Source organism: Micromys minutus (genome assembly GCF_963924665.1).
Source record: "Micromys minutus genome assembly, chromosome: 22".
Classification (NCBI taxonomy): Eukaryota; Metazoa; Chordata; class Mammalia; order Rodentia; family Muridae; genus Micromys; species Micromys minutus.
In genome coordinates this window covers 44,994,406-45,138,584 of record NC_137957.1, presented here as the reverse complement: position 1 = coordinate 45,138,584, position 144,179 = coordinate 44,994,406, and the positions used below count along the sequence as shown (strand labels likewise).

Here is a 144,179-nt window from a genome sequence, read left to right as displayed (position 1 = left end):
TCCTAGCCTCTGATTATGTTCTCCCTTTTATCTACAATAAACCTTCTCCTCCACCATGCCTAGGAGTTAGTCTCTCCTTTTCTGTTTTTGTTTTTTCATTCAAATACCCACGTATTCTAAAGTCCCTGGATTAGTCATCACTGTGATGGGGCAGAAAGCAGTGTGTCTGGTCATTTGTTGCATGGGCCATGTGACATTTGAATGATAGTGTTCCCTATGGTTTTGCTTTGTGGGTATTTTATGTGGTTTGTGGGATCACTCTCAAATAGTTCACACGGTTTCTTCCTGTGTCTGCACAAGTGTGGACAGGGAGGTCAGAGTATGGCTTTGTCTTAGGTTATCCTGCTGTGAACAGACACTGTGACCAAGGCAAGTCTTATAAAGGACAACATTTAATTGGGGCTGACTTACAGGTTCAGAGGTCCAGGCCATCATCATCAAGGTGGGAACATGGCAGCATCCAGGCAGGCATGGTGCAGGAGGAATTGAGAGTTCTACACCTTCATCTGAAGGCTGCCAGCAAAATACGGGCTGGCTTCCAGGCAGCTGGGACTAGTGTATTAAAGCCCACCCTCCACAGTGACACACCTATTCCATCAAGGCCACACCCACTCCAACAAGGCCACACCCCTAATAGTGCCACTCCCTGGACCAAGCATAAGACAGTATCACAGGCTGCAAGTGACATTTCTCAGGAACCTTCCACTGTTTTTATGAGTCAGAGTCTTACATTGGCTTGGAACTTGGCCCAAGTAGGTTAAACCACCTACCCGCTGAGCCTCCAGTGACGCATCTGTGTCTGCCATCTATCTCAGCATCGCTGGAATTAGCAGTGTATGTTACAGGCATCCAGCTGTCTTCCAAATAAAATTACTTAATTTGATGGTATGTGTCTGAATGTTTTGCCAGCACATGTGTATATGGACCATTGTGTATACGATGCCTAAGTGGGCTGGGATGGGGCACTGGATCCCCTGGAACTGAAGTTACAGCAAGTGGATGCTGGGAATGAAACCAGGACCCTTGCAAGAGGACCAAGTGTTCTTAGCCACCGAGCCATCTTTCCAGTCACACCGCCAGCATTTTACTTCGATTCTGGGTATCCGAGGCCCTGACTCTTGTGAGCGAATCACCTGACCAAGTAAACCATTTTCCCAAGCTGCAAACTATAGCTCTTGTCCTCAGACCTCTGAGGGGGAAGCTTAGGGAGTCTATCTTGGAACAAGGTGTAATGTAAATTATTATTTCTATCCGCGTCTGTCTTGCAAATGAAAGATTCAAACTGTGATTTATCAGGCTCTGCACAATTACTGGGGGACTGACCATAGTCTAATCCTCTAAGGCTAGACTGGCCATTTCCCCAGCTGGGCTCCCCGAATACTTGCTGTCTGAATTTTCCGGGGTTATTTCTGCTCCAGGCTCTGGTGTCCAGGGAAGACATTTCACTCCAGCATGTGCTGCTGGTCTATCATGACTAATAGAAACCTCCTCTCCTCTCTCCTCTTCTCTCCCCTACCTGAGACACCACCCCCCAAGCCAGGTAACTGAAAAACCCACCTACCTCTATTCCCTCCAGTAACTGGCTGAAGCCATTTGTATTCAACTAATAGCTTTAGATTGGGGAGCAAGGTTCGCACAACAAAGGCTGGTGAGAATTCACTCATCTTGGGGCAACCAGGTCTTGGGGCACAGAATTTAGCATTGGATTATGTGGCAGCATCAGACCAGCCCCCAACAGTTTAATCATCAGCTCCCTCCTTAATTATAATGCCATCTTCATAAGGTGCGCGACATGATCTCCTCCATGATCTTGTACACCGAGGCTCAGAGCTCCCTTCCTTCCTTCTCTAAGGTTTATAAGTAAAGATGTCACAGGCATGCCTCATTACATGCTGCCCTCTTAAAGTTTGCTCTGGACTCCATCTTAGTCTGCATCTCTACTCTGGGAGTCGAACTCAGCAGAAGATCACTCATGTGAATCACGGAGACTTTCAGTCCCAGGCTCATTATCCCAATGCATATTCAACATTTTGACTTCAGTGACATCATCAGACTCAGCGTATCCGACGGAGCTCACATTGTCCCCTTCTGATGTCCAGTGAACAAAGGCTGTCTGAAGAAGTTATTTCGGAGAGGCCTTGGCCTTGGCTAGCCGGAACCTTGGGATTCTGAAGAGAAACAACATTGTCAGTCAAAAGTGAGACTTATCTTGAAACTTCTTAGTCCTTCCACTAGCCAGTGGTTTTCCTCTTTCTCTCACCCAACACTCTCCTGATTACTAAACTCTTCAGAAGCCAGCGATGGAGGCACTCGTCTGTGATTCCAGTATTTGGGAGGCTGAGGCAGGAGAATTGCCACAAGTTTAAAGCCAGCCTTGTATATTGATAGAGTCCCTATATCAAACAGACAAACTGAGGGGCTTAGAAGATGGCTCAGTAGGTAAGTGTGTTGCTGTAAAGCAAAAGGACCCAAGTTCAGATCCTTAGCACCCACATAAAAGCCAGCAAGACATACCTGCATACCCCAACGCTTGGGTAGCAGGGTAGGAGACATATCTTTAGACCTCCCTGATCTGCGAGGCTTACTAGTTTACTTTCTATTGCTGTGGGAAAAAATGGACATAAGCAGCTTAGGGAGTGGGGTTTGTTAGGCTTACACATCCTAGGGCAGACACTCAAGCAGGGCTGGGACCTAGAGGTTGGTATTACAGCAGAGGCCATGGGAGAAATGGGCTTACTCACTTCTTCCCTTGGCTTGCTCAGCCTGCTTTTTTATACAGCACAGGACCACCTGCTTAGGGGAGGCACCGCTCACAGTGGGCAGAGTCCTAGAGGTAAATCTAATGGAGACATTTTCTCAATTGAGGTTCCCTCTTCTCAGATGACCCTAGCTTATGTTGAGCTTACAAAGGCAAAGCAAAAAACCTTATCAGAGTAGCTGAAACAGCAAGCTTCAGGCTTAATCAGGGACCCTGCCTGAGACATGTCACACACACACACACACACACACACACATACAACTACGAAGACATAAATCATGACATTTGCAGGAAAACAAATATAACTGGAAATCATTATGTTAACAATCAATAAGACACACACACACACACACACACACACACACAACCCAGGGTAAACACTGCATACTCTATCTCAAATGAGAGACCTACATGTACACCTATGTAGGTATACATAGGTGTGCCTGTGCATGTATATACATCTCTCAGAATCTACCACAAAATATAGGTAGCCTCAGACAACACGCTAGCTGAGCATGCTTTGAGGTATGAAAGACATGTGCCTGCCACGCTGTCCTGGAACCCATCTCTCTGATGCCCCCCCTTCACTGGTAAATGTATTGCTTTGTGAATCTCTGTCTTTGGTGACTACAGAAATGTATGTAATCTCCTTCAGGCTGGAGCGTGTCATTTAAGGTAATGAATCTGCGTTCCCTAGGACACAGTAACTCATACTCGCCTCTTTGTTGTCTGTCCAACTTTTCCTTCATCGGGCTCAGATCAAATGTCATTTCCTCAAGGAGAGCTCTTTTACTGCAGGGAAGACAGGCCCTTTGTCCGGCGTCTATCACCCCCAGCCATCAGCCCAGCCATCAGCCCAGCAGTGATCAACTGCCCGTCTTGCTCCAGCTCTAAGCTTCACATCGGAAGATGCCAGCACTTATGCAAGAGACGAGATGGGACTGTGATTCCAGATGCTTGTGTGTCCCAGGACCTGTTCAGAAGGGCTGCCTCTACACTGGAACTCAGTGAGTTATTTTCAGGATGGAAACTTGAGTTCCTAGTGGAAGCTCAACACATTTTAAAAACTCCACACCCCACTGTGGCATAGAGAATGAAGGATATATAGAAGCAGGGGTGTGCCTTCCTCAACTGTCTGAGGCAAAGGGTTCTTGAAGCCTCCTGCTTTCTCGGGAAAAACGGCGAGGGTAGCTTCTGATGGGTAGTTTGTTGTTGCTGTTTGAGACAGCGTTTCTGTCTTAGAACTTACTCAGTAGACCAGGCTGGCCTCAACCTCAGAGATCTACTGCCTCTGTTTCCTGAGAGCTGGGATCAAAGGCATGCCCCAAGTATATCCAGCTTTGGATAGGAGTCTTTGAGAGGGAATTTTAAGACACTCCCTGAGCCAAGGAACTGGGGAGATGCACCTACCAGTTAAACTTTCTAACACTTTTTGGAGCAGCTAATTACCTTCTATTAAGATGTAGGTGTGGTTTGACTAAGATGGCCCTATAGGCTCATAGGGCCACACTATTAGGGAGTGTGGCCATGTTGGAGGATGTGTGTTACTGGGGGGAAGCTTTGAGGTCTCAGTTGTTCAAGCTACACCAGTGCCATCTGGATGTAGAAGTCTCAGGTTCTTGTCCAGCACCGAGTCTGCCTTTATGCCACCATGCTTTTCACCATGAGTGGACTAAACCTCTGAAACAGCCGCAGTTAAAGGTTTTCCTTTATAAGAGTTGCTGTGGTCATGATGTCACTTCACAGCAATAAAACTCTAAGACACCTGGAAATGAATGTAATCGCAGCTCTCCCATATCAAAGGACAAAATCACAAACCTTTAGTTTAAGGGTTTTAACTGACTATCTTCTGGTTGTAAAACTGGGTCATAGTTCATTTCACAAAACAGAATGAGCACCCCAATGAGATAGGCAGAGGTTTCTTTCACAGACACAAAGGGGTCGAAGAAAGTGGAAACAAGAAACCCAGCAGTACACTGGGCATTTGAAAGTTCCTTCCCTTTTAAGACAGAGATAAGGGAACAAGAGAAGACTCAGCATCAGGTTGCCTGTGTAAAGATAAAGGGCAGAGGCAAGCTTCAAACATCATGCAGTTCAAACAGGTTTCTGGGAAGGTAGAGAGAGCCGTTGGTTAGTGGTAAGTGACTCTACTTTGGGGGTTTAGCACAGAACCCTAAGCCAAAACAAAAACTCCCTGTGATTTTTATCCAGCACCCATGTTCTTCATAACAATGCTTTCATTTCTAAAGATACTTTAAAATCCTTTGAAGATTTAAATTACTGTATATATGTGTGGGGGGATTGGGTATGTGTTCTTGAATGTTAATTAATGCCTGTGGAAGCCAGAAAAGAACACTGGCTCCAGCTGAGCTGGCGTTTCCAGGTGTGTGCCTGCGTGCGTGTGCGTGTGTGTGCGCGCACGTGTGGGTGCTGGGAACTAAATTTGTGTCTTACTGCAAAAGCAGTGCTTGTTTTTAACGGCTAAGCATCTCTCCAGTCTTTAAAACTCCCACCCCAAATGTGTTCGAGGGCTGGCACAACAGTACATACCTGTAATTCCAGAGCAGGGATGGGTAAGAGTTTGAGGGCAGATTGGAGAATGATGCTGCGATCCCAGCATCGAGGCTGAGGCAGACAGATCTCTGTGAGTTCAAGGGCGGCTTGATCTACATATCCAGGCCAGCCAGAGATGCATAGTGAGACAGTCTCAAAAAAACAGAACGGAGTTTAAGACCAGTCTGGAGTGCACAGAGGGGCTGTCTTTTAGGTTTTTGGTTTTTTTTTTCCCCACGAAAGAATGAGGCTTTTTGTTGTTTTGTTTCGAGACAAAGTCTCACTATGTAATAATCCTGGCTTTCCTGGAACTTGCTAAGTAGAGATGCCACCATGCCCAGTCAGATGGAAGTGTGTGTGCCTGTCCCCATCTGAAAAGGTGCTAAATCACCGCTGTCTCCATACGAGAAAACTTGGTCTGACGCAATAGAATAGCCTCAGGATCAAACTGAGCAGCTTTCTCCAAGAGTCAGTGCCCCGGGAGCTCACACCTTTGCGGAGTGGGATAGTAGTTGAACCTCATGTAATACGTGCTTGACAGTTACCTAAGCAGCCCCCGGTTTTCCTGGGCAAATTCTGGCTCAAATCTACCTTGGCTCCCAGACTCGAGCGTGGGCAAACTGCAAAGCTCGGCTGGGCAGCGCCGTGCACTCGGCTCTGACCCTGCCAGTCGCTAGGAGGGCGTGACGCGCTGCCCGCACGTCTCCTCCCCGTCCTTTGGCCTCCCAGAAGCGCTCAACGAACGACTCCCACGTCCTCGGTTTCATTCCGGTCCGCAAGGAACGCGAGCTGGACCCCCGCCGAGGCCGGGGGCTGGCGGGGCGGTGAGCGGAGGATGCGCGGGCTGGGATGCGGCTGGGAGGATGCGCGGGGCAGCCTGAGCTAAGGAGCCTGCGGGAGTCGGGGCTGGCGGGAGGGCGAGCGAGCGAGCCGGCGAACGGGCGGGCGGCTGCCGGGGCGCGGCCGCGGATCCGGGTAGCCTCGGGACGGCCACATCAGCGGCGCTCGCCGGGCCGGGCCGGCTGCCCGCGCGCGTGCGCGAGGCGGGGCGCACGAGTGGCCGCGGGCGACGGGCGACAGTCGGCGGCGGCGGGCCCGCGGGGCTGGGCCGGGCTCAGGGACTCCGGGGGCGTCGCCGCGCTCGGGCTCCGCGGAGGCGGCGGCGGAGGGAGCGGAGGCTGCGGCGCCGCTGGGTGCGGGAGGGCGGCGGTGCGGCCGGACGCGGGAGCCTCTGCCCGCCGGACCCGAGGCCGCCCCGCTCTGCCCTAGCAGATCCCGGGGCGCGCGCCGAGGGATGGAGGAAGGTGAGCTCGGATGCAGATGCTGCGAGGCGGGTTGAGCTCACCCCTGGAGCCTGCTTTGGGGCTCAGCAACGTTGCCACCCAGTTCTTGGCTTTATGGATGCACAAGATGCCTCAAATTTAAGAAGCCTCGGTGTCCATTTCTGTCAAGAGCTGGCATGTTTGGGTGTTACTTATCTATTGCGTTCTTAGGTATAGTGCCCCCATGCTTTTTTTTTTTTTTTTTTTTTTCTTGTAAATGTACATTTGATTGACCGATGAGTCATGGAGCATACGTGTTACCTATCCCTTTAAAAGATGGTTTTTCATGTATTTATCTAGTTTTGTAACTGTCACCACTATCCAGGTAATTTATTTTGTGATCTCCAAAGGAACCTTATACCTTTTAGTTGCTTGTTATCCATTCCCCACTGCCCCACCCCACTGGAAACCACTAATTTCTGTTCCTGTGCATTTGCTCTTTGGAGACACTAATGAAATCATACAATGTTTGCGGTTCTCCACCTCCTCCGTTTAAAGATAAGATTTTGGCTCTTCCTTTCTAGTTCAGGCTAATCTGAATTCGAGGTCCTCTTGCCTCAACTTCCCAAATGGTGATATCCAGGCTTGTGCCACACCCAACCAATGTGTCTGTGGCTTTTCTGGCTTCCTTCACGTAGCCTAATGCTTTCAAGCTCACTCATGTTGTAATTAGTGTGTGTCTGTTCTGTACTTTCTTAGAACTGAGTGACTGATACGCGGCGTGTCACTACCACACCGTTGGCTGTGATGCTGTTATTACGTCTGTGGACGTGTGTTTTAAATGCCCCTGAACCTAGGGGTGGAATTGCTTGGTGCTTAACATTTTTGAGAAACTTTTGGACTTTAATCAAAGTTGTTGCTACATTTATATCTCACCCATTTATGTGGGCTGCATTTTCCTTAAACCACCAACCCATGCCATGTTTTACTGTTTTTTGTTTTGATTTGTTTTTTAGCTATCCTAGTGGGTGTGACTTGATATCTTTTCCTGGTTTTATTTTGCATTTCAGACCAGAGAGTAAAAGGACTTTCCTGTGCTTATTGACCACGAGCGTGTCTGTTTTGGAGAAATATCTGTTTAGATCCTCTGGCCCTATTTTTACTGTTTTATTTGATTGTTTTTGTTATTGTTGTTGAGTTGTTGTATTCATTTTAGGAAAAATTCTGCTTTTTGACTGGTCCTGGCAAACTTGCATAAAAATATAATTAAGTGACATTTGAACCTGTAATAATGCTTTACCTTTTACCTAGTTGTTCTTGGGCATTTTATTGTGATTATTTTCATTATTTATTTATTTATTGGGCTTTCTTGAGAAAGCCCACAGGAGGTGTTGTCCTGGGGTTCCTGCTGGGACTTTAGTTTCTGTTTTTGCGTGTTTTATGCTTGAAAGGCTTCACTTATCATTAGCTACAAGTAATTTATGTTGGATGTTAAACAAAATCTCATGTGCTTCCCAGTAAAAAGGTCTTTTTTCCCTTTTCAGTATGTGTAGTTTCTATTGCAGTTATGAAATATGTGGTAGCTAATGTATTTGCTTTTTGAGGTAGAGTCTGAGTGTGTGTGTGTGTGTGTGTGTGTGTGTGTGTGTGTGTGTGTGTGTGTGTAGCCCTGGCTGGCCAGGAATTCATTGTGTAGATCAGGCTGGCCTTGAGCTTGCAGCAATCCTCCTGCCTCTGCTTCCCAAGTACTGGGATCGTGGGCATACATGGGCATCCCAAGTGAAAGACATTTTACTGGAGCTGAGATTAAGAGTCACCTGAAACTGAATGTCACCATGCTTTCTGCAGGTGGGATTTCTGTGTATGTACAAATCCAGCCTAAGGTCTTTCTTTCCAAAGTTACTAGAAGAGATGACATTTCTTTGAACCCCAGTTCTTTTTTCCCATGGATCCGATTGTCACTAAAGAAAAGAAGTATTTAATGAAACTTGTATGGTGAAAACTTGATTTAAGGCCACCGTAGCAGTATAAGGTCTATGACAGTGGGTTCGGCACTAGGGAGGGAGATGGGACTTAACCCTGACTACGGTGTGGAGGAGCAGGAATGTACAGGTGAAGAGCAGGGCTGGGGCAGTGGATAGGAAAGTGCTAAAAGGAGGCATCTTTAGAGAGGAGGATTCTGGGAAAATCATCTTACATGATTCCCGCTGAAGACAGGCCTGGCTGTGGGACACGGTGATGAAGGGTACAGGCCCACTTTATCACGTACCTGGCTTGGCAAGGTTCTTAGGTGTGGGTGGTCCTAAAGGAAGACCCATAGTTTGGTCATGCAAGGAAATCTGTTCCTGTTTAAACAGATGCTATCAAAGTTCAGGAACTTTATAGGAAAGAAGAAGGTTAACTGTTTCCAAGGAGAAACAAATGGAGAGCAACTGATGTAAAGCCAGTGAGGGACATAATCTCCTTGTCCTTGTGCATTACTGCCGCCTCCCTTAGCATTCAGCTGACAATGCCAATATGGAACCTCAGTGTGTTCTTGCTTTGATTTACCTAAGGAGCTTGACAAACAGTGAATGTATAAACCTCCATCTGTTACTGTCTTTCCTCACATACCCCTCTGCTCCCTGACACTTTGGTACCACTCATTGAGGAAGGCTGTTTGTAAGCTGGGCATAATGGTACGTGTCTGTAATTCTAGACTGGATCTCTGGGGATTTAAGGCCAGCAAGGACTATCTAGTGAAACTGTTACAAATAAAGAAAATCACCCTGAACCCCAGGTTTTCTAGAAGTAGGTGGCAATGAAAACTGACAGGTTTGGGGGAATTGATTTCTGGTTGTTTTGGGGGTTTGTTTTCTGAGACAGTGTCTCTCTTATGAAGCCCTGGCTGTCCTGTGATTGACCATGTAGACCAGGCCAGCCTCGAACACCCAGAGACTCACCTGCTTTTGCCTCGATAGTGCTGGGATTAAAGGCATGCACTGCTGTTCACACCTTAGTCCCTGGGAATTTATGGTCTGAGTGGACTTGTCTGATTTATGTAGTGGATTTTTCTAGGGACCCCTTATCTCTGTGGAATCACTTCAGTTAAGTTTATTTACCTTTAAAACACATAGAAATGAATATAGAGAGTCGTGTGAGCTGCCATGTGCGTCCTCAGGAAGAACGCTTGGCCTCTGAGGCATCTCTCCAGCCCCGTCTAGTTTAACTTGTAAGTTGGTGGATTTAGTTATTTTCCTTTCTTCCCGATCAGCTACTTAGGAAATAGGAATGTTGAGCTAAGCAGGGACAGGACAGGTAAGTATAGTACTGAAGAATGGTTTATAGGCTTGGTGGAAACAGGCAAGATAAACTCTGAATTTGAGGCCAGCCTGGTCTACAGCCAGGGTTATGTAGAGAGACCCTGTCTCAAACAAAAAAACAAAAACCACCACCACCAACCACAAAACCCCCCAAACCAAAAAAAAAAATAATGAAGTTAAAATTAAAAGAAGAATTCGTAGAGATTTGAGTAAAACTTGCTATATTTAAGAAAGTGTGGGTCAGAAGATGGAGAGAGAAAGCACGAATAAATAATTGGAAGGTAATATTCTAAAAAACTCAGAGATTTTTTTTTTTTTCTCCAAAGGAAATCTGAGTAGGACAAGTGGGAAAAGTTTTTCTTCATCTAGTTCCTTGTTCTTTTCTAAAAGGCTGGGTCAGTATTTGCTATTCTTTTTAATATGCATATAGATATGTGTATATATACATGTAGGTATTCTTGGAAACTTGTTGAGGACAGCTCACATCTCTTGTGCCTCTTCCTTGTCTGTCTTAGTGTGTTGTTTCTTCAGAGCAGTTTGTGTTGCAAGCGTGTGTGGAGTGACAAGGCTGACGTTTGCGTGTCTGAAGGCTTCTTTCCGTCTTTGTGTAAAGGGCGTCATGGCAGCAAACTGGAAAACTTCTGGATCCTGTTTGCTCTTCTGAGCCCCAAGCACCAAGTTGCAGATCAGGAGAACTGTTCTCTTCTTGCAGTAAGAATTCTTTTTGCAGTACCCAGCTCAGATCTGCATGTGTCCTGCATCCTCAGACACATTAGTGCTTCCTCTCTCTCCACTTCCTGGTCTGTTATGGGAATGCCCTGACTTAATGGCAGGCGCCTGGTCATGGTGGGAAAGTCTCATTTGTCATTCCCACTGTTGATTGGACCATACGACCCTTCCGCCCCCTCACCCAGAGCACGAGCTGCTACTGCGACCTTCTCTCAAAATGTAAATTAGCATCTCATGGTCCATGTTTCACAGCTCCTTTTGTATATGGCTGACTACCTAGCAGGTAACACAGAGGAGCAGAGTGTTGACAGACAGACAGAGGGACACAGACAGAAACAGAAAGACTTCTTTTTGAGGCAGGGTCTTACTGTACCCCTGGCTGGCCTGGGACCATGTTGACCGCACACTGCTGGGACTCCACTGGCCTCTGCCTTCCTAGTGCCAGGACTGAAGGGAGGTGCTGGGGTGGTTGGCCCATTCCATCTTTCCATTGTCTCTCCTTGCTTCTCCACAATGGCCTCTCTTGAGACTCAGAAGTAAGTCTAGTTGATCCTGTTGGTGTTTTTTTATATGTTAATTACCCCTTTCTCTCTCCAGAGCCTAGTAAAAGTGAGATCAGGCCAGAGGGTGTAGCTTGGTCCCAGCTTGGAGGAGGGAGTGCCAGGCCCTAGGTTTGACACCAGGTCTTCCGATGCAACAACAGTTGCGATCAAGCAGGCTGTGGTGGGATGCCTGTAGCTCCAGTTGCTATGGAAGCTGAGGTGTAAGGGTCCTGAGTTCAACATTACATAAAGAGGAAAAAAAAACTGAAATTGGACTCAAGAAATCAGGGAGACTTGAAATATTGATAAAATACTCTAGAAGTAGAAGTCATTTCTGGGAGAAAGCAGCTGGAGAACCAAGATTAAATCCACACTTGGTTTCTTCTTCCCCTTTTATCTTATTTTTGATGTCTGTGTGCATGTGGTGTGACCAGATGCCTGGGTGGTTACACACAGGTCACCCTTGCTGTGTCACCCTTTGCCTTATAGTTGGCCACATCTGGCTTTTTGACACAGGTCTTGTTTGGGATTCAAACTCAGGTCCTCATGCTTGTCCAAGAAGTGAGTCCTCTTATTCATTGAGCTGATTTCTTGGCTATACAGTGTTGGAAAGCCTGGGCTACACGAGACCCATTCTCATTGAAACAGAATGAAAACAACCCCCAGGCTAAGAAGGAGGAGGTCCACTAGGTCATCTTTCCAACTCTAAGTACCTAATAATAGGTTGTCAAACAATGTGGAGTTGTGTGATCAACATGTCTTGAAGAATTTGAAGTAAGCCAGGCATGGTGACACACGGTAGGTTGAAACAGGCAGATCTCTGTGAGTTTGAGGCCAGTTCTCTGTAGGAAGTTCCAGGCTAGCCAGGGCTCCATTGAGACTGTCTCAATGGTAAATAAAGTAGAAGACAAGAAGGTGTTGAACAGGTATTGCCGGACCATAGGGTTAAAGGCTAGTTGTTGGGATTTAGTTAGCCTTCTGAAGGAACCTGGATTTATTGTAGAGGAAGTAAGATGCCCTTGGATCTAGTCAGGACCTGGCTGGTGAGATTGCTATCTCCTGAAGATCTCTTTAGGTCCTCTGTCTTTCTCAACTCAGTCAGAAACCTTAGATTTCTTGGTCTAGTGATACAGGCCTTCCAAAATGTGCTTCCAATCTGATCTGAAGACTATTCCCATTGATTTTGTCCCATTTCATTAAAGGGCCCCTGGTTGCCTTCCCTTTTTCTCTCCAAGATAGGAAGGTCTTTCTTCTGCCTTTTCACATTGTACCTGGTAACTGATATAATACCTGGTGCATAGTAGGGACTAAACCAGTTGGTGCCTGGTGCAGAATAGGGGCTAAGCCTGTGTTTGTTGAATCTCATGACATAGGACACAGTGAGCAGTGGCTTATTTCTGTATTTCCAGCACTTGGAGAGTTTGAGTCAGGAGGACAGTCATGGGTGAGGGCAGCCTGGGCTAAGGAGAGAGACCCCATCTCAAAAGAATCAAACAAAAGCAAAACAGGGCAGGAGGTGGCTCAGCAGGTGAAGGCTCTGGCCACCAAGTCCGACAACCTGAGTTTGATCCCTAGAACTCCTAAAAGGGATAGAGAGAACCAACTCCTTGAAAACAGTTGTCTGACCTCTAATACATCCAACCTCCATGTTCATGATATGATACATGTACATTGACACACACACACACATGCACGCATGCAGGCATACACTCAAGAACACACCAAGTGTGATGGAAATGTGGTGTCCCACACCTGTAATTCTGGCACAGAAGGCAGAGGAAGGAGAATCGCTCCAAGCTTGATGTCAGCCTTGTCTTTACAGGAAGTGCCAAGACAGCCAGAACTACATACTGAAACCCCGTCTCAGACAAACAGATGTAAAACAGCAACAACAAAAGACAAAATGGGGGCAGGGGAGTGGCTGGAGAGATGGCTCAGTGTTTAAGAACACTGACTGCTCTTCCAGAGGTTCTGAGTTCAATTCCCAGCAACCACATGGTGGCTCACAACAATCTGTAATGAGATCTGGTGTGTCTGAAGACAGCAACAGTGTACTCATATAACTAAAAGAACCCTTAAAAAATGGGGGATAATTCCTGATAGCAAGACTGTTTTGTTTTTAACTATACTTTCTTGGACAAAAAGGTTTTATTGGAGTTTTTTTCCCACTTGAAATGCTTGGTAGAGTAACAGATACAAAAGAACACACATGGTATACACTTACTGATAGGTGGATACTAGCCCAAAAAGCTCAGAATACCCAAGAAACAATTCACAGATCTTATGAAGCTCAAAAGGAAGGAAGGCCAGAATGTGAATGTTTCAATCCTTCTTAGAAGGGAGAACAAAACACTCACGGGAGGAAATGCAGGGACAAATAGAGGAGCAGGGATTGAAGAAAAGATCATCCAGAGACGGCCTCACCTGGGGATCCATCCCATATGCAGCCACCAAACCCACACACTATTGCTGATGCCAAGGAGTGCTTACTGGCAGGAGCCAGATATGGATGCCTCCTCAGAGGCTCTGCCAGAGCCATACTGATACAGTTGAGGATGCTTGCAGTTAATTATCGGATTGAGCATGGGGCCCCAATGGAGGAGCTAGAGAAAGAACTGAAGGAGCTGAAAGGGTCTGCAACCCCATGGGAAGAACAACATTACCAACCAACCAAATCCTCCAGAGCTCCCAGGGTCTAAAACACCAACCAACGTGTACACATGGAGACCTATGGCTCTAGGTGCGGATGCAGCAGAGGAAAGCATTGTCTGGCATCAATGGGAGGAGAGGGCTTTGGTCCATTGAAGGCACATTTTCCCAGTGTAGGAGAATGCCCACCAAGGTGCTAAGGTGGGAGTGGGAACATCTTTATGGAAGCAAGGGGGAGGGGGATATGGGGGAAGGAGATAATATTTGAAATGTAAATACAGAGAACATCCCCCCCCCCCAAAAAAAAAAGAAAAAGAAAAAAGAAAAAGACATCTGGCTGAAGATTAAAAAAAAAAAAAAGAAAAGAAAAGGAAAAGAGAAATGCTAGGGTTAGAACTACACTCGCTGATTTAGAAAGTAAGTACCCAAAATGCTCTCCTTCAGTCATGCAGTGGTAGAGATGTTGGAGGAAGGTCCTGGACATGCTGAGCTCTCCTGCAGTCCCAACTTCTGGAAGATCAGGAGTTCCGGGCCAGCCTGGCGTACCTGAAGCCCTGCCTCAGATCAGCAGCAGTGACAACAAACACTCAGAGAGAAATAGGTTTTGATTTTTACTTGGGGGTATAGAAGAGTGGAACAGGTTGCCCATAGGGACAGAAACCATGTACTTGAGTGTGCGGGCGTTCGGAGCTTTTGACAGAGGCAGCTTTTTACATGCTGGGGGCAGAGCAGGTAAGATTAAAGTCCCCAGAGTCAACAGGAGAGAGAGAGGTTTTGCTCTTTGAAGTGGTAAAAATTGGAGCGTCCATATGCCCAGGAGAACTTCCGGAGATGAACTTAATGACGTCAGTTTGTTTCCAGAGAGTGTCTCTGCTGTCACAGTACTGTGATGTAACAAAACTAAGAAACAAAGGAAGAATTCTGTTGGCTTCTGGTTCTGATAACTGGGAAACAGCTTTGAACATTTCACAAGAAGTAGAGAGATTTCAGTTCAGACTTGTCTGTCTGTAGATTTGAGGTGTTGAAACTTGGCTAGTTTTGTAAGTAAGTTTATAGAGATATTTTTTAGACTAGATTGTCAGAATCAAACTTTGTTGATATAGAAATGGCTTTGAAATATCCAGTGAACTAAATTGAAACTGTTAGCATGTATAGATCTTTAAAATGTACTTCCCTGTGTGTGTGTGCGTGTGTTTGTGTGTGTGCATAGGTATGCACACTTGTGTCGTGGGCACCAGTGGAGTGTTGAGGACAACTTGCTGGAGTCAGTTTTCACCTTAACACCATGTGGGTCTTGGGACTCAAACTCTGTTCTTTTGGCCTGGGAAGTGCCTTTATTCACTGAGCCATCTCACTGGCCTCTGTTATTACCCCAAAGTAATTGCAGATGTTGGAAAGTATTATGCACAAACTTGCTCATTTTCATTGCAGCGTAATTTAGTTAAGAGAGGCAGCTCTAGGGAAATGATTCATTAAGATGTGTCGGCCCTTTGAAGAAATCTAACGTACTCCCTTACTCTCCCCCATGGGTAAATGCTGTTGAGCACTTAGGTGTCTCCTCTGAGCTTTCCTCTTGGCTAGGAATTCCCGGTCTTTTCTTGATGGCTACTGGATGTTTGGTCTTGTGAACTGTGACTTAGACCTCTCCATTCTGCCTGTGGTTTCCTGTCTGGCTGCCCTTTACTTCTTGTTTGTCCCGCCTCCTGCTCCAGCTCCTGTCTGTCCTCTCGCCACACCCCGATTTCTTTGGATCTTACCCTTTGACGCTCACTATTTTGGTCTTTCTCATGGACACATTTTGTCAGGTCCTGGGCAACACGTGGACTTTTGTATCAAAATCTCATAGTCTGGTAAAGAGCTTTGTGTAAATGAGTGGAGAGAGCCGGCGCAAGGCTCCACATGACACACACACACAAGCCAACTATGACATGCGTGTCTGGGCTGTCGGAAGGTATTTGTCTACTTATTACTTTATAGAAGATAATGCAAAGTGAGATCACCCGTGAATCAGAGCGGCCTCTTTGTATCCTTAGTCACACATGTTCATACATGCTGGCTGTGGGATAGTCTGGAACACCTGCAGTGGCTTCTGTGTCACCAGGTGGCCACCCAGAAAGCCTTGAGTTCAAGTCCGAGGTTATCATTTATAAATATGGGACTATTACTTCAACCCCTTATGACTCAGTTTTCCAAGTGTGGATTATGATCATAGCCAGAGGATTCTGAGGCTGGCCTGGGCAAATTCCCGGATAGCCTGGACTACATAGCCTGAACATTTTACAGTAATTAAAAAATATTCAAAACATCCATTAGCGATCTCTGTGCTGTAAGCTTCCTGGATTAGCGGTATTTTCTTTTAGAGCACCGGGCTTCCACACGGTGTAACTTAGCAGTAGATCATGAACTTAGCAGGCTTATGCTTCTGGGTTCAACCCCATGTCCCTGCAAACAGGCCAACCATGGAAAAGACCACTATGGTTTCTTAATGGCTAACATTGTTCAGTAGAAGTTATGTACCTTTTTTTTCCTCTTGATTTTCTTTTTTGAGACAAGATTTGAAGCCAGGACATGCTAGGCAAATACTATACCCCCCCTCTTGTTTTTTTTTTTTTGTTTTTTTTTTTTTTTTTTTTTTTTTTTTGAGACACTTCTGATCTCGGATCACAAAGTGACCAGAACTCCTACAAAGCTTGGGCTGCCCCTCAAATTCATGATCCTTCTGGCTCAAGGCTCTGGGTCACACCCATGCTAGCTCGGCTCAGCTGGACTTGCTCTCAGTCAGAGCTGCACTTCCCCTGTAGCTCACAAGGATGTTCTGATAAAGCCTGGCCTATTCCTCCTTAGCTCCTGGACTCATTCCTGCCATCTCTGGACCCGAGAACAGGGTGCAAAGGACGCCTGTCTCTGGAGCGTTCACTCCCACAATAAATAGTTTTTCTTTTTCTGTAAATGTTCATTTACGTTGCAGATAATCTGGGTAACAAAGAAGAAAAGTGAAGACGGCTGAGCTGGGGACCTAGGGAGTGGGTTTCTTTTTAATGGCACATGTACGTACCGCATGGTGACTGCTCTCAGCCCCTCTCTCGTCCTTTCCAGGGGCACAGGGTTTAACCAGGTACTGTGTGGTTGTGGGATGGGAATTAGCCATTGGAGCCTGGGAATGCTTTCCGGTTGTGGATACCAAACTGGAGATAGCAGTTCCTCCCTCAGAGCCTGTCAGTCAGCAATAGTTCACCCACCAGTAAGGGGTAGGATCCACAAGCCCGCCTCCGTCCTTGATTGACTGTTGAGAGCCCTGTGCGGGACCAGAGGAAGGGAAAAGTTTCATCTTAAACTTTAAGTCGCGCTGGTTACCCATTCATCCAGGGTTCCTGCCTTTAATTTGGTTTGGTTTGGTTTGGTTTCAACTGATAGCCAACTAAGAAATACCCAGCCTTGACCAAAGGTAGAAGAGGGAATTTTTTTGCCAGAGTAAAGATTGGAAAACCTGGGTCATTCAATTTGATGCCAACATAATAGAGTAACCTGATGCCAAGTTCCTGAGATTGGCCTAATCAGCATGCAGGCTTTTCTAGTGAGTTCGAGCACCTGAGCGACTGCAGGACCGCGGAGCTCCTCAGGTGTGAGCTCTGGCTTCATCGGAAGGAACTCGCTGCTGGGAAGGTGAGGTTGGCCAGCGGTTGTCCCAGTTAGCCCTGTCTGAGCGTACGATCCATCTCGGCCCTCATTTCACCACCTAAGGAGAATGTGACTTTCCACGGGACAGCTCTGAACTTAAAACAGAGAAGAAAAATGAAAACTTTGCACGGAGCGAGGAATTTTCCTTTGTGAAGGGACAGCTTTGCTTCTCTTTTAAACTGTTGTGTTACCTTTGTCCTTTCTCTTCTCTCCAGGTTGAACTTTGACCTGCTGGCATCTTCTCTGTACCTGGCCATTCTGGAAGCTTTTCTTTGGCCTCTCATTTTAAATATTCAGTGAGTCAAGTACAGGTGTTAAGGTGGTTTTAGAAGTGGGTTTGCTTTGAAAAACAAGAAACCCTAAGAGTTGGGGGTATGTGAAAAGGGAAAAATATAAAAGCATATGTTAGCATGGGTTCTGTGTGACAGTGGCTGTGTACTGAACTCTGCTGAATGAATGGCTGTCTCCCAGTTTCTACGTGTGGCCGTTCGGGGCTCTCAGCGCTGCAGAAATGGTGAGAAGTGATTCTTGTTAATCTTACCATGGCGTCTTGTCGGCTTATCGAAACACCTTATAAGAGCTATTGATCTTACTTTAAGTTTCTTTTTGGGAAATTTCACGTGCGTATGCAATACAGACCATCTTGTTTGTTTGTTTGTTGAGGCACTATCTGAACTACAGTCCAGGTTGGCCTCAAACTTAGGGCAGTCCGGCTGGAGTATGGGGTTCATCAGTGTGAGCCGTCATACCTGACTGTTTAAAGTCTAGCTCGCTATGGGAAACAGAGGCAGAGGGAGGCAGGGGGATCTCTCTTGAGTTCCAGGCCAGCCAGTGAGACTGTGGCTCAAGAAACCACAAACAACAACAAAAATAGAAGTATAAATGAGGAAGAAGATAGAAGTGTAGAATCAGAGGTAAGAAAAAAAGAAAGAAAGAAAAGGAAAAAAGAAAGGAAGGAATGTATTGGATGAGTCAGTTGACTGTGATGGTTGAGCCTCAGGAGTTTCCTTTTGACTGAAGTGAAATCAAATGTTTTGACTTTCATAAAAGCAAAGCAAAACAGCCCAGTTCTTAGCAGTGTGTGACTTTAACACTTAGGAAGTAGAGACAGGAGCTTGAGAGGCTCAAGAGCATCCTTGGCGATTTGAAGGCCAGCCTGGGCTACGTGAGATCTTACCTCAAAAGATGGGCCCACAAGGTTTAATGTTGCATATTCTTAATCCTAGCAGTCACAAGGCAGATCTCTGAGTTCAAGGCCAGCCAGGGCTAGATAGTGAGACCCTACCTCAAAAACAAAACATCAGCTTGGTGAGACACTTCAGAAGTTAAGAGTGAATGTTTCCTCCCAGAGGACCAGAGTTTTGTTTCTAGAATCCACATTGTAAGCTCACAGCCACCTGTAACTCCAGCTCCAGGGGTCCTGATGCCCTCTCCTGGCCTCTGTGGCAACACACACCCAAAACACACACTCACACAGAAACACTTACACATTTGAAAACAGAAAGAAATCTTAAGAACAAATCAAAATGCAAATCAGTACCTGACCATCCCAAGTCTTTAGTAGCAATATCTTGTGTATAGTTCCTTTAAAAATTTTATTTATTTATTTATTTATTTATTTATTATATATAAGTGCACTGTAGCTGACTTCAGACACACCAAAAGAGGGCATCAGATCTCATTACAGATGGTTGTGAGCCACCATGTAGTTGCTGGGATTTGAACTCAGGACCTCTTGAAGAGCAGTCAGTGCTCTTAACCACTGAGCCATCTCTCCAGCCCTTGAGATAGGTTCTTACTAGGTAGCTCAGTTTAGTCTTGACGTTGTAACTTTCCCTCCACATAGTACTGGGACTTTGGGAGCACCCATCATTGGCCCCTTCCACCCTTTAAGAAGGAGATTTTGCTGTTTTGCCCATGGTAGCCTTGAGCTCTCCTCTACCAGTCTTCCTACTCCAGTCACCAGAGTAGCAGACAGCAGGTGAGCATCCTTGGCTTGTTTCTGGTGTCATGTATCTGTGTCCCAAGTTCCAAATATATTTCTTCTTCTTCTTCTCCTTCCTCCTCCTCCTCCTCCTGCTCCTCCTCTTCTTCTTCCTTCTCCCCCCTCTTCCTCCCCTCTCCCCCTCCCCCTCTTCCTCCTCTTCCTCCTCTTCTCCTCCTCCTTCCTCCTCTCTTCTCACTCTTTTTGGGAGAATGCTGGAGGTTATAATCCTGAGAGTGCAGTCAGCATCTTTCTCTGAATCTCCTGTCCATTGAGGATCTCTGAGATGTAGTAAGGACTTAGCACAGGAAGGACATGTCCTCACATTCTCTTTGGGGAGGGCAGAGAGGTTCAGCACAGTTTTACAGATATTTAGCCTTCCTTCTAGCTGTGCAGTGTTTTAGAGCTGCTGAATTTGGTGGCATTTTATGGCATGGCAGCCTCAGGACTATTATCTGTTGCCATTGGCTGGCTGTTGAGAGGCTGCTGGCTCATGGCTGGAACTTGTCAAGTTTGTGTAGTGTCCAGAGCGCCAGAACTTTGTAAGGTGTCTGATTGCCCTTTACCGCTTCTTGAATTTTCCCTAAGTTGTGAAGCAAGTTGACATCACTCTCAGTTACCTAAGACAGGTTAGGCGGGTCTCCAGCTGAAGCTGACATCACATCAACACTTTTCTTAGATGCTGGCTCTGTGTATTTTAGCCCTATCTCCAAAGGAGATGCTGTTCTTCTATTAAAACATTATTTATATTTTGTTTTTTTAAAGTGTGTGCGTGCAGACATGAGGCCACACTGTATATGTGTATGTGAGTGCAGCTGCTGGGGGTGGGAGGCTGGACGTGAGAGGTGTTGTATTCCCCTGGAACGGGTATTACAGGCAGTTTGAGCTGCTTGGTGTGGGTATTGAGAACCCTGCTTGGGTTTTCTGGTGGAACAGGATATGTTTTTATTGTCTGTTAGAGGTAAACTTATAACCAGCCAGGAGAAGTGTTTGGAGGAACAGTAACTCTGACATTTCTGAGTGCTTTTAAATCAGCTGCCTAAGGCGAGGCTAAGGCAAAGTGTGTACATAGCTGTATTGTTTCACGCATAGCCACAGAACGGTTGTTCTCTCAGCCCCTCATTCTTTTTTTATTTTAAAGATTTATTTATTTTATGTATATGAATACACTGTCACTGTCTTCAGACACACCAGAAGAGGGCATCAGATCCCATTACAGATGGTTGTGAGCCACCATGTCATTGCTGGGAATTGAACTCAGGACCTCCGGAAGGGCAGTCAGTGCTCTAACCACTGAGCCATGTCTCCAGCCCTCGGCCCCTCATTCTTACACCTTTCCTGGGAATAGGGTTTTTTTTTTCCTTGAGATGTAACAGCAAAAGAAAGTCATATATCTGCTCTCACCTCTGCCCATTTCTAACTGGGTGCCCTTCCCCTTCCCCCCAACAGAGATGGTTCCTCCACATGGCTGTGTTACTCGCTTGCTTACAGTTCTGGGGATCAAACCAGAGACCCAGTACATGGTAGACAAACACTCTTAACATTGAGCTGTACCCCTCAGCCCACATTTTTAGAGGTCTTGCCAAGTATCGCAGCCTGGCCTTGAACCGTCCCCAGTGCCTTCCTTCACGTAGGAATTGGCGGTAGGAGACTAAATGGGTGCTTTTGCCTCTTACAAGTTATTTAAAACATTGTAAGGCGAGCTGCCTGTGGAGGTGTAATCCCAGACCTGTAATCCCAGACTTGGGAGGCAGGCAAGGTTTTTGTAGGTTTGAGGCCAGCCTGGTCTTCCTGAAGAGTTCTAGGTCTGCATAGCGAGATGCTGTCTGAAAGAAAACTGAAATAAAAGTTATACACAGCAAATGTAGCACACTTTTTCACTGTCAGCTCGGTTGGATTTATAATCACCATGGAAACAGGGGGTGTGCCAGATATTTCCAGAAATGTTTAACCGAAGAGGGAAGATAAACCCGACCTATAAGGGCAAAGTTTCATGGATCAGGTCAAATTGATTCAGGAGATGAAGTTGAGCACCAGCACTGCTCTCTGTCTCCTGACTGTGGGCCCAGCAGGGCCATTACCTCACACTCCTGTCACAGAATGGAGAAAGGCTGATCCAGAGGGGCCACCAACTGTGACTTGGTCATTTGGATGGTTACTGTTCTCTCTGCATCCTAATTCTGTATTCATCTGGGATTTGTTTTCTTTTTGGACTTGGTATATTTTTGTCAGGTTTTAGAAAGAGGCTGAAGTTCTGGGTGTTAGGGACAGTGGTGGAAAGCACAGAAGGGAGATTTTAAAGGACATTGGATTGGGTTGCAGGAGTCTGAGAATTCAGCTTAGCTGATAGATTGTTCACCTATCATGGACAAGGACCTATGTTCAACTCAGGAGAACACACACACACACACACACACACACACATACACACATACAAACATACATACATACACACACACACAGGTACACACAGACACATACACATACATACATGCACATACACAGGTACACACAGGCACATGCACATATACACACATACGCACATACACACACAGACATACACACACAAACACATACACATACAAACACATATACACATTCCAGTGCACACACCCCCCCCACACGTGTAGGTGTCTAGAGCAGAATTTTGTTCCTTTACATAACCTAGAGAAGCATTCAGGGAGTCCAGTGGTGGTGCACAGCTTTAATCCCAACAATGAATTTCAGGCAGATGGCTATATTAGGATAGCCTGGTCTACATAGTTTCTGGCTAGCCTGGGCTACACGGTGAGACTTTGTCTTGGGGAGTGGGGAGAGGAAGAAAGAGGGGGGTACAGAAAGAGGTAGGGATGGCTGGCTGGAGGGAGAGAGAGATGGGGGAGGACTTATATTTAATTTGATTTGGGTCTTTAAAGGAGAATTGGGAAGCCATGGCATTATCTGCTATTTGGTCCCTACATAAAGCAGATTAAATAGAGCCAATTCTTGTCCTCAGAACCTGCTGCACAGTGCAGTACTTAGTGGATATGTTAGGAGTTAAGGTCTTTTAAACAGAATGAGGAAGTGGTTCGCATGCAATCAGGCAGGTTCACGTTGGCATGCCTCTTCCCAGTGCTAACTGGGTGCAGAAGGGGCAGAGGCCTCGCCTGAAGAGGGCAGGGTTCAGAGGACAGGGAGTGAAGCCAGGCCCCACACACTTCTTTTCCTTTTATAAAGAACCAATTTTAGTGTCAATGCTAAATTTTCTTGATTCAAATTGCTGCCGTTGCTGAGTACCTGGTGCTAATTTATTTCTGTTAAGGCTGGAGGGATGGCTCAGTGGTTAAGAGCACTGACTGCCCTTCCAGAGGTCCTGAGTTCAATTCCCAGCAACCATACCGTGGCTCACAACCATCTGTAATGGGATCTGATGCCCTCTTCTAGCGTGTCTGAAGACAGTTACAGTGTATATAATAAATCTTAAAAAAAAAAAAAAAAAAAAAAAGACTATTACCCTGACACAACTCTTTCATTGTAAGTTGTAGTGAGCCTTTCTGGGGAACATAGAATTTTTTTTCCATAAACCTAAATGTGTAGTATTTCTAACTTATTTTATTAATTTATTATCATCATCGTCATTATATGTATGAGTATAGATCAGATGACAGTTTTATGAACTCAGAGTCTTCAGGGCTCCCTGGGCCAGGCTACAAATCGCCTTTATCATCTACTGGCCCCAGGAAGTGCTTTCAACTTGGTAAAATTTCCAAAGAAATTGTTCTGGTTTTTGAGATCAGATCTTTGGAAACTGTTTTAAAGCTCTTGGCCATCAGTTGTAACCTGTAGATATTCAATGTCAGAGAGACTGTCCTAGAGGAGAGACAGTATACATTTGGGGCAGGTCAGCTGGCTTACTCCTCCTGGTAAAGATGAAGATGTATCTTCCTCCTTAGAGTCTAGGAAACCATGGCAACAGGTTGAGATCATCCTTCTCTCATAGGGAGGATGTGAGGGCTAATGGTAAGATCCACAACAGCACCACTCAGACCGGACCACGTAAGTACGAGTATGAGTGTTTGATCTACGTGTATATAGTACATGTATACCGTGTGTGGGCCTCGTGCTTGAGAATCAGAAGAGGGTGTTGGATTCCCCCTGGATCTGGAGTTATAGGTGGTTGTGGGAAGCCATGGAGGAGCTGGGAGTTGAACCTGGGTTCTGTGCCGGAGCAACAAGTGCTGTTCACTAATGGGCCAAGTTTCTAGCCCGGAGCACTTTTGTAAGATGTACGCCAGCTCATGGTAGTTCATGCCTGCACAGACCATGTTAGTAGCCTTGAAGGACTCATGCTTTTATACCACTGCTCAGACAGAACCACTGGCACGTAACTTGTGTTGAATCCTCCCATGGAACCATGCCAATGTATTCTGTGCTCTCTCTCTCCTTTCTCCTCTCCTCCCCCTCCCTCACGTAAGGCACAGGGGTGTCTGCAGGGTACGTGCCTAAGGCGCAGTTCTTAGCTTGTAGGGCTGTAGGGCATGGGCTGCTTCTGTTTTAGTGGGTTGTTTGCTCCAGGTTGTCCTCCACTACTTTGACTAGGAGTGTGCGTCTTCACACTGTTTGTGTACAAATTCACATTCACCTTTGGTCTCATGAGGACAGGTCCGGTTATCGAGTGTATTAGCAAGTGCTTCTCATACTTGGTTGTGAGGGATATCTGGGAAAGTGTAGCTTCTGGTTTATATCCTCTCCCCCACTTCTTTCTTTTATTGAGACATATTTCACTATGTAGCCCTGGCTGTCCTAGAACTTACTACATAGACCAGGCTGGCCTTGAAGTCAAGGAGATCCGATGGTTTCTGCCCGAGAGTGCTGGGATTTGAGTGTATACCACTACAACCCAGCTTCTCTCTCTACTGCAAGTCCGTGTCTGGTTACGTAGGCTTATGCTCCTAATTATTCCGGGCAGTGAGGCAGAAGGATTACAAATTTAAGATCTGTCTTGGTAACTTAGTGAGTCTCTGTCTCAAAATAACAAAGTGAAAACAGGTGGGGTGCTATCTCAAAGGTGGAATGCTTACACAACACACACAGAGCCCTGTGTTCGGTCCCCAGTGCCACAGAAAACACCACAGAAGCTCTCAGGTCGCTTAGAATACGTGAAATAATGTGAGTTCGCGTCTTAATTGCCATCCTACTGCTGCAGACAGACACCATGACCACGGCAGCTCTTACAAAAGAAGCATTTAATGGCGGCTGGCTTACAGTGTCAGAGGGTGACATCATCAGGGCCGGGAGCATGGAGTGGGCAGGCGTGGTGCTGGAGATGGAGCTGACCAGCAGGCACAGGCAGAGAGAGACTCACTGGCCCTGCTATGGCCTTTGGACACCTCAAAGCCCACCTCCAGTGCCACACCTTTGCCAACAAAGCCAATCCTAGTTCTTCCCTGACAGCCTATCAACTGGGGACTAAGCATCCCCAGATTGGGGACCAATCTCATTCAAACCACTAGAGCATATAAATTGTATGCCTACTGTATTGTTCAGAGACCATGGGCAAGGGCATCCAGGATAGATAGCTGTTTTTCCACCACTGAGACACAGGATCTCATGTGGCCCAGGCTGGCCTCAGACTCAGTACTTCTGGGGCTGAGTCTGAACTTTCAGTTCTCCTGCTTCTACCTCCTTAGTGCTAAGATTGCGTTGTGTGCCACCACGTCCAGTTCCTGTGGTGCTGGGCCTCAGACCTAGGTCACAGTGCGTGCTTAGGCAAGAACCGTACCAATGAGCTACTTCACCAGCCACTGGGTAACATTTCCCCCCAAATGTTTTGCATCTGTGATCAGTGCAGGTTCGAAACAACCCTGGAACATGGAGGTCCAACTACAGTTCTTAGTCTAGTCATGAGATTCCTGGAGCAACTCCATTGGGAGTTGGTGCCATAATCTGATGGTAAAGGATACAGGATATAAAAGGATGATGCATGTGTGGACCATGTATCCCTTTTATCATGGTCTTTGAGCCAATGCTGTGAGAATGTTCTGTCTCAGGAGTTACCAGGTTTCTCCTATAAGAAGAGAGAATAGTGAAATGGGGCCTTAGTACCTGCTTGTCTTACTGATCCTCATCTCTTTCTCCTCTGGTCATTTCTTGTGGTCAGTCTTCCTGTCCCAGGATTGAAGACTCAAAGTGTCTTCATTAAAGTCAACAGTACAGAGGGCAGTGGGGCCAAGTGTCCTCTGACCTGTGCTACCTTGATTCTCATGGAAGTGTACGGCAGGCTTAGAAGTTCCGGAGAAGCATCTGAGGCTTCTATCCTCGTTGTGAAGATGTGGCCATGATGTCACTGTGCACTTGGGTGCTGCCTGGCCAGGTTTCTGTGGCCTTGCAGCTCAGTGCCAGGTGGTGACCAGCTCCAGTATCTATCCTTTCTGACCTTTGAGACTCCAGTCACTGGGCAGCTCGTCAGAGTCCTACTTGGAGGCTGTGGATCACAGCAGGTTTGACGAGCATGCAGGGGTGTTCCAATTACAAATCGGAGGACTGAGTATTTAGAATCATTCTTTTGAGTTAGTCCCTAAATAATCAAAGGGATATATTTTTAAGTCAATTTAGTGAATGTTAGATGACTTTAACCTAACTTTATTTGTAGAATAAGGTACTGTACTGTATACTCAGGGTACCAATTAAATGTTTTTATGATAAATGTCATCTTTGTCTCTTCATATTCTGATGAAATTAATATGGAGTAACTTATAAATAAAGGAATATGGCCAATTGCTTAATATTCACACAATATAATAGTATATATTTTACCACGACTTTTATATTGTCAACTTAAATTTTTTGGTGCCAAAACTCTGAAACAAGCACAATGTAGTTTTCAGTCCTCTTCCTCCTCCTCCTCTTCCTTTTTCTCCTCTTCCTTCTCTTCCTCCTCCTCCTCTTTGTGGTTTTGTTTGAAAGAGGGTCTCACTGTATAGCCCAGGCTGGCCTCTATCTCTGGGCAATCCTCTTCCGTCAGCATCCTTAGTGCTAATGTCACAGGCACTGCCACGTCCTGCGAAAGTCGTCGCTTTATTTCATCTGTATCTTCAGAGACAGAGCCCTCACATGGGCTTCAGTTACATGAGTTATACAACGTAAGAGCGTTTGTATTCAACATGGATTATAAAACATTGCTAATGGTTTTGTTCATTTTGGTTTTAATGCAGTATCTGTGTAGTCCTGCCTGGCTTGGAACTCGCTATGTAGACTAGCCTGGCTTCAGACTCACAGTGATCTGCCTGCCTCCGCCTCCCAAGTGCGGAGATGAAAGGTGTGCGCCTCCACACCTGCCTTCTGCACTGTATTTTTATAAAACGAAACAAAATAAAACACCCTCACTTTTATGTCACGGAACAGATCTGCGTCCAACTCACAGAATGTTGTATTATTCCTGTACTTGTATGAAAACCAGTATAAGTTTAATTCCTCTAAGTTTTAAATTCTATCCTTTCCTTTGCAGATTGAATTCTTCTCTTAAACCTCTGGATGTTTTTCTTCACTGGTGGAAACCTTTTCTACACAGCGGTCAATGGCTTAATTTGAGAAGGTGTTGCTGTGACTTTAGTTCTGCCGTGCTTCAGGAAGTTTGAATTGAAGGATCCAGGGCTTTTTGTGATGTCAATATGACCCACAGTAAAGGAAGACCTGTCACTCACAAGACAAGTGCCAGTCCGGAGAGTGGAGGAGCTTTCGTAGATTGGACTTTAAACTTAAACACAATTCAATCTGACAAGTTTTTAAACTTACTTTTAAGCATGGTGCCAGTCATTTACCAGAAAAACCAGGAAGACAGGCATAAAAAAGTAAATGGCGTTTGGCAGGACGGGCTGTCGGGTGCAGCGCAGACCTTCAGCAAGAGATCAGAGCCACATCTGGACTACCACGAGTTCTCCGAGCAGGCCTTCCACAGCAGCAGTGGGCACGCTCCGGCCGGCTGCAGCCCCAAGTACGATGACTACGCCGGCTATAACTACTGTGACGGAAGGGAGGCTTCGGAAACCACCGCCATGTTACAGGACGAAGATCTGTCGGGTGAGGGCGATGATGTCATTGTGGAAACAAGCCAGAGGCTCCCCAAGGAGTCCAGTGGGGTCATGGCTCTGCAGATACTTGTGCCATTCTTGCTGGCTGGGTTTGGAACAGTTTCTGCTGGCATGGTTTTGGACATAGTGCAGGTGAGATTTTTATCTTTAGTTTCACTGTGTGTGCAAGTGTGTGTGTGCATGTGTGTACATGTGCACACATGCTTGCCAGCCTTGGGTATCTTCCTTAGTAGCTTGCATCGTGTTTATGAGGCAGGGTCTCGCTTCCACCTGAAGCCACCGACCCCACTGGCAGACACTGCAGCTGTAGGGCCTCCGTCTTCTCAGCTTCAGGGTTGGCTTTCTGTTTAATTAATTAACTAACTAATTAGCTAAAGACAGGCTCTTTCCACATAGCCCTCACTGTCCCGGAACTCAGTATGTCTTGGTCTTGAACTTATGGAGATCTGCCTGCTTCTAACTCTGCCTCCCACGTGCTGGATTCAGAGGGGGTGTGCCACCACTCCTAAAGGCTTGTTTTCTTTTTTAAACATAGGTTCTGAGGATTGAGTGTAGGTCCTGAGGCTTCACTAACAGACCCCTCACCCCATCCTCTTCCTCTCCCTCTCTCTGATCTCCCTTTTCCCCTTCCCCTCCTTTTTCTTTTCTCCTTCCTCACCCCCCACCCAGTAGAGCCTCACTGCCTAGCTTGGACTGGCTTTGAACTTGCACTCTCTCCTGCCCTAAGCCATAGAGAGCTAGGAGTGCACATCATGAATTGAGATCTACCTGTTCTACTGTATAGGGGACCTAGGATAGCCTGAGCTACAGAGTCTCAATTAGGATTATTTTCTGTTTGGTGCTGGTCTTACAAGCCTGTGTTACATTACAGCTTAGCTTCATAAACTGAGTAGCAAAAGGACTAACTGCTTCAGGTGTCAACTCTCAGTTCCTTTCCTTCCCTCCCCCTTCCCTTTCCTCCCCCCTTCTTTTCCTTCCCTCACCCTTTCCTTTCTTTTCCTCCCCCTTTTCTATCCTTCTCTTCCCCCTTTCCTCCCTTTCTTTTCCTCCCCTCCCTCCCCCTTTCCCCTTCCCTTCTCTCCCCTCCCCTTCTCTCCTCTCCTGCCCCTTCCCTCCCCCTTCCCTTTCCTCCCCCTTCTTTTCCTTCCCCCACCCTTTCCTTTCTTTCCCTCCCCCTTTTCTATCCTTCTCTTCCCCCCTTTTCTTTCCTTCCCTCCCCCTTTCCACCCTTTCTTTTCCTCCCCTCCCCCTTTCCCCTTCCCTTCTCTCCCCTCCCCTTCTCTCCCCTCCTGTCCCCTCCCTCCCCTTTCCTCTCTTCCCCTCTTCTCCTCCCCTCCCTTCCCCTCCCCTCCCTCTCCTTTCCTTTCCTTCCCTTCCCTTCCCCTTCCCCTTCCCCTTCTCCTTCTGACCTTGGGAATGTGGCTGTGCCTCAGATCTTTACCGCCTCATCTGTAACTCTAATGACCACAGGGTAAGCGTCTGGAGAGACTGGAGCCCAGACTCCAGTCCAGATGATGAAGCCCCACAGGTTCTTAACCCTTAGAGACACGGATTCTGCAGTCACAGAATGGTAGGGTACCTGGGCACCATGGTGAACGCCTGGCATCTAGCATTTGGGATGCAGAGGCATGCGGCTCACAGGTTTAAGGCTGCCTAGGCTACCATGGTGAGTTAATGGCCAATCCGAACTGTCTTAGAAACTCAAGGGCTGGTATGCAGCCCAGTGGTAGAGTGCCTGCCTCACATGTGATCTTAGGAGCGTCACGCTTAGTCGTAGTTCCGGTGTTAGCTACAGAGTGGGGCGTTGTGATGTCAGATGTTGCATTAATGGCAGTGGAATTGTCTAAAGTCCTCAGGTCCTGATCTCAGGCGGGTCTGGGGATTCGTGAACAAGTTCACTGCCAGGTAACCTGTGCTGTCCTTTAAAACAGGGAAGCAGCCGGGAGGCTGAAGCAGGCAGGTCTCTGAGTCTGAGGCTAGCCTGGTCTACACAGTAACTTTCAGTCCACCCAGGGCCACATGGTGAGGCACTGTCTCCGTAGCAGTGACAAGAAGAAAAGGGAGCAAAGTTGGGATAAGTCCCAGGTCTTTAGAAATGTCCTGTTCTAAGGGAAACTGTTGCTTTGCCTTACAGCACTGGGAGGTGTTCAAAAATGTGACAGAAGTTTTCATTTTGGTCCCCGCACTTCTTGGTCTTAAAGGGAACTTGGAAATGACCTTGGCTTCTCGATTATCCACGGCGGTAAGTTTTTTCCTGTTTCCTATTATTATGCATGTTACTTATTTCTCTCTAATTAGAAGGGTCTCTGTGACAAAGATTGGTTTTCTTGTCTGGTAAGTTTCCCAGCCTCAGAGTTTCGCTAAATAGCTTGGACTGACACTGTGCCCTGGAAGATCTCGGAGTTCTCACCCGAGGACGTGGACCTGCTCTTTCCCTTATCACCAGCAGCCGCAAGATGTTTGCCTGCTCTGGTGCCAGCCCACACTAGCAGGTGTGAGTGTTAGTGTGCAGTCCCTGGGGTAGACAGATGCTGAGAGTGTGTGTGGTCGGCTGAGTTTAACATGGCTTAGAATCCTTTGTCTTCTCTTTCATAATCTGACCTATTATATATTGCTCGCCCGATCATATCAGTGGACCCACATTTATACCGTATTACTATTGCTTTTTTTTTTTTCAGAAAGGGTCTCAAATTTGCTATATAGACAAAACTAGCCCTGAATTTAGCGATCCTCCCGCCTCCGAGTCCCAAGAGCTGGGCACCCACCATGCACAAAGCTATGTGTTTGTATATTCTGGAATCCAATAGTTTGATTTATGACCCCTTACTGGATATTTAACCGTGCTCTATGGTCTGTCATCATAGAGAATGCTATGACAGGAGCTGGAGAGGTGTGGCATAGAGCTTAAGAGCACCTACTTGCATGTGATCCCACCACAAGGCAGCTCACAACTGTCTGTAACTACAGTTTCAGGAAACCGGATGTCCTCTTCTGGCCTTTAGGCACCAAGCTTGTGGTATGCGTGAATACAGGCAAATACTTTAAAATAAATAAGTAATGCCGAATATATATCTACATATATAAATATATATTTATTATTGTACTTAATATATTATAATATATAATATTATACATAATATAGATATACATAATATATATGTATAATGTAGAAATTATAAATATTGTAAATATATACTACTATATATTATATGTTATAAATATACACACTTATATAATATATATTATAAATATACATTTCTCTCTCTCTCTCTCTCTCTCACACACACACACACACACACACACACACACACACACACACTAAGATAAGATGGTGTCTCTCTATAGCCCTGGCTGGCCTGGAACTCATTGTGTAGCATGGACTGGTCTCACGCTCACAGAGATTCCCCATCTGTGCCTCCCGCATGCTGGGATTGAAGGTGTGCACCACCACGCCTGACTTGACAGTTAGGGGAAGTTAATGGACACAACTCTGAAGTGAAGAGAAGGAAGAGCAGGGCCAACCATTAGACATTGACTTACTGGTTTGTCTAGTGGTTTACTTACGGCAATCCATGCACTGCCTGTCTGCCAACTGTCACCTGCTGCCTGAAACAGAATGACCTGGAGAAATATCTGGACTGAGTCATTGCCAGTAACTACCTGCTGAGTGCCCTGTTTACCTTTATAAATCCTGGCCATGTGCCACCATGCTCAGATAGGTTTTCTTTAACAGTTGGGCTAGGGGCAAGAATACAGTGGAGACTTGTGACATACATTTACATAGTTTTAGATTATCTAGACTTAGAAACCTAAAAAAAAATTATCTTAAGATCTAAAAGCCCAAGCAGGGAGTAGTGCCACGTGTGTTTAATCCCAGCACTTGGGAGGCAGAGGCAGGTGGATCTCTCTGAGTTCAAGGCCAGCTTGGTCTAAAGAGTTTTCTGTATTCTTTATTCAAACCCGAAGTTTAAGGATAGCTTTTTCTCAAGTGGTGATGTGATGTGATAAATACATTTAAAACTCTTAGAAGAACAAGTGATGGGACTGGGAAGGTCGCTCAGTGGGCTGTGAGGAGCCTCGTGTGAGCCCTGGCCTGGGGAAGCAGAGGCAGACGAGTCCCCGAGTCTCGCTGGCCAGCCTGTCTAGCCCACTCAGTCACTCGCAGACCAGAGGGACACCTTGTCTAAAAGATAGAGGTTGCTCCCTGGCCTCTAGTGCATGTGCGCACAATGTGCATGTGCCCCTGCAAGCACACAAACTTCATGCATGTAACACACACATTCTTGAAAAAAACAATCTAATAGTGAAATACTGATAAATGTTTAAAATTTCAATTTAATACTTTTCCATTATCCCAGCACCTTCTCGTGACATTTGCTGATGTGCTGAATTTGGGTTTTACTTCTTGATGACTTGGCATCCAGATGGAATGTGTTGGGTATACCCCCAGCCTTTAAGAGGGGACAACAAAAACACATGTAGCTTTCCTGTAGTTTTGAGAATTAGGTCATAGACATGACTATCGCCCACCCCAGAGTCCAGGAGGCATCTTCTGGGAGAAACTGAGTCAGTGGCCTTAAAACACTGGAGTAGATGCGTTTGAGGAGGAAGAGCACTGCTGGACAGGAATGAAGAGGCGGCTTCTGCGTCACTTTTTGCAAAGTGGACTTTGTTCTGTTAAACACAGCTAAGCGTACAAGCATTTAAGCAACATGATAACTTTGCCAGGAATAGTAAAGTTTTGGCCCAGTTACCTCAAAGAACATTGCTCTAAACGCATTTGCTGTTCTTGAGCCCTGTCCAGCGTTTGTTTAGACTCGTAATAGATTATGTCATTCTATTTTGAAATAGGTCACACCATAGGAAATCCTGTTAGAAAAGCATATATTTTAGAGAAGGCCTGTCATTTGTAATCCACATGTTGATCTTAGGTCTCATCCTGGTGAAACTAATCTTTTGGGGGAAGTCTATTAAGACAGCCTGCTGGCTCGTTTTATGTCAGCTCAATACAACCTAGAATTATCTATCAGCTGAGAAAATGCCTCCATAAAATCCAGCTATAGGACATTTTTAAAGAAAAATGATTAGTGATCGATGGGGGAGGGCCCAGCCCATTGTGGATGGTGCCATCCCTGGGGTGGTGGTCTCAGGTTTTATAAGAAAGCAGGCTAGGAAAGCCCATGGGGAGTGAGCCAATAGGCAGCACCCCTCCGTGGGCTCTGAATCAGCAGGCCTTCAAGTTCTTGCCCTGCGTGAGTTTCTGTCCTGACTTCTTCCAATGATGAACAGTAATGTAGAAGTGTAAGCCAAATATAAACCCTTTCGTCTCCAAGTTGCTTTGCTCATGGTGTTTCATTATAGCAATAGATGCTCTAAGACAGGGCCTCACTATATTGCTGTGGTTAACTTGGAACTCATTGTGTAGACCAGGCTGGCCCGGAACTTGTTGCTGCATTCTGTCTCTGCCTTCTGTATGCACCCGACTTGGCCTTAATAATTTTTTTTTAAACTCCTTTCTACTATCTGTTTTGTGTTAAGTATTTTCCTCGTGGGTCTGTATACATCATGTTTTCTGTTCATACTTTAGAGAGTTTCAAATGGTGTGGAAGGCCAGTACTAGGACGAAACCTGTCATTGGGGTGCCTAGTTCAGGGATCTACTAGGGCATCTCTGTGGGAGGTAGGGCTAGAGTTTCTCTCCTCTGTGGACTGAGAGTTGTGCAAAGAGGTGGGGCTTCTTGGAGGCAGGGACAGGGGCAGGGGAATCCATGTGAATTCAAGGTCATCCTGGTCTACAAAGTGAATTCCTAACATAGTAGGACCCTGGGAAGACCAGTGGGGGCAGGGCAACCGAGGGACAGAGGGAATGAGAATGAATTGTGTGGCTACTGATATCAAATACTGGTGACGTAAATGAGATAAAGCCAGGAGCTGAGGCTGAGATAGTGACATTCCAGACAACTTGGAAGGGTGGAGATTAGAGTGTGTGTGGTTCATACGCCAGGTGGACACTTCTTCCTTACAGCTATGTGTGCGTGTGGAGGCCCGCCATGCCTGTGCAGGTACCTTTGCCAGCCTGATGTGAGTACTGGTTCTCTGTTTTGAATTTTTGAAACAGGTTTCTCTTTGTAGGCCTGGCTATCCTGCAACTCTCTGTAAACCAGGCAGTCCTTGAACTCAGAGATCCCCGACTCTGCCTTCTAAGTGCTGGGATTAAAGCCAGTGCACCGAAACCACCTGTTGGGCTAAGATGGATATTTCCTAAAGTGTGGTCTTTTAATGTCACCATCAGCAGCTCGTTAGAAATGTAAATATTTGAAACCATTCCAAAACTACTGAACCAATATAAAACTAGAGATCTGTTTTAAAATTAAACCTCTAGGGACTGGACAGATGGCTCAGCAGTTTCAAGCACTTGCTGCTCTTGCAGAGGATCTGAGTTAAGTTCCCAGCACCCACATGGTTCTCCAGAGGTTTGTACAGTGTACATGAAGCTTATGAGGCCCTGGGGTTGGAGTCAGGTGAGACAGCTGAAGCCTAGAAGACCAGGGTGGAGATCTAGCCAGGGGCCCGTTAACAGAAGGCCGTGTAGCCTGTGGTAAGGACTTTGGCTGCTTGTGAGTGAGGGGCTGTTGGAAGGTCTGGAGCAGAGGAGTGAGGAGAGCTTGTCCGAATCTTTAACCGATTGTCGTGTTGTTGGGGCAGAGAGACCAGACTGTCACTGTGATTTAGAATAAAGATGGTGCTGATTTGGATTCTTAGTGGATGTGGTGAAGCTGTGGGGGTCTAGAACAAGTTGCCAGAGAAGGACAGAATTGGGTGATGGAGTTACAGAGATGGGAGAGTAGCCCCTCCCCTGAGACTGGAGGTAGATGCTCGTTACCAGGAAAGAGTAAAACGTCAGGTTAGTAGGTAGAAAAGTAGTTACTTGTGGCACTGAGCTGTAGTGTGCCGTCATTACACAGACGGGCAGATCTCAAGTGCGTGGACGGAGTGTGTGCATCCTTAGGCCACTGGTGGTAATGCAGCATCAAGTCAGTGGCTTCTTAGGAACACCCGGAACCTCATCTTTTCTAGACACCCTACTTCGCTCTCAGCCCTACTGTGCTCTCCCCACTACCGTGCCCTCCGCTGACGACTCGCTCATAGACATTTTTGCTTTTCCCCTGCTCGTTTTCATTTCTTACTTCCTCTTTTTCATAATTAGAGGGTTTAAAAATATATAATCAATATATAATTACATATTTCCCCTTCCTTTTTCTTCCTTCCACCCCTCCCACGTCTGCACCTGTTCACGCCTTCTCCCAGATTCATGACTTCCTTTCTCCTGACCCTGGTCGTTACGTATGCATATAAACAGATAGAGAAACACAACTTGCTGAAGCCCTGCAGTGCTGCCGGGATGTACATGTCTCTAGGGCTGACCACTTGGCACTGTAGGACCAATCTAGAGCCTCATCCCTGGGAGACTCATTTTCCTCTCAGCAGTTACTTGCCTGTAACCCTTCAGCTAGGAGTGAGGACCCATGAGCCTTCCCCCATGCACACTGGGATGGCAGCTGATATTAGAATTGTTCTGGTCTTGTTGAGGCAGCCAGGTTGCTGAGACCTCAGGGTATAACTTCTCTGTCATGGCTAGAAGACAGTCTTGACAGCAGACACATTGGTCCCTTGGTTCTTGTAACCTTTTTACCTCCTCCTCTTCTTTGACAGTCCCTGAGTCCCAGTATTGGAGTTGTGTTGTAGCTGGATCAACTGGGGCTGGGTGTCTGTGGTCAGCTGTCCTCTGCTTTTGAACAGTGGTAGTTTTCTATATTGATCTCTGTTGCCAAATTATCTTCTTTTATTTATGTGCATGAGTGTGCCTGGTCAGGCAGACACCAAAGAGGGCATTGGATTCCATGCCCTCTGGAGTATAGAGTTGTGAGCTGCCCTGTGGTTGCTGGGAACTGAACCCTTGTCCTCTGGAAGAACAGCAGTGCCCTTAACCATTGAACCATCTCTTCATCCCAGGATAAAAGAATCTTCTTTGATGAGGGCTGAGGTCAACTTGTAGCCAGGAGGGGGCGTACTTTAGAGTACAGTTAGGAATGACACTGGTTGAGGAAAGTGCCTGCACTAGGCTCTTCTCTAAGATCTGTGACCTCGTCACTCATGTGATGTCTGTGGGCTTGTGGTAATGTGAGGGTGGAAAAGTAGAGGGCGTGGGAGGGTGATTGGAGAAACGGTGGGGTGGGGAAGTGACCTTGGCAAGGGACTGTCTCCATGTCTGCTGTTGCTGTTTTCCAGAAATCAACTCTCCACACCTTCACTAGTGCCTTCCTACCGTTAAGTAATTGTCATCACCCAATAACCCGAATGTTTGTATAGGCAGGAGCTTTGTGGAACGTAGCTCCCTCCGTCGGAAGAGGTCCGCAGGAATGGTACCAAGTGAATCGGGCCCAGCTCTCTCAGCCAGTGCTCTGCCATCTGCCAGCCTTGGTCTCTGCAGACCCTGAGCCTGTGTGCCTCTGCTACTTAGTGACCGTGGGGGCTTGATGTCTAAGGTTTCTTTTGGAGACCTTGTAGATTGTTAACTGACGTCTTTGTAATAGTTTACTGAAATTGCAACACTAATCTTTTGCCTGCCTCAGGAGCTCTAAATCGGAGGGGGATTCACTCCTTAATCATTGCTCTCTTGAGTGGAGCTCCAGATTGCTAGAGCTGCAAACACGATCGAATCGATAATTATTGTCGGCTTTAGTAGATAGGTCTATAAAAACAGCATGAATAATTGTTCTAAAGCACCGAGAAACTTAAGTATTTGCATTAACTGGGTACTTTGAGCCTAAAGCCCAGAGGGAGATTACACAGTAGAATATATTTTCTAAACTGAATAGACGGCATTTTGATGGTGACGCTTGACTTGGTGGTGCTCTGTTGCTGGGGAGACAGCTCTGGTTCATCCACAGTGAAATCTCCCACTAAATGACAACTTCATGTGTTTCTGTGGAACTGGATCTCGATCATGTGCTGTGTCTCCTTCATTCGCCCATGTGAGAAAAAGTTGGAAAGCTTTAAAATAGTGTATGTGTGAGCAAGAGCATACCATGTATATGTGTGTGTGAGCACACACATGCCTGGTGTGGGTGTGAGGTCAGGACAGTTTGCTGGAGTCGTTCCCTCCTCCCTCTGTGACTTCCAGGAATCAACCTCAGGTTGCCAGACTTGAACAGTGAGTGCCTTCACCACTCAGCCGGATTGCAGGCTGCAGATGTTTTCATAGCATTTGAAACTCTTCCATGAGTCGATGAAGAATAATTAAGGTCTAACTCAATGAAATATGTTTATAAATATATTTTGTACGTGTGTGTATTGCTAATGATTTTTCCATTGCTTTCTAAATTACATTAGAAAAAACTTGGCAAATTTGGATGGTATTTTTTTTAAAGTCCTGAGTAGTTGAGAAATAAAATTATGTGGTTTACGGAGCAGAAGACTATGTGGATTCTAATCTTATTTTGGAAAGTGTTCCTCCTTTACCAGAGAGCTATATATACATTTTGATAGTTGGAGGTACACTGTGAACACCCTGAACTTTTACTGCTGACAGGCACACTCAGGACTCAAACGTGAACGATTTGTTTGTGTTCTACTCTTTGGCCAGTAACTCTTTGGTTATGTTTGTTTTGTGCCATAGAATTATGTGCCAACACCTCCGAATGTTACCACTCTTTCTATTGGGCCTTAGTATAGCAAACCAGGTATGAGGATGGCAGTTGGTAATGTGGTGATACCGTCTTCCAGCAGATGGGTGACAGTAACACGTCACCTAAGAACCTGTTTTTCCATCTTGGCCAAACTGGATGTCTGTAGCAGGCCAGAGGTGGGTTGGGAATTGTTCTGAGCAGACTTCACACAGCACATTTATTACTAAAGGTGTGTTTCGTACTTTAAGACTTTTAAGTAAAGCAGACAACAGAGTGGAGCATAAAAGTCTCCTCTTCACAGGTGAACGTTGGGAAGATGGACTCACCCATCGAGAAGTGGAATCTAATCATTGGCAACTTGGCTTTAAAGCAGGTAAGCAGTGCACGCCGATTTACAGAGCTTGGATGCCAAGTTTGCCATTCAAGAATTCAAAATGACTTAGTAATAATAACTTAGTACCCACAGAAGTTAATGGAATCAATAAAGTGATACCCATGGCCTTTGAAAGTCAATTTCTATAAACCGATTAACTTCTTCCAAATGTAAAAAAAGTATGTAAGTACTGAAGGACATGAGAAAACTTTTAACTGTAATAGAGCTAGCCTTTGTATTGATATTTATGCAAATACTTAAGACTTTGTTGTTTAATTACTGTCTTAACTCCTGTTTTATTGCTATGAAGAGACATCATAACCAGCTCTTATAAAAGAAAGTGTTTAATTGGGGGCCTACTTATAGTTTAGAGTCTGATTATTATGGCTGGAAGCAAACAGGCATGGCGCTCGAGCCGTAGCTTTACATCCTGATCGGCAGCAGGCAGTGAGATACAGACAGACAGACAGACAGACAGACACAGAGACAGAGAGAGACAGACTCAGAGCCTGGGCCTGGTAAGGGATTTTGAAACTTCAGAGTCCTCTCCCAGTGACACACCTTCTCCAACAAGGCCCATCTCCCCTTCCTAATCCTTCCCAAACTGTTCCACTGTCTGGTGACTATGTGTTCAAATATATGAGCCTGCGGGTCAGGGGAGGAGCATTCTCACTTACACCACCACCCATGCTATTTCTCTGCTTTCATTTAGGACTCTACTTTTCTACTTTGACTATGGTTGTAGATACGATCTCATGTATCCCAGGCTGGCCTTCAACTTTTTATGTTGACCCTCTGATCTCCCACCGTCTCCTCAGTATGAGGACCACAGATGTTCACCACCAGTCCTGGTTTGTGTGGTGACTGGGATTAAGCCCATTGCTTTGTGTAGTCAGCCGAGCACTCTCCAGCTGACCCCCATCTCTCCACCCGTCTTTATGAGCTTTGAGGCAGACTTCTAGTGTTACTCAGGATGGCCTTACACTCAGACAGAATCCTCCTGCTTCAGCCTCTCAGGCCCTGCTTTTTGTGTTTGCTTGTTTGTATTTGTTTTAGTGTTAGGTTTTTGAAGTGATATCTTTGTTTCTGGGTCTGATCGCAAACTCCTGTTTTCAAATTAATCTTCCTGGGTCTACAGACACTAATACCAAGACTTCCTACTTTAATTTTTCTAAATTAGTATTAGAAATAAGAAACTAGCATTAATTTCTCCAAGAAATGAAATTAGAAATTCTAAATACATATTAGTTGCTTAATTAAGCTGAGCTCTTTTCTGCTAATGCGTTCACCTATTTGTTTATACTGATTTTTCTTTCTTGCTGTTATCATTGATATTAATAAATCCACTCAAATACCAATAACGTATTACTGAGCCAGGAATTATATATCATGTATGGTTTTTTTTTTTTTCTAATCTGAGTCTCTCTTCTGCCTCTTCATCTACTCTCTCCTAATTCCTACATCAGAAATGTCACCTGTCATGAGTAGTAACTCTGTAGTATGAGCACCAGGAATGTACACTGATTTTAGTGTTAGCTGAGCTAGGCCGCACGGTTGAGACTGTAGTTGTGGGAATATAATTGTGTGCATTGCATCTCAGGGATGAAAGGGTCGCTGGAAACAAAAGCCGAGCTCTATCCTCAGCTCAAATGTCACCAACTGTAGAGCCTTCGTTAGTTCACAGAACCCTTTTTGGCTTTTCAGCCACAGTATTTTCTTAGGAAACCCCAAGAACCTTTTAGCTTGACCTTGTAGAACTCTAAGCAAGGGTGGCGAAAACATTTACGAGCAGGGGTGTACATCCGTGAGCGAGTACTTGCCTAATGTGTAACATGTTCCCGTGACACCAGCAAAGCCAAGCTAACATAAGTCAACAGAGCACCGTAACAAATTAAAAAGCTGGGAATATATGGACTTAAGCACTTAAGCTGTGACTATGAACCCGTCCTGGGTGATCCATACAGGTCATTGTCACACGTCAGCCTCTGGCAGTCACTCCCTTGCCATCCTCTTTCCTGTAACTTGGTTAGGATGGTTGCCAGAGATGGCTAGGAATTTGCTGACCCTAGTTGCCAACATGTTTGGCTTACTTCCCCAAGGACACGTGATGAACAGAGCACAGCAGATGCCCTCGAGCGAGGCTGTGGTTGGAGCGGTTACCACTGAGAAAAGGAAGAAGAGAAGATGGGGGTTGAGGGCTGAACTAGGGGGAAGTTATCTTCTCCCTGAAGCGCACCAGCAACACTTGTGAGGAGAAGATGAATATAAAGTACTTCAGGACAGGCTTGGAGGGGCTGGAGAGACGGCGCAGCAGTGAGAGTACTTGCTGCTCCCTGAGAGTACCGGAGTTCGGTTCTCAGCCCCCTCTACGGGCGGTACATCTATGTGAGTTTGAGTTCCGCTGTCTACATGGAGAGTCCCAGAGCATCCAGGACTACATAGTGAAACTCTGTCTCAACAACAAAACAAAGAAGTGACCCCCTCATTCTATGCCTGTTGACATAGATCAAGGGCATATGTCACTTATCTTAAGTGACCATTGTCACTTAAGTGGTAATCAAACTAAAATCCAGGAGCCTCTTCAGAATGCAAGCACTTCAGTTCCCGTGCACAGCGCCACCGATGATTTTATGTGTAGTGATTAATTAATGACCATTTAATGTTTTAAGAGTTACCAATCTGGATTTTACAACCCCGGCTTTTAGGTTCAGGCCACAGTGGTTGGTTTTTTAGCAGCTGTGGCAGCGATCATCCTGGGCTGGATTCCAGAAGGAAAGTATTATGTCAGCCATTCCATACTCCTGTGCTCCAGCAGCGTGGCAACTGCCTTCATTGCATCTCTACTGCAGGGTAAGTGGGTGTGCAAAGGTCGGCTTGGCAGCTTTTGGCGTTTCAATAAAAGGATTGATTTCCCAGGATGGCGACCTTGAAAATATTAGCTCATGATAAAAATGGCAGAGAATTTTCACATGAACTTTAAAGAGCCTTAGTTCAGATCCGTTTCTCTTTATCATCTGTCTTCCATCCATCCATCCATCTGGTTTTTAAAGACAGTTTCTTTCTGTGTAACCCTGACAGTCCTGGAACTAGCTCTGCAGACCAGGCTGGCCTCAAACCCACAGAGGTCTGTCAGCTTCTGCTTCCCGAGTGCTGGGATTAGAGGCGTGCACAACCACCTGCTCATTTTGTTTGTTTCATTATTTGTAGACATAGTGGAGAACGGGCTTTTGAGGTTGCCCACTTGGCCATAGGTAGTTGCTATGTCTCAGTTTCAGTAAGAACACTACAGTTACCGAGCCACGTTTGCCAAATTTAAGAGTTAGGAAATGCTTTCCTGGAAATTGCACTGGGGACTTTCTGACTTGTCACAAGCATGCCAGGAATTCTTAGTTTCAAAAGCAATCTCTCATTTAAATTTTTGGTTGATGGGACTCCCTGTACTGCTGGAGGACCTGACTTCAGTTCCCAGAACCTACAAGCAGCTCACAATTGCCTGTGACATCCCAGACTGAAGGATGAATCCAACACCAAGAGGGCATATGCTCTCACATGTGTATTTATCACACACACACACACACACACACACACACACACACACCAAACTAAAAATCCCCAAACTTTGTTTCTATGATAATATAAATGTAACCTTCTGCTGATGCCTAAGGTAGCATATTTTTGGCTATATGTTTGAAAAACAGAAGTTAAAAAAATTAACTGATCTGGGTAGTGGTGGCACATGCCTTCGATCCTACCAGAGAGGGAGGTGGATCTCTTGAGTTCAAGGCCAGCCGAAACTACAAATGCAGTTCCAGAATAGCCAGGGTTACCCAGAGAAACCCTGTCTCAAACACCAAACCCCCAAGTAATATTAACTGCATTAGAATTTACAGTATTTTCTTCTTTGTATTTATTGATGTGAGCACCATATTGGGCACCTTGTATGTAACAGAATATAGTCACTGAAGCTTAGTTTTTACTACATTTTTTGTAACACATTGCTGTAAATATAAAAAGTGATAACCTTTTATCCCGAGCTAGTGCCAGCTCCTGTAGGGCCACATGTCACTGCGAGGTGTCTGTATCTTAGCAGCTCCCCACTGCCTCTTAAGTACTGACAGACCCAAGTGCAGTCCACTCCGCCTGCCCCGGCTGCTTCTGTCCCGGGTGGCCCGAGACCGCCCCAGCGTGTTGTTTTTACTCACTTCCCCTTGGCACGTTGCTGCCAGGCCTTGCACACTCACACTTCCCAACTCCACGGCAGGCTTTGTGCGTCCCGCCACTACACCCCGTTTAAACTCAATTAAGTCGCCACATCAAAGAACACATCAAAATACTCTGATCCAAATGGTATAATTTTCCCACCTAGATAAGTCAACTGATCCTGTACAATTCCATCCTTTATAAAATATTCATATCAACCTTATTCAAATACAGATGTGCCAAGAGAAGCATCAAAGTCGGCTTCCATATTGCCTCCTCTCGAATGTCCTATTTCTCCTACTCCTTCCTCCTTACTAGACTCTTTCCCTCCCCACCTTCTCACCCAGTGACAGACTCTACCTGCCTTGTTGTATAATGACATCATCCTCTAGTGACAGGATCTCTCTATGTAGCCCTGGTTGTCCTGGAACTCTCTATGTAGACTAGGTTGGCCTCAAACTCACAAAAATGCCCCTGCCTCCGCCTCCCAGTTGTTTGTGATCAAAGGCATGACCCATCACACCTGGGTAGATCTTGCTGTACTAAAGTAATAATGATAATAAACCTCTTTCTGACTTTCTTTTAGAAAGTGACACTTAGAACATTTCAGTACATCATGTGTGAAATATCTACAATTTTCAAAGCTCAGATTTTTAAGAGGATTTTTTTATGCTCCTTGCTTTATGTGGCTTTGCTCACTTTATACGGTCGCTTGGTACACAGGTACTGTAAAGTACACTTCATAGGGGGCAGCGTCGCCTCCTTCAGCAGCACAGTCAGATTACAGCTCGGGTTCCCGGCTCCCAGCTGTCCACTGGCTGTGTGTGCAGTTGCCAGGAGGGCGTGGCCAGAGAAGAGCCTCCAGGTAGTGCTGACCTGGGGTAAGGCTTCTGTAGGATAGCACCTCACAAGGCTATGGAAACATTTCCTTTCCCTCTTCAAATGCACTATGAAGAGAGCAGCCCCGGTGAATAAGATGTGAGCATCGCTTGGTGCAAGGCACAAATTCTGCAGCTTGCACGTTTGGCTTTGTGAGCTACAGTGGTGTGTACTGGCCCAGAATCACAAACTGTGTGGCCTTTGGCAAGAGTTTAAACCCCATTCCCTAGAACCTCAGCTTATCACCCGCAAAGCCGGCATGCCGGAACACATTTGCTGCCACAGGTCCTCCAAAGGTGTGGTGAGGCGCTGTTTATTTCTTCTCGAGAAAATAAAGACCGCTGTAAGCGCTCAGTCACATTTTGTCCGTTGCTGGCTTAGAAACAGGAACTTGAGCCAGTGAGTATCTTGTAAACTGGATTGTACTTGGCACCTTCAATTCCATCACTGAGAGGCAGAGGTCTTTGTGAGTTCAAGGCCAACCTGGTCCACATTGCAAGTCCCAGGACCTGGCAGAGGCCACACAGTGAGATCCTGTCTCAAAAAGAAAAGAAGTGTCTTCTAAACTTCTTATTTATGTTGGTTTTTGTTATAGGGTCTTGTCAGATGTCCTCAGCTAGCCTGGAGTTAGCCACTGGGTTCTGCCTTTCCCTCCCAAATTCTTGGATTAAAGACATATAGCAGCACCCCCGTCTTCTTTTTTGAATTTTTTAAAGATTTAATTATTTTTATTTTATGTGTATTAATGTTTTGCCTACATGTATGTATGTGCAATATGCCCATACCTGGTGCCCTTGGAAACTAAAAGAAAGTGTAACCCTAGAAACTAGAGTTACATATGGTTGCAATTCACCATGTAGGTGCTGGAAACCCAACTCAGGTTTCCTGTAAAAACAACCAGTGCACTTAATGACTGAACCGTCTCTAGCCTAATTACTTTGTTAAAAAAAAAAAAAAAAAAAAAAAAAAAAAAAAATTCTTGCTATTCCCTCCCCCCCCCCCTTTTTTTTTTAAAGATTTATGTATGTGACACTGTTGCTGTCTTTAGACACACTAGAAGAAGGCACCAGACCCTTTTACAGATGGTTGTGAGCCACCATGTGGTTGCTGGGAATTGAACTTAGGTCTTCTGGAAGAGCAGTCAGTGCTCTTGACCACTGAGCTATTTCTCCAACTCCTGCCATTTCCCTGTCTTTTCTTTCTCTCTTTGAGTTTTTATTTTGTTTGCTGTATATGAGTCTATATTTTGCTTGTATGTATGTCTGTGCACCAGAGTGTCGGGTGGGTACGGAGAATTGAACTTAGGTCCCCTGCAAGAACAAGTACTCTTAACCACTGAACAAATTATCTCCCAAGAGTATCTTGTATCCTCTGTTCTGAACTCTGGAGTTCAAATTGTAATTATGTTGTAATTATGTCCTGCTTCCTTATACTTCGCTTTGGAAAATAAAAAGAAGCATTTTTAGTTACCATATATGGCTTTTTTTGGTATGCACAGAAATAGGACTCCTCTCTCTTTAACATTTTCATACTGCAAGGGTTAAAATTTAAATCTTTGGTTTCATATATATAAATATCAATATATATATTACATTTAAAGCATATATTCCATTAAATTAGAAATTTTAGCTTTATAGTCAATGCAACACTGAACTAATATGTTGTGTGATCTCTTATATTTGTAGCAGGGCATTTTGCCAAAGTGTTTACAATAGAATGTTTTGTTTGCTCAGTCACTTTATTTGAGCATTTTAACTGAAGCCAGTGTGCTGTTTATCCGTGCTGTGTATTTCAGTATTTGGGGAATGGATTTTCCAAGTCGGCATCAAAGGTAACTAGTGTTCTTTCTCCTAGGAATAATAATGGTTGGAGTTATCGTTGGCTCCAAGAAGACAGGCATAAACCCTGACAACGTGGCCACACCCATTGCTGCCAGTTTTGGTGATCTGATAACTCTCGCCATATTAGCTTGGATAAGTCAGGGTTTGTACTCCTGTCTTGGTAAGTTAATGTGAAACTAAACATGGCATTATTCAGAGTCTGTAAGAGAAATGTAAAATGTCACCATGGTGACCTTCATCTGTTAGAACTAGGAACAAAACTGACTACAACTCTGTAGCCTGCGTGTTTATTATGTGCTGTGGTTCTCATGTATGTTTTTTCCCTTATTGAGTTCAGAACTCTGAGGTAATGTTTATCTTCTGCAATCTTTTTCCTTTGTAACATCAGTTGAGAAAATAGAGGATCATAGGAGTTATATATGCTACTCAGCTTTCTTTATTACTGGCATTGTAGTTGAACACAAGCCTGTCAGACTCCATCATTTCTGTCCTTTTTTCTAGTTGGGTAGCCACTTAGGAGTTATCCTCTACTGTTTTGAACGTGTGCACATGTATATGTGTATGTATGTGTTTGTGTGTGTGTGTGTGTGTGTGCGATTGTGTGTTTTAATTTGTTAATGGTTATTTTTTTTTTACCGGAGAAGAGAGGTTGTCTAGGAAGGCATGGTGGCACACACTCACTTGGATAGCTGATAGAATTGTGAATTTGGGACCAGCATGTGAGACCCTGTCATCAAAAGGAAGCTGTAAGATCCTAAACAGGGTGTTCAGTGCCCCTTTGACTAACTCTGAAGCTAGAGAAGTTTCTCCTGCTCTGAGGGGGGGCCTAAGAGAAAAGGAAGGATGAAGGGTTTCTCCTGGCTCTATTAAGAGGATAGACTTGCCTGCCACAGATTAACTGGACAAGACACTACAAGTCTGTAATCCCAGCACCCACACGGCAGCCCACAAACAAGTCCAGTCACAGATGATCTGGTGGTCTCTCGGCCTTTTCTGGTTTCCTCATGTATCAGGCATGTGCATGGTATGCAGACATACCTGCAGATAAAACAACTGCACAGATTAAATAAATAAATGCAATGATCATAATTGATAGGTTATTTCTCTGCCAGTGAAAAGAGCCAATTCAAGCTAAATTAGATTATATTAAATGCAGATTTATTGGGAAGCTGCTCTCAGGAGAATTCCCTGGCCTCAAGGACCATGTCACCATGGTTGGAGGTGGGGAGCAGAGAGAAAGGGCACCGTGAAGAGGGAGGAGGAGGAAGAGGAAGAACTGAAGGAGAAGAAAGAGGGGGAAGGGAGGGGAGAACCCACAATGTCTGGATTCTATTGGGAGGAGCCTCTGGGGGAAGGGAAGCCCAGCCCCTGGGCTGGAAAATTCAGGGTTGGGGACTGTTAGGGATGAGAATCTGCTGGTAAAACCTGGAGGCCAGGTCTGCTTTGATATGTAAAATATGCACCTCAGTCCGTTGTCCCAGAGTCCAGAACTAAACTGTGATGTGTTGTTGTTGAAAGCTTTCAGTACATTCAGTGCTATGTGGTGCCACATTGAGACTGGGTCTCCGTCGGGTCTCACCATTGGTCCGAGGCTGTCCCTCAAGCTTTCTGAGTCCCGGGATGGCGGGTATGAGCCAGAACATCCGACACCACTTTATTTTTCAGAGTTGAGGATTGAACCCAAGACCTTGTGCGTTGATGCAGTGATGCTTAGCTTGAGTCCATAATCTTAGACAATAATATTATTAAACGTTGTTTAGGATACTACAAGCCTTTATTTACCTTCTGAAGGTTGGCTTAACATCATTCAGTTTGCAGTGTTCCGGATCCTTTTCATTTCATCTTCGTAATTGATGCCCCCAAGAGATTTCCTTTTTAAATGGTCTACTGGTTAATTTTACAATTAATTTTAACAGTTTACAGGTGTTCATTTGTGTTTGGGTTGCCAGAGCGATTGCATCCTGAGCACTAGGGGGCCTCAGAAGCTCAGCATTTCCATTCTGAACACACAGATTAGAAGCAGGCACATTTAGTTTTTAAGATTCCCACTCATCTTGCTGAGAAGCCTGGTCCTCGGAAGCAAAGTTGAATTTCTGAACTGCTCTGGGCACACTGAGCAGTGTGCAGAGAGGAAAGGAGGCTCTTTTGGAAGCTGTAAGGTTTGGCTATAAGAGGCTGCCAACCACACTGCTCGGAGAACTGGACACAGGAAAGTTTGACAGGATCAGTTCCCAAAGAGGATGCAGGAGTTGTAAATCTGTATGTACCGATGTCAGTGCTACGTTATTAACAGGTTGGAAGGGAAAAGGAGAAACAGTACAAGAACAGTGGGGTTCCAGCACCTCCCTTGCCACAGTGGGTAGGTTGGTCAACTGGATAGAAGCCCAGTGAAGAAACACTGGCCTTGACCTGCATTCTGGTCCACAGGAGCCCGACAGTCTACGAAGTGTTCCAGTCAGCAGCTTCATGACATGTTTTCTTCTTATGGGCATAGAACACTTTCTCAAATAGACTTCATATCAAGCCACGAGGCAAGCGCTCACACATTCGGGAAGCAGACATCATGTCCTGCCTCGCATCCCTGTGATGGCGTGGGACTGGGAAGTGGATTGTAGATAATTATATGCAAACTCAACAGTATGCCTCCAGCAAGTGGTCGGTCAGAGAACTCAGAATGGAAACTACACATCCTAAGTCAGATGAACCTGGAGACAGGGTCCATAACCCACTGGATGGAGTACAGGCAGGTCCTGGGAGGACACTCATAGCTACAAACACCTGTGTTGACAAAGATGGCGGGCAGCTGGGTACCACACAGCAGGGAGCCGGCAAAGCCAACTGTGCCCGGAGTCAAGAGGAGGCATGAAGGGAGGAACCAAGTTTGAAAGCTGCAGAACAAATCAAGAAATGATGGCTTGGTTTTTCTTAAAGGGAAGGAAATTGGCAAGATCATAGCTAGACTAAGAAGAGAAAAGACTCTAAGTAGGAACAGAAAAGAAAGCGTAGGCATCGTAATGGGTGCTGCAGAGTATGTGGGGGAGGTCACGGGGTGTTATGAAGGATTACGTGCCAAGACCCCAGCCTCTGGGAACAGGTACATCTCTGTAAACATGTACCTACTGTGACCTGACTAGACACACAGCAGGTACACCGGAGAAGTAATTAAAGAGAAAAGAGGATTACCGCGAGTGTGAAGCCAGAGTGAGACAGGTCTCAACAACGCAGATAAAGTGCACACATAAATACATGGTAAACAATGGAAACCCCAGACAACAAAGGCTTCTGTGAATCGTTCCAAGAGAACGCGCCCCAGTGTGTTTTATCAGGTCGCTGAGGAAGCATCTGCCAGAACCAGCACCGGGAAGAGTGGACAAGGGCTCAGTGAAACAAGAGCAAGCCGAGTTAGAACTGCATCTGCAGGACCATCGCCGTGTGACTGTCCCGGGGAAGAGCACCTGCTCCTTCCGTGTCCGCTCAGCCTCATCCCGTACACTGTACAAAGTACAGTGTTCCTTTTGAATATGATTTAGTTCATATGACTGGAATTTATCCGAGTGCCCCCCCTAAGGATTGTGGCACGGTAACTGTCCAGTAATATGATTGGTTGTAGCAAAGCCCCCTTTGCAGGAGGACAAGAGGTGTGAGGAGTTGTGCAGGACGTCCTGCCTCAGTAAAGAGCTCCAGAGAGTAGCATCACTCCTGATAAGTAGAAATGGCAGGAACCGGATTCCAGGTGCGGATCAGGAGGAGAGAGAAGAGGGGCTGCCGAAGGTGAGCCCTGGTTCATATGAATAAAGTGTGCTTTGGTGTGTGGCTGGGAAGTGCAAAGGCAGTGATTCATTCACAGGGTACTGTTCCACGCACAGTGACCGTGGCAGCCATTAGACTCTATCACCCGGCCAGCAACCGGAATAGCACCGCGGTTGCTGCTGTTTCCATTTTCTTGTGTCTGGATTTCCTTCCATCACAGAGTTGGAGCTGATCGAGGGAACGTTTTCACAAGCATTTATGCTTTGGCCTCAGGGGAGAGAAAGCATGGAGGACAAGGTTGTTATCTACCCAAGACGTGGGCGTGGGCTGCTCCGGAGGGTTGTGCTCCGGTGTCTTTAGCAGTGACCTCATGTAGGAGTTTGACTTGTGGAGTTTAAAGGATTTCTGAGGCACCCCATGTCCTTTTAGTAAATGGGACCAGAAGGTGAGGTAGGTTCCTGAGGTGCATGGGACAGGAGTACAGACCGATAAGGTAAAGTCACAGGCTGTGAGGGTGTAGGACAATCATCCACACTGCAGCAGGCACCAAGGGGGTGGATGGGGACGTTCTGACTGGAGGACATTGATGATGGCGTGTGTGAGATTCTCCGTCTACATCCGGGAAAGGAGTGGGGTTCAAGTCACAGGTCATAACAGACACTTTGGCCTCAGCACAGGGTCACCGCCATTTCATCATTGCCATTTGCTGCATCCCTGGAAAACGGAAATGTTGTCTCTGAGCAGTCGCTCTTCACAGCGAAGGACTTATTCTGACTCTGAGCTGGGAAAACCTCAACCAATAATATTTTGCATTGCTATACCTTCTGGGCTTAAGAGTAAGACCTTTTGGGCTGTTTAAAAAAAAAAAAGTACCAGAATATCAAATAGCCTGGTAGAATATGACAGAGCCACCCTCGGAGAGGATTCAGTGATGAAATGGGTGCAGTAGAGACAGTTGGAGTGACTGACTACGCATTAAACAACTAGGAATGCAAGAGAAAGACAAACCACACCGCACATCAAAGCATAGACCCGGCTCTGGCTGGCGACACGTCACTAAGTGGGATGTGCCTTTGTAAGTGGGAGGTTGTGTTTCTCTCATCTGAACAGAATTTTACACCTTCCAGCAGTTCCCTGGTCTAAACAGCTTTGCTGTCAGGATGTTCTTGGGGCTGAAAGACTCGGGAAAACGTTTTATTCCCGAGGATAAGACTGTGATAACATTTTTAGTTCTGGGAAGAGCAGACATCCATCTACTCTAAGCAAGCACCAGATCATCCGAATAAGGTCTAACTGTCGTTCTGGGCGTGGTAGTGCATATTTTTTAACTCCAGAACTAGGGAAGCAGAGGCAGGTGGAGCTCTGAGTTCAAGGCCAGCCTGGTCTACAGTGAATTCTGGGCCAGCCTGGAAAGACCCAGGAAGACCTGTCTTCAAAACAGAACAAAACAAAAGCCAAAGATTTAATTTTTGGTTTCTCACAGGGTGCGCATCTCTTTTTGATAGTGGGTTATGTCAGGGTGGCGGTATGGCTTTGTCTCCTGGGTTACTCTAGATGCAGAGCAGGCAGGCTGCTACCATTTGGGTGTGTGGACTTTATAGTCCTGTTTGCCAGAAGGCACAGATGAGAAGAACAGTTGGTGTCCTTGTTCCTGGGGGAGCTGAGACAGGAGGCCCTTCAACAGTGTCCTGCTGATGTGCTGGGGACAACAGGACCTATGTGCTCTTTGAGTGCATGTTATTTTCAGTCACCGTGTCCTTGATGGGCGGCCCATTTATCTCTTGCTTCTGTGTAAGATGCACTTAGGTTGAATTCTGGGACATAATTATCAGTCATTTTTGTATGGTTCCTACCAGCTGTCTTATAGTTGCTGATGTAGCTTTTACACACCTTGGCCACCCATGTGGTCTATATGCTCTATGGCCTATAAGCTATATGGTCTATATGCTGTATGGTATATACGCCAGGTACAAAAGTAAACGGAGGGTTGGGAAATACCCCTTATTTTAGGTAAGGACTTTTAGTGCCACGCTTTATTATTTAGCTTCACACAGACTGATTTTCAAGGCTGCAGTTGACAGTAACAGATCTCTTCTCTTTTAGTCACTGGTGGTTACTACAGAAGTTTATTTGAAACGGGGTTGGTTGAGACAGAAAATAAAATCTTCGTATCGAAAGAGAGGGAACACTTACTGTCTTTAAAAAATTACCAGCTTTTCTCTTTTTAGGCAAGATCTGAGAAGCAAAGTCAGATTAATTTTTATTGTTCCGGTTACCTCCGGATGGTGGCCAGCTAAAGCTCTGTGACAGCCATTGGCTTCAGATGTCTCAGTCTCTGGAGAATAATGAGGCGCCCCCTGGCTGCCATGTGTGTGTGTGTGTGTGTGTGTGTGTGTGTGTGTGTGTGTGTGTGTGTGTGTGTGTGCGCGCGCGCGCGCATGCACGCACGTGTGTGTGTCAGGGACTTGACTGGATGTTGACTAATGCTGGCATGAAGGGTCCACACTTACCTTGACTGTCACTGTGCTCTGGTGATTTATTTAAAGCCATGTGCCACCTGTGAGTGATTTTTAGAACATAAGTTCTCAGGAAAGTTGTCACGGTTGTGACCGGGCATTTGGAGAAAAGTGTACAGTGTGTGTTCCTGGGTTGGTCACACAGAAGCGGTGGTGTGTAAAATGTGTCACTCCATAGTTAGAAGACTTTAGATGACGGTGAATGCTGTTCAAGAAATGACACAGGAGTGGCCGGAAGCGCTGCCGATGTTGTGCTGTTTGGGAGCTGGGACCACACAAGGGTGACTGTGTATGGCAGTTCAGCGGAATCAGTAACTTGCACAACCTCGGCTTGGTGAGCCTCTACTCTCCTGCACTTTATTTCAGCACAGGATAAAAGCTGCACGTGAGCTCTGCTGGGTCTTTTCTTAGGTTTAGAGGTTAGACGTCCAACAGGACTCAGGTAGCACAGATACCAAGGTGTTGACAGTGCCGGCCGCCTCCAGAAGCGCAGGGAGGGTCTCCTCCCGGCCCTTCCTGCCTGGCAGCGGCTGGTTCTCATTGTTTGCAGAGCCTCCTGTCCACACCTCCCTTCCCTCGGTAGCTACGCCTTGCCCTGGCTCCCCCTTACAAGAATGCCAGTGATCACACACTCAGGTCACCCACACAGCCTTCTCGTGACGAAACCTTGACTTTATCATATCTGGTAACATTAACCGTTTCCAGGGATCTCCGTGGGTCAGTCTGCAGCTTACCACAATGCTCACCAAGTATGGATGTTTTAATACAAAACACTCTTCTAACCAGGATCTACTAAACATGTCTCATTTAGAAAGGGGGCATTATCTTACCATTTAATGTGATGCAGATGTTTGTGTTCAGCTTTTAATTGACCATTTTCTTTTGCTAATTGTGCCATTAATGGTTTTCTAAAAGTAATTCTTTAATTTTATGACATCAATTAAACGTCAGAATGAAATAGAACACAGTCATCAGGAAGTTTTGGTTTCTTGATGAGTTTTCCACTTTTTCCATGCTGCAGAAACTTACTTGGTGATACCTGTGTACTCTCAGAAGAGCCACAAACATGAAAAGGTCCTTAAAAGCTTACACACCCTCAGCTTCACCCAGCATGGGCACTCACCCCGTATTTCTCCGTTTCTGCTTGCCTCCTTTTACTACCAAAGCCCTTCAGAGCCAGGGAGCACCTGCTGTGCAGCTCTCTTCTTGTGTGGACAGCTCAGTGGAGGTCACCCGAGATCAGCCTTCACCATGTTCCAATTCCAGGACGGTTCACTACCCAGAGAAGCCTGATGTGTGTGCACACGGTCTGTGTGGCTGTCTATGTGACTGTGGAAAGGTGTGTGTGTGTGTTTGTGTGTGTGTGTGTGTGTGTGTGTGTGTGTGTGTGTGCGCGCGTGTGTATGTGTTTATCTGTTTGTATGCAGTGCTCATGTGGAAGTCAATGGACAGCTTTTGGGAACCCATTTTCTCCCACTAGGTTGATTCAGGGGATCAAATCCCAGTGTGAGGCTTGCCCGGAAGTTTTTCACTCTGAGCCTTCTTGAGAACCCTGCCTTACTGTTTGCTGTTGTCTTGTGCTGTCCCTTTTGCGGCCTAGGCTGGCCTTGAACTTGTGATTGTGTGTGTACCACTTGACCAAGCAAGTCACCTTATTTATACATTTCAATTGCTAGACTTGTAAAACTTACTTTAGGTACTTGAGGAAAATAAATTGTGAGAGAAGCGAGCTAAAGTAAAATATCTCAGAGGTCTTCTTGCAGTCGAATATTCCAAGCTTAAACTTTGGCCGGCTGCTGGGCACCATGGGCACCGTGCTGGGCAGTGTCCAGTTCTGTCTGTTACCCAGTGTTGACTTCATTCCTGTGGGCCGTTGATTGTGGCATAGCATGAGCTTTGTGAGGCCTGGTTCAAGGTTATGCTGGGGACGTCTAGACTCAACCTGTCCCCACCAGTGCATTCCTCCTCCTTGGACGGACCTTTCTCGGGTCTCTGCTACTGCTCTGGGTTCCAAGGGTCCTCTCCTCTTCATGTCGGGGAATTCTTGTTTAATGATTCCACTGTCTACAGGCTGTGGAGCGTCGTTGGGCTCTTGCCCTTTTCTGTCTGTGTGGAGTTCACACTGTGTACACGTCCTTGCCATTCGTTTCCTCTCCTGCTCTGTAGTGCTGCCCAGCCTCACTCTGTGAGCCTTCAGTAAGAATTAGAGCAACTTGAGGGCTTGTTTCTTCCCTTGTCTCCGGTCTTGCAGTGTCTTCTGTCTGGTGCTAGAAGATAGTATACACCACACACACACACACACACACACACACACAGTATTTCTGAGAGCTCATGTAAAAGTTTGTTTAGAAATGGCATGGATACAGTTGGACAGTGTAATCCCAGTACTCAGGAAGCAGGGACAGGGGGATTGCTCTGAGTTCGAGGACAGCCAGGGCTACACAGAGAAACACTGTCTCAAAAACAAACAAACAAACAAACAAAATAGAAGGGGAAGAAATGGTATCTCGAATCTTTTCCGTGAAGTGTTGTGTATCCGAGCCCACTCTCAGAAGGTGAAAATAGAGTTGGGGTGAATGACCCAGGCGTGTGCAGAGAGAAGCCCAGCAAGGTCTCTGCCACGTCAGGGTGGCCGCTCTCCTCTTGTCCATTGTGATGGCCTTTGTTTGCTATTGTGTAGAGTGCACTCTTATCCCATATTTGTGGAGTTAATGTGTTTTTCTTTCAGTTACATTATTTGATATTTTTTAAAGAACATCTTGCTGTGAAGCACAGGCTAGCCTAGAATATGCTGTATTGCAGGCTAGTCTTAAACTTGTGGTTCTCCAGCTCCATCTTCCTGAGGGCTGGGCTAGGGGGATGGGCCACTGTACCTTGCACCGAGTTTTATTTATAGATCTAAAATTTAAGTATGTAGAAAATGTAAGACATTTACTGTGTTTGATAATAAATCTGGTAAAGTGGTTTTTTACTGTTTAGATTTACTATTGGAAAGGCGGGGTTGACATGCTTCTCTTTCTTTCCCCCTAGAGACATATTATTACATTTCTCCGTTAGTGTGTGCCTTTTTCTTGGCTCTGACTCCTATCTGGATTATCATAGCTGCCAAACACCCAGCTACCAGGACAGTGCTCCACTCAGGCTGGGAACCTGTCATAACAGCCATGGTCATAAGCAGGTGAGCGTTGGGTGGAGGAGGGGAGGGGTGGGGGAGGGGAGAGCAGTCATGTCTGTGTAGGTATGTACTTACTAAACAAGTGTCTTGGATTGGAAATAAGGCATCAGTTAGATGAAGCCTAATACAGTTGCAAGACGGAGCATTAGTCTTCCCAAATGATGTGTTTCTGTTTCTATGGAAACATGTTCAGTCCACACTTGATGAAAACAGTAGTCTGGGAAAGAGAGCATGTCCTGTTTAAGTGTGGTGAGCTAAGAGTCTTAGGTGGGATTTGGATTTGGTTCATACAAAAGTCAAAATCCAGCATGGAAGGAGAGAAAGACTGACTGCTGTGCCTCTGTCCTCAAGACCAGGACACAGAGTGTAGGGGACAGAGAGCAGCAACACAGTGTAGGGGACAGAGAACAGCCACACAGTGTAGGGGACAGAGAGCAGCCACACAGTGTAGGGGACAGAGAGCAGCCACACAGTGTAGGGGACAGAGAGCAGCCACACAGTGTAGGGGACAGAGAGCAGCCACACAGTGTAGGGGACAGAGAGCAGCCACACAGTGTAGGGGACAGAGAGCAGCAGACGAAGCATCTCTAAGAATTAAAAACAAAACTGTGGAATAGATCAACGATTACTTCATGGGTTTGATGTATCAGGAAGGCTTCACCATGATTGACAGGCTACAGAGAGAAGCCTTGTGGGAGCTGAGAGGAGAATTCTCATCTGCCATAGGAAGAAGTCACTAGATAGAGGTCTACCACTAACATTAAGAAATAGCATTTCTGCATGTACTTAGAAACATAGAAGCTACAGTAGAAACTAATTCCTAGTGCACAGAAAGTCTGGGAGTGGGACTACTGTCTGATGACATCAGAGGTTTTGCTCCTTTGACCATTGAATCCATCCTGGGGCAGCATCCGGCTCTTTTTTTTTTTTTTTTTTTTTGTAAATAGATGACATTTTTTGGGGGGGGGGACATTTGGGCAATAGGTTCCTATGGCACTGTATTATAGTAAATAAACCACAGACTGAAGATAACCAGCTCATAAAACCTTTAGAATCCTAACCAAGCCTCCAAGTTCTATCTACACACTGAAAGTGAATGGCTTGCTACTGTGTTACATCAAAACAACCTTCTTGCTTGCCAGACTTCTCAAGTCAGCTCTCGGTGGTAATACCATTATAGTCAGTCTAGTTTTAGCACAATAGAAGCTGCTCTTTCATGCCTAGTTAGTTCAAAAATGAAAATGCAGTTAGAGTTTGAGTTGAACAGTAATAGATGACAGTATGACCTGAGCCCCAGGAGGCTGAGATGGGGGGTCTCTAAGAGGTTGAGGCTAACCTGGTCTACTAGCAAGCTCTAGGCCAGCCAATGCTATATAGTGAGAGCCTGTCTTAAACAAAACAAAAAACCAAAACAAAACACTATGCAGAAAGCTATGAAAGGACCATTAGTCCTGCTGTTTTAAACCCCAGAAATAGTTAAGGGTGCCTTATAGGTCCTTTTAGATAGTTTAGTGTCATTAACATATGTATAATCTGAAATTTGTGACACATATCTGCACTTGGGAGGCTGAGGCAGGAGGATTGCTGTAAGTCCAGGGCCATATTAGGCTATATAACAAGACCCTGTTCCCCAAAGGGGTAGGGGAAAGGAAAGAAATAAACCCACACACATAACTGATGGTTACAGCATTTTTTATTTATTTATTGGGAGTGTATTATCAGAGTGTATGCTTCTGTGAGCCCAGGAATGCACCTGCGGAGGTCAGAGGTCAACACCAAGCGCCCAGATCTCTTCTGTTGTACCTTATCCCCTTTTCTTCTTAGTTTTTAAGACAGGCTGTCCCTGAGCCTGGAGATCACTGATGGGCTAGGGAGCCGCGGAGATCACTGATGGGCTAGGGAGCCGCGGAGGTCACTGATTGGCTAGGGAGCCTCGGAGGTCACTGATTGGCTAGGGAGCCGCGGAGGTCCTTCAGTGTCTGCCTCCTGCCATCTCAGGTCCCCTTCTCACACGTGGATTTTTATGTGGGTGCTGGCTTCTAAACTCAAGGCTTTGTGTTTGTGTAGTCAGTTCGTCACCCGCAGAATGCTCCTCCTGCACCATGGCCGTGCTTGATTCCCAACTTTTCTCTTAACATCGCTTTCTACTTTGAATATTCCTTTATTTGGAGGGAGGGGGTGTGTGTTTGGTTTTTACACTGCACAAACATTGAACCGTACAAAATGGAGGTTTCTGAATCTCAAAACCAGCTGAAATCATTTTTCATTTCTCTTCCCTAATGTGTGGTTTTCTTCCTTTCAGCATCGGGGGCCTTATTCTGGACACAACTGTATCTGACCCGAACTTGGTTGGGATTGTTGTTTACACACCAGTTATCAATGGTAAGACTTAAAGGTGTTGTCTCTTGATGACATCACTCTTAGAGACCCACAGATATGGTCTCTTATGCCTTCCATTTGTTTGTTCAAACCAGGTGTAACCCAGAGTGGAAATTATCTTCCCTGGTCTCACTGCATAGAATACTTTGGGAAAGAGCTGCTTCTCAATTTTTGTTACACGTTGGCTTGACAGGCACACCTCCTCATTTAAAGCTAATGTGACAAAATACAGTAGTTTGGCTTACCTGGTGGGTTTTATTTATTTTTTTTCCCCCCTGAATGTCCTGTAGACCAGGATGGCCTCAAACTCAGAGATCCAGCCTCTGCCTCCTGAGTGCTGGGTGTGTGCCACTACACCTAGCTTTTTAAAAAATCATTTTAATTACGAGTGTATGTGTGGTCTGTGTGGTGTATGCATGTGAGTGCAGAGTCTGCAGGGGCCACAGGCGTGGGATTTATCTCCCTGGCGCTGGAGTTCCATACGTGTAAGTTATGTGCCTCACATGGACGATGGGAGCCAAACCAGGTCCTCCACAAGAGCGCTGCTTGCTCTTCACCGCTGGGCCCCTCTCCAGCTTCCTGCTTGTCTGCTGTTCTTGCATTTGCTTTCATTGGTTGTCTTGGAAGAAGCAGAGTTAGCCAGGGTTGATCATTGCCGGACCTCATTCCATCCACTAAGATCCGCTGGTCCCTGTGAACTATGCCTCTCCTCAGCACAAAATGAAAATTATCCTTATATTAAATATAACATGTACATTAAAGAGTCACATAAAGTAGTCTGAAGGATTTTCATGAATTATGCCGAGCAAGACTGTTCAATCCATCTCCACTGGTTTTGGAGGCGGTGGTTATTAAGATGGACTCCAGAAATGCCCGGGTTGGCATGCCTTAAAAAGTAATTCTCATACCACACAGTTGCCATATGTATTGTTTTTCTTTTTTAAAGATTTAACTTTCTATATTCAAATGAAAAGTTATACCATGACATTTTCTGCCCCTCACAAGGCTGGCTTGTTCATCTGTGTATACAATGGCTCACCTCCCCCTGCACTGGAACCATCCTTTCACTGCTGCATCAGGCTCCTGTCAGAATGTACTTCTTGACATTAGTAATATTGTCTGGGTGGCTGTATATGTGCTGGATTTCCAGGTGGGACAGTCTCTGGATGGCCTTTGCTTTAGTCTCTGCTTTAAACTTTGTCTCCATATTTTCTCCTGCGAATATTTTTGTTCCTCCTTTTAAGAAGGACTAAAGTATCTGCACTTTGGTTGTCCTTCTTGAGCTTCAAGTAGTCTGTGAATTGTATCTTGGGTAATCCGAGCTTTTGGGCTAATATTCACTTACCATTGAGTGTGTACCATGTGTGGGGTTTTTTGGTTTTTTTTGGGGGGGGGGATTGTGATTGGGTTACCTCACTCAGGATAATATTTTCTAGTTCCATCCATTTGCCTAAGAATTTCATGAAGTCATTGTTTATAATAGTTGAATAGTACTCCACTGTGTAAATGTACCACATTTTTTTTTTCTGTGTCCATTCCTCTGTTGAAGGACATCTGGGTTCTTTCCAGCTTCTGGCTTTTATAAATAAGGCTGCTGTGAACATAGGGGAGCATGTGTCCTTGTTATATATTGGAGCATCTTTTGGGTACATGCCCAGGAATGGTATAGCTGGATACTCAGGTAGTACTATGACCAATTTTCTGAGGATCCTTCAGACTGATTTCAAGAGTGGTTGGATGGCTTTTTTAAATATGTTCTTGCATTTGGTTTATAAATATTTTATTGAGAAGTTTAATTGGTCTTCTTTATTGGGTCTTTATGTGATTTAGGATAAAAATTGTTCAATGCTCATTGTTTTTATTTTGTGGAACAATTTGAGGAGTATTGGCATTAATTCTTCTTTGAACATCTGGTAGAATTCTGTACTAAAACCATCTGATATTGAGAGTTATCATTGAGCAGTGTTTGTTGATCCTGTTATTTTGTCACTGTAGTATGCCCACTCCTTCCCCAACTTGACTTGCTGGTCTAAGATTATGTGTTCCTTGTGTTTGCGGGGTGTGGTTAACCTCTTTAGGTTGAAGTTTTCCCTCTAGCTTCTTCTGTAGAGTTTGATTTTTAGATAGATATTATTTAAATTTGGTTTTATTATGGAATGTTTATCTCTGGTAATTGAAAATTATACTGGGTATAGTTCTCTGGGCTGGCATCTGTGGTTTTGTAGAATCTGCAGGATGTCTGTCCAGGCCTTTCTGGTTATTAGTCTCCATTGAAAATTCATGTTTTATTCTGACAGGTTTGCCTTTATATGTCACTTGGTCTTTTTCCCTTGCAGCTTTGAAAATTCTTTCTTTCTTCTGTATGTTTAGTGTTTTGATTATTATGAGGAGACTTTATTGTTTAGTCTATTTTGGTGTTTTGTATGCTTCTTGTACCTCAATAGAAACCTCCTCCTTTAGAGTATAAAATTTTTCTTCTATGATTTTGTTGCAAATATTTCCTGGACCTCTTTTCCTTCCTAATATTCTTAAATCTGGTCTTTTCATAGTATCCCAGATCTCCTGGATCTTTTTTTTATGCCTGTATTATTTTTTATTTTTTAAATGTCTAATATTTTTTAACCAAGGTATCATTTCTTCTCACTTGTCTTTATGCCTGAAATTTTCTCTTCTCTCTTGTATTCTGTTGGTGAGGTTTGCCTCAGAGGTTCCTGCATTTTTCAGTTCCAGTTTGTGCCTTTGTCTTAGTCAGGGTTTCTATTTCTGCACAAACGTCATGACCAAGAAGCAAGTTGGGGAGGAAAGGGTTTATTCAGCTTACACTTCCATACTGCTGTTCATCACCAAAGGAAGTCAGGACTGGAACCCAAGCAGGTCAGGAAGCAGGAGCTGATGCAGAGGCCATGGGGGGATGTTACTTACTGACTTGCTTCCCCTGGCTTGCTCAGTTTGCTTTCTTATAGAACCCAGGTCTATCAGCCCAGGGATGGCTTCACCCACAATGGGCTGGGCCAGGGATGGCTCCACCCACAATGGGCTGGGCCCTGCCCATTGATCACTAGTTGAGAAAATGCCTTACAGCTGGATCTCATGGAGGCATTTCCTCAGCTGAGGCTCCTTTCTCTGTGATAACTCCAGCTTGTGTCAAATTGACACAGAACCAGCCAGTGCAGCCTTCTTTATGTTTGTATCCCCATGCCTTGAACTGTTTTCATCTCACATTTTGTTTTATCTTTCACAGACTTCATTAATGGATTTATTCATTCCTCTTTAAGGCCTGGGCATGCTCATGATAGCTATTTTGAAGCCCTTACCTTGTGCTTCAGCTGTGTGATTGTAATTCTTCTTGTTGATATCTTGGGTTTGGGGAGTGGTTTTCTGTTTATTGATTTCTGTGGCCCTTTGTGGATCTTAGGACCCTATGGTGGCTGTGGGTTGCCTGGTAGGGTTGCTTCTGAGTCCCTGTTAGATGTGGCTACTGGGGACCTCGGTAGAATTTGTTTCTAGGTTTTGAGGAGCTGACAGGAAGGTATAGCAATGGGCTAGAAAGGCACAGGACTGAGGGTCCACAGGAGGGAAGAAAGCTGGGTCTGCCATAAGGACCTGTAGAGTCCATAGGGAATAGAGGAGGAGTGGGAAGATGGGCAGGACCTCTGCTTCAGGGCTGAGGATGAGGCGGAGGGGCTGGAATTGGAGGGCAGGAAGGAGAGTGAAGGTCACCCTCCTGTTTTCCTAGCTGGCAGGTGAGACAGGGATGGGGCAAGGAAGGAAGGCTGTATGAGAGGCGGGCTAGACTTTTTAATTTTTATATTCAGTCATTATTTTTCCAGAGTTGATCCCCACTAATTACTTCTCTGACCCTTCTCGAATTCAATTTATCCTGCTATTCGTTTGCTGTAAACATTATCTTCTGGGTTGGTGGGATGGCTCAGTGTGGGGAAGCCATTTGCCACCAAGACTAAGTTGTATTCCTCAGAACCCACATGGTGGAAGGAGAGAACCGGCTCCTGCAAGTTGTCCTCTGGCTTTAGCGGGCACCTGATACATACAAACAGTATATAATGATAATAATATTGATAATGATGATAATAAGAACAGCTTACTTTTCTGGCAAACCAGACTGTGTCCTTGCTTGAAGATACACTTCCCTCTCTCCTCCTGTGGAGTAAAACATCAGTTACTTAGTCTAACTCTCTGGCCCAGTCTCACCCCCTCCTCACATTAGGGTCTCCCTGTTGAGTGGTCTGTGTCAGGAGCACCCCTTCTACATCACACCGCTGTACCTGTTCTCCCTGTCCTTCCTGTGCCCAGGGCACAGTCACAGAGGCGCCTGTTCCTGAGGCCAGTGTTTACAGAGCTGTGTGTTCCCTTCTCTGCGCTTCCCTGACACACAGTTGTATAACATGCATTTATTTCAAATGATAACTTCTGTTGTCTGTGACTCTAAATAACGCCCACAGTGATAAGGCTTGGCGATTGTTATATGAATAAATGAATGAGTTAAGGAATAAATTTCCCTTTGCTGCAAACTACATGTTACTGAATCAGAGGACATTATCATGTTAAATAACACAACTTAGAACATAAAACAAATTCACAGACTTTAGAGGGAACAGTTAAGGTGTGTAAGGAGGCAGAAATAGAAAAAAAAAAAGGCTCTTTCTGTTTATGTAAAGATTTTAGCAATGTGGGCAACATTCATTCTTTCCTTAATAATTTCTCCTGGCTATAACTAGAGACCTGACTTAAGACTGATCTGCCCTGTCCTCTGTGTGTTCAGCCTCCTATATTAGATAGGAATATTTAGACACGGCATCTTTACACATTAGGTGGGAGTTAAAGACCAGAAGAGAATTATTTGCAGGCAGGAGAAAGAGCTGAGGCCTGTGACATGGGCTCAGGGAGAAGGGGGTTTGTCACCAAGCCTAGAACCCACATAATGGACAGAGAGAATGGACACCTGCAAGCTGACCCCAACTCAACCCCCCAAAAAGTAAACAAATATTAGGAAGGGAGGGCTGACCTGGGCGTCCATCCTTGCAAGGGTGAGAGCACTGTGCACTTGACGGCTCAGGAGTAAAGCTCAGGTAGTGAAGGTGGAGCCTCTTAGTGGGGTATCATTAATAGGGGAAGTGAATGAAAGCGCCGTGAATCCTGGGAATGCAGTGTACGGTGCGATGTCCTTTATATAAATCCTACAAGCGTGAAAACTAAGTGGCGTGTTGTTTAGGAATACACAATTTGAAGAAAATGCAAAAATGCAGAAGTATGGAAGATTCTAAAGCATCTGTGATATGGAGAGGAGGAGTGGGAGGGAGGACTGCCTGAGATAGGGGAGGAGGGGGTGGGAGGGAGGACTGCCTGAGATAGGGGAGGAGGGGGTGGGAAGGAGGATTGCCTGAGATGGGGGGGAGGGGATGGGAGGGAGGACTGCCTGAGATAGGGAAGGAAGGGGTGAGAGGGAGGACTGCATGTGATGGGGGGTGGGAGGGAGGACCGCAGGACACTGCAGGAGGAGAGGGGACACTCCTTGTAAACACAGCAGGGCCCAGGCATGATGCTTTATAGCCTATACTTGCTTAATCCATGTTTCTTTTTTTAAAGGTCTTCACTGTTTTTATTCTTCATGTACAAAGACAGCATGCCCGGTTTCACTGGGTAGACACTATTGAATAACCCATGTAAGTCAGTTAGTCCGACTTAATGAAGCCTTTGATGGCAAGTGTTCAGCCTATATGTCCAGATCAGACCATGGTGGTTAGAGCAGACACGGCAAGAGCGAGAACCCGGCCAAATCTGTGGGTAATTCCAGTAGAGCTACTGGATTCCAGTGACCAGTCTTGTTTTTACACAGCCATGAGGGAAAAGACCTTTTTTATAGATTTGGGGGGCAGGGAGGGGAAGACAGGGCTTCTCAATGTAGCCCTGGCTGTCCTGGAACTCACTCTGTAGACCAGGCTGGCCTGGAATTCACAGAGATCCACCTGCCTCTGCCTCCCGAGTGCTGGGATTAACCACCACCACCTTTTTGTTTGTTTGTTTGTTTCAAGACAGGTTTCATCTCTGTAACAATCCTGGCTGTTCTAGAACTTGCTTTGTAGATCAGGCTGGCCTCAAACTCACACAGATCCGCCTGCCTCTGCCTTCCTGTGAGTGTGTCTATTAAATATTAGAGTGCGAAGGCCTTGGAAAGACGAGCCACACCTTCTCTCAGCCTGAGAGAAAGAATCCCCGAGGAGTGGGAACAGGGAGGAAGGATTGGGTGAGGGACTAAGATGGAGGGACTTAGGGCTGAAGCCTCACTGTCCCAAGTCAAGGAGACAGATCCAGTCATGACACAGTACTTCTCAGCCTCTGCCATATTCGGATGATGTCCCAGGCTGAAGGACACACTGTGGCCATTCTAAGAATTTAGTTGAGTTGGGTTGTCTCAACATGCCTGTAACTCATCCCCTCACACCAGGGGTTCTAACCTAAGGCAGTGGTTTTTAAACTGTTTCCCCCCACTACCACTTTCTGAAGGAGCCATTTAAAATAACTTTCCCAAAGATGGCTACATAAATATTAACATTGCAGATTCCCTGTATATCTATTTATATCCATTATATAATGCTGCGTAGTATAAAGTTACACATATACATATTTATCACACGGTTGTATTACAAATATGTATAGAGAAACTATTTTCTTTATGCACTAAGGAATATATACAATATATGCATTTTATATATGAAAAGAACACAGTGTTTGGCCCACATTAGAGACGAATGAGCTGGAATGGAAATGCAGAGGTCGTCATTAGCCAGTAATCACACTAGAGAAATAAAGACAGTGCATGGAGAACAGGAACTAAATGCACCGGCCACACCCAGATGCAAGGGCCTCTGCCTGCACCCAGAAAACTGGAAAACGGAGAGCGCACCTCTCAAACTGAAGAGCAATTACAGCGCGTGAGGTCTGGTGGGGAACCCTGCCTGGAGGACGATCTTCCAGGGGCAAGATGGGGGGCTGACATACACAGCACCTGCAGAGGGGCTGTATCACTCCCGGGGGGGGGGGATTGGGAGCAAACACAGTTTTTAAGGAGATGCACTTTTGTATTAGGTTCCATTGAGAGCGTGCAAAAAGAATTCTTGCTAGAACCTGTGATATAATCTTTGCCGGGAGCGTGAGACGTTTACCGGAAACAAAGCTGAAAGGAGTCCCTGGATGAACCGCTAATTTCTTCTTAGCATCAGGTATTCGCATGATCGACGAACGTACCCCAGCACAGAATACCTAAAACTAGGCCCCCCGATGCTGAGGAGTCTCACTAATATCGACAGGCTGTCTCTTCTGATGTTTTTAATTTATGAGACTATCTTTAGATGCCTCCTGCTACCTTTAATCATGCAGTTAGTGTCTGTGGATTTAAATAATTCAAAAGCTATATTAATAACAAGTTCTTAAAAGCGACAGTGTATAAAACAGTACCAAGAAAGCACACTGACATCAAAGAAAGCTGTTCCAAGGTAATAATTTTGCAGTAATTAAAAATTACTTGTCAGCGATCCTGACGAGACCGTGAAAGGCTGTCTCTTACCAGTCGCTCACTGGCTCCGCCGTTTTCTTTACATGGTATTCACTTTGTCAGGAGAAAGCACTAGCGTGTTTGTGATCTTGACTGAGGAAGGCTCTGAGGTGCCTTATCCCATGTGTTAGTCCCTAGCATATGTTGGCACAGAAGTGATAAACGCCCCTCCGTAGGGTTCTGCCAAGGCACCTGTGCCTTTCAGAGAGAGCTTCAAGCAATCATTAACAGCTCAGTCTCTGCGAAGCCATAGCTGTGGTAGGTAGGCTCAAGCCTTACAGCACATGCGGCCTATATGTGCACTGAAGCATCCCGTGTCTAACGAGACACCAGATGGAGCCTTGCTCCCAGGGTCCCCAGTGAAGAAGGCAAGAAACAGAGGTCCCACTCATTCCTGTGGCCGGCACTGAAAAATGTTAACTGCAATATTTTGCTTTCTTGCTGTTGGATTCTTCTGCATTTTGAGAGGCTGTGAGCCACGGATTTCCTTGGATGATTGCAAGGTCCAGTCTTCATCTCTGCTTTCCCAGAATCTCTGTAACAGCGCTTCAGGGCAAATGCTCCCGTTTCTTTCCGTTGCTGGGATGCTTGATTCGCTCTCAGCTGAATGAGTTACCAGACTTGTGGTGTACTGTCAGCAGATATTCAGTCCCTGCTAGTTGTGGGGTTCTCTGATCTCATCGCTTACTCTCAGAAGTGAGCTCTGATCAGAAAACTCCAGACTTAAAAAATAGTTGTCATAAGCGTCTAATACAAAAGTCATGGGCTGGAGGGATGGCTCAGTGGTTAAGAGCACTGACTGTTCTTCCAGAGGTCCTGAGTTCAAATCCCAGCAACCACATGGTGGCTCACAACCATCTGTAATGGGATCCGATGCCCTTTTCTGGTGTGTCTGAAAACAGCGACAGTGTACTCACATCAATCAATCAATCAATCAATCAATAAATAAATATTTTAAAAAGAGTCATTAAGCAGGGGCTGGGGCAATGGCTCAGTGGTGTCGCTCTGAAGACCTGAATTCAATTTGCCCCCAAACACAGATAAAATCTAAGCACCATAAGTTCACCTACAGTGTGCAGACAAAAGACTTTCTGGAAGCTTGTAGCCACCTAACCTAGAGTACACAGTGGCAAGACGATGGTAAGGAAGAGACCTTTATCACACACACACACACACACACACACACACACACACACACACACACACACCTGGGGTTCCTCTGTGGCCTCCACATGTGAGTTATGTGCATGTATGAGTACACACATGCACATGAACGTAAACACACAGGAGAAATTCAGCACGTGTCATTTTAAGTTGGTGATGCACACTGTTAGTCCCAGCTCTCGGCAGGCAGATGCAGGTGGATCTCTGTGAGTTTGAGTTCAGCCTGGTTGAAGCACTTCCAGGTCAGCCGGAAGTGCACAGCAGGACTGCGCCTGTCTTGGGGTTTCTGTTGCTATGATGACACCAAGGAACTTGGGGAGGAAATGGTTTGTTTCAGTGTGCACTTCAGGTGAGTCTGTTACTGAAAGAGATCAAGGCAGGAACTCACACACAGCAGGAACCTGGAGGCAGGAGCTCATGCAGAAGCCATGGAGGGATGCTGCTCACTGGATTGCTTCCCCTGGCTTGCTCAGCCTGCTGTCTTATAGAATCCTGGACCAACCTGTCCAGGGATGGCATTACCCTCAGTGGATGGGGCCCTCCCCCACTGATTAAGAAAATGCTATACACGCAAGCCTGCACCCCAATTTTCTGGAGGCATTGAGGTTCCTTCCTCTCAGATGACTCCAAATAAAAAAAGGCAGAATTTGGCATCATGCTAAGTGAAGGGTTTACAATAGGAAACAGTGAGTTAGGAGCAGACTGTGTGTAAATTGCTTGTTGTTGATGATGTTGGCAATTAACATATATCCATGAATAAATGAAATAACAATTTCAACATCCTTACAAGGATTGTTGTACATTCACATTATAAAGGGAAGTGTCTGAAAGGTGCCCATCACTAAAGGAGTTCATGGCTGGGGCGGGATTCGGGTCCTTGTGCTGAAGCTGGGATCTGCAGAGGACAGTGACTTTGCCTGACCATGTGATTCTTAAACATAATTTTAAAGAAAGTTGTTTTCATTAGAAGAGTGCCCAGAACTTTGTAGATGTAGTTTTTTAAAAAATATTTTATGATAAATTGAATTAATTTATTTTTAAGTTTAGCATGGTGGTTGTTTGTGTGTGTGTGTGTGTGTGTGTGTGTGTGTGTGTGTGTGTGTGTATGTGTCTAGGCCAGAAGACAGCCTTAGGAGTTAGTTCTGTCCAATTACCTTAAATTTAGTTGTAGAAGTACCAGGCCTCCTTTGTTCCCGAATAGAGAGCTGGTATATTTATTAAACACCTTCTTGCACTATAGCTGGGCAGGGTTCTCACCTATTCTAACCCAACTGTGCTGCTTACTACCCAGCCATGTGCCCTGTTAGCTGCCATCTTAGTCTTGCCCTGGCTGCTCCTGCTCCGTCCCTCCTCCCTTAGTGACCTTCTCTCATTGGGACTCTGTCTGATGAGTCCTGTCTCCTGGTCCCCACCAGAGACCCTGTAACATTGACACAGAAGATGCTTGACAATACCAACCTCTGGACTGCAGCAGATCTCTGGGCACAGAAATCAGCATCTGAACACACAGTGTACAGAGCCATCCATTTAGTATTGTTGTTGGTGTGTGTGGGTGGAGCTAAAGACAGCCTGCTTAGTATGGTGGTGGTGGTGGTGGTGGTGGTGATGGTGGTGGTGGTGGTGGTAGTGGTGGTGGTGATGGTGGTGGTGGTGGTGGTAGTAGTGGTGGTGGTGGTGGTAAGGGTTGTGGTGATGGTGGTGGTGAGGGTATGGCTGAAGACAGTCTCTGGAATTGGTCCTTGCCTTTTCACAGTGGGGTCTGGGAATCAAACTTGGGGTTGTCGGGTTTTGTGTACTGAACTGTTTCTCTGGTTCTAAGTGATTGTCTTTTTTATCTTAAAAAATGTTATTTATATGTGTGTGGGGTAGTATTTGCATGTAAGTGTAGATGCTGCAGAAAACAGAGGTGTCAGATCTCTTGGAGTCTGACATAGTGCTGGCAACTGACCTTGGGTCCCCTCTCCAGCTCCTCTGAGCTCCTTTGAAATTGTCATGTTTATTGTTTGAGTCTGAGACAGGACCTTGTTATGTCGCTGAACATAACTAAAAATTCTTCTGCTTAGCCTCCCCAGTGCTGGAATTACAGGTGTGCCCCGCCACACCCAGCATGTGCTCTGGGTGACATTTGCTGTTGTTTGTTAATGACATGTGACAGTGAGATCAAGAGGCTAAACGTAGTTTTGCCTTTAAAAATATAACGAAATCATTTTCGTTTTGGTCACCTCACTCACAGTAACAACACATTACCTTCTCTGCTGGGAAATGACAAGCTCGTGCTTTTTCGGTGGTTGTTTTCTATTTATATCTTTTAGTGACCAAAGTAATTAATTCTTACTTCCATAGTAAGTTAACTTCATTAGGATGTGTTCCAATACCAAAATTTCACCAGATGTCAGATATGCGGTCACTGAACTTGTATTTATTTTTATTCTTTGAGACAGCACCTTCCTATTCCTAGCCCTGGATGGCCTGGAATTCACAGAGAGCCACCTGCCTCTGTCTCCTGAATTCTTAGATCAAAGGTGTGCCCTACCACATCTGGCTCCAAGCTTCATTTCGAATGTAATTGTATATATTCCCAGGCCCACTACTTAGCCTCAGAAGCTCCTAATACTAGCGTTATCCGTACTAAGTTATCTGTGCTGGTTCCTTTAACCATCTCCTAAGTTGTGCAGAAAAGAATCCATCTTCCAGTTACAGACCTATAACTCTGTTAGAAAGGGAGGCAGTCTCAGTGGTGTGGGGTCTCACTGGTGTGGGGTCTCAGTGGTGTGGGGTTTCAGTGGTGTGGGGTCTCACTGGAGTGGGGTCTCGGTGTGGAGTCTCAGTGGAGTGGGGTCTCACTGGTGTGGGGTCTCACTGGAGTGGGGTCTCACTGGTGTGAAGTCTCACTGGTATGGGGTCTTACTGGTGTGGGGTCTCAGTGGTGTGGGGTCTCACTGGAGTGGGGTCTCAGTGGTGTGGGGTCTCACTGGAGTGGGGTCTCACTGGTGTGAAGTCTCACTGGTGTGGGGTCTCAGTGGTGTGGGGTCTCACTGGTGTGGTGACCAAGGCAAGTCATAAAGAAAGCACTTAACTGGGGACTTGCTTACAGTTCCAGAGGGTGAGTCTCCTTCAGGGAGCAGGGTGATGGACATTCAGGTGTGGTGATGGAGCAGATACTGGGAGCTCACAGGTTGGTGTGAGAACCAGGAGGAAGAGTTCATGCCAGAAAGAGAGACACTCTGCATTATGGAATGGCATGGGCTTTTGAAAACTTCAAGTCCACCCACCCCTAGTGACACACCTCCTCCAACCAGAGGCCACATCTCCTAATCCTTCCCAAAAGATTCCACCAGCTGGGAAGCAAACACTGATCCCCTGGGGCCATTTTCATTCAGACCACCAGTAGTGACAGTCTACAGCAGAGACGTTATCAATGCTGCTGGTTCTTAGCACCTGGTTCAGACATCCTCTTAAATGTTTTTTTACCATTTGTATCCAAAAATCTCCCTCTCTGGTAGCCATGTACAGCAGAGTGACATTGTGGACAGTGACTTCCCGTATGATGACAATATTAGTTTGTACAGCAGGCTTAGTCTGTGTAGCTATTTGGTTTGTTAATGTAAGAGGAAATAGAACAAGGAGTTCAACAGAGGATGCCCCCGTCATTGAGCAATGTGTGGCTCTCCATCCAGTTCAGGTGGAGTCCTGATGAATTCATGTCACCGTTCCAACTCGAGCACTGGAACTAAATAGACAGTTCTCAAAAGGTGTGCAAATGGCCCTCAGCACCAATCAGGGACACACAAACCAAAACCACAGTGATCCAGGATGTCATTCTGGTAAGAGTAGCTGTTCTCCAAGAGACAAAAGGGAAATGCTGGTGAAGCAGTGAGGAGAAAGGAGCCCTTGTATCCTGCTACGCTGTCACTAAGGAAAAGAATTAACATGACTACACAGTACAACACCCCCACTGCTGGGTACGTATCCAAAGGAAATAAAATTAATATGTCAGAGACATTTACACTTCCCTGTTTGTTGAAGCCCTGTTCACGATAGCTAAGGGATGGAAGCAATTTAATATGTCACCAGATGGACGGATTAAAGAAAATGTGCTCCAAACAGAGGGATGCTGTTCAGGGATAAAAGAGAGTGAAGTCTGGCCACTTGTGTCAACATGGATGAAATGTGATTGTGTTGGCTGAAACAAGCCAAACACAGAGACAAGTGTTATCAGTCCGATGAACCTGAAGAAGTTAACTTCCTTCTCACCATGCAATGGTATAGAAGCCAGGAGGAGTGGTAGTGTATGTGTGTGCGCATGCATGTGTGTGTGTGTGTGTGTGTGTGTGTGTGTGTGTGCGTGTGTGTGTGCGTGCGTGTGCGTGTGTGTGTGTGTGTGTGTGTGTGCGTGTGTGTGTGTGTGTGTGTGTGCGTGTGTGTGTGCTCGCGCACCCAGAATTAGTCTTTTCTGCTTGCCCTGGTAAGTGTGATTACTTCCTTTGTGTCTGTGGTATTTCTTCAGTGCCCAGTGGGATTGAGTGTCTCCTGTTTACTAGTGATTTCAGTTAACGTCTCCCATGTGTGAAGTATGTGTCTGTATCCGTGTGGTGATGCCCACATGTGTGTGCAGAGATCATGCAGGATGTCAGGCATTCTGCTCTACCACTCTCTACCTTTTTCCTTGAGATGGGGACCCTCGCTGAGCCTGGACCTTACGGGTGGCCAACAAGCCCCATTGAGTTCTGACCTGATGCGGGCTATAGGCACATGCCCAGCACTTACACGGATGTTGGCAGGTTACATGCATGTGCCCAGTGTTTACACGGATGCTGGGTTTAAAATTCAGGTCCTCAATTGTGTGGCAAACTGTCTTACCCACCGACTCCTCGCTCCAGCTCCTGGATTCACTTCTTTGGTGAGCCAATCTGCCAACTCCCCTGTCCCTTTTCTGTTGATAGTTCCCCGTGTTTGCAGGTTTTCTCCCCTCTGTTGCTCGTTTTCCCTCTTTGACTAAAGTGTTCTCTGGTCAGCCAGAGTTTTACATTTCAAAACTTTCCCTTTATGCTTTTCAGTTTTGTTAAAAAAGATTCTTTCCACATGTGTTAGTCAGGATTCTCCAGAGAGTTAAAGTAGAAAGGGGTAGGGAAAAGGGATGAAGGGAGGGGGGAGGAGAGGGGGGAGGAGAGGGGGGGAGGGAGAGAATGTTGATATATTAGAGAAATTGGCCATGCAGTTAGAGAGGCTGAGAAGCCTTTGAAGCGGCCTGTTATAGTGAACCTCATTCCCAGCCTCAGAACCCATTGGACAGGAGGGAGGGTGCCCCAGCTTCAGGAGAAGGGCCTTTTCTTTCAGTCTAGACAATGGATGGACCCACTCACTAAGGAAAGCTCTTCTCCCTCATCTTCCAACTCACATGCTCATCTCATTGAGAAGCCCCCTCCCATCCACACCCAGAAATGGTCTTTCTCCATTTACCCACATGCCCTCCATCCCATAGAGCTGATTTGTGACGTTAGCTGTCTTACCGTCTTCCTACAGTTTAGCAGTTTTGCCTTTTGGATTATGTTTTCAGTTTCCCTGGAATTGAGTTTTGTGTTTAGGATGGGAGGCAGGACCAGATTTCTTGATTGATCTACACATTAACTATTGGCTGGCTCACACGTACGCTGAGAAGCCCTTTGCTTCGCCTGTCTGACCCAGCTTGCATGTATATCGGGTGGAGCTTTTTGCCTTGCTAGGAGCTTTCAGTGGTGACTGTTGAATTGTGTCATGTTTCCCCCACAGATTCTTATAATCTTTCTTATACATTTGCTTGTTAATGAATTGTATTAATTCACGTCCGGCTGTTAAACTGCTCTTTATTCTTTGGATAAGCCCCATTTGGCTGTGACCTGTCTATCCTACGCTGAGTATTTTGCTGAATTCGATTTGCTAATAGTTTGGAATGGGGATTTTTCAATGATATTCCTATAATATCTTTCTGTGTGTGTGTCTGTTTACTGGGATGGTGGTGAATTCTGTTTAATTCTCTGGCTGCTGTTTTAAAATGTATGGCTGTGTGCATGGAGGGACAGTTTGCTCGAAGGTATGCAGTGTTGCCTTGATCCCGAGGAGCTGGATATAAAAGGCTGTAAGGACTGCTCTCAGAGCCGACTCTCCACCTCCATTACTTGTTTTCCTGAGATAGCCTTACTCTGTAGCCAAGTAAGGTGAGCATAGAACTCACTGAGTAGGCAAAGGTGGCTTTAGACTGACAACAGTCTTCCTTCCCCCTCCTCTCCCCCTTTCCCCTCCCCCTCCTCTCCTCCTCCTCTCCCTTTTCCCCCTCCCCTTTTCCCCTCCTCTCCACCTTTTCCCCTCCTCTCCACCTTTTCCCCTCCTCTTTCCCTCCCCCTCCTCTTTCCCTCCCCCTCTCCTTTCCCTCCCCCTCTCCTTTGTCCCCCCTCCTGTGATCTCCTACAGACGCTGAGCTTGCCCTGTCTCATGCAGGGTGTTAACCTGGATCTCCTCCCTTTTGTGCACTTGGTCAAAGGCTTCTGGTTTATTGCTTCGATGTCTTCTCTTGTGCTGCCTTGTGCTCTTCTGTCTACCATTCCTTCTTTCCTCTCTGTTCTGCACAGCGCTCTGAGCCAGCCATCACGGAGATGCAGACTTGTCCTGTGTGTAAATGGAGGGTGTGCTCGGATTTCAGGGCACTGCTGTCTGTGTCTCCCATGTGTTGCAGGATGGGACGTTTTTGTTAAGTTGACTATGTTTTCCACACCCTCTGTGATCTCTTCTTTGACTTGGAGGTTATTTAGAAGCACGCTGTTTGGGTAGAGGAGTCCCAGGCGTCCATTTTTTCTGGTATGTCCAGAGCCACCTTGACATGTTTCAGTCATTCCAGACTTGAGGAGATTTGTCCTGTAGCCTGTAGCTTGTGTTTGTGAGTGGCCCATGGGTAGTTTGTAAAGTGTGCCAGAGTGTTTTAGTACTGTTCTCAAATGGCTCACTTTCCTGGGGTGCTGATCTCCTTCAACTTCCTCAGCATTATGTGCACCTGGAACATATTTCATAGTTTCGCTCACCTCTGCCCCAGCTTCCTCAATGTGTCAATCATAGTTATTTTAGAATCATTGTCTAATAATTTCTTACCTGGATCAGGCATAGTATCCCATACCTGTTATCCCAGCACTGGAGGTGTGGGGGAGGGGTGGATCAGGAGTCCAAGGTCACAGCAAGCTCTAGGTCAGCCTGAAGTACAAGAGCCCCTGTCTCAAATCCCAAATGGCAATGATAACGGTAACATTGTTTCTATACCCAAAGCATCTCTGGTTTTGCTGATACTTTCAATCCTTCAGCGGGCTGTTTCCTTTGTTACCTTTTAGCACTGTCTTGTAAAGTTTTATTAAATGTTGACATTGTATATAAAAGACCACTGGAGACTCCGATAAATATTATTTATACCTAGCAGTGAGCATACCTTCCTTTTGTTGGTGTGGGTGTGGGGATAGTCCGTGGACGGTGGTTCCTTCACTATTCTTGCTGTACTTCTCTCGGGCTCCCACGGCCGGTTCTCGGTGTGACCGAGTGTGGGTGATGTGATGTTGCTCCTGGTGGTCTTGTTCTTCTGATGTCCCCCCTCCTACATGATGTGGGCTAGGCTTCTCTTACCTTACCTTACCTCCACAGTTCCTGAACCTGGTCCTGAGAGGCAGGGTGAGGTTTTCCAAGTGTTTCTCTCTCCTTTGTCCTGTGACAACTGCTCAGCCTGGGACCTTGCAGAGAAAGCATTTCCTTCATCTGGCAGGTGGCTTGGCTTTACGTGGGAGGATTTGTGTGATGCCAGGTCTGAAAGTGGTTAAGATGGTATCCTGGGAGCTTGGCTCTTGAGTCTCTGGCCCTCCCTAAGTCTGTGTTGGAAGTACCTATTGAAAACTGGTCACTGCTATCTAGTAAACATGCTGTGTCCTGTGTTAGCCTCTCTGATGGGTGTGCCCCCCCCCCCGTGTGCCATGTGTTGGACTTGGAAGCATCGTTTGCTTTTGTGGCTTTTCTTTGCTCCTCACTGACTCTGCAAGTGGAGAAAGGGTTTGAACGCCCTTTCACGCCTCGGCATTAACTCTCCTGTGCCTGAGTCAGGGAGTGTTTATGTCTAGGCTGAAAGTAGGACTTTCCTGAGTAATTTTATTCAACTCCTAATTCCTGTTTCTCAGTAAGATGAGAAGATGCCTAGTCTGTCATTGTCAGTAAATCTAGCTTATATTTTCTCTCAGTACGGTGGCAAATGTGAATATCTTGTTTCCTAGTTTTTCTGAATCGATTGCAAGAGTGTTAAGAGTGTTTTTTTGTTTAACATTCCATATTCTGATCTATTTTCATATTAGACAGCCAGTCAGATTTGAAAATAATGGTGTTTTTTTTTTTTGGTTTTTGATTTTGTTTTGTTTTGTTTTGTTTTTTACAGTAATGGTTTTATGGGTTATTACCTATCGCAACACTAAAGAAACCGACGCTTCAGAGAAAGATGTATTTCGTTGACGCCTAGTGTGTGGCGGGAAGAGGCTTGCTTGGGTAGGATTTATGAAGCTGTGTAAGTGAAAGACTAACCTGCTGGCTTGTTCTTCCCACTGTTGTAGGGATTGGTGGCAATTTGGTGGCCATTCAGGCTAGCAGGATTTCTACCTACCTACATCTACACAGCATCCCCGGAGAACTACCCGAAGAGCCCAAAAGCTGTTCCTACCCGTTTAGGACTTTTTTTGGTTCAGGTAAGTGCTGCGTGGGGTTGTGTGTATCTTGTGAGGAACTGATGCCCACCAAGACCTGGGGCCATGCAAAATGTGTTGAATTTATATTTTGTGAATGCTGCGCAGAGTTAATGTCAGGGACAAAGGCCTTCCATGTGTGTTGTCACTGAGGTTCTCTGTGGCATTTACACTTTAACTTCCTGTCTCCGGGATGTCTTGTTGGCTGAGAGAGGAACCACATGTATAAACCCAGAAGGCCCCCTTGACTTAGGGATAGGTGGACCTGTCTTCTGTATTACTCCTATTGACTCTTTAAAATGTGGGTATTTACTCTGGAACAGGATGTTAGGAGACAAGCCAATGACAGAAAACAGTATGTCACATAAGGGAACAGATGTGGCAACCATTGCAGTGTTAACCATTATTTTATGATTTTATATGTATGCCTGTTCACCTGTAAGTATGTCTGTGTACCATGTGTGTGCCTGGTGCACTCAGAGGCTGGAAGAGGGCATCGAATCTCCCGGAACTGGAGTGATAGAAGGTTGTGAGCTGCCATGTGTGTCCTGGGAATCGAACCCTGGTCCTCTGGAAGAGCAGTCAGTGCCCTTACCACTGAGCCCCTCCTGTGACATCAGTGATGAAACAATTAAAGAGGACATAAAAGTAACATTCCAATGTTTGCATTTTCCCTCTGTTTCTATGATAGATACCAATGTTCTCCAAAATAAGTTTCTAACCAGCCATCTCTTATTTGATGCTAAAATTACACCGAATGGGGGACTTTTCAAGAATTAAGTAAATGACGGTGGTTCACTCTTGGCAGTTGAGCTGATGGACACTGTGAACTGTTGTACTGAGAAAGTTACCTTCAGTTCGTTGTTTTGTTTCTCTGACATAGGGACTTACTGCTTGGCTTGGGCCAGCCTTGAACTCCAGATGCTCCTGCCTCTGCTTCCATTTCGCTGGGACTGTTGACGTCCAAGGTTGTCTTCTGATGTGGTGACTTGGATTACAGCGCCCGGTTTATTGGTTCACTTCAGTTTTCTGCCAATACAGGGGCTTGAACCTTGTGAATGCTAGACAAGCAACCTTTCAGGAGCTGCATCCCGGCAGCAGCCTTCCAGTGCGATGTCTAACGTCGTTTGCATTTCATGTTACAGGAGTGAACAATAAGTCGGCCCAGGTTCTCCTGCTCTTTGTGGTCCCTGGCCACTTGATCTTCCTCTACACAATTCATCTGATGAAGAGCGGCCACACCTCTCTGACCGTGGTCTTTGTTGTTGTGTATCTGCTTGCTGCTGTGCTGCAGGTAAGACGGACGACCTCTTAAGATCTCCTGTGCTCGCTCAGACCGCTGAGAAACTGTCTTCATGGCCATCTACAGTTGCCTGGTACAGCCTGGTGCGCAGAACCCTTGGGTTGCTTGGATTTCACAGCATCCTTTGTTGGTTATCCTGTTCTGTATGACACACCTTCCAAGAGATTCTTGAAACATGGATAGGAAGTACAATTTTTTGGGTAGTGCCTGGTGTTTACCCCACCTTCTATATTAATAGGTTGACTGGTACTTTTCTTTGGCGTGCTGAAGACAGCCTGCCTTATTACCTCTAGCTGTTCATGCTGCCCATGAGAATAGGTGCCATCTGACGCCCGAATCTCTTGTAAGAACTTGGTTTTTGTACCTTTATGTTCACCTGCATCTCTGTGAAAGAACACACGTGCATGAGTGTTACTGAATGTGTGGCGAGGTCAGAGGACAACCTTGAATGTTGAGGCTTGCCTCCCACCCTGTTTGAGACAGAGTCTTGTATCAGATTAGCCGTTCCATGAGACTCTAGCGATTTCCCAGGCTCTGCCTCCCATCCTGCTGTAGAAGTATAGATCCAGATGTGCTGGGATCCAGATGTGCTCCCCTGCATTCGGCTCTCTGAGGGTCCTGGAGGTGCAAACCCAGGGACAAGCATTCTACTTGCACAGCTGTTTCTCCCACTACATGTGACTGGGCTTCAATTTCCTAGCAGCTTTAAGAGCTGAGCCTCTTACTTCTCTTCTTGTTGGCGTGTTGGCAGTGTTTAAATTCTATGCTGATAAACTCTGGTATGGTATACGATGTCTCTTGTTTGACCATCAGTTCAAGGGCTCGCGCTCTTCAGTTCTGGGGAATACATCTTTTAAATATCTTTTTTGATGACTTTTCTTTATTTCTTTTTTTTTTCTTGATATGTAACTCAAATGTGTCCCAGGCTGGCCTCAAATTAGTAATCTGCTGTCCTTTGCCTGTGAGTACGGGGTTACAGTAGTGCTCACCATGTCTGAGTTCCTGGATCTTGTTTGGTTATCAGACTCGCATTCAACTTACTTTTAAACATTCTGTTTTCTTTTAAGATTTCTGTTCCTCTGTGTTGTGTAAAATGCTTTTACTTCTTAAACTTTAGACATTTTATGTAAGCAAACACCTGTGCTCGGATAAACAACTAATGAAACTCATTGGGTTTCACAGACAGACACAGACACAGACAGATAGGCGTGCACACACACACACACACACACAACACACACACACACACACAGTCTCAAAAAATGAAAGCAGAAAGGGTTCTGGCTTGGGAGAGGAAGGAGTTTAGAGAGGGTAATAAATGGAATGTCTGTGTGAATATCAAAATACATTATGTCCATATATGAAAATATAATGTAAGCCATTCATATGTATAATTAATATATGCCAACAAAAACATTTAAAAGTGTGCTGCTATAATAAAAGTACACATCTTAAATAATAAATAGTACCAGAAGGTTCTGTGTCCTTAGATCTATTTCTCAGAGGCCATTATTTTTATACCTTAGTTATTTTTTTCTGCCATTATTGGTAAGTCTTAAAATAATATGCCTAATCTTAAAGTTTATGATTAATTGCATTTTGACTTTGGCTTAAAAACATGAGGGCTTTAAGGTTGTTACAAGGTCCCATATTTCTCACAGACCTATACCACAATTAAAAAAGAAGTAAAGCTGGGTGGTGGTAGCGCAGCCTTGGGTCCCAGCCCTCTGGAGGCAGAGGCAGGTGGATCTGAGTTCGAGTCCAGTCTGGTCTATAGAGCAAGTTCCAGGACACACAGAGAAGCCCTGTCTGAATAAGTAAATAAATAAATGATTGGGTTGTCAGTATGTAATTAAGCCCACTTTAATGTTTTTCACTGAAGCAGACGGCTTGCTCTACCTGTATTTCTTTGTCTGCGTATTCTTTCTTTCCCTCGGCATAAGTAACTGTCCTTTTCCACTTGGGTCTCTTCCCACAAGCCTTAGTGTGTCATCTTCCCCAGCGTCTCAGGACTGACTTCTTGTTCAGCCTCAAGGACTGGCTGCCTACAGTGAGGAGTTCTGGTGCCTTTAGAGGCAGATTAAAGTGGTGCCCGAGGAGGTGCCTGCTTTTGCCTTCAAGGGACTTGCCCTGGAGGAAGCAGGCTTCGGAAGGTGGATGGAGAGGATTCCAGGCAGAAGAAGCGTCGATAAAGCCCCCAGTGAAATGGCCTGGGAGTGGCTGCTGTGTGCTGAGAGCCACACTGTGCGCAGAGCACCACACTGTGTGCGCCTACATGCCAGCACGCCCCGTTCTCAGCGTATGCGAGATGCATTCTCTGATAAGAGGCAGTGAGTTTCGAGAGTGCAGAACAATCCAGTATGTATAGAAAGAAAAATTAAAACCTGTCTGCCTGATGTGCTTAAAGTATATTTTATTATCCTCATGACTGCTCAATAATCGGCATATTAGCACAGTATTTAGTATGTTTGCTCAGGTATTTGGGAGCGGCATAATATGGAATTCTAGATTGCTGATTTAATTCACAGAGAAAGCACAGAACTGTTCCAGAAAAGCAGGGTAGATCCAGAATCTGGGGTGAGGGACACGGTGGGGGCGGGGGGAGAGATGAGGCCTTAAGGCAGATTGGACCTGATGCACACAGGTCTTAAATGCCAAGTCAGGGAGGGTAGATTAGATTTTAAAATAACCCAATGCTTACAGTTTAACCGAGACTTTTGCAGTGTCTCATAATGCTTTCTAGTCTTCTGATGTGATTAAGCCACTATTAATTTTTTAACGCTTTGTTTATTCAACAAATCTTCCCTTTGATTTGCTGCAGGGGTGGCCTTTAAGTCCCACAGTTGAAGGACTTGTGGTCTGATGGTCCCTGAACACACTGGTGGTAGAAATGCTGGTTGTGAGAGGTTTTCGGGGATGATGAAGCGGCCGTTCTCCCAGGGTTCTTCCTGCCAGTAGACACGGTACTCACTCCCGATGCGTTTGCTGCTGTGAGCTTGCGTTGCCCAAGAGCTGGAAGATCTGGTCCTTACTGACGGCTGTTTGCTGCTCTCTTCAGGGAAGCACACAGACAGGTCTGCGCTGACCAGCCGTTTCCAGAGCAGGCTCCTGTGTGTGCCCGCCATGGATGTGTCTGTCTGTATCCCGCTGCCCTGCATTCTTCCTGGAGGTTGACAAAAATGCTCATTTTATTGTGTTGCAAAAACATGTCCCTTCTGAGAAGTGGGAAGGGTAGTGGCGGTCACTTTCTTCTGAAGAATGAGTGAGTTACCAGGGCAGTTTGCTGCACAGTGGGCGCTACACCAGACTTAGCTCGTCCCTCCATTCTTAAATAAAGGGTAGAAATGCCATGCCTCAGAATGACAGCTGCAGCTATCCATTTTACAGACTTTATTTTGCTTTTTGTGTATGTGCATGCATGTGCACCTGTGTATGTGATGTGTACAAGTATGTGCATGCATGTGCACCTGTGTATGTGGTATGTGTACATGTATGTGCTTACATGTGCACCTGTGTGTGGTGTGTGCAGTTGTGTGCATGCATGTGTGCCTGATGTGTGCATGTGCTCGAGCACAGATGTGCATCTGTGTGTAGTGTGTGTACATGCATGTGCACACGTGTGCACCTGTGTGTGGTGTGTGTACATGTATGAACATGCATGTGGTGGCCAGAGGTTGATGTTTGGTGTGTTCCTCCTATCAGTCTTTGAGATAGGGTATCTTTGTGACCCTGAGCTTCACTGGTTAGACTAGACTAGCTGGCAGCAAGTACCACAGATCCCACTGTAGGGTTGCAGGTCGCTGTGCCTCAGCTTTTGATGATTGTTCTGAGGATCAGAACCCAGGTCCTCTTGTATGCATAACAAGCACTTACTGACTGAGCCATCTCCCCAGCCCCACGCTTTCACTGGGGCCAGAGTGACATCTGCGAGATGTTCTGTTGGGCATACCACCAGTCAGCCTGCCTTTCAGGTTTCTCACAGCAGTCGAGTAGGTTGGTATCAACCATCCCGTTCTCGTTCTGAGATGGTTGGCTGTGGATAGCACAGCATTGGTTTTAGGTTGTCCTGTCACACCTCAGTTTGAATCTCACGTACCTAGTGCGTGTCCTCCCACAACTTCAAGAAGCCGTGGGTTCCCCGCAGCATCAGCTTCTGCTGCTGTGCCACTGACTGTTCCCCCGCTCAGCAACCACAAGTGCAGTGTGGCTCCCCTCCGAGATGGGGCTTGTTCATAAAGAATCTGTCTTCTTGCAAGGTTTTGGTTTTGTGTTTTGGTTGTTTTTGGTTTGTTTTACTCGCGGTCTTTCTCAAGTGCACAGAACCTTAACAGTAGAATAAACCTGGCAGGGTACAAAGCCCTGGCCACCCGAGTCAGCGCCTTGGGTTCTGCAGCCGAGAAGGTGCGGCGGTGCCACAGGGCTCGTTTCCCACCAGCTCTCCCAAGTTTACATCCTAAGTGTGAATCTTCTGTCCGTGAGATGGAATCGGGAGTCTAGATGGCATACCTTCAGGAGAGGCAGCAAGATGACCCAGATAGCCGAGCCTTTTAACTGACAGACGTGGCCGCCAAGTGCTGCCAGATGCGAGAAGTCTCAGTGTTTTATAATCCACTTGCTTTGACTAAACACGAAAGAAAAACTCTTCTGTTTACTATGTTGTCTGGTTTTTCCCTTTCATTGTAATGATTATAGATGTGTGCAGACCGTCTTAATGTTTTGGTGCTAAAAAGCATCTCAGCAGAGAGAGAAAGGGGGGCATTTCTAGCCTTTGGTCCCTATTCAATTCCAAGGAAGCATTTAGTCACACAACCTATAAACAATGAGTTGAAATCATTTGTCAGTGAAACTTTTAATTATTTTAGGCACTGGTTGTTTGATTATTAAGAACGCTATAAACCCTTTAGAACAAAATTCCATGGCAAATTTATCATTTAAGTTTCATTACTTAAACCTTTGCCCCTGAGACAAAGAAAAACGCTTCTCTTGTGTCTGGAGAGATGGTTCAGTGGGTCACAGCACGTGCTGCTCTTCAGAGGACCCGAGGTCAGCTCTCACCCCAAAGCTCACAGCCACCTACCATTCCAGTTCCTGGGGACCTGACACCCTCTTCTGGCCTCTGTGAGAATTGCACTCACGTGTACAAACCTACACATACACCTAACTGAATCAAGAAATAAATCTTAAATAATGTTTCCTTTAATTGTTAAGTGACAACAGATCTCCAGGATGTAAAGATGGAAATGAGAAGTACCAGGATTTCATCGGATAATGTGCTAGTCACTGTCGAAGAACCCGATGACCCTGTTCCTGTCCCTTACACCTCTTAGCTGCAGGCTATGAGACAGATTAAGAGGCAGTTAAAGAAGAGAGTCTTACCTTCTTATTAACAATGCAGTCTCTGAACTCCACAGTCGTACTTCTTGTCCGTCGTTCTTGGAAAATACTTGGATGTTTTTAAAGGACGGGTCATGGGCATATGTCGTAGCTGGTCAGTTAGTATCTGCAAATATGTTAGTCTTAGTAACATGTACATGCTTCCTATTAACATGACTTCAAAGACGGGTTTCTTTGATTTCTATTATTACTACATCTCAGATTTGAAATTTATATTTACATTTAAACTATAGCATCTAATATATGTCATATTAGAATATGGCAGCTTCCTATCCTGAATGATTATTCTCAACAAATCGCATACCCACTTTAAACAAGCAGATGATGCCCTTCATAGTAAAACTTAGCATCAGGATGTTGGCTAATAACGGTTACTTTTCTTATAAGAAATAAAAGTGTGTAATTGTTGACATGTATAATTTCGATATGAGCATGCCCACAATGCTGACAGGAACCGTGGCAGTGTATGCTTAGGCCGGTAGCACGGATATTGGCCCCTCACGCTTCCCTTAGGAACACGGGCAGCATCTTTCTCAAGCCTCACTTACATCAACAGCGGTAGCCATGGAGTATTGGAGCGATAAGCCAGCCCTGCCCCCCCCCCCCCGTCATTCTGAAACTCCCCTTCATTCCTTGGAGTCAGTCCTCTGAACAATGAAGCACAGAGCCCCACAGGGACAGCCTGGCCTCACGTGGAACCTCAGAACAGCCACCCACAAAGCAAGTTGATTAGCTCTGTCTCGAGACGTTATTAATTCTGAGCCGTGGTGTCTGTGTGCAAATGCGTGGAGCTCTACCAGCTAAGAAGCTGATGCACATTCTCTTATTCAATGAGAGGGCTTATATTCTAACATGGCTTTTCAAAGCAACGAGCCAAGCAGCCAGGGGGGCTGTGTCTTCATATGGGCTTTATTGCCAGGAAGAGACACCATGACCCCAGCAGCTCTCATGAAGAAAAACATTTAATTGGAGCTGCTTACAACTGTGGAGGTTTCGTGCATGGCCAGGGCTGGAAACATGGCAGTGTGTGGCAGACATGGCACTGGAGAAGGAGCTGAGAGTTCTGCATCTTGAGCTGCAGGCAGCAGGACACACTGGCCAGACTTGAGTTTGTAAGACCTCAAAGCCCACCCACAAAGTGACACACTTCCTCCAATGAGAACACACCTACTAATTGTACCAGTCTCACGGGCCAGGTGTTCACACATGAGTCTATGGGCTGTTCCCGTTCAAAGCACTGAAGGCTGTATTGGCCTTGTTCTCACCCGTAGTCTTCAATGCTTCTCCTTCTTTGGGATTTAAACCTATCAGATTTCAACTAGAAAGACTTCCTTTACTTTTTCTTAGTTGATTTTTAGAGATAGAGTCTTAAGTACACCAGGCTGTCCTTGAACTTGATATGTAGGTGAGGTTGGCCTTGAACTCTTGACCCTCTTGCCACCACCTTCTGGTAGCTGGTATCGCAGGTGTGTTCTCCACACCTGACTGTTTTATTCTTTCCATGTGACTGGCCTCCCTTTATCTCTTGGTTGGTTTTGACTGTCAGCTTTGATTAAAGGGATTCTGTGAAGAAAAAGGAGATCTGACAGAAGGAAGTATATAGTTCCTAACTTTTCTTCTAACTGTAACACTATCTACCTCGAGACTGCATTGGTGGGAAGCAGGTGGATTGTTGAGATTTCTTTTCAGGGATCTTCAGTTACCTCCCTGACATACTGTGGTGTATGTGGCATGCAGTCTTATGGCTGTTGGTATGTGGGACGTGTGTCTCACAGCTGTTGGCATATGGGGTGTGCTTTCTTCACATCATGTTTCTCAGCTGAGCTTTAGGTGAGTGTGCTGGGTTCCCACAGAAAGTCAGAGTGACTGCATCTTATGGGGGAGCGGCGCTCTGCTTCCCAGGGCGGAGAGGCATTGGGGAAGGGTCCCTCTCAGTTTTGTCAGGCTCCATAAAGATGAAGCAGAACCAGAGCTTTCTCCAGATGTCCGGCTTAGGGTTTTACTGTCTGAACACAGCTGGAATTTCACATTTAACATAGAGGAAAGTCACACATACATAATGCCACATACCTTTAGTTATTATTAGCTGTAATTATTTGGGTTAAGGAAATTAAATTATGTCTTCAGCACCTGAACTGTTTTATTTAGTATGTTCGCAAAAGTAAGGAGCCATTTATTGCTGTTGTTGCTGCTGCTGCTGCTGCTGTTGTTGTTGTTGTTGTTGTTGTTGTTGTTGACAGCTTCAAACTGTTCAGCCCTTCCTGAGGGCTTGATGCCTTCATGGCCCAGTGAGCCATGTCTGTCAGGGAGCAGGGCGAGTGTAGCCTTGGTCAGCACAAAACCCCACAGAAAGATTGCACTAGTTTCTGGCTGGCGTTGAAGACCTTGAGTCTGAGGCAGAGACCGGAACCAGGAATTGTTCAGGACATGGGATTTAGAGATGAGAGCACAAAGGAAGGTGACACAGAACTGTGTGCAGTCACACACAACCCTCAGTTACTAGGCCATGTCTGTTGTGACCTTCTTGGGTTAGGTCTTGACAGTGATGCTAAGGTCACCTCTACTTTTATAGTGGAGGGGGAGGGGAGAGATAGCCAGTGGATGGAGAGGGGGAATGAACAGTGGGGGATGGAGGGGGGATAGAGAGTGGAGGGTGGAGAGAGGAGATGGAGGGGGTGATGGAGAGGGGGATGAAGAGGGGGATAGAGAGTGGGGGATGGAGAAGGGGGATGGAGCCAGATCAGGCTCTTCCAGGGACTGTGCTTTATTCATCATTGCAAGCTCAGCCAACACATACTCGCAAAATGAGCATTTAGTCATGGAGATTCTAGTTTTACTAAAATCTGTGTCTTATTCTCAGAATTCTCCAAGCATCTCACCAGCATGTCCTACACGCTAGTCACAAATAATCACATTGTTTAAGGATGCACTGAGTGTGTCTAGTGTTGGTAAGAGGTGACACAGTTGACAAGGCTCTTCTCGCAAAGCCGTGACAGAGCAGTTGAAACCCAGAAGTGCACACACTAAACAACCCGAGGGGTTTCCTGACGTTACAGGCACAGGCTCCACACGCACAAGTAAAACCTTGTACCAGCGAGGAAGGCACTGCGGCGATGTAGAGGTTTTAACGTCTGAGCCGTGCGACAGTCCGTGTGTTGCTGTCCCCGACCACTCTTCCTTCACCTCACACACGCACGTCCTCTCAGTCTCTGAAGGCTCATCTTGATCTTAGTTTCAGAAGGGCCTCCGTGTTCTTCCTCACCACACTCCTCAGGTAGGCCGCAGTTCGCTCGTGTGGAAGCCTTTGTATGTTCCATTTCAAATATCCCAGTGGCCAAGTGAGACGTAGATTCACCTGGCACCGTAGCTCCTGCCCAAGCCCCTCCGTTCAGATGAGCAGTTGGAAGCACAGCCGTGAACTGGGACTTGAATCTGAGCCGATTCTGGATGCAAGCTGATGCCTCCAGGCTTCCCAGCCGCCGGCTTCTAAGAGCCGTTTCACTGCCTCACTATCGTCTCCAGAATGCTAACCGGATCAATTAGTCTCTTCCTCTTGTCCAGAGAACTGGCCTCCGCTTTCCCCCAACTGCTGAGGCCTTCGGTGAATACAAGGATTTCTGGGTTATCTTCCATTCCATCCTTTTGTGCTCTCCCCACACCACTAAAACTAAAACAGACAAAACCCCAAACAAACAAACAAATGGGTTTCTTTTCAGCTTCCCACCTCATGTCATATTTTGTCCTTGTGTTGTTTCTGAGATAGCTCTTGCTCACATAGTCCAAGCTGGGTCTAAATTTGTAACCCTCCTGCCTCAGCTTCCAGAACACGGGGTTACAGGAATGAGCCACCACGTACTGTTACACCTGTACCTTTTTTATTGGCTGGTGACCACCACCCATTCCCATAGCCTCCTGGCTGTGCTTCTCCTGCTGGGCTGTGTGTACCTGGATCTCGAGCTCTGCTATGTCCTGATTGGAGTCAAACAGAGCGTATTCTTAGGGCTTTTCTCTGCACTCATGGATTCTGAGTTGAGTTAGCTGCTACTCACATGTTTCACTATTAGATCATCATCTTCTTGTGTGAAAATTAGATCATTTCTCCACTTTTTAATATTTCTTTGTGTTTTTCTATTTCGCGTGTGTTTTTTGCCTACGTGTCTGTGTACCGTGTGCATGCAGTACCTCCAAGGACCAGAAGAGGGCGGACAGATACCCTTGGACTGGAGTTACTGCTGTTTGTGCGCTGTCACGTGGGTACTGGGACTTGAACCTGGGTCCCCTGGAAGAACATCCAGTGCTCTTAACCACTGAGCCATCTCCCGAGCCCCTAGTCACGTTTTCTTTTTTTAAACTAAGCTGTTACCTGCTGATCTCTGGGCCGTAACTATTGGACCTGAGGTATGTTACTGTAGGTCTTCTGTACACTTTTGTCTCATCGACTCCCTGAGAATTTTTCAATATTATGAGTCACTTTTCCAAATAAGGTTTTACATTTTTTAATCTCTTCGTGCTGGGGAGTTGAACTCCAGTCCTCCAGTGGGAAGTCATGCTGTCCCAAAGAAAATACCACTTTATCCTCTCTAAAATATTTAAATATTTAAATAATTTCCTCTCTAAAATATTATAAAATCTATAAAATAAAGTATTTTAGTAGCATTTTGTATTGTCTAACAGTCATAATTTTTTTCAAGTATAAATATAACTCAAAAAGGAAAATTAATCTGTCATTAAAAGATCCATACAGGGCGTTACTGTTGAAGATTGTGGTGTTGTTTGGAGGTGTGGTTGCAGGCCTGCATAGCTGGTCTTGACCTTGAACCCCTAATCCTCCTGTTTCCACCTCAGAAGTGTGGGGTTGGGGGTGACAGGCACGGCCCACCATTCCTGGCTTGGCTATTGTTACACTCAGGACTTTGTGCACTCCCCTGTTGAAACTAAACAATCAAGGGTGAAGTCGTGTTTTCCTAGGTTCTTTAACTTAGGAAAATGTCTGTGAACAAAGGCCAGGTGTGTTCAAATGCCTTGTGTGAGCGCCTGGCTGGCTTGTTGACTTCTGACCTTTTCTCTCATATTCTTCACAGGGATGACGAATGTGTGACCTGTTACTACCTGTGTCTGACTAATGCTCACACCAGTGCCTGAGATGGGAGGGGAGGACGAGGATATTGGAAACCGTTGTTACACCTTAGCAGATAGGAGGAGGGGAGTCAGAGCGTGAGATGGGAGGGGAGGATGAGGATATTGGAAACCGTTGTTACACCTTAGCAGATAGGAGGAGGGGAGTCAGAGCAAGGGAAGGGAGCCTCCTTGGCTCTCAGGCCCTAAGTACATGTCATGGCAGCTGTTCCCAGGGCTTGCTCTTGGTGACCAGAGGAGGAATGTGGAGTGGTCAGCTCTTCAGAAGGCAGGCCTGCCCCAGGCTCCACAGCACTGAGCTTCCACAGAGAAGCCAAAGCTTCTTCCCTGTCCAGAGTCTTACTGAGTACAACATGGTGGTCTGAGCTGTCTGCAGCTGCTTGGGAGGTCACGAAGCATCATTTGCAGGTTTTTCTCTCCCTAGGAGGTCAGCAGGACTAGAGCAGGGCTGAACGGCTGCAGAGCCCAGCAGTGGGGACGATACACCTTTAATCTCAATACTTGGGAGGCAGAGGCAGGTGGGTCTCTGTGAGGTCAAGGCCAGCTCTGTCTACACAGTGAGTTCCAGGACAGCTGAGGCATAGAAAAACGCTGTCTCAAAAAACCAAATTAAAAAAAAAGAAAAGGAAAGAAAGAGAATGTCTGAAGAACACTAGCAATCATGATCCAACCCAGCTTGCATCTTTAAATTTTATATTTCTTTATGTATTTGTACGGGGTGTGTGTGTGTGTGTGTGTGTGTGTGTGTGTGTGTGTGTGTGTGTGTGTATGAGTGTAGATCAGCGAACTTACTTGTAAGAGTCCTCTCCATCTGCCATATAGGTCATCAGGGGTGAACTCAGATGTGTGTGTGCCATGATGCCTGTGTGGAGGTCACCAGGTCACCTTCCATCTTTTTATCATGGCATATGCCAGAGTGTCAATGCAGGGACAGCCTGAAGATATTCAAGGCCATGTGGCCATCTGATGCTGGATTCAGGTCCTAACTTGCAGTTAGGGAATTTTCGGGGGGATTTTTCTCTGTGTAGTCAGAGCGGTTTCCCACCTTTCCCTGCGGATGTGTTCACGCCTTACACAGGGCAGTTCCTTTTAGTCTCTGCATCTTCTATTCAGTGTCTCACCTGGGGAAGGTGTTTGTTTTACTTTCTGCTCTCCACCCCATGCTTCTGTCAAAACCAGAGTGGCAGGAAGTGCAGACATACCTTAGGGGCAGCAACTTCCACATGCTGTGTTCCACTCTCTCTTAGACCTCTGAGGCTTCCCGCCAGCTCAGTGATGCTTTTTAATAACATTTAGCCAGGTGGTGGCAGTGCACACCTTTAATCTCAGCACTGAGAGACAGAGGCAAGAGGATCTCTGTGAGTTCAAAGCCAGCCTGGTCTACAGAGGTAGTTCCAGGAGAGCCAAGGCAGCACAGAAAGATCCTGTCTGAAAAATAAACCACCACCAACAAAAGACATTGTTTTCCAAAAGTTGCTAAGCGTTTGAAGTTGTCCTCAATGAATGAGTTGTTTGCAATGCTTCTAAAAAGTCTCATGTTGATCATTTGGGAAGGGAGTCTGTTTAAGGCTTTGAACTGGCTGTACCACTTATTAATGTATAGGCAGAAACCTTCCTTTTCCCAGCTGCCTTCAGCCTCTGTTCAACAGCGCCAGCCTGGGATGGGGGGAACAGTGTAGGCTTTGGGGTTCCACGGCCTCAGTTGGACTTTATTCTCTGTGCTTCTCTGATCCCACAAGTCACATAGTCTTTCTCCATCCAAGTTTCCCCTCTGCAGATAAAGACAACAATGCCCACCATAGTCCTCAGGAGCAAAGCCTGTCACACCTCAGCGCCGCTCACACAAAACCTCACCAAGACATGTCAGATCAGAAAGACAGCTAAGTGTCAGAGGAGACTGAATTCCTGACCAATGATAATCCCGAGTTACTCCCAGCCATTTAAATGCTGGATGTTCTCTAGTATTAAGTGGTTTATTCAGTGGGTGGTTTTCAGCCTGGAGACCGAGGCTGTGTTTCAGAGAGCATGAATTCAACCTCTGCAAAGTTAGGAAGGACTGTCCTCATTTCTGTTTTTGAGGCTCATCTGTTCCCTGAGCATTCCTCATTCAGAGCAATCACCCTTCTTCACACAGCATAGGAGGCTGCTGTTGGCAACCACAGCTCTAAAGGAATGCTAATGCACTCGAATGTTGATCTCAGCTCAAAGAGGAGCCCGCCGAGAAAGGCAGTTGCGGCCAAAGCAAATATATATTCTTGTGCGCACATATTTATTTAAATTCTAAGCAATGCATTTATAACTTGCATAATTAGCCAGGGCTACAAAGTTGCCTTTTAGAAGGCATATTTACCCAGAGAAGTTATGCATATTTCATAAAGAGCAGGCGATGTTAAAACATAGTGTACCCTTGGTTTGGTATCTGCTGTGGAAAGCATTTGTTCGTTAATGAATGGTTTAATTTTGAGGCAAAACATATTGCATTCAGAAGGCTCTGATACTCACCATGATTCTTATAAGTTACAACGAGACATCTGAGAAAGCACTAATACATTTTGCCTACCTGACAAAAGGTTTTAAAAAATGCAAACCTGTTTAAAGTCGTTATTTCGTCTTCAGAAAGAAATCACGTAAGAAGCTGACTTGATCTTGTGGCCTGTTGTATAGAGCAAATGGGCTAAGAGTCTGGAAGAAAGCACTCGAAGGAGAGGTCACCACGTATGTGTGAGCGTGTGTGACAGAGGCTCTCCCTTTGTAGTTTACAGCTAGAACACACTGCAAAGGCAAGTCCACTCCTTCTAAAGAACCGAGGCACGGAGATGTCATAGCATCTGCCAGTGTTAGAAACGGGCGCTCACACCTCTGTTCCAGTTGCCTTTTATCGAAGCTGCGGGTTCTGAGCTGTCGATGCTGACAGTGGTGGAGGTTGTGAACACTTACCGTGACCTTGGCACCGGGGCAGACTTAGATGGCATCAAGCTCAGCGCTGCAGCCAGCCCTGTGAGGTTGGTGACAGTAGTTCATTTTCAAGGTTAGGGCAACAAAGACTTGGGGACATCCTCTGTGGACAACAGCCAACTACCCTGAGGTTACTGAGGCAGGTATTTCAGAAGGATAAATAAAATCACACAGGGAAATGCCACCCACACCTCTCCTACTCCACTCCATTGCTCTATCGCTGTCGGTACCCTGACCCGTCGCCTGTGATGACGTATGAATGCCGCGTTATTTTTCACATTTGGGAGCTATATTGAAGTGTACTCTGCGGAATCGCAGCTGTTTACCTTCAACCTTAGGCCTCTGACACATTGTCATACAGGACTGTCTGTTGTCATGTATGGTGTGCTGTCTCCTGTTCATGTGTCTGGCCTGAGACGGCACAGGCCTCCTCCTTCAGGGCACGGCTAGCTCTTGGCTTTTAGAACATGAATGACGTGGTGCAGGTGTAACTTCCTCTTAGCACATGCCGAGAAGAGTTTCCCTGGCTTTCCATAAGGTTCTGCTCTTGATTTTATGGGGACACCTAAGACCGGAGAGCAGAAGACCCACATGCCTTAGCCTGACAAGTTTCTCCTGAATGGAGCTTCAGGGAGTGGGAAGAGAGCAAATCATTGTTTCTTTGTGGGATCCGCATGTCACACACGCAGACCATTGTCTTCTGCATGGAATCTGCATATAACACTTGCTGACCATTGTCCTCTGTGGGGATCTACATATGACAGGCACAGACTGTTGTCCTCCAGGACAGTCCGCCCGTGTTGTTCCCGTGACTATGGAGAGGCAGAAGGAGGGAACTTGGGCTTTCTGTCTGCTTGAATCTGAGCCTTACTCAACCTGTAAGCTGGCTGTTTGTTTCTTACGGGGTGGGAGGGGGTTGGTACTTTGATAAACACAAAACAACTGTTAATACCCTCAATAATTCCTTTTTCTTCCTTCCCTCCCTCCTCACTCGTTTTTTGTTTTGTAAGACAGGGCTTCTCTGCTTGTCTCTGGCTGTCTTGGAACTCACTCTGTAGACCAGGCTGGCCTTGAACTCAGATCTGCCTGCCTCTGCTGCCTCAGAGCTGTGATCAAAGGCTTGCACTGCCACAGCCCAGCTACTCTCAGTTTCTTTCACACTTGTCTTTAAAGATGGCTCTTACTGTGTGCATCAATTAAGGCTCCTCAGTATCTGCCCAGTAGAACTGATACAGTAAACTGAGAAACCCCGGAAGTGCTGGCCCCCAGAAAAGTCTGACTCACCATCACCTTTGCCCTGAAGGTGCTGGTCACACAAGCCTGGCAACCTGGCGTCATGATCCTGGGAACCAACTGTCCTCTGACCCCTATACAAGTGCCGTGACACACATCCCCCCAATAAATCAGGGCACACATAAATTTTATTAAATTTTCTTGCTGTATGTGTTTCCATGTATTCATGCTGTGTGGATGCATGCCTGTATCCATGTGGCCTGAGGACCACCTTGGATGTCCTTCCCCTACCTTCCCCCTTCCTGCCTTTGTTCTGAGACTTGGTCTCTCTTTCTCTCTCACTGGCCTAGGACTAGCAAGAACTGGCCACATAGACTCTGGGTAGCCATTGAGCACCAGAGATCTTCCAGTTTGTCTCCCCAGTGCTGTGGTGTGTTATAGTACCATACTTGGTCTTTAACATGGGTTCTGGATTGAACTTGGGCCTTTGTGCTTGGAAGACAGGTAGGTGCTCCACAGGCAGGGCTGTGTCCCCGGCCATCAGCACATTCACTCCAGCTACTGTGCCCTGTTCTGCTACTGCAGACAGCTTTGCTCTTCTGGCTTTTATCTCTTCCTCTTCTTCTTCGATTTAGACTCTCCCCTGCCCTCTCATTTCTCCCTGCTCCCTTCTCCTCCCTCTCCTCTTCCCGCTGCTGCTCCGTCTCCCTCTCCTTCTGCTGCTGCTTCTGCTCCTCTTCCCCCTGCTATTCCTCCTCTTAGTCTTTTTATTTTCTTCTTCCTGTGTTTTCTCTTTGTCTTCAAGGACCTCCCTGACCACCTTGGCAATGGTTTTTCTTTCTTGGTTTCTCTGGCTCGCCGGGCGTCTTCCATGGCTATCTTTCTCTTTGTGCTTGATAAAGATTCATCTTTGTGTGTGTGTGTGTGTGTGTGTGTGTGTGTGTGTGTGTGTGTGTGCGCACTTGTGTACATGTATATTATAGACTTTTTATACTCAGCTGGCAATGGGTGACCCAGGGATAGTAGCCCATTCTGTATTGTAAATATGGGGGTTAAATCAGCTTGTGTATGGTGGGCCTCTCCAGATGCCATAAACATTTTCCATTTGTGACCTCTTTTCTCCTAAGAAATTGTTATGTGACCATGGTATAATGGCTGTATAAGACAAGGGTATGCATAGTACATTTATGGGTTATAACAAAATGTATTTTAAAACAGTTATTTGATAAGTTGCCTCATCAGGTAAAGAGAACTTGTCTTGAAACCTGACAACCCGAGTTTGATCCCCAGGACCCACATAAAGGTGGCAGAAGACAGCCAGCTTTCCAAAGCTGTGACCTCTACATGCACAGTGGCACGAGCCACCTCCCAGAACATGCTTAAACATGCACACACATGCACAACAACACATCTTATTAAAAAGCCAGTTTGCATCTCATACCAGTGACATGGTTGTGCTTGGTCCTGTGTAAGGCATGAAATCTTGGCTCACTGTTTGGTTCTGCAGGATGCAGAGTCTTCACCAATTCCCAGATTTGATCAGGACGTTGGTTTTGTAAACATCAGTTCAAAGTACCGCTTTGAATATATGAATAAATGGAAGGAGTATGCCTAGGCAGAAATTCTGTCCTAATTCCAAACTAAAATTTATTTTATACACACACACACACACACACACACACACACACACACTAATGAAATTTCACTGTGCAACTCAAACAGTAATTCTTAAGATCAAATATTATAATCCACAGTATATACAGTACAAATGTAACTTGGTACTTAAATACTGAGGCATGACAGTAAGAAAAGACTGTCTTTATTTCCATGATTAAAGCATTGAGTATCAGGGGGGCCCAGAAAAAAATTGGGTTTTATAAGAGCAGAGACCTGCACATAAGAAGAATCACACACATGCACACATGCATACACAAGCACACATGCACATGCACACACAAGCACACATATGCACAGGCACATGCACACACTTACCAAACACATTCACATGCACACATGCACACACATACACATGCACAGCCATAATGTTGTATAACTGTCTCAAATTTGAGCTGAATTGTTTGAACCAACACTCACTGGTGTTGTAGGGAGTGACGGTCTACACTGCGCAGGTCTTATCAGGACCAAGGCTGCAGGGACACCGCCTGATGCGCAGGGGGACGCGGAAACACCCCAAAGTCCTCATGCATATGATGTGAATGAATTTTTGCTAATTGTATATTCAGAAGCCTTTTTCTGTTGTCAAGTTTTGTGAGATCTCCACGTGGGGTTGAGAGACACCGTTGAAGAAACTAGATTCTAGGCTGAACTCTCACCCATATTATGCCGTACCAGGGATTAGTATCACACATGTATCACACACAACTGAAGAGTCACACAGATGCACTTCGTGTGTTACAGCAGTATAACAGAATGAGCCCTGTTCTCTTCAAAACCTCTGTTTACAATTCTGTCCCCATCGATCACTCAGCCAACGATGGCTTTCCATTGTGTGCTAGAGTTTTAAAACTTTTCCTTTCAATTTAAGTCACTCATTAGTCAGATAGAAGATGTTTCTCACTTTTAGTATGTGTGTGCTCTGAGCTCACACATTGTTGTATTCCATTGTTGTCTGAGAAAATACATACTCCAATATATATATATATATATATATATATATATATATATATATATATATTCAATATAGTTTCAGCTTTTAAGATGCATTGGAACTGGATTTGTGGACTTTTGTGTGATATGTCTGGGAGGTGTGTGTGCGGGTGAGCAGAACATGTGGTCTGCTGCTGTTGAGCAACACCGTGTACAGGTGGTTGAGTGTTTGCTTCTACCTAGACCCCAGGGTTTCCTTGTTGCTTTTCCCTCTGGCTGCCCTGTCCACTGAGGCCAGGATGTTACCACTCCCATTGTTACCGGAAGGAATCTCTCCCTTACACCTCACATTTGCTTTATATATTGGGGGGTTACATGTTGGGTACGTGTACCTGCAGTCTCTGTGTCTTCATGTTGAGTTGGTTCTTCCTTTCACGATGACATTCGTTGTCTCATTGCATTCCTTGTGTAGTCTAAGGTCTGCTGTGTCCAGCGGGGACAGCTACTGCTGTCTGTGTCGGTTTCATCTGTGTGTGATCTATGCTTGCCAGCCTCCCCCTTTAGACGAAGCACGTCTTCACTGCAGGGAGTCTTCTTATAGGCAGCATGTCGTGGTCTGACTTCATTTTTAACCTTCTGGCCTGTGTGTTTATTTTGATTGTGTTTAATCTGTTTACACTCAAGGTTACTATTAATAATTGTGAACTATTTTCTACTGTTTTGCTAATTGTACACTGCTCACTTCACACAACCTTTTGATTTAATAACTTTCTGTTGTGCTAAGATTTCTCTTCATATGTTCTTTACTGAATTTCGTAATGTACATTTTCATGACAGACTCTTGTAAGTAAAGTATTTTTGCATAGTAATGAGTTTCCTCAGGTTCTGCTTATCTGACTTCATTTCTTCAGACTTTTAAGGATAATTTTGCTGGGTATAGAATTCTTGGTTGGCAGGGTATCTTTTTTCTCTTATTTGGCTATCTTATTTTATTCTTACTGTATTCCCCTTTGTCCTGTTAGCTTTCTTCTAAGAACTCTGCTGTAAGAATCTAACGGATCTTTGCTTATAATGTGACCACATGTCACTCCACCTTTAAGGCTTTCTCTTTGCACTGCAATGTTGGTTCTCTGACCATAATTCACTTAGTGATGGTTTGTCTTGGATTTCTAGTTAGAGACCTTTGGCATCTTAAATCTACAAGATTTGGGGCATTTTCAGCTATTATTTTGTGAAAATAAGTTATTGTTACTATTATTGTTGTGTGTTTATGATGAGGGGGTGCTCACATGTGACAGTGTGTGTGTGTGTGTGTGTGTGTGTGTGTGTGTGTGTGTGTGTACGTCTTAGGACAGCTCTGTAGCATGGAGCTCTCTTTCCACCTTTACCTGGGTCCTAAGGATTGACTTAGCTGGCCAGGCTTGCATTGGCAAACACTATTCCCACCGAGCCATCTCTCGAGTCTGCAGTGTGGGCTTTAATACTTGCTTCCTTTTCTTTACTCTCCATTGAATTACTGTGATGCAGGTGTTTGTTTGCTAAGAGTTTTCCATGTGTCTTAAAGGTAGTCTGTCTGTCTCTGTCTGTCTGTCTAATTAGGTTAATTCAAAACCCTTTGTTTGTTTTTGACCTGTCATGGAAGTATTCTCTTTTCTTTTTCATTCCATGGATTGACATTTTCAGCTCTAAGAGGTCCCATTCAGTTCTAAAGGGTACCATTCAGCTCTAAGGGGTTCCATTCAGCTCTAAGGGGTTCCATTCAGCTCTAAGGGGTCCACTAAGGGGTTTACTATTCAGTTCTAAGGGGTTTCCATTGGCTCTCTTTCCTGTCTTTTCTGAAGTTTTCATTCAAGTCCCAAATTGTTTTTCTTCTGTCTATATTGCTGTTCTCTAGCCTCTTGCGTCTTACTAGATCTTGTTAGGAATATGATTATGATCTCTTTCCTGCACCTCACAGGTTTCCTTCAAATTGAGATTGTTTCCAGAGAATTATGTTCTTCTTTGAGGTTCGTGTTTCCTCTGCATTCCTCATAGGCTTATGTTGGTGGCTGGTGTGTGTGTGTGTGTGTGTGTGTGTGTGTGTGTGTGTGTGTGTGTGTGTTTTGATCCTGACTTCATGAAGGACCTTCCATAGGAAAGGATGTTTGTGTTTAGATGGGGATGCCCGCCATCTTGGGTATTGGGGTTGGTTCCAGAGGCCCCAAAAGCAAATCTTCATGCGTTTTCACCCTCTCACTGATGCTCACATGTCTATGACACCATCACAGTCTAGACCGCAGCCTGAAGGGACTGTACGTCCTTGCAGTGGAGGTGGATGTCAGAGGCCTCTTCAGGTTCCACAGTGGCAATGGCACTTTGGTGGCAGTTGCTGCTACAGTCTTGGTGACCTCGGAATGTGGAAAGGACTATCTTTAGGTCCCTCGGGGCAAGTGTGGGTGTGACCAAGGAACAACCCCAGCAGCCACAGGATTTCCACAAGATCTTCCCTGGAACTCCCAGGTTTCTGTGGGAGATTCCCATGGCTGTGGGTGTCATGGGTACAAGGCAGACTCGGCCAGAGGAGTACAGGCTTTGAAGGGTTTGGAAGCAAAGGAGATGCTCTGTGGGTCCTGCTGTGTGGCTGCTGGTGTTGATGGGCTGAGGAGGAGGCTTTCCTGACTCTTCTGAGGCCAGCATACATGGACTCTGGGTAGTAACTATAACAGCCTCTGACCCCAAGATGACAGGAGGCCAAGGGAGGCTCTCCCAGCGAGTGAGCCGCGCACACCCAAGGCTTCTGGTGGGCCCAGCGTTTGGCTGCTGGCGAGGCCGTTAAGGTAATTTTTCTGAGTTTGGAGGAGACGCAAAGTGAGCCCCTCGTGTGGAGCTTTTGGACCCACCAGCTCCAGGGGCGCTCCAGTCAGGACTGCTGGGCTGCTGGTCCAGGTTGCTGGCACTCTGCTACTTTGAGTTTTCAAGGCCCTGTTGTGCTTTCTGTTTTGTTTCTTCAAATAAGAGATAGACACTCAGAATCATAAGAAACCTCCCCAAAGAACAAATCGAGAATCATGTACCACAGAGCAGGCCCTGAACTCACTCCGTGGGCTGGGTTGATTCTGAGCTCATTGGCGGCCCTTCTCAGTGTCCACAAGCTGGGATCAGAAGGCAAAGTCCTCATTCTACAACACAGAAGCTCAGGCTTCTAATATCCTCTGCTTCCTACAGACCAGAAACTGACAAGGCAGCCTTTGCCAGAGAAGCAGGAAGCAAACATCAGCCTCAGCCAAGGGACAGCAGGGCCTGGCGTGTGATGTCTCTGACAGAAGTCCACGGGCATCTGATATTTGCCCCTTGGAGCTAATCTTTGCTTTGGACGACCCCCCCCCCCCTTTTCTCGTAAAGGTGTCAGAGCCAGAATGACAGCTCTTGGCCAGTTATAATGCATGGCAGAGGTTGGTGTAGAAGTGTTCACTAGGAGCCAGGAGAAGAGGAGGCACTACCTGTGAAAAGTGGGGCGCGTTGGGCATCTCAGGAGCCCATGAGATGTTTGTTATAAAGAGTGTGTTCCTATTCATTAGCTGCCTCTTTGCAGTGTGGTTCTTGACCCGGACAGACGCTGTTCGGGCTGGCGGACCTATGGAGGGCAGGGAGATGCAGGCGTATGGAGATGCAGGCGGCAGGCGTCATCTCTGGTCCTCTCTTGCAGGTGTTCACCTTGTTGTGGATCGCGGACTGGATGGTCCATCGCTTCTGGAGGAAAGGAAAGGATCCAGACAGTTTCTCCATCCCATACCTGACGGCACTGGGCGATCTGCTTGGGACTGCTCTGCTGGCCCTAAGCTTCCATTTTCTCTGGCTTATTGGAGACCGGGATGGAGATGTTGGCGACTAGTGGGACCTACAAGCTGTCACAGGGACCCAGGGGGAGAACACAGGCAGCTGCCCCTCTCCAAAGCTCTTCATCTGTCCTATGACTTATGCCAGGGTAGTCTGTGGTTCACCCTGACTCCATAAATGGCCTTAATGTACCTTATAAGGATTTTGTGCTGAAACCACGGTGAAAGGTATTTGTGCTGATTTTTTTTTTTTTTTTTTTTTTGTAGAATAAATAATTTGACACATAGATACACGCTCACACTCTAAAGTTAATTAGGAAGGAATATAGGATGTTTACCATGAGTTAAGTTTGGAACCACAGACCTAGCAGAAATATACTCTATTATTAAGTTATAATGCACGGTTAGAGACGAGGGCCTGTTAGCCTTCTCTGTCTTACAAGAGTGTTGAGCTATGACAGTGCAGGCAGAGCTTCCTCGGTGTAAATTAGACCTGGCCTTCCTCCCTGGGAGCTAAGGTTACCAGTCACTTAACTCGCAAGACTCATCCCGCCGAACACGACAGCAGGCTCACTTCTACCCACGTCTAAAACTGCCCTGCGTCACTGTTCATCTCAGCGCTGTGACTTCTCAACAGCTAACCCCTTGAGTAGATGTTTTTTTTCCTTTTTGGAGACGAGGCTCGCTGTGTTGTCCCCGAAGGCCTCTGGCTGTTGGTCCTCTTCTTTGGTCCCTTCCTCCTGGTGCTGAAAGCACTGAGCGGTCTCGCTCATCCTGTGTTGAAGAATGTTGATCCAATGTAGAAGACGTCGATTAAAGCAGATCAGTTGAGCTGCGTTTGTGGGCACAGGATGGTGTGCATGTGTGCATACATGTGTACAAGCAAGCGAGACAGACCAGACAGAGAGACAGAGAGACAGAAACAGATAGAGACAAAGTAATTTCTTTTTCAAAAATAAGGACCATTTAATATAATGTAGACCTAAGATCTTGGAAGGTCCCGTTGTCCTTTAAGGTGCCCTGCCTGCCGGATGTCCCAGGTTGGAGGCTTACCTCAGCACCCACCTCTTCACGGCTTCGTCTACAGGGACCGCCTCATCTACGTGGCTGTATTCCTCAGATGTCCTTCTGAGACTTTGCCCAATATCATAAGCACCTAACCCTGGCTACTCGGTAGTAAGCACTTTTAGATCACTCAGCACTTAAAAAAAAAAATGCCGTGCAATCTTTCAGGGCCGTTAAATACTTAATAACTTAAGCTGCTGAGGGGATAAAGTTCACGTGACGTTGATTGTCATGGCAAGGTTGTGTTGTATAGCTTGTAAATATACTGAGGAAGTATTCTTAAGTCTTGATGGAGGCTGTGGTTTAGAGTTGTATATTTTTGCTCATTTCTAAACTTGGTTCAGTTCTCCGGCCTTATAATCAGACTTTTAAGGCATAGAAGCAAATGAATTCCGGGATCTCTCCCTTGGAGAGTTAGTGTCACAGAGGAAACATTGTGACAAAGTAAGTGTAAAGTTTAAGTTAATGAATAAATATTTAGTCGCAAAGATTATTTTATTTTTTAAAAAAATTAATGAATACCACCTTTCATTTTATTATAAAAGCATTAGTGAATCTGGGGTTTGCATTTGGCTGTACATTCTTTTGTTTTGAGACAGAGTCTTGCACAGACTAGGCTGAAATTTCATGTCCACCTGTCTTAGCCTACTGAGATTCATTTTTTTTAACTCACAAAAAAAAAAAAAAATATGCAGAGTAAGCGCCAGTGTTAGCCTGGCTGGCAGTGTTAGGCACATTCCTAAGCACGTGAAGATGGCGTGCTGACAGCATGACCTTACAGGTGGCTTGGATGGAAAGTCCTGCCTGTGTTTCGTCACAGGGGCCATGGAAATGCAGGGGAATGACATGTGTAAGATTTCACAGCTATGCAGTGGGCAGACTCTTCTGGACCAGTACATCTTGTCATACACGTGTGTCCCACCCCAAGATGTCCAGCTAGTTACTTGAGAGAACGCCCCATCAAGTGTTACTAGTCTCTTAGATTACCAGCAGGAAGGCCTCCACCTAGTGTGGACCAACTCTGAACTAGTCTTGTTCCTAAGGTCAGAGAGACTGTAAATGAGCATTTACCTTATAAAATATCTTCTATTTCATAATGAAGACTTTTAGACTAAAGAACAATGCCTTACTTCCTCAAGCCTCGAAGAGCCAGCCTCTTCCTAGATCTACTGTACCAGGCAGGATAGCGGGAGGCTGATTTTCAACCTTTATCAAAACAGCAAAATGTCTAAGACACATGTAATGGGCAAAAATAGACTCGGACTAAAGGCATTGTAAAGAGATAGGCACTGCTAGTTACAGATCTTTGAAAGTCTCTGTGTACGTATGTAAGCTTTATTTCCCCATGAAATGTATTATTGGTCTTAGGTAAATGAACAGTATTTTTATACCACACAAACCCCTGCTTCCAAAAACTCATTTTCCACTAATTTACCAGGCACATTATAGATACAGCTAAAAAAAAAAATCATATTTTTTTATTCTTGACCATCCACTTATTTTGAAGTTTCCAAAGTTTCTTAAAAGCTAATAAAATAGGAACCCCTGGGGGCGTGTCTGATGGAGACACCAGAGATTGTGATGTAGCCAAATGCGTCTTAAGTCTGTTGGTGGTGGGGTGTACCTGCTTTCCCTGTGTCTAAAGTATAGCTTGCCCGCTGATCGGGGCTCTGGCACCTTGGGATTGCTGTAAACCCAAATCAGAATAAAACTCGAGAAGCATTTTCTTGTGCCATGGTGGTTTCTTTAATTACTTTGCCAGCTACAGAGCAGGGACCGTGTTTGGAATCCCCCAGAAGGGTCCAGGTGGCCTGCCTCCCCCGCTGTGTTCATGAGACATGATGGCCGCAGCTCCTTCAGCCCACTGCCCCACTGTGAGTGCTCCTGCCCTCCCTCCACCGCCGTCCCTCACAGAGCCCGGGGGCTGTCAGTTCCTCCCTGCTCCCAGACAGAGCCTGGCTCTCAGGAAGCATAGCTCACACCTCCTGTTCCTCTCTGTCTCTGACCCTGTCTGTCTGTCTGTCTGTCGTCTCTCCCTCTTCTCCTCAGTCTCTTCCTTCTCCCCTCCCCTACCCCTGAGCCATGGAGAACGGCCTGAGAAGGACATACACCCACTCTGTCCTCCCCTACGTCGAACACCTTCAGCGACAGGCTGACTGCTGTCACCACTTGTCCTTGGGACAGTGACCTGTCCCCACCAGTTCTATAAAGTACACTCATCCAGGTCACCAGCAGTCCGTATTGTGCCTAATCTAGTGGCTAATTCCCACCAAAAAGTGTCACACAACACAGTGGGAGGTTGTTACCCGTGTGCGTGGAAGAGCTTGGCACATGTCGTAAGTCAGCTCCAGGGATCTGCTCTCTTCCCTGTACCCTGTGGCTCCCCTTCTTTCTTTCCCAGCTTTGTTCCTTCTCTGTTCCTCGGTGTCGGGATACTCATCTCTGCCTCTCCAGAGTCTACTGTGTTCTCCTAGAACTCCCATGCCATTATTACATGGTCTGCGCTAATCCCTAGTTTACCTCCCCCAGTCCCAGTCTCTCCAGGTGAGTCGGCCCTTCCCAAAGCCAGTGGACGGTGCTGCCCCTTAAATGACTGACAACCGTTTGAACAACATTGTCACCACCAGGCGCAGCTGTTGCAGCAACCAATAGCTACAGAGTACACAGGGATTAGCTCGGTGACAGAAACAGTGGATGCTCGGTCCTTAAGATCAATTCAAGGCCAGGACTGGGAAGCTGTGATCGCAGCCCTTGGGAGGTGGAGGCAGGAGGATCGGGGTTGCAGGTCATTCCACAGCAAAGGGAGATTGAGAAACGTGAGACCCTGACTGAGGAAACAAAACGTGAATTGAAGTGATTCTTACACACTGATTATTACCTATTAGACTGGCAAAAATCTCAAAACTGAATAAATCACGTTCTTGGCCAGGCTGTCGGGAGGTGGACAGATTTGATGGTGTTAGAGGTGGATGGTGACAGTCTACAGAGGGGACTCTGGCCATCTGTAACAAGATCACAAATACACTTACCATCTGGTTGTCTAATTTCCCCTGAACAGGTTACCAACTATAAACTGCCCGTCTCTGTCCTGTGGGCGTGTCTGCTTGCTGCCTGCTACTCTCAATAAAGTTTTATTAAAATGCATCTGTGGTTACTTTCCACATGGGGCTGAGGGAACACCTAGAAACAGCATACAAGTATATATTATTCATCCCCTGCCTCAGCTCCTCACAGTGACCAAGTGTCAGAGGTACCATCCAGGGAGGCACCCTCCACCTGGAGCTGGTCTCTTTCATAGCTTGGTCAATCACCCTTCATAGCCTGAGATTTCGAAAACCTGGTTCTCTCTCCTCAGGAGCCCCTCTAGCCTCTTCCTCTCGAGTAAGGTCCTGCTGATTTCAGAGATACTGGCTTACGGGATTGCTTGGGTCCATGCGCAGACCACTCTTCCTGCCTAGAATTGTTGTTGACCCACACATCAGACACAGGACAAGTTCAGAGCTTATAGCCCTTGGGCTTGTCAACCTTCTGGTTGTAGCACTGTGTCTGGACCCGAGCATCTCAGAAGTATAACCACAAAAGAACCCATCCCCCTGCAGGTTCTGGCCATGTCAGTAGCTCTCTGGGTGGGAGGTGAGGTGTGGAAACTAAAGGGACTTAATTGTTGCACGGGGGGGGGGGGGGGCGGAGGGGCTGTTCCTACTTTTGGTTGCTATGGCAATGCTTTCTCTGATCAGTCTTTTACTTGTTTGGTTGTTTTTTGTTTTTATTTACGTGGATGCGGCATGTGTGCCAGTGCCCAAAGAGGCCAGAAGGCGACATCGGATCCCCCGAGGTTAGGTAGTTGTGAACTACCTGACAGTAGGGCTGGGAACTAAACTCAGGTTATCTTGGAAAACCCGGAAACACACTTCACCGCTGAGCCATCTCTCCAAGTCAGTCCTAAGAAAGCAGAGCCGGGCTAGGAACGGGTTTCATGAGTTTGTGACATCACATTTTCCGCTCTGTTCTGGGCCCCACACCGTCTCAACCCCCACCAGTCACTGTGTGAGAACTGGAGGTGCAGCCCACAGGGTGAGCACTCAAGTTAGGAATGCAGGACCCACAGCCCAGATGGTCAGAAGACCACGAGAAGATGCTCATTCTACACATCTTCTAGAAAAGTCCAAACGGGAAGTTTAAGTCAACATGACACATGGGGTGAGCATATTCTCAGTCATAGTCTACATGCCTGGTCTACACGTCTGACACACTGGAAACTAGTGTTTATGAGGGCAGTGGAGGCAGGATGGAAGCAGTTTTGAATGGTCTTAAGGAAATGCAAGGCCAAAAAATCCATTTGGTTTCAACCACGCAGGCTCTGAAGAGCCATGGCTGTATGTGGAGCCACAGTGATGGGCCATTCTCTCTGGGTGGGAGATCGGAAGTTAGCCAGGATCCACACACTTGGCAGTGAGGAGTGCACACACATGCGCACACACGCGTTCACACTCACGCGTGCTCACAAGCACATGCACACAACGGTTCCTTCCTGGACACTGAGCTCATTGGACAGTGCTCCAGTACAAATGTGCCTCTTCTTAAGTTTAAAGTGGGCCCCCCCGTAAGTCCCCAAAATGGCAGTGTGGTAAGTTGCAGTCTGGGCTCCATTCACACTAGACTGACCAGTAAACAGAATTGCTACTGAAAATCAGCATTTCTCAGAAACCTTGCAAAGGGGGTTTCTGCTTGCTAGGAACAGCCATTACTTTCTTACCTGCCCTAGCTCCGGAAAGGAGTCTGGTTCTCTATTAACTTAAACAAGCATCCAATAGATCAAAGCCCCGCACTAGTTCCTAGATAAACTCGCCTACCTCCTGCCCCAGCATAACCCCTCATCACCGGTGCCCTTGTCCCAGCATCCTCTTCTCTCTGATCGAAGAGTGTTTGAACTTTTCCTCGGCAGTTTGATGTTTTCCTTCTTTACCCAGAGAGTCTAGTCCTGTGGCTCACGGGGGCCTCACACCTCTTTTCTCCAGGGATAATCCACTCCACATAAGCCCAATGTGTTTGTCAAACAGTTTCAAATGAGGACGGGGTCCCTGCAAAGAATGTTTACCCAGAATTCCCCATGTCCTAGTGGTCCCTCGCACACAACCAACACTGAATATTCCCAAACGCAACAGCAGCCTATGTCAAGGCTGGTAACAGATGAGAAACGTGTTTGCAAACTAAGGTGCTGAGCACTCCAAAATACTAATGGTTAAGAAAAAAACTTGGGATAGAATAGAAAGTGTCTCATTGTGTGGGACTGAGCAAGATACCAACCAGAAGGGAAAACAATAGCCAAAGAACAAAGTCATCACAGGGAGGGCACAAAGATGGAGTGGTAGACAGAACAGAAAGAGACGACCTGCATATGCACTCACTTCTTCAGATCCAAGACTGTTGGAGTCGGGTCGCCCCCAACAGCCTCCTGCATGTTGTTAAAATCATCTATACACTTTTCAACAAAACACTGATTCAGGAAGATGGGTGTCTTTGAGACCAACATGACCTCAGGTGGGCTGTAGCTAGGGGTGGGGGCCCTCCAGGGTCTCAGAAAATCGGTGGTCAGCAAAGCCACCCTGGGCTGGTAGCCTCTGGGTTCTTATGCATTCAAAGAGTGAAATTCACTGGCTGCAGAAGGCAGGGTTACTGTAAGTTTATAAGCAGGTGTTTTAAGATGGCAGAGACACTGGACAGTACCCAGGCTTTCTCCACAGGCCTCCCTCCTCTAAACCCGGGCTGACTTTGGAATATCAGCTTTACTTGTTTTTTGTTTGTTTGTTTGTTTGTTTGTTTGTTTTTCATGGTCATTTGTTCATCATGCAGAGCACTGGGTCCCACACAGACAGTTTCTAGTATGTCATGTGCTTTGACCAAACTCAACTTTGAGGGTCGGTTCCCTCTTTTTGAAAAACAGTTGTGAGGTGTGACTTACAGATGTGGTGAACTTTCGGAGTAACATTCACATAAGGGCTGAACTGATAGTGAAGGTGTTTCTGGTACCATTAAAATACGTTTTTTCCACTTTGGTACAAAGTCATAGGTGAGGCCCTTGGGTTTGAGACTTGTTCCCACCCCTAGCAGAACAGCACAATCCTGGGTTTCTATTTATTTGTTTATTTTTATTTTACACGTATGAAGAATGTTTTGCCTACACGTATGTGTGTGTACTACATGCTGTAGAACCCATAGAGGCCAGGAGATGGCATTAGATCCTCGAATGTGTGGGTGCTGAGAACTAAGCACAGGTCCTCTGCAAAAGCAGCAATCATTTTTTAGGTGAGGAGCCATCTTTCCAGACCCACTAGGTATGTATGCATGCATGTATATGTGTGTATATGTAATGTATGTGTATATGTGTATGCATGCATGTATATGTGTGTATATGTAATGTATGTGTATATGTGTATGCATGCATGTATATGTGTGTATATGTAATGTATGTGTATATGTGTATGCATGCATGTATATGTGTGTATATGTAATGTATGTGTATATATGTATGCATGCATGTATATGTGTGTATATGTAATGTATGTGTATATGTGTATGCATGCATGTATATGTATGTATATGTAATATATGTGTATATATGTATGCATGCATGTATATGTATGTATATGTAATGTATGTGTATATATGTATGCATGCATGTATATGTGTGTATGTGTAATGTATATGTATATGTGTATATATGCATGCATGCATGTTTATTTCCATTTTTTCTGGATCAGATATTTAATCTTGATTTCTCATTTATGAGATGCAGTAGCAGTGCCTGCCTTATAAGACAGCCAAGACATTTAAACAAGAAAAAGCCCAACTGAATGGGAGAGATGGGATGGCCTGGGTAAGTGGCACTTTCTCCAAACGATTTATACAAGTTTGAGTAACAACAGCACAGGATCCAGGATGACAGCATCGGAACCTTCCGCAGGAGACGTGATTGCAAAGTGTCTTTCCTGTAGGAGTCAGGACAGCATCGGAACCTTCCGCAGGAGACGTGATTGCAAAGTGTCTTTCCTGTAGGAGTCAGGACAGCATCGGAACCTTCCGCAGGAGACGTGATTGCAAAGTGTCTTTCCTGTAGGAGTCAGGAAATAAGTTTTGTGACCAGGGACATCAGAGCACAGAGTGCCCCACCCAGGGGTCTGGCCTCTGACTCCCTACCAAATGCCAAGAGGCCTGGTCTTTGGTTATGTGACAGATTATTTTTAAATCACAAGCTGAAAGAATCAGGAACCAGAAGCAAGGAAAGATGAAAACAAACCAAACAAAAACCTTCTCAGCTAGAAAAAGAATTACAGAAATGACTTGAGCTGGGAAACCTAATTACCCAGCAGTCTGGACAATTCCTAAACAGTGTGCTCGGCGGCTGATAGAAAGCCAGAAATGCTACTGCAGAGAAAAGAAAGACAAGACCAGGTCAGACTTATATTTTCGAGGATGGACCAGTTTAACAGACAGAGACTGGCAAATGCTGAAATCTTGTCCTCACAAATCTGAAGAAATTATAGCTTTTAAAATAGGCATTTTTAGAAAGCCCTCCACCATTTTAAAGCCATCTCTAGCCAGAAGTACCCACCTCAACCCACATTTCTTTACCATGTCACCCAGAGGGACCCCCAGGCCCTCGGGACACTGCAGGACCTCTGCCTCTTTGGCTGCAGCCCCGCTCAGAATAAAAATTGGAGTGGACTTGTCAAACTGTGAAGTGCATGGGTGGGGAACGGGCCTGTAACCACCCCCCCACCCTCTGAAGAAGGGAGCAGGGCCATTCAGGTTAAAAGCCACCCTGGGCTATGTCAGCAGTCAAAAGTCAGGGCGAACTGCACAGATCATGTCAAAGAACCAAAGAGTAGGGGCTGGAACGACCTCGGCTCTTCCAGAGGACTGAGCTTGCATTTCCAGACTCCACATCCAGTCCCAGGGAATCTGATGCCCTCTTCTGGCCTTTGTGGGTACTTCATGCATGGGATGCACAAACGTCTGTACAGACAAAACTCCCACGCACATAAAAATAGGATAAATAACTTTAAAAAATCGAGACAGCAGAAAGCAGGACAAGTAGCAAAACAGTCAAATCAAACATCTTCGTGTCGGGAGCTAGGTGCTCACGGGACGAGAAGAGGAAAGTGTACAAAAGAATTCAGCCGATGGCTGGGACTGTAGCTCTGTGAGTAGCGGCAGACCTAGCGTGCAGCAAGCCTGGGCTTGTCTCCAGCACAGCATAAAACAGGCACAGCGATGTGTGCCCAAGTGCCCAGTGCGTGGAAGGTCAAGGCAGGAGGATCAGAAGTTGGAGGTCATCCTTGGCCTTCTAAAGGGGTAGCCCAGGCTACATGAAATCCCGTCAAAAATACCAAGGAAGTTGGCAGGAATTAGAACCACAAGTAAGGACCAGGCGAGTTGAAGCCTTCCTTCTTTTTCTTGGAAATTTCCAGAAGTACTTCATTTAACTCATTTTTAGTGTGTGTGTGTGTGTGTGTGTGTGTGTGTGTGGTGTGCATGCATGTATGTTCACATGTGTTTAGGTGCACATGCATATGTGCGTGCATGTGAATGCATAGGTGAACATCACACGGCTCACCTCTATTGTCTTCCACTTTATTTCTTGGGGCGGCATCTCACACGAGAGTCCACTGACCACCCCACACTGGCTGCCAGTGAAGTCTTAGGTGCCATGGTAACAGGTATGTGCCACCATGCCTGGATTTATGTAGGTGCTAGGAATCCTAATGGTTTCTCACGGTTCCATGGCAAACATTTACTCACTGAGCCATCTCTTCAGTCTCTGGACATACGGGGAATTGTCACCATGTTTCTACTTGTGTTCTTTAAGACAGGATGGGGTGATACGGCTGATAGACTCAACAAAAGTCGCTGCTTCCAGCTACTCAGTGTAGAAAAATCTAAGTGAGTCGTTGGGGCCCTGGCTACGATAGCAGTGACCACGTGCAACCAGTTGCCTCTTCCAGCACCAGGTCCACTACCTGGTGAAAATAAAGAAAAAGGACCACACGCCAGGCCAGCATGCGTGCCACGGGCTAGTGTGCCGTCACTGTGAGATGACACAGAGACCAAGACAACGTATGAAAGAAAGCATTTCATTGGGGACTTTCTTACAAATTTAGAGAGTGAGACCATGACCATCACGGTGGGGAACGTGGTGGCTGGCAGATAACCAGGCATGGTGCTGGAGCAGTAGCTGACATCTTATCCATGGGCTGGAGGGAGGGGAGGGGGAGAGGGAGGAGAGAGAGAGCGCGTGGACTGAGCCTGCCATGGACTTTTGAAACCTAAAACCTCACCCCCAGTGACATCACTCCCCCAACGAGGCCACACCTCCTGATCCTTCTAAGATCAGTTCCACCAAGTAGGGACAATGCATCTAAATATAAGAGCCCATGAAGGGGAGGGGAGCACCATACAATTCTCATTCAATCGTTCACAGCAACAGAAGGTGACATCACTGTGTGACGTGCTCAGAGCAAACCAGCAGCCACGTTTACCCTGTACCTCACTCTCTTCTTGTCCAAGCATCTTCTGTAGGAAGAGCAGCAAAATTAAGTCACATGACACCCATGACAACTATTCTTGGTTGCCAACTTGACTCTCTCTGGAATGAACTATAATCCAGTAATGGAGGGCTCACCCATGATCCAGAACTCAAGGCTTCTGATCTGGATCTTGACAGGGAGATCTTGAGACATAGTGACCATGACAAGCTTAGGCCCAGACAAGGTAGTGCATGCCTTTAATCCCAGGGAATTGAGGCAAGGAGATCTCTGAGTTCAAGGTCATCTGGGACAAAGCAAGTCCCAGATCCAGGCTTGGGGGTGCGCACCTTTAATCTGGGCCACACCTCCTGCTGGAGACCTAAGGACACTGGAAGAAGGAAGACTCCCTTCTTCACTTGACAGCACCTCTACTGGAACCAATTCCACAGAGGACCATAGCCTCATGGGACTGAGCAACCACTAGATTCTTCCCCATTCCCAACTGTCCATTGTTGGGTTAGGACTACAGTCTGTAGTCATCACAATAAATTCCCTTAATTTATAGAGACATCCCAAAAGTTCTGTGACCCTAGAGAACCCTGACTAACACAACACAGAAAGACACTAATACCTAAAAGTAGCTGTGAACACAAGATCAGAGAGAGGAAAAGAAGGGAGAGGGTTACTAGAGGGGAGGGGAAGAAAGGGGGAGGGGGAAGAGGGAGGGACATTATACACAGCGAATATGTAGAAAGTATTTACTCAAAGACTGCTTTTCAAAGGTCAAATCTCTTTTCATTTGTTTAACAAGATACCCTTCTAAATCCTTTCCATTCAAATAAAAGTGACAACATCTGCAGAGAGACCTGGCCCAAGCCTTCCCAGCGGGGCGAGAAGTGTCTGGTTCATCTGAACTTCACTGCAGATAACCTGTAATCTCTCAGACACCAGGGCTTCAGGAGAACCCCATTTGGTTCAGCCCGCATGAGGGAAATTTTGAAACTAGTCTTTAAAAGCTTCCAGAAGATTCCGTTTTGCTTTGGGACCTGGTCTTACATCCCTCAGTGGACTGAGATGATGCCCGTGTGCACGATCATAACCTCACCGTGTCACATGCAGTTATGTGTGTGCACACACGTGTGGACCTTATGAAATGACCTGTACACATGCAAGCACATCCAAGCTTTTGCTACTGCAACATGACATCATCCACAAGCCAGGCTACCAAGCTACAGAAGAAGAGAACATCTTGTGTTTTCGGGAAGCCTTAGAACTCTGTGTAGGACAGCAGCCGTTGCTGTCCTTGGCCACACGACATGAGCCTCGGGGTGGACACACTTTTCTGTACAGCACAGAAAACTCCAGAAGGTAATTTGAACTAAGAACTGTCTATGGCTTATCCCAGAGTTTCTCTTTTACTTAACCTCATTTCTTTGTCTTGTCTGCATGTCTGTCTGTGTGTGCCTGGTGCCTGCAGAGGCCAGAGAAAGGCCTGAATTCCCTGGGACTAAGTTACAGATGGTTGGGAACCACCATGTAGGTGCTGGGAATTGAACCCGGGTCCTCTGGAAGAGCAGCCAGTGCTCTTGACGACTAAATCATCTCTCCAGAGACATAGTTCCTCTTGTAATGACATCCTTTGGATATGGAGTCTGTTCCTGTGGCTATAGACAAATATTCATTTAAAGTATCTGAAAATAGCTTCTCCGGGCACTTCAGGGTCTCTGCTAATAGCAATTCAAAACTCAAATAGAACCAAATGCTAAATGCCTGTTTGTGGAGAGAGCGGCTCATGGTGGATGGATAATTGGATCTGGCACACTCTTGTGAGTTCATATGGCTTTGTATTAAGGAGACAGGTGTTATTGGGCATTCATGAAAGCCACCATGGACCAGAAGGGAAGTTAATAAGTTTATTACATGCCATATGTAAAATCACTCCTCTTGACATAGAGGAGTTCAGCGTTCCTAGCAAATATCGTGTGGAAGGTAGTGATCTGCATGTGAGAAGGTACAAGTGTCAATATGGTTGATGATTATAAAGACACCAAACATTCAACATTAATTTGTAAAACCCGTGCCATAAAGTACAATTCTATCTCTCCAGGTATTTCATAATGTGTAAGGGGAAAGCAAGTTGTGTATGTGAACTTCGATGCCCTTCCCCCAACCTTGTCCTCCACCGTCCCCCCACGCAGGGGTCAGGAGGAAAGCAGAAAAGCCAGAGCAATGTCAAGCAACTCACACAACCCAGGCAAGATCGGCCACAGGAGGTCAACGAAGCCTCCTCAGACCCGACCTTATTTCAAGGTGAACAGCAGAGTTCACCTTCAACCCTCCCTCCCTGGCCTGGCTGCTCACGACTGCCCCTACTGGAGGAAAGAGATACTGCAAGGAGAGCTGGTGTCCTGGAGCCCGGCTTAGGGATTCCTGTCACTATGGAAGTGAGGAAGGGTACAGGGTCCCACGGGAGGACACAGGAGGAAGGAAGGTGGAGTGAGATCCACCTGTCTAGGGAGGCTAACATCAGGTGTCTTCCTTTCTTGTTCTCCGTGTTATTTAAAAAAATATGTTCGTTACAGTGTTTATTAGGAGGATGGAATGGGGGTATTGTATGCACCAGAGCATCACGTGGATGTCAGAGAACAACCTGCTGGAGCTGGTTCTCTCCTTCCACATGTGGATTCTGGGTATGAAACTGTTCTTCAGCCTCAGAGGCAGGACCTTTAGCCACTGGGTAACCGCAGCAGCCTTCTTGTGGTCTCTGAGCCTAGAGTTAATGATTCAGCTACAGGGGCTCGGATTCATCTGTCTCCACAACACTAGAGTTGCAGACAAATGCCAGCACACCCACATTTTGTGGGTGCTGGGGATTCAAACTCAGGTCCTTGTGTTTCTACAGTAAACACGCTAACCACTGAACCATCTGCCCAGCCCCTCCATGGACGTTCTGCTGGAGAGAGACACTTAGAGGGTTGGCTCTGAGCTTGAGTTAAACGCTATTGTGAATAATCCCATCTGAGGAAGAATTGGGGGTTTTGTGGTCTTTTCTCCAGAGACTCATTGCAGATGGAGACGCTTTTGTGGAGCCTCGGCTATGAATCTGGACAAAGGATGGTGTGGCCACATATTAACCATTTTGCAGGAATTTAGAACCATTCTGCATGGGTTAAGGGGCACAATTAACACCCACATTAGACAGACTGTAAGAAATTGAGGCTATTGAACTTAACTATTGACTATAACCCCCCTGGCGTGTGGATCAGGCAGCCTCACGAGTCATTAGAGAGCGTAATTAGCAAGACCTTATTGGATTTTATGATTGGCTCCAGGGTCGCCTTGCATGGAAAATACTTGGTAGGTGGCTTTCTAAGAATGTGTGTGTGTGTGTGTGTGTGTGTCAGAATGAATCTGGTTACCTCATGGCTGGGTTGCAAAAGAGAGAAGGGTCTGGAGGCCCATGGTCCTCTGCAAGGGCAAACAACACACACACACACACACACACACACACACACACACACACACACACGTACACGAACACACGAGACTCAAACTAATGTTCAGGTTAATCATGTGGTCATGTGGAGCCCTTGCTGGGAGAAGATGCTAATTTTGTAGGTCTGGAGCAGGACTTGGGAGTCTATACTTTCTAGATGCTCTAAGATCTGCTGCTGGTGGTGATGATGGTGATGATGGTGGTGGTGGTGATGATGATGGTGATGATGGTGATGATGATGATGGTGATGATGGTGGTGGTGATGGTGGTGATGATGGTGATGATGATGGTGGTGATGATGGTGATGATGGTGGTGGTGATGATGGTGATGATGGTGGTGGTGATGCTGGTGACGATGACGACGTCAACGACGATGCTGTCTGCGCATCCCTCAAGGATGAGATCACCCAGTGGTGAGGACAGTGACATGGCACGGCTGGAATGATGTTGCATTCAGAGTGCAGCTGCTTTACTGATGAGAACTCTCTACCCAGACAAATAAAAACCAAGTCTCCCCAGATCTCGCCTGGGGACAACATGGGGACAACATGGGGACAACATGGGTACAACATGGGGACAACATGGGGACAACATGGGAATAACATGGGTGCAGCTGTGCTTCCATGCTCATTCCCTGTGTGCTCAGTACAGACACCTGCACTGTTATTTCTAAGGCTTTGGTGATCACATCTCTCTTCAGCTAGGGTCCTCTGGGCTCTCTTGTTTGGGATCCCCTCTGTTCACACACAAACTCAGGGCCCCATTTGGAGAGGGAGGTTCTGGGTGAGGGAACTGAGACTCCCCCTGATGCCTCAGATCTCCACTCTGAAGGCACATATTCATGGGGCCCAAAGTTGTGAGTCACTGAGAGGCCTGAGCCAGTCTTTGTTCCTGAGCCAAAGTTCCCCCTCTCCCCCCACCCCCGCACCCTTCTTGCCCAACAACACCCAGTCCCTTCTAAGCAGCTTGGCTTGGTCCCTGCTGTGTCAAGTTTTGGTCTCTTTGGAAGTTGTATCAGACATCTTATCAGTCTTGGCCAAGAGGAAGGGACTACGCATGGGTTTCTATGGGAACAGAGCTGATAGGAGGACTGTATATTCTGAAGGGGGTTTACTAGAATGGCTTACGTAATAGGATGGTCTGGGAAGTCCAACGGTGGGAGTCTGCGCAGTGGAAAGTCTGAGAACCTGGCGCCTGCTCGTTCAGAAAGGATGCCTGAGCTGTCCCAATCTGGTACTGAAGACTTGGAAGACTGCTAGAGAGTCACTGGTCTTCAGTCCAAGCTGGAGAGCTGAAGAGGCAGGACTGACATCCCTGAAGGACAGTGGCAGTAGCCAGGGGTGGCTACACTAACCACCTCTTCCTCAGAACTCTGTCTCTGGGCCACGCCTTCCGGTAGGTGCTGTTCACTCTGAAGGAGGGCGTTCTCACTTCAGTGTGTTCTTTCTGGAAATGCCCTCACAGATCCACCTTGGTCAGCTCTCTTACTTGATTCCAGATCCAATCAACTTGATGATCAAGATTAGCCACGGTATGAAATGGACACATTAACTGCACGGCTTCAGATCCCCAGAGCGTGTTTAATATGCCGATGCATTATGGTTTTACACATCTGGAAGTGGGTTTTCGCATGTCTGAGCTTGTGCAATAAGTTTTTGCACATGTGAAAGTGTGTTACGATCTCTAACACTCTATTCATATTTAAGTCAATAAACATCCTTTTATTCTGCCAGAAGTTTGGAAACAGCTCTTTTCCGATTTCTGAAAGGAGGCATGATTAAGGGATTAAGGTGATTTGGCAGATTTCAAGTATGAACCCCATTTTCCCATGAGCCAGATGTGTGTCCATGAGTAAGCCCCTCATTTTCAATGCTCTCAACCGCTGAGCCGTCTCTCCGGCCCCAAGCTCCTCATTTTCAACTGGAAAAAAAGAAAAAAACACAGCAAATAGTAGCCAATTCTTAGGAGTATTTTAAGGTTTAAAGACTTATTTTTTTAATGTGTATTTGTGTGTGTGAGTGTGCATGTGCATGTATGGGTATGCGTGTGTGCCTGTGTGTGTGTGCTCATGCCTGTGTTTGTGTGTGTGTGTGTGTGTGTGTGTACACGTCATGTAAATGTAGATGCTACAAAGCCAAGGCTAAGACTTTGTTTTATTTATTTTTTTGTTTTTTTCCAACATAGTATTTTTATTGATTGACTGAGGATTTCACATTATACACTTTCTTGCGTGTGCCCTTCCCCCCCCCCCAAGTGCAGTTTGTGTTATCTGTATTCTCACTGGAGTGTGGTCAAACTCTCAGGGGTCACCCCTTAAGTAGAGCCGAAAGCCGAGTCCCTCCTCTCCCACACCCCTGCTGGATGTCATCCAATTGTGGAGAACAACCCGTCAGCCTCCCTTCACAGTTTTTCAGAGTAACTAGGTGGTTACCATTTGGGGTTGGGGAGTGGGGGGAGGGAGGGTTGTCACAGATGTCTTCCATACCCCTTTTTCCAACTGTGTGTCTGCAGTCACTGAAGTCACTGTCAAAGTAGTTTATTTGCATTTTATGGACTGAGAGAGCATGAGTCATGGGCTTCACGTGGTTTCTGGTGTCAGCACGTAAACAGGGTTCCCAGTTGCAGAAGGGCTAGGACCCACACAAGGCCCTCCGGTGTAGCTAGGATGGTGGGCATCAATAGGACTTCAGGCGGGAGCGTAGACCGTAGACATCATGTGACCTTCAGCGGTTGCACAGGCCACAGGCATCAGTGCAGACTCTGATGTAGCCCCTCTGTGGCAGGATGGACTTGGATATCACCATGACCTTAGGTGGCAGTTGCAGGCCACGCAGACAATAGTGATGCAGCCAAGTCTCTGCTGGTGTCCGTGACTTGTGCTACCACCAAAGACCATACAGATGTCCATGGTCTGTGCTGCCTGAAGCCATGGTGACATCTGTGGGTAATGCTGCCACCGGGGCTACATCACTGGGGCTACATTCCGGTCCACGGTTTTGCTGTGCCTATTGCTACCAGGCCTGTGTTCATGGTCCATCCTAACACCAAAGGCTGCATCTGTCTCTGCTGTAAGAGGGCTTCAGCCCTGAGCTGAAGTTACAGGCAGTTGCTGCCGGGGCAGAACAGCAGGAGACGCTCTTAAAGGCCGTGTTGTGTGTGAGGTTTAAATGAACTAATGCATGTCACGTGACCGAAGCACCTCAGAAAAGGGCCAGCTTTTTCTTAAATTATTATTTATTTATTTAAATGAGTACACTGTAGCTGTCCTCAGACACACCAGAAGAGGGCATTGGGTTCTGTTACAGATGGTCATGAGCCACTGTGTGGTTGCTGGGATTTGAACTCAGGACCTCTGGAAGAGCAGTCAGTGCTCTTAACCACTGAGCCATCTCTCCAGCCTCGCTCCCTGTTTGTTTGTTTGTTTTTTTTTTTTTTTTTAAATCAACTCCTCAGACTCTATCCTGACTGTTCTGAAATGTAATTTGAAAGCTCTCTAAGCCATTTCTTGCTCATCAGACTTGGAACTTAGGAGGCCAGTAGAAAATCATTTTTTAGATCTGGAAAGGTATATCTGCTCTTAGGTGAGTTCACTGGACCCAAGGTTTGAGGTCAGGGGGGTCACCATGGGAGAAGTTGTGGAGAGGAGAAATAAAGGAGGGAAATCTTAAAATTAAAAATAATTCCATACCTCCTCCTTTTTCATTCTTATTCCAGGATAGCTCAGTTAAAGCCCGTTTTTCTCTGATTCACTTTCTATATATTTCTTGTCTTTCCTTTCAGATTTTTCATCCCTTTGCCTTTTCATTTTATATTCCATTAAAATAATTCATTTAACCTTATTTTATGTACATTGGTGTGAGATCATCAGGTCCCTTGGCATTAGAGTTACAGACTCTATAAGCTGCCATGTGGGTGCTGGGAATCGAACCTGGGTCCTTTAGAAGAGCAGACGGTGCTCTTAACCACTGAGCTATCTCTCTAGCCCCTCATTTTATGTTTTGAGAGATTTTTTTTCATCCATTTCTCTAACCCAGTTTATTGCATTACTAATTTATGCTTTTGTGTCTTTACTTTTCAAAACGAATTTCGTGATCTCTGCTCCTTTTGTTGTTGGTGCTCTGAAGTTTGTAATGAGCACAATATCTACCCATACGCCTTTGTGATTTTTTCAATTGAATTTGTTTCATGGCCTGTTTTCTGCTCGCTCCCTCCCTTCGCTTGCTTCCACACCGCGACTAACCGCTGTCACTTACAACCTCGGCACCCTCACTGAGCACTATTTTCATTAGACTGTTCACAATATCAACTCCTCCATCCCATAACAAACATCTTCAAAATTGCACTCCCAGCTCCTTGTAAGTAGCATGCAGATGTCAGTTTTTCCAACATCTTTTATTTCTGCTGCTGTGGTAAAGACTCCCTGATAAAGGCAACCAGAAGAAAGAAGGCATCTATCCGACTCACAGTTCCAGGCTGTAGCCTGTCACTGCAGGGAAGTCAGGCAGCAGGCACTTGAAGCAGCTAGCCACATCTGCAGTCAAGAGCAGAGAAAGAAGGCACGCATGCTCGCTACACAGCTCACCTTCTCCACGCTTACACAGTGCAGGATCCTTGCAAAGGGAATGGTGCCACCCACAGTGGGTTGGTTCTCCCTGGATCAGTGAAAACTATTGACTCAGTCTCGGCAGACATGCCCCTGGACTAGACTGGTAGAAAATCCCTGTGTTCCACGTTGACAGTTAAAACTAACAGTCACAATCAGCATCTGTTCCTTAGAAAACTTTGATACCGTAGTTTCCAGAGGAAACCAGTAGGAGCACCTGGCGCTGTTTGACTGATGGAGGAGGGCAGGGAGACAGGGCGTAGCGCTGTTTGACTGATGGAGGAGGGCAGGGAGACAGGGGCGTAGTGCCTTTGGTGTTAGTAGCTGTGAGGACCACGTTGGTTTTCCTTCCTGACCAGCCATTACGCACATCAGCCTAGAGGTGATTCCTCTTATCCCTTTAATGACTGACTCAGACGCCAAGAGCACTTGCTCTTTCTTCACAGGGCACAGGTTCAATTTCCATCACACTATGGTGCCTATAACTTGTGGTTACTCTAGTTCCAGGGGATCCGGACACAGGCGAAGACAAAACACCCATATGCATAAAATGATAAAATAAAAATAAGAGACTGACTAAGAATATACTCCCGGTAGTGAAGTTCCCCCAAATTACGGCTATTTCCCCAGGTATCTCTATAACCTGAACACAAGGAGATGCAACAGCGTATATACGTGGTCAAGTGAAGCCCTCCACACACACACACACACACACACACACACACACACACAAACATACACACACACACATACTGTTGTACCTTCATTCTTAGGCATTCTCTGGCTTTCTCTTGGCCCTCCCTCCTCCCGGAGAAAGCTGGTTCCCACACCATCGGATGACCCTCTGGACTGGCTGTCTGTGGCTGGCGTGCCTGCAGAGGCATCAAAGCCGTGGAGTGAGCTGGGGTCTCCTCACTCTCTGCCAGTCAGCCTTTCAGATGAAACCACAGCCCAGAACTCAGCTTTTTTGATGACGGACATTGGGGACGAGCTGCTTGGCCTGATGGCCCTTGATTCTGACAGAACCCAGGGGACTCAGTGATATTTCTCAGCTGTGGAGCTTCATTCTCTGGCCGCCGATGATAAACAGGCATCACACCATCCGTTTAACTTGTCTCAAACCAACCCCTGACCCCTCCAACCATGCTTCCTGCAAGCCTAGCCTCTCACGGCCCTATTAATTTATCTCCATAGATGACAACTCCGCTTTTCCAGGTGCTGAGGACAACCCTGGCTTCTCTCCTCAGGGCAGATTCTGAGATCACCTGTGAGACCGGTCAGATGTAGCTGCAAAGGACTCCTGAAGTCCTGTCTTCCCAGACCACCACAGAGCAAACACTGTCCTCTTGTCCATGGGCCACTGCAAAGCTCTCCCCGCTCTCCCTCAATCACATTTCTCCCTTTCTTGCCCACCCAGCACCTTTTCAAATCAGCACCACAAAGACCTGTTTCAAGGCAAGTCATTTTAGCCCAAAGTCCCCCTGTGGCTGTCCCCTTCCCTTTCAGAAGTGACAGACTTTCACAACAAGATGAACGGTAATATGAATCGTGAACCTACCTACTACATCTCTCCACTCTCTTCCCCAGTGGCACTGCACCCTATTGTGTCCAGAGCCGGCTCCGACCCCAGGGCCTTTGCACCTGCCGCTCTTCCCGAAAGCTTTCCTAATAGAAGGAGCCTTGTCTGTTTGGCTCCTTGCCATCACAGCAGTACCCCAGCTCCCACAGGCCTTTCAGTAGTTCCTGGAAAACTGGGTAAATCCAGTCAGACGAGATGTTAAGCTCTGCATCTGAAAGCAGGATTAATACATGAGATTCATTGTTTCCTTTAGCCCGGGCTCTTTCTCCTTTGTGGACGTGTTAGCTTGGATGAAGTCATCATGGGTGACCTGTTCCTATTCATGGCTGAAATGCTGGGCTCATTTACTTAGGCAGTTGGTGTGCTGTTCTGTTTTTCCTGGTCTTTCCCTTGAGTGACAGTCTTCCATATGTCTTTTTCTTTGTCCCCCTTTCTTGTTTGGGGTGACAGCTGATGGAGCACTGAACAGAGGCATTGCCGAAAGCTTGTGCTAAAGCTTGTCTGGGCTGAAGCCGGGCAGTAGACTGACTCTTTGTTGCCCCGTGAATTTACCCTAAATCTTACTTTGATTCCTCTTGTCTTTGCTATTTGCTTTAATTTTTTTTCAAGGGTTAGTGAACCCTCGTACCTTAGGCTGGCTCAGAACTTGCTATGCAGATACGGATGGCCTTGAACTCCTGATCCTCTTGGCTGCGCTTCTTGGAATCTGGGACTACAGGCCTGGACCGCCTCACCTGCTTTTATGCCCGGCTGGGAACTGAACCCAGGGCCTGCTGCATGCTGAGCAAACACTTTACCAACTGAGCGGCATCTCAGGCCCAGTTGAATTCTTCTGAGGGTATTTCTCAGGTTGTTACATCTTGGAGACGAGCGCTCCATCCCGGTTAGACGTGAGGGAAGCTAGTGTCTGAGGCTTTTCTATAACATCCATTGACAAAATCTCTGTGGCCCACATCCAGCCTTTACCGAGGCCAGAGGGTCCTTTGAGACGGGAACCTCCCTGCTCACTGGGGTCACTGTCTCAACCCCCTTTGCTGCTGGGTTTCCAGGCAGAAGAGAGGCTAAGCCCGGTGGCGGTGGTGCAGTGTCCCGAACACCCCTCATTACACCGCAGCTTTCAGCCGGTCTTCTCCAACGATCAATACATAGCTCTATTCACTTGATGTCCTTCTGCAGGGAGCATCTTCCTAACGCCACAGTGGGTGGTTTTAATTCATCGTGTGAACACAGGCTTCGTCTTTTACTTCTGGGAAAGCTTGTGGTTCTTTCTGATCACTTCCTGCTCGTTATTTTATGTTCTCGGGGTCCTAATTAGCTGGATATTGCACCTCCAGGGGAGATTAACCACCGCCCTCATCTCTCGCTTTTCTCTCTGCAATTTTAAATCTTTTTTTTTTTTCCTGTGCGTTTTCTTCAATTTTACCTCCCCACCCTCCAGCTAAATTTGTTTTGGCTAAGTTATTTTCGATTTTCCAGAGCCTCTTTCATTCTCTAGTTCCTGGCACCTCTGTGTAAACGATTTCCTCCCTCACCTCTCAGCGGCTGCTTTGTTTGCCTGCTGTTTCCCCTAGATTTATTTATTTATTTTTCCTCTTAGCTCCACGTGATTTTGCTGCTCCAGATGGCTTTCTGAATACCCGGGGGCTCCGGCTGTGTGCTTATGTTCAAGAGTCAGGTACAACCTTCTCTGTCAGCAGTGAAGAATTGAATTGTTACGACGGTTGGGTGTTCCTAGAGGGAGCGTTCTCTGGGCCTGCCTGGCAGGTATATTTATTACGAGGCTTGCTCCCATATGGGCTGACGGTGTCAGCAGAAAGACAGCACTGTCTAAACGTGACCCTACGCTATGCCCTTACAGAGTGCCACGATGTGAATGTGCCCTCTGCCCTGCCAAGCTCCTCTCAAAATTTGATTGCCATTGAGAAGTGTGATGGGCAGGATCCGGGGGATACACTTTGGTCCTCTGCTGTCACCGGTGGGTTGATGTCTCTGTCACAAAAGCACATTAACAATCTTGTGGGTTTCTGTTAAGAGGGTGAATGTGGGCTCTTCCTCCTCTCTCACATGTGCCTGTGTCCCCTTCCTCCATGTTAGGATATGGCAAAAGGCCTTTCCTAAGAGGCAGTGCCATGCTGGTGACTTCCCATTCTCCAAATCCACGAACCAAAGGGTTTCTATTGTTTGTAAGGTACCCACTCTCTGCCATTCTGTTATAGCAACAGACTAAGGTACCACATCTTGCCCTCACATCCTTCAGGGCTAACTGGTTGACAAGAGTATTGTTACTGATTCCTCTTGGTGGTCCCCAGTGTCTATTTTTTTTTTTTAAATATCAAGACAGGGTTTCTCTGTGTAGCTCTGGCTGTCCTGGAACTCACTCTGTAGATCAGCCTGGCCTCAAACTCAGAGATCCATCTGCTTCTGTCCCCCTTGTGCTGGGATTAAAGGTGTGGCTCACCACCACCTGGCATTCCCCAGTGTCTTAAGAAATGGCTTCCTGTGGCAAGAATGAGTGGATGACCTGCCCAGCAACCAATTGCTTACAATACCCCCATCTGGGGCATTCACATCTAATAGATCCATATCTGACAGTGCCAGCCAACCGGGCAAACATGGGCTAGTGGGAAGCCACCCTGCTGGCCTGTGCTTTTCTCCTCTCTACAGACAGGCAGGGCCAGCGATAGCTTGCAGCACGGTGAGCCCAAAGCACCCGAATCTACTGCTCGGGAAACTTCCCTGTGCAAGTGCCACTGGTTGTGCATTAGTTACTCATCATGCCATTTGATAACTCAGAGAGCCCCTTTTCTTCTGAGACGCCTCAGAGAATGTCACACTCTCTGGTTACTGCTTCTTCTCTTTCCCTCTGTAAATCAGAGTGCTCAGCTTTGTCTTCGGGGCCGAGACGATAAGAACTCCATACTTATTGAATTTGTCAAGGTCCAGATTGGAGTCACACTCAATATACAGGAGGATAACCTCCCTTGTCAGCCTCCCGCCTCCACCTTCCGAGGGCTGAGAATACAGGTGTGCGTTGCATGGTTTGTGTCACACTAGAAAGTGAACCTAGGACCTCCTGTGTGCTAGGCAAATGCGCCACCAGTTGACCACACTGCTAGCCCAATAAAGCCTTTTCATAGTTCCTTGAGACTTTGGGGTAGTAGAAGTTATCAAGCTTTCTCCAACTAACTATGCCTTATTTATTTGCGTAATGCAAAGTTAAGTACTAATGGATTTTATGAAAGTGTTCTCTTCAGCCTTACAATTTAGTGAAGGAGAAACACATAAACATAAGTAATATCTGTTTGGCAAATGCTGCGTTAGTGTTAACACCTCGGAAATAGTACTTCGGGGTGAAGAGTAAGCCGGTGGCTTCTCTGGGAACCTCACTGCATGTGCAGAGGCGCTGAACAATCCTTGGGTTTGGAAGCAAAATTCCAAACCCGGAAAAACTCACCTTGGGCTCTGCTCTGATGGTTTGCAGCTCAGATCTGTAAATTAACACATGGAATCCGCTCAGATCTGTAAATTAACACATGGGAATCCGAAGTGACGGGCAGGTGTGAAACGGAACTCGGAGAAACAGCTGCTTTCAGGGATAATATTGAAGATACATAAAAGCTGTTAATAAATAAAAAGAAGCCCATATGTGTAGTTTTGAAACCCAAAGCTCTTCATTCCTGGCTTCTTCCCACTCCCAAAGTGTAAATAATTTTTTTAAGTTAACCAGTTCTGCCTAGATTTACAAAGATTCTTATGAAAGTGTCAGGATAAGGTTTGGTTTAGTGCAAAAGATTAAGAGGTGATAATTCTTGTCCAAACAAGAAAAGTGCCTAGAAAGGATGGAACTTAACTAGGGTTCACAAATACGGGAGGGTCCAGGGGAGGTGGGTCCCTGAAGTGAGAAGGTAGCTTCCACCTGAGCAGCTGGAGCCAAAGCAATCCACGGGCTCTGGGATGCCCAGCATGCTCTTTGGGTCTTGTGTTGCTCTAGGCTGAAGGGAGAAGAGGGCACCACACCTCTTCAGCTCCCTTCCACCACCACAGCCCCAGAGCAGACCAGGGCTGTCGCCTTTGACAGACATCACTTCTACAAAGAACATTGTGTGACCCCGTGAGCGGAAGGTTACCGCATCCACACAATGGGCCGCTCCACGCCTGTGCTGAGTGCACGTCACAGAAGTGGCCTCCCTCATGCAAGAAAGATGGACGGGCCTTGCTAGTCCTGTCAGGAACGGGACGGAACGAGTGGAGGAAGATGCTGAAGCCTTTCCCTTGGGAAGGCCAGAGCTGTCAGAAGTCACTGAAGATTCGTGTTCTGACCTGCATGGTAAACTGTATCCAGATAGTGCAAAGAACAATACAAATGAAACAAACGTCAACTACAGAGAAGGGAATGGAGTAAGAGAGGTCATCTAGCATTCACTAGGGCTGGCCAGGTTGACCTTTAAAGGCTGGGTTGACCTTCCTCTTGACCTTTAACCCAAGCCAGGCTGACCTTTCTTTTGGAATAAAATGGTACTGAAATAATCCACTGGCTCTAAATCCCATAGCTGCAAGGCCTTTCCTGGGGAAAGTGCAGCAGCAGTACCAGCTTCAGTTGGATGGGAGTTCTCCTGGAATGGAAAGTTTCTAGAAAATTTCAGAGGCATGGTCAGCAAGGGAATGTAAATGTTTATAAATCAGACTATGAAACACGGAAAAGCCACAATGCAAATTCTCTAAAGAGTTGGGATTCCTGGGTTAGTCCACATGCCTGTCTTCCAGGTCAGAGCATTGAGCTCCTGGCAGGCTCTCAATAATTGCTTTTTTTTTTTTTGGAGACATAATGTCTGATGTAACCCAGGATGCCTCAAACTCACTATGTGGCTGAAGATGGCCTTGAACTCCTGATCCTCCCTCTCCCAACTCCGCAGTGCTGGGACAAAACCCAGAGCTTCCAGTCTGCTAAGTAAACTTTTCACCAACATCCCAGCCACTGATAACTGCATCACATCAGTGTCCTGGGGACAGTACGAGGAGCAGAAGAAGATGATGGGGACCAATAGTCACGGCCCACACGTGTTGAAAGGGAGAGACAGACCTGGTGACGTCCTATAGCACTCAAGCAGACAGAGATGAAGTGACAGTCACTGAGTCGAGCTGCGGATAAAGAGATGCATCAGTGCAAGACGAGGTGGGGGAAGGCAGGACGGAATCCTCTGGATGAAGACGTCTAGAACAAAGTGTGGGAGCTGGCGAGGTGGCTCGGTTTAGTGCTTGCCACAAACAGGAGGACCTGAGTTTCGATTCCAGCCCCCCAGGAGAGAGCCAGATGTGTGGCAGTGAGGTACCTATAATCTTCCAGCTGGGGAGACAGAGCCAGAAGGATCCTGGAGCTCATAGCTATCCGAATTGGTCAGCTCCCTGCATACGACACCCATCCAAGAACAAAATCTAGTCATTAGGACTTAAAGAAACACAATCATAAATGGAAGTTACTCAAAAACTAGAAGAGAATTGAGGTTAAAAAAAAAAAAACCTACAAGAGGTTAGTAGCTTACGGTCCACCAGAATGTCACGGGGTTACAGAGTATAACACGGCAGTTCCATTTGATCTGTCACCAAAGCTCAGGAATACTTTGTACACAAGGAAATTCAGACATTCAGTTATCCAATGTGGAGACGCACCGTTTTCTTACTAATAGAAGAAGGAAAAATAAATGGAACCGTTTTCTAGGTGTTGTAAATCCCAGTTCCAGCTAAAGAAAAAAAAAAAAAAAAAAGCGGATAAGCCCAGAGCCAGCAATCAGCAGAGATGTGTACTCTGTTCCCAGGGCAACAGGACATGCGTAGCTTTCTGGAGACAATAAGGAAACATGGTAACAGGAGCCATGACATGGCTCACTCTCATCCTCTGTCCTGGCAACTGGGTCGTAAGGAGATTGACTCTAAATGAAAATAGAAGCTTGTTTTTCAGTAGTAACGTTGATACTGGCATATCTTTCCTAAGTGAGAGAGATCACTGGGCAAAAACAATAGAGAATTGGTTACAAGTTTAAGATGTTTTGTAAATTTAAAAAATGTTATTTTAGTGTATGCACACACACATGCCCCAGTGCATGTGTGGAGGTCAGAATACGACTTGCAAGAGTCACTTGCCTTCCACCATGTGGGTCCTGGGGACCAAATTTAGGTCGATGACGCCTTACTCTCAGCCATCTTGCAGAATCCCCCTCCCCATTTTTATATTAGAGAAGTGTCATCTGTTTGCGGTGTCACAGCGAGTTACACATCCACGGCACATGGGGCTGATGGCGTCATCCCACACATGATGTGGGCTCCACCGCAAATAGTCACATTTCTGCCACTGACTCTTGACAGTGAGTCAGGACCAGAATCAACCCAATCCAATTAAAATCAAAGCAGGGGCTGAGGAGCTGGCTCAGCAAAGAACTTGCTGGGTTGGTAGGAAGACTGAGTTTAGATCCTCAGCACCCACTTAAAAAGTGGGCGTGGCAATGCACAGCTGTCACTCCCGTGCCATGGAGGCAAAGAGGAGGATCCGGGGGCTCATTACTCAGCCAGTCCAGCCAATCAGTGAGCTCCAAGTACGTGCACCAAAAAATAAGGCAAAGAGCAGTTGAGGAAGATATTCATTGAGGACCCCTGGCCTCTGCACAAAGCGTGCCACTCCATATGCTCGCATATGCATATGATGCACACATGCACTTCATGTATATCTGTGTGCACGTACAAAACCTATGGAAACAGAAAAAATACAGTAGACAGCTATTTTCAGGCACTTGGACTCCAAGATCCGTTGGATCACCAAGGCAAGGGAGCAAAGGGGGTGTTGGGTCCAATATTGCTGAGTCTTTATTTTTTTTCATAGATGGAATCTCTTGTATCCAGGCTGGCCTTCAGCTCACAGTGTGGCTGAGGATGACCTTGAACTTCTGATCCGCCTGAATACTGGGATAAATAGGTGTTGCTACCACACCTGTTTTATGAGTTGCTGGGGCTGGAACCCACGATTTGATGCAACTGCGCTCCCAGCCCCTTTGTGAAGACTCTCTGCCTGGAGGAAATTAATGCCCAGCCTGTGATCACAGAGGAGGAATGCCTGCAATCCTGTTAATAATTCAGGACCAAGTTTGGGAAGGCCAAGCAGGCTAGAGCTGGGTGAAGCTCTGGTAGAGAGAGCAACAGGAGAATGTGCATGCTGAGTAAAAGTCCAGCTAAGGGTGTGTTTAAGAACTGAGCCTCCCAAAGGTTCCAACATTGCCCAGTAGCATCATGAACTGGGGACCACATCTTTGACACAGGAGCGTCTGGGGATATATATCTACCCAAACTGTAGCAAGACACAACCCCAACTGAAACAGAAGCCCAGTCATTCAGTTTCATTCAAATGAAAGATGTTTGCTTTCTTTCGTTGTAATAAACACATGGCCCAATGCAATGTGAGAAAGGCTTATTTGGTCCATCACTGGGGAAGATGTTGTAGCAAGAACTCAAGCAGGAACCCAGAGGCAGGAACCAAAGCAGAAAACTTTGCTTATTGGCTTGTTTCTCCTATGTTGCTAGGCTACCTTTCTTATACAGCCCAGGCCCACTGCCTAGGGATGGCACCACCCACAGTGGGCTGGACTGATCTGGGCAGTTCTTTGGTTGAGGTCCTCTCTTCCCGGGTGACAGGTTTGTGCCAACTTGACAGGTACATATTGAGTTCAAGGCTAGTCTGGACTACATAGAAAGACCCTGTCTCAAAAAGAAAACCACACAACCAAACCAACCAACCACAACAGCAAAAGGACAAGCCTTTAAACGTGAAAATGGGCAAAGACTTTGAATAGCTCCTTCTTTGAAGGAGATATAGAATTATGTATGTATATTAACATAAAGCAATGCAAATTGTCTAAATGTGTGATTCAGATACACACAGTGAAACTCAGAAATGAATCACAAAATGATTCTGAGTTCAATATTCAATGGGATACTTTAAAATGGATTTAAGAAGACATATTTTTAGGGAGCTTAAATTGGTTTGGGTGGGTGATGGATAAAGATGACTTTGGTAACATGATCCTGGATTTTCAATCATCTCTTGGTAATAAACACATTGTATCCCACGAGGCTCCCTTTTGGATGTACACTGCTTCTAGGCAGAAGGTGCTGGGGGCTGTCTCTGCTGATACTTTTGGGGGGCTGGCTGTGTTTCATCTAGTAGAGGCTCTCTCTGTTCTGAGTGGTGCAGAGGTGGGGGCGTGGCTTGTTCTGGACCCAGCAGGGCCTAAGGAGCAGGAACTGGCAACGTGTTCATTGTCAGCATGTAAATCTTCGGTTGTTCCAGTCAGCCAGGGCTCACCCACAGATCTTTCCAGAATCTTCTGGCTTCCATTTCTTGACCTTATTGCTGGCATCCGCTGTGCCTGGTCATCGGGCAGAGGTTGAGGACCCCTATGGCTTTGGGTTGGATGCCGCAGGCCCCTGTGAGGCTGTGGTGCAGGTCTGACCTTCCAGTGCCCATCCTCCTCAGCGGAAGTGACAGGGCCCTGTGCCTCTCTGCCCCTCACGCGTGTGCTTTGGGCTGAAAAGTTCCTCATTGCTGTGACCCGAGGCCACGGTCTAGAGCTGCGTCATACTCCACGAGCTTCTTGGATCGACTGTGGTAAGGGCAGATGAAGGAATTAGCTGTGATCTGACCTTTGGGGGCCTCAGTTTCTCCATCTGTAAAGTCAAGGTGATACATTTGGTACAGATGGGATTTAGAAGGAACACATTTTCAAACACAGTGTAAAACTACGTGTGTGTCCACCCCCAACCCCTGCTTCCTGGCAGAGAGCTCAGGTGCTCTCCCCTGGTAAAATATGCGAATATTTCGGCAAGAAACGCTCAGATTTTCACAGTAAGTGGGACACGCACAGACTATAATTAGGCTCATGTTAGCTAAGGTCAGGGCTTGCTGCCAAGTGAGCTTACCTCAATTCTGTCTTTAAAACAAATCCTTTAAGGATTTTCCCCCTTTAATATTCAAGGGTTTTATAAGTTTCAAAGCTGCAGATGAGGAGTGTGGAGTTCCTCTGTTCAGAAGCTCGGCTGAAGCCTGGGGCTCTGTGCAAACCGATTCAGGGCATTCTCCTGGAGACCCATAGTTTGGGCCCATCACTTGGCAAGCAGAGGAAGAAAAGGGGACCCTGTTTCTCAGGGTAAACGTCAGCCCAACCTACCCTCAGCTGAATTTTTACGCAGTGCACACTACCTGTGCAGTCAGACCCATTGCTCCGGTCCCTGCACATTTCCAGGTTTCTGAAGCGTAGGCAATGGTGTGAGTTGTCCTTCTCCCTCACAGCCATAGCTTTTCCTCCGATCCACACTCTCAACCAGCAAATGGGAAGGTGCCCAGGTCATCCCATAGAGCTTCTTAAAACACAGCGGGGCTGGGTTGCGTCCGGAACCGTAAAGGTTAGCAACTAGCGCCCACGGCCCACAGAACAGCCGAGAACCTGTCCTCTATGCCCCTGACTGCTGGTCTTCATTCATCAAGTTCCATAGCCCATGTCCCTCCACTGGTTTCTGCCTGTGATTCCCATCCACAGCTACTGCCTTCCCGGGTGGTCATGTGGCCACGCCCCCTGCCCCTCCTCCATTGTGTTCATGATTCTGCAGGAATTCAGGCTTCCCAGCCCGGGTGCCCCTGACCCCGGGTGCCAGGCAATTGATTGTTCGCTGTGGGGATTGGTCTGCAGGGGTCCCGGATCGCCATTGGTTGGGGACCATTTCTCCAGTCCCCTCACCTTTCCTCCATCCCTTGGGCCACTCTTTCCCGAGCAGAATTTGGTGTTTTGCCTGGGTATGAATCAGCAATCTTGAATATATAGACCCACACCGGCCAGGCAAGATCTGAATGCAGCTTTATTTATTTTTATTTGGCTTTACTGTCTGAACATTGTAGATGAGAACGTTATGTCTGAATGTCAAAAGACTGTGTGTGTGTGTGTGTGTGTGTGTGTGTGTGTGTGTGTGTGTGTGTATGCTAGTATCTGGAAAGATGTCTGCATTCTCCCTTGATGAAGAGTCTAAGTATTTCATGTTCTCTGCCCCTGGCGATGGGTCTGACCTTGGTGGATGCCTTGGTGGATGGTTGAGGGAATGAACAATTCTCTCCACACAGATGCTGGCTCCTGGAAATGATGGTGAATGGTGGCTGGGGACATCTTGGCTCTCTGCTGCTCACAGATATGCCCCAGTACTGGGCTGTGCAATGGTTTGGGCCTACCCACAGAAAGTTCCCCTCAGGCTCTGGACATGGAGACCATGGGCAACTAAGGCTAAGTGGCCCTTTTCTCACTAAATGCCTTCATCCCCAAGGGGACCACTGTGTGACTCTCTCCTGAGGGACTGCTGATTTGAACAGAAGAGTTGGCAGATGCTGCCGGCCAACAGTATCAGGTACTTCCAGCTCACCCTGCCACTCAACAGTCTCTGAGACATGCCCCCTCCCCCGCCCCAGGACTTCCACTTTGCCATTGGCTTTTATATAAGACCAACCCTTCTGAATAGTTAGGTCCACATTTGGCAATTATCAGTCCAGTCGGTTTTGAAGGCTGTGTAATAGGTCACAAAGGCAGGGCCTCTGTTTGGAAGATGACCCAGTTTTCTGTGTCTGTCTTAGCCTGCATGCTGTCCCCTTTTCTGCCGAATCTTTTATTTTATCTCACGTTAATGATGCCTGTCGACCTGCTGGCTAGTTTCTGTCCCCATGGCTTAGATTCGACTCTATCCCGGTTTCCTCCCAGACCACCGTCTTTTTCTTTCCTCCTCCTCCTTCTTTTAATCCTGGCTCACTGAAAACACATGACCCTGGGGTCACCAGACATGGGGTCAGTCCCCTCTCTGTTGCTGTTAGGAAGAGTGGGTTTAGCAGTTGTTAACTATTCTAATCCGAATTCTTATCTGAAGAAAGTGCCCATGCCTCTGCCTTGTTCTATAAAAAGCACGGATCGTCCCGCACAATCTATACTAGATTATGCATTAATGCATAAAGGTTACCTCCCTTACGGCCAGCTTTTCGTATGGAAACACAGAGCTTGCTGCCTGGCATAATGGTTCAGTGGGCCAAGGGGCTTGCGGCCAATCCTAATGAGTTCGATCTCCAGAACTCACATGGGAGAAGGGTTCATGTCTTCCAGCTGGACTCCGACATCCACACACAAACGGTAACACAGGTAAACACAAAAATGTAATAACAAAGGAGACAAATCATAACCTGGGGGGTGGGGAGCTCAGTGGGAAAGTACTAGCCCAGCAGCCAGCCTGACAGTCTGGATCCCTGGACTCTGCTGGCTGGAGTCTTGTCCAAGTTTCCAGATCCTTGTCCTCTGGTGCAAGGAACTGAAAATAAAGGTTGGATTCACGTGGACCTGCAGAGAAGCTAGATGGCTTTACTCAGAGTGAATGGAGAGTGTAGATTATGGAGAAATGTTCTGTTAAGATTGACAGCAAGCCACAAGGGTGACAGTACTCAAACCCTGTTACGCTTTGGGGCTAAAGAGGAGGGGCTGGTTACTAAGGGGAGGGGTAATTTGGTTCTCTATCTTGATTGACAGGTTAGGTCATATATTCATTTTCCCCATTATACATGTCCCTTCCCACAATGCATCTGATTTTAATGCTATGTACACCCAGTTATGCATAAGCACAAGGTGCTAAGTAGGGGCTTCTCCTTAAAGAGGATACATTTATGCTTTACTGTGCATGCAATCTAAACCAGTTCAGACCAGATCATCCCTTCTGTTCTTTATATATAGATATATTGGAAATACACTTGATTAGAAGGTGGCTAGTATTGGAAATACACTTGATTAGAAGGTGGCTAAATTTGACTGTTACCTGGAGTGACAAAAATCTGTACTACTGTTCAGGGTTGTGAATACCATGCAAGAGTGCGGGGTGGGGGGCGGGCCTTCTAAGGTTGCTAGGTGCATTTTGGAGAGGGATCTGTATATATAGCATATGCAACTGAACAAGGTTAGTGAGTATGTTATTACAAGGTGTGTGCATGTGTGTGTGTGTGTGTGTGTGTGTGTGTGTGTGTATGTGTGTATAAAACCCCAAACCAAATGGGATTCCAAGCTAAACTCTTTCCTATGCTTGTGTCACCAGAATCCACTCAAATGCGGAAAGAGGCTCATAAAGCCACTCATGAGTCTGGAATTCCGTGCAGCCATGGCAGATGGCAGGCAGAGACCGGAGTCTAGGAGCATTCATGACAGCTAGGAAACACGGAGAGACTCTAAGACCAGGATGGCCAGGATGACTCCCGAGGCAGTCTTCTGACCTCCACGTGTGCTCTGTGATATTTGTGCCCAAATACACACACACACACACACAGAGGGAGAGAGAGAGAGAGAGAGAAAGAGAAAGAGATACAGACAGACAGACAGGATTTGGGAAAAGCCTTACTGAAAGCAAACTTGGAACCAGGGTAGAGCGGCTCTGCGGGGACCATAAGGTCTTCACCCAGAGCCCATTCTGCACTGGACAGTTTGTTCTTTCTGTCCTCAGCTTGGTTCCAGGTGGTGGCAGTTTCTGACTTGATCCAATAGGTGAAGGGTCTCACTAGGCCAGGCTTCCTCATACCAGTGGGAAAGATCCCAAAGCCTTTGCGGTTTCTACACCATGATGTTTTATCTTAAAAAGAATGCTGAAGAGCTGAGGATGTGGCTCCAATGGCAGAGCACTTGCCCAGCATGTGCCTAACCCCTGGGTTCAGCTCTAAAGCTGGCCCTGGACTGTGTGTCAGGTGGCTCCAGGAATTGGCAAGCAGAGGTAGAAAGATCAGGACCAGAGGGTATCTTTTGTTACATATCAAGTTCAAGCCCTAGGCTCCAGGAACAAACAAACAAAATAAGAGGAGGAGAGGAAGGAGGAAGAAAAAGAAAAGGAGGAGGTGCAGGAGGAGGAAGATGAGGATGAAGAGGATGAGGAAGAAGAGGAGAGAGAGGAGGAGGAAGAAGAGGAAGAGGAGGGAAAGGAGAAGGAAGAGGAAGAGGAGGGAGAGAAGAAAGAAAAGGAGAAGAAACCAGCAGCAGCTTGTTAATGCAGAGGCTATTTTTAATTTCCATATTTTGAATGCAGAACCTTCTTGTCTCCTTTGCAGACTGTACAAGAAGCATATACTTTGATTTCTGACTTGAATTTGGGTATAAACTAATTCTTCATTCCTTAAAAAAGCTTTTGTTTTATTTATTTGTGTCTACTATAAAATGTTCTTATTAAAAGACTGTTGGAAAGTCATACTTTGGGAAAATCTGCCTCTTCTCAAGATGGGGCACTTGCCCTTTTCCCTAAAGACCTCTCTGTCTCTTGAGGTGGGGGTGGAGGGGCGGGAGGGAGGGAGGGCTTCATCCACACAAGCCACAGTCTTAGCACTTCCTGAAGTGTCCAACAGAGGGCGCCTGCGACACCATCGGATTTTCTGATTGGCTGGCTGCAGACAAGCCAATCAGCCCTCTCTCAGGGAAGTAGATACAGCCCCGAAGGTCTTCGTCTACTCTGCTTCCCATGGACCTGCAGTGACCTTGAAGGGCCAGGGATGGATCAGCTGCCAAAGTCACATTCAGTCTGATTGACAAGCTTCCTACTCCGTTGAGGTGACTAGGCCCTGAGGTCTGGGCATTTCTCAATTCCAAGAGTAATAGTGACACCAGAAATGGGCGTGAGCTCTTCTGCTGGTGGCAAGGACACCAGGTGAGTGGACACCTCAAGAACCGTACGCAGTGTGGCTGAAAACAGAATTGAGGGCCGAGTAGGAGGACTCAGTCAAGTGGTTGCTACACAGCACAAGGATGCGTGCTAGATCTCTTTAACACTCGAGTGAGAAACAATAAAGCTGGGTATAGAAATGTACACGTGCAATCTCAACACTGGTGTGGGCTCAGCTGCCAGCCTAGCTGAAACTGGTGAGCCCCAGTGACTGTCACAAAATACAAAGTGGATAGTATCTGAGGAATGACACTCAAGGTTGACCCTCTGACAGACAGACAGACAGACAGACACACACACACTCACACCGAGTTTTTGAAAGAATGTAATACCATTTTGTTCAGGCTTACGCCCAGTTCAGGCCAACCCTTCTGCCCCAGTGCATGCTGGGATCCCAAGCTTGCCAGTCCCCCAAGTGTCCCTTCCTTTTGTTTGACTGATAGCTGCTCTGTGTGGCTTTTCTGAGATTTGGGTTTTAGAAACAGCTTTCAAGTGGGATATTTGTTTGTTTTGTGGAAAAACATAGGAAAGTGATCTGGGCTAAAAGACAAAGCTAAAAGATTCTGGGGTTTGAACATCAGATGAACGTGTACCTCAAGATCTCTACCTGGTGGTAATGAAGTCATTGAAGGGAACAGGGAACCCCAAGCTGGCTCCTGAGTCTCTCTTTCCTGCTGGGTCCCCCTGAAGGTAGCCATTCTCTTCCCATTTCTGTTACATCATGATGGACCCAAAGGCTCTCCTTTCCTTCTAGGACATCTACACAGTTCTATTACCCGAATCATGAATCAAATAAAAGTGCTTACCACTTAATCACCTCAAGTAGAAAGCAGACCAAGACAATGCCCAACTGTGGTGTTAATTTTGATGATCAACTCAATGGAGATTGAGAATCACCATGGGAACAAACCTCTTGGCACCCGAGAGGTGTTTTCAGACTGAATTACTTGAGATGGTGAGGCCACTGTGGGTGGCGTCATGCCCTGGGCTGGGATTCTGAGCTGAATGAAAAGGAGAAATTGAGTTGAGCAGCAGCATTCATCTTTGAAAGCCTCCTGACTGCGGATGTGATGTGACCCACGGCCACACCCTCCTCACCAAGACAGTGCATCCCTCACACCGTGAGACAAAACAGGCTCTCTTTCCTAAAGTTGTTTCAGTCACATTAATAAGGCACCATCTGTGAAGTCACAGGAAGTGATGTGGTGCGTAGTGGTGACTCTACACAGCGGCTCTGGTTCCCTAGCTGTAGGAATGGACATTTGCCCAGAGGCACGGTCCAGTTTGAGGGCTGGCTCTGCCGCCGCCCATGGGGGGCTTTACTGCCTTGTTCTTGACTCAGTGGCAAGACCACAATACCCAGAGGGTCTTCCAGTGTGCACAGAGACTTCTAGAGAAAAGCAGAATGAAGCAAAGCTTCCATTTACCCAGTTATCAGAAGACCTGGCCACCCGGTAGTGGGGAGGGAGCCTCACCCTGGCTGAGTGACTAGCAGAGGTCTCACACACAAGAGCAGAGCACCCGCAGGCTGAGGGGCCCGCCCCGCCTCACCCAACTGCACAGTCTTTCATTAATGAGCCAAAAATAGTCCACACACAGAAAACAGCTTCTGGTTTTTTTTTTTTTTCTTCAATTTAATTGAAGTTACTTAGAAAAATAATCAGGCTTGAATGGCTTTTCCTGGAGGAAGGTTCGGGAACATTTCACGCATCTGTTGGCAACATGGAATTCAGCTTCTTTAACAGTATAGTGCGATACAGGGAGAGAACTCTACAACAGGCCTTCCTCGACTGCACACAATATGTAAAAAAAAAAAAATACACTCCGCAGAGATGTTAAATTCTATGTCCATATGCCTTACTGAGCATGCTCAGAAGAGAATACGGATACCCCCTTTTGTACCAGATGAGAGCAGATCAAAATTTGCCTGCTGCTGTCCAAGGGTTCAGCTGGTTCAGGAAGGTCCTGTTGTCTATTCAAAGGGGCTGTTTAGCTGTGCGGGGGGGGCGGGGAAGCTGGTGGATGCTGGTGGGCAAAACCTGAGGGAGTGATGGAGTCAGTCCTGCTGACAGAGAGGTGCACCAGCATGGCAGTTGGGCACCAGGAGTGCATAGGCTTGGGCAATTTGTGTGTGTGTGTGTGTGTGTGTGTGTGTGTGTGTGTGCATGTCTACTGTGCATGTGTGTGTATGCATACCCATGTATGCATGTGTGTGTGCATGTTTACTGTGCATGTGTGTGTATGCATACCCATGTGTGCAAGTGTGTGTGCATGTTTACTGTGCATGTGTGTGTATGCATACCCATGTGTACATGTATATGTATGGAGGAGGCCTGGGCAGAGGAATAGAGTAGGAAAGCAAGCAAAATCTCTGTGGTTTTGCCAGATAAAGCAGGATAGCAGTCATTATCATATGAGCTAGGAGTCTTAGGGGCTTACACAATGTCCGGGGCACTCTTGGAGCATGAGCTAGACCTGTGTCCTCAGAAGGGTTGGCCAGTTTCTGGCTCCAGTAGCTCTCTGTGGCTGAACACGCAGCAGAGAAAGGCTTGCTCTCGGGACCAGGAGGAAAGGCCTGACCGAGATCCTGTCAGTGGGCTGCCCTGATTCCCAGACCAGCTGAGAAAGGCACTGGGGTAGAGGAGGCTACAGGGACTGCAGGCAGGGAGGGACCCCTGTGGCTCGAATTACAAACTTTGGGTAAGCTAAGCATGTACTTACCATTCTGCCTGTACCTGGTCCTAAAAGCACAGCTGCACCTTTGAACAGTGGCTCAGAGCTGGGGTGCTGGCAGCCCCCCTTCCTAGCTAAGCTCTAGAGGCATGCAAGAGAACGCTTTTGCAACCTTTTTTCCCCCTCCCAGTAGAAAACACTTGGATTTCCAAGCACACTTCACCAATGGATGTCTTTAGCTAGGGACACAGAATACTTTCTACACTCTACAATAAACAGTCGAGCCGATACGCATTTTTAAAATCGTCACTAGGAAGTGTGAACACAAGACAGGACAAGGAGTCCCGCGCTCTGGAAGCATATTGATACACTATCCCCAGAAGGACAATCTTTGTCACTTTAGAGAGAGAAATGGAGTAAGTACCATCTGCACACAGCACTGTACCGCAGATGAAAGACAAACAGAAATGCAAAACATGGAACTCAACGTGAATTTCCATTAAAAACTCCTGAACCACAGGGAACAGTTCCAAACTGTGGGTGGAAGTGAGAAGTATTCTCCATGAGGCCATCATCCCCAAGTGGCCTTTAAGGCCAGGGAGTGGGAGATATGAGTGTGTCCTTATGCCACATGACCCCCTCCACAACCCCCGGGCTTCCCTCCGCTGTGCTTGGAGGGTCAGGATCACTGTGAGGGGCAGTATCTGGATGGAGCCACCCCAACTATGTAAAGCGAAATCCTGATAAAGTTGCCAGATAGATGCAGCTTCGGCTTATTTGTGGAAGGTTCTAGAAAGCAGCTGTCAATCTTTGCAGACCTCAGACAGGCTAGATCACCCTCACCAAAGGCTACTGTGTGAAATACCAGCTAAGACACGGTCTGCCGTACAGGATACCCAGGTCAGGCAGCCCGGAAGTGCTACAAGCTCCTAGATTCACAAGGCAGACCATGTGTTCAAGGCTCTGAAAATTCCTGCGGGGAGGAACCTGACTTAATTTTGTTTTCTAAGGATATGTGACCACAAACTCCTCCAAACTGACACCCCAGAGAGCCTGGGCTCTGTGTAACATCAGCGGCATTACACGTGAGCAGAAGCCCAGGTTCTGAGGACAATGGCCCCCCTATTCCAGGGACCGCCAAGCACATGACATAAATCTATCAAAGGCGAGGGGAGAGAAATCGGGGAAGGTACCTGCATTTTATAAATAGCCTCAGCCACTCTGGCTCACATTTCCCTCACATTAAATAAAATAATTTCCTCAGTGAGAGTATGTAGCAGTCACTGCTGCCCCCAGGTTCTCTGTGAGCCCAACGACACCATTTTAATAGTTTTCTGTGAATAAATTATTCAACTTTATGTTTCTCAGCATATTCTTACTTCTTCACTCTGTACTGCATCAAAACAAACAAACAAACAAAACCCCACAAAAACACAAAAAGCAAAATGTACACCCTACTCCCTCCCCTAGCATTAGAACTATTATGTACAGCGCCTGCTGCGTACCTGGACACTGGCTGTGATGGGAATGTGGCTCAAATGTCAACCAAGAAGCATCAGAAACAACTAGAAACGAGGAGGAGGTCTGGGTATTGATCAGCAAGGAACAGGAAACAGCAAGTTTCCAGCCTTCTGGAAGTGAGGGAGGTCCTGGATACTCTGCCAATACAGGACATGGGAGGGTGTGCATGTGTCTGTGGGTACCAACACTCCACTTTTGACCTTCACCCCTGAACCTTGCCAGTCTCCAAAGTATGCAGTACACTCTTTTAAGTGGCAGGCAGGGCAAGATGTGGACTGGAGTTCACAGCAGGAGGCACTTGGGAAATGTTTTCCCCTTCCCTTAGCCAAGGCAGACATCACTAATCAATCACCGCAGTCCTCCATCTTTGTGCCTGGAGAATACTACGGCTTATAGGCTTCCACTACCAAGAAACTGCAACAGATATACATGATCAGAAAGGTTTCTGCCGTGTCTTGTGTTAGGCAATGAACTACTTAGCTGGTCAAGTGGCTCAACCCAAATGTGTGGCTTTCAAATTTGAGCTGTAGAAAAAAATGCAAATTTTCTGGGGTCATGAACTCCCTGGGCCACTTGAGAATTGCTCAGAGCCTTTGTGAGGAGACCATAAGGATGGGGGTTGGTTCACAGCTGAGCTGGATGCCCTGTGTTCACACAAAGCTTGCTAAAGAACAAGGCTCCTGGTTTTCACTCAATGTTCTACCTACAGTCAAGCCTGGAAAAATATAGATGCTCAATAAACACTTATTGACTATAAAGCAGTCTTCTGCCTTTGCTTGAACTAGAAAGTGCCGGTTAAGGATTTCCACAAAGAGCCTATTCTTACAGCCTGCTAATTTTGAAGAGAAATTGCTACCATCCGCTCTCTTCCTGGGTTAAGAAAATTTGCATTTCTTTGCTGCCAGGGGCTTTGGGGTTATTAGCAATTGCTTTGAGCCCGGCTCATCCCAGTTTCTTAGTGCAAGGACAATGTACGTCCAGCAGGGTTTCTTCAATGGTGGCATCCACACATCCCAGCAGTTGTTACCATGGGACTCACTCGAGGTCAGATAATCACACCCTCCCCAAAACAACCCACAGCCAGCAAAGCACACTGCGCTCTCCTCTAGAAGGACAGGAGCAGGCTGCTGCCACAGAAAGAAGCCTATACAGAGGCCACGTTTAAATAACTATAAATAAGATTCATTAGACTTTAAAGAACGCACAGTTTGTGGAATTCACCAGGACACAAAGACACCTTGGAGACAGTCTTGCAGTATCCACTTTTAAAAACAGGGACAGTCCACCCCGCTCCCCTGCAAAGACAACCGTCCTTCCCCAGGGAGGATTTTTAAATAATTCTTACCGTGCCGCTCGCAGCATCTCCCCTCCCCCCCCAAGACATATTAACTTACAAAATAACCCAGTATCCATAGAATTCTTCTGACAAATAAAAATCTTAAATTAAAAAGCAGGATTCTCTCCCTTTCCCCCAACCGCCCCCGCAGCCCTCTAATCCAACTTCAGGTAGTTTGGCACTGAGTAGTTGAACATTAAAAAGTCCAGTTTGTAGACTTCGTACAGCTGTGTCTGGTGCTCGGCGCTGATGTTCTGGAAGAACTCCGTGGTCATCTCATCGGTAGTTCGGGTGGACTTTGCATAGGTGGGGAATTTCAGGTAGCCGCTCACCCCGGCCAGCTGCAGTACGTAATTGGAGTCCTCTTCCAGCGTCTCGTACTTGCCCACGAGGTCGTAGTGGATGTGGCACGGGTGGCAAAGGGAGTGGACCGTCTGCCAGTGCTCGTTGAAGGGCTCCTCCCGCTGGGTGTGGGGGTCGATGAGGTAGGCCACGAACTCCTCGAATTTGACGTCGTCTCCCTTGCGCAGGGCCTCCTGCGTGGCGTTCTTCCGCTGGCGTCGGATGATCTTGGTGCCGTAGCGCTTGTGGAAGGAGGTGTTGTACTTCTGCGTGAACTTGTTGCGGTAGGCAGACACCAGCCTCTCGAAGGGCTCCCGCACGAACAGGAACTTCATGTAGTTTTTCAAGCGGTGGTTGATCTCTGGGATGCTGTACTGGTTAAGGGTCTTCAGGTTGGCCGACACGTGGGCCTCGTTGGCCGGGATCTCCATGGGATCGCTGTACTTGCCCCGGCCGCTCAGGACCATCATGAGCCTCTTCCAGTTGGTACATGCCACCTTGGGGACGTAGCAGTAGATGAGTTCGTGGTCCTCATCCACCACTAGGTGCTTCAGGTCGCTGGGGGTCAGCACCCTGCGCTTTCGGCTCATGGCACTGTTGGCGCGGCAGGTGTCTGTCACCTGGTCCCGTCTCATCTGGTGCAGAATGGCAGTGTTGGAGAGCTCCAGCTGCAGAGGGGACAGAGGAGGAAGGAGAAATCAGTGCTCATCCGGGATAACCCTCTGTGACTACAATGGAAGGCTGATCTGTCGCCAGGAACAAAGCTTACTTCCAAAGGTGAGAGTTAGCCTACCTGACAGCTTAGTGTGGGAGGTGCCATGCCTGCCTAGATGCTCCCACCTTGATGATACTGGACTGAACCTCTGAACCTGTAAGCCAGCCCCAATTAAATGTTGTCCTTATAAGAGTTGCCTTGGTCATGGTGTCTGTTCACAGCAGGAAAACCCTAACTAAGACAAGGGGGTTGTGGTCCTGTCCGTGAGTAGACCTGGAAGGTGAATCTCTTCCATCATCCTATTCTTTTTCCTCTCCCTGTCTTTTGTTTTGTAAAAGGATTTGAGAAGATCACAGCAGAGGGGTTGTGTTCAATTTTGAGAGTTGAGATTAAGGATCTTATTTGGCTGTAAGCGTCTGAGCAGCAGGCACAGAGTGGAGAACGAGACAGAACCTTCCTTGCTCTTGTTATCAAAGAGAAAAGCACTTCACTCGTTTGTGGTCAGAAAGTGAACCAGATGTCAGGGATCAGAAAAGTCAGCCAGGGAGGGGTGGGGGTCTTGGGTTCAGTGTCTTCAAAGGACACAGTGTTTGGTTTACTGAATGCCAACTCTGGGAGTCACTCCTACTTGCCCACGGAAGGTGGTGATGTGTACAGTTCCCTGCTCTTCTCAAGGAAGGAACCACTGAGACTCTTACAAAGTCCACGAAAAGAGGACCCGCCCTGCCGAGCAGCTCTCACGCCCAGCCCTTCAGCCTTTCCTGGGCTGGCTCCAGTCAGCATCAGTGACAGTTTTTGCTAGTGCCTCCCCTGTGTGGGAGTCACCCTGAGGGCTTGTTCCAGCACTCCCTAGCTTCCAGCCAGAGCTGGAGATGTGGCAGGGAAGAGGGTCTGCCAGAGTTCCTCTGCCAAAATTGTGCAAGATACCTCAGAGGGAGGCTTACCCCAGAGCAGCGTTCCCTGACAGTAATGGAGGTTGAAGTCCAAGATGAAGTCCCCAGAGTGACATCTCCTTGAGGCCCCATTCCTTGGTCCCATGATAGCCTCTGCTGCCGGCTCCGCACATTCTCTTCCCCCAACAGACACCCATGAACTGGCGCACTGCCCGAGCAGCTTCAGTGGCATCTTTAAAGACCCTCCCTCCAACTACAGTCACATCCTGGGGTCCTCCGGGCTGGGGCATTTGAATTTGACACGAGTTGGAGTGGGAGAGATAATTCTGTGCTGGACCACGCTTCGAAAGCTGCAGATCCATGCTCTGTGGAAACGATAGTATTCTAACATCTTGGACCAATTCACAGCCGCCCTTAATAACAGAACACAGAGCACAGTTCACCATCAGATGCCGAGGGACTCTACCCTCTCCTCGCCACCATCTCCTTTCATCTCCCTGTGATGTCCTCAAAGTATAGGCCAGAGGAGGGCAGCGTCTAGGATGTCCTGAACAGAGCTCCTGGCTTTGGGCTGCGTCCGGCACGCTGGATTTGATGTCTATTTTTAATTTAGACATTTTGGAAGGGAACTGTAATTAGCGTAGGGACCAAGCTCAGGGGTTGTTTTTTAAAGAAGTCTTTAAAGTTTTGTTCTATTTCATCTTAAAAGGAAGAGCCGGTCTAGCCTGTGAGGTCTGCATTCTCTTTGGATGCAACACCCACACCCAAGTGTACCCACCTCACTGCCTGTGGTTGGGCAGATAAAACCAGATAACGAAGTGAATCTGGAAGCTCCCGATGGCTCCTGTTTCGAAATTCAAACATCTGAATTCAAGACCATGGGGATGGCTCAGTTGGTGGCACCCTTGCCTCTGAGCATGAGGGTCTGAGTTCATTCCCTGAAACCCACTTACAGAAAGCTGGGCATGGTGGTGCTGCCGTGACGGTGGCACAGTCCTTCCCTACATTTTGTGTCATTGCTGTCACATGTTGTCTTGGGTTTCTAGGAATAAAGGGATCTGATGTAGAACCCGCAGCCCCAGCAAACACAAACACCATGTCTTCTAACTGCATTCGAGAGCACTCACTGCGCGAGTTACCGCCGAGCCACAGTCTCTCTGAAGTGGGTATCATCAGCACTCTTAACTTATGGAGAAGGAAACCGAGGCACAGGGTCCCAGAGATAGGAACAGGGCATGGAGTTTGAGTGCTGGAAGATCGCTTTGAGACGCTGACTTGTGTGACTCTTGGGGTCTGAAGACACACCAAAGGTACTCCCATCTCCAGGTTTAGCCACCTGGCAGTTCAGAGGTATCATGGTAGGTTGTTAACAGCCCTGTTAGGCTGGGTCCTGTTCCTCTCCCAGAGGTCTGATATAACTTCTCCGGCTGTTGCCAGTGGTCCCAGGGTTCTAGTATTGTCAGGGTAGGAACCACAGCTCCAGAGGAACTATGTATCCTAGGGCTGGTGAAGCTGGGACCTGGCTGTGAGCCTTGTCAAGTTTCACTCGACCTGCTAGGGCTGGGGTTGTCTGAGTAAGCAGCTGGGGTCCTCCCTGGCATCTGAGGGCTGTGAGACTCACCAGAAGGTGCTCTCTTGGACCCTGTTGCATCTTAGATGCTCAGCTTAAGGACCCCCGGGGAAAAAGAAAAGCTATGCGCAACCAGCCAGGCTGTGAGCATCCTGCAAAAGGCACTCTTCGTTTATTAAGAGAAAGTCTGAGGCTCGAGCCCCTGCCAGGCTCCTTTCTTGCAACAGCCACTTTCTTGCATGCATGTCACACGCCATTCACTCCCTCTGCCCTCTCTCCCTCCTAGCATGCTAATTCCAGGGTGCAGGTGTCTCCCACTCTTTTTTTTTTTTGTCCTCTGCTACATTACTGATTCTTGGCCCATAGCAGATACTCAAAGGTTTGTCTGAATTAATGTGAGAATGCATGAATGCACAGGAGTCAGTGCACACATGCATGTATGAATAGATGCAGGTATGTGTCAGTGACGTGTGTGTGTGTGTGTGTGTGTGTGTGTGTGTGTGTGTGTGTAGGGATTGTGCAGGTTCTTGGTGACTGGAGAGGCTGCATGCTCCTCTGGTGCCTACATCTGCTGCCCTAGGTTTTGAGCCAGAGTCAGGCTGCACAAAAGCATTAGCAGATGGTGCTTCATCTTAGGAGGAATTGGCTCTGACTGCAACAGCTTTGATGAGCAGAGGACCCTGGAGCGTTCTACCTGTTGAGTCAGCCTAGGAAACAGGAGGAACAGTCATGCTGGAGGGCGGAAGACATCAGGACAGGTTGGGAGGGCTCTGCACAGGGCTCCTGGGGCACTTCTCCAGGAAGCCAGGTGCGGCTCAAGGGCCCTTATTTAAAACATTTCAGAGTTTCTGGGCTTCCAGAGGTTTGGGCCGGGTGCAGAGGGGTTCAGGCTTAGGAATGGGGCCACTGCCAAGCTGGCCTGGCTTCCCATGAATGGTGGCCTAGAACACGGACAATGGTCAGGATGGGACAGGGTTTTGACACTGAGGAGGCTAGTCCCTCAGAAATCTGAAATCAGAGGGGCAGGTAGGCCCTGCACCTGCTGGCCGACGCACTCTGGGGACCTCAGAAGTCACTTCTGACAGGAGGAAGGAAGCTGGAGCCCCTTCTCTCAGCCTGGAGGCTGGCAGCTCCCCCACGGGGCTGGGCTGTGCGTGATATTTTGGGGAGGCAGGTAGGTGGGGGAGATGTGGCTTGGCTCCGCAGGTTCTCCTGGCCTCTGACCAGACAACTTTGTGGTTTCCCTCCTGCCTCTCTCCAGAGACTCAGCATGTTTTACTGAACATTTTGTCTGAGTATCTCGAGCCCTTCAGGCCTTGGTTCCCCATTCTGTACCATGGGGACAATAACCATGCAGTTCTGGAGACTGCTTTGATGACTGAGGGCTCAGAAGAAACCACAGGGCACCATGCCTGAGTCTTGTGAATACCACGGAAGTAGAAAACCACCTTCTGTTTAAGTTCATTGAGGATGATTGTCTGGAAAGGGGCCATCAGGAGAGCCAGGCTTCAAGGCCATAGCTGAACCTAAACACTCAGCACAGGCGAGACTCCCTGTGTCATCTGGTGACTGTAAATCCTCGACTCCACCTTAGGAGACTGACTTACCGTCAATGTGGGTGGTCCAGGCACCTGCCCCTAACCACTGTCCTGGGGTGTTTCCATCGGATCAGCTCTGGCAGCTCTGTTACTTCTATGGAGCTGCTGACTGGGTATCCTCCTCTGGGAGTGGACTCTGCACGAACGCCAGACATTTCTGTCATCTGTATACGATGCCTGACTCATGGAGATCTGGTAGCTCACTGACAAAAAATGGACTAACAGACGCTAACTGGAACAACTTCCTGGCCGGGCAGCTGCTGAAGGAGCAACTGCCTAGCTACAGAGAGATGAGCTATCAGTGCAGGCAACACACTGTAAGGCAGGCAGAGGATCCAGGGTGTTAGAACTGTGGGCTGAGAGAGCTCCCAAAGGGTTATGATTTATGTGTGTGACTGCACGAGCACGTGTGTGTGTGTGTGTGTGTGTGTGTGTGTGTGTGTGTGTATGTGTGTGTGTGTGTGTGTGCTTGGGTATTAAGTATGATTCCTTAGATGCCTTCTGCTACTCTCCTTTAAAAACAACAGCAACAACAGCAGCAGCAACATTGTTTCTTATTGGCCTGAAACTCACTAGGTTTGCTGGCAATGAGCCCAGGGACCGCCTGTCTCTGCCCCCGATGCTGGGATAGCAGACACATGTCATAATGCTCAAGTGGTCTTATTGTTGTTTTTTGCCCCCCACCCCCACGGGTTCTAGGGATGGAAGCCAGGATCTTGAGCTTGTGAGGCAAGCACTTTATTGGTTGATCTATCTCTGAAGCCCCCTGCAGCAGGTTCCAATAGCACCCCATCTTCCTCATTTCTTTAAGTTACTCACATCCCATTCCTGGTGGGGAAGAGGCTAGAATTGGGCTATCCCTACAGGTACCGCCCCAAAGTATTCCTTCCACCTGCTAGACACCTTTTACCCGCGCCCCCACAAGTCACCCAGAAACCTAGGCTCCAAGGAGCCACTCCCAGCATCAGGCCTCACTGTCCCTAGCTGGCTTGTCTTCAACAGTTACACCACTATGAATGAATACAGATAGTACCTCCCCCGTCTCCAAGGCGGCCGGTCTAAGCGTCTTGCGCATCTCAGGCACTTGGTGCCTGATACTTGCAGGACTCAGAAAAGGAGGGTTAGCATTGTGCCAATCCATCACTGTCCCTCCTGCCATGGAAGGTGGCCATTTGTGGTCCTCGCAGCAGTGTACCAGGAAGGCCACAGGGAGGCGCCACAGGGCCCAGTATATCTGAAGTCACTAGCTGAGGAGTGTGAGCGCCTGCATTGATTTCTGGGTCACAACTGAGGAGACACAGCTGAGCCACACAGACAACCCGGAGCCCAGAGATGAGTAAGACACCCACAAGCTGAGGACATCATCAGAGGTGTAAACGCCATGTAGTTGGTAGATGTTTGAGTTACTGCACATATGAGGATTGGGGGGGGGGTTGCTCATAACCCAGCCGGAACATTCCTTCGCGACCGTCTAATCTCAAGCGCTGTTTTCTCAGACTCTGGATGCTCAGCCATCCATCATTCCTAGGATGCAGCGGTGAGGACTTCCTTAGTCTCCAACCAGCAGCCTCCTGAGGTACAGGGGTGAATCCCAGGCCGGAGCTTGGCTTGCTGCTACGTCTGGGGTTCCAGGACGCTGCTGTGTGCTGAGGAACCCCCCTTCCTCCACCTAAGGGAAGCCCCTCCCTTGTATGATGCAGGTGCATGTGTGTGTGTGTGTGTGTGTGTGTGTGCGCGTGTGTGTGTGTGCGCGCCTGTGCACATAGAGGAAATCAGAGGGTAACCTCTGGTCACTCGGGTGCTGTTCCCCCCCCCCCTTTTAAGACAAGTTCTTATCAGCTTCTAAAGAATATAGATATAGATATAGATATAGATATAGAGATATAGATATAGGTTCTTTCTTCAAACACACCAGAAGAGGGCGTCGGATCCCATTACAGATGGTTGTGAGCCACCATGTGGTTGCTGGGAATTGAACTCAGGACCTCTGGAAGAGCAGTCGGTGCTCTTAACCTCTCCAGCCCAACAGGCCCAGCTTTTCATGTGGGTTCTAGGGACTGAACTCAGGTCCTCAGGCATGTTGCTGACTGAGCCATCTCCCAAGCTCTCGGGGGACATTTCTGTGAAACCCGTGGAGTCAGGATGGCTGCAAGTTCTGACACTCGGTGGCGGGAGCAGGTGGCCTACTTTCTAAACCATAACCAGGAATGTGGGCTAGGCTCTCCTGGGCTGGCATGATTTGGGAACTCATTAAACTGAGAAACAAAACAAAAAAAATAAAAAAATAAATAAAACAAAACTGGATACGGCAGGTTCTCTTTTGAAGAACAGTGCCTCTGCTTGGGCTGACAGTAGAGACGAAATGAACCTATTTCAGGATATAATATTTAACCCTAACCTCACCTCTGAGTGGCCTATGGTCCTTGTCCTTTGGCTTCTCTGCCTCACTTGGTGGGGGGTGGAGAGTCAATTTAGGGCAATAGAGAAGCTTAGGCACCTTTGTTCACAGCAGACTCTGCACTGTGTAGTGGGGTGTCCACCCTGGGCCTAGTTTCCTGCACAGATAGGACCTGTCAGTGTGCTGGACAGTAAGCAGCCAGCCCCTGAGGAAGCCCAGCTCCAGATGAGCCGGCTTCCAGGAAGAGAGTGACCCTTTTCGCAATGGCAGGCTGACAGAAACCAGTGGATTAGGTGCGTGCCGAGAGGCTGAGAGAAAGGCCGGGCCAGACTCTCTCCTTGGGCCTCTATGTGCTCATTTGTAAAATGGGCCCAAAAGTACCATGCGTCAGTGATGGCTGTTGAGGCAGACACCAGCAGGGAGTTCTGTGAGACATCTGTAGGTCCACGTGTGTGTTCCCGAGTGCTGTGCCATGTGGCAGGGAAGGTGTGGGGTGCACAGAGGTAGCTTGAATGTTTGGGTGACATTAGCCCATCCTGAACATTGAGGTGGAAGCGCATACAGCTGGATCAGCATAGGACCAGAGAGGGCGCTCAATAAAGCCCCGGGCAGATTAGAAACAGGCTGGCCACGGGGGCCTCTAGCTGGGGGAGGTTGGGGGAGAGAGGGCAGGCCGGGCAAGATCCTGGCTGATTCAGTGTGTGGTATGCCCACAGGCTTTGTGTGTGTTTCCAAGGTCCCAGGAATAGATGGGCACAGCTAAGCTGGACCAGTCTAGGGGTGGGGAGGCCCCGAGGAAAGGAAGCTTTCAGACGTAATTACACTGGTCATCAAGGGAGGGGCGCTGGGAACTTTTTTTTTTTTAAACTCAGAGTGTCATT

The 144,179-nt window shown here is 46.7% G+C and overlaps 2 protein-coding genes across 2 annotated transcripts in view; one reads left to right on the top strand and one right to left on the bottom strand.

Moving 5' to 3' along the window:
* Positions 1-27,097: 27,097 nt before the first annotated feature.
* On the top strand, positions 27,098-96,292 carry SLC41A2 (solute carrier family 41 member 2; the record flags this gene model as incomplete). The annotated part of the gene is made up of 10 exons (XM_080935757.1): positions 27,098-27,658; positions 29,661-29,768; positions 37,516-37,587; positions 40,293-40,437; positions 44,521-44,667; positions 53,804-53,951; positions 56,251-56,330; positions 73,665-73,796; positions 74,939-75,087; positions 96,107-96,292. The coding sequence occupies exons 1-10, from the start codon at positions 27,107-27,109 to the stop codon at positions 96,290-96,292; spliced, it is 1,719 nt and encodes a 572-aa protein (XP_080791883.1). The 5' UTR covers positions 27,098-27,106.
* A 39,645-nt stretch (positions 96,293-135,937) lies between these two features.
* CHST11 (carbohydrate sulfotransferase 11) overlaps positions 135,938-144,179 on the bottom strand; it is a gene marked incomplete at its 3' end in the record, with an annotated part of 194,503 nt that continues 186,261 nt past the window's right edge. Inside the window, exon 3 of the mRNA XM_080935258.1 lies at positions 135,938-136,792. Coding sequence (XP_080791384.1) covers positions 135,938-136,792 — 855 coding nt within the window. The remainder of the gene's footprint in view (positions 136,793-144,179) is intronic.